Source organism: Astatotilapia calliptera, chromosome 8, assembly GCF_900246225.1.
Source record: "Astatotilapia calliptera chromosome 8, fAstCal1.2, whole genome shotgun sequence".
In the NCBI taxonomy this organism is placed as follows: Eukaryota; Metazoa; Chordata; class Actinopteri; order Cichliformes; family Cichlidae; genus Astatotilapia; species Astatotilapia calliptera.
The window spans coordinates 8559896-8704074 of record NC_039309.1 but is presented as its reverse complement, the minus strand read 5'-3'; the positions used below and the strand labels follow the sequence as shown (position 1 = coordinate 8704074).

General features: G+C 39.3%; 7 protein-coding genes and 2 long non-coding RNA genes across 21 annotated transcripts in view; 6 read left to right on the top strand and 3 right to left on the bottom strand.

Moving 5' to 3' along the window:
• Positions 1–966: 966 nt before the first annotated feature.
• On the bottom strand, positions 967–29099 carry LOC113028212 (alpha-N-acetylgalactosaminide alpha-2,6-sialyltransferase 1-like). 4 transcript variants are annotated; one of them, XM_026178295.1, is made up of 13 exons: positions 28100–29099; positions 27160–27379; positions 26934–27042; positions 26030–26085; positions 20470–21215; positions 20181–20373; positions 19758–19920; positions 18186–18348; positions 4893–5031; positions 4700–4803; positions 4181–4264; positions 3015–3114; positions 967–1593 (listed from the first exon to the last, which is right to left on the bottom strand). In XM_026178295.1, the coding sequence occupies exons 5-13, from the start codon at positions 20562–20564 to the stop codon at positions 1390–1392; spliced, it is 1245 nt and encodes a 414-aa protein (XP_026034080.1). In that variant the 5' UTR covers positions 20565–21215; positions 26030–26085; positions 26934–27042; positions 27160–27379; positions 28100–29099; the 3' UTR covers positions 967–1389. The 4 variants fall into 4 exon arrangements, with proteins under 4 accessions (XP_026034080.1, XP_026034079.1, XP_026034081.1 ...); XM_026178294.1 differs by lacking the exon at positions 26030–26085 and having other exon boundaries at positions 28100–28720; positions 28835–29094; XM_026178296.1 differs by lacking the exon at positions 26030–26085 and having other exon boundaries at positions 26934–27045.
• Positions 29100–30886: 1787 nt separating this feature from the next.
• On the bottom strand, positions 30887–34108 carry srsf2a (serine and arginine rich splicing factor 2a). Of its 3 annotated transcripts, none has more exons than XR_003273208.1 (4): positions 33537–34108; positions 32855–33203; positions 31864–32497; positions 30887–31364 (listed from the first exon to the last, which is right to left on the bottom strand). XR_003273208.1 is itself a non-coding variant. In XM_026178292.1 (2 exons), the coding sequence occupies exons 1-2, from the start codon at positions 33887–33889 to the stop codon at positions 32879–32881; spliced, it is 678 nt and encodes a 225-aa protein (XP_026034077.1). In that variant the 5' UTR covers positions 33890–34103; the 3' UTR covers positions 30887–32878. The 3 variants fall into 3 exon arrangements, 1 of the variants encoding a protein (XP_026034077.1); XR_003273209.1 differs by having other exon boundaries at positions 31864–31953; positions 33537–34107; XM_026178292.1 differs by having other exon boundaries at positions 30887–33203; positions 33537–34103.
• A 119-nt stretch (positions 34109–34227) lies between these two features.
• rnf157 (ring finger protein 157) lies at positions 34228–59612 on the top strand. Of its 6 annotated transcripts, XM_026178289.1 has the most exons (20): positions 34228–35136; positions 37503–37621; positions 43512–43600; positions 44004–44153; positions 45550–45667; positions 45780–45846; positions 45939–45982; positions 46139–46186; positions 46353–46424; positions 46560–46719; positions 47380–47492; positions 47584–47816; positions 48220–48319; positions 48461–48569; positions 50453–50667; positions 50770–50832; positions 50943–50991; positions 54284–54394; positions 55887–55921; positions 57676–57737. In XM_026178289.1, the coding sequence occupies exons 1-19, from the start codon at positions 35049–35051 to the stop codon at positions 55919–55921; spliced, it is 1983 nt and encodes a 660-aa protein (XP_026034074.1). In that variant the 5' UTR covers positions 34228–35048; the 3' UTR covers positions 57676–57737. The 6 variants fall into 6 exon arrangements, 5 of the variants coding, with proteins under 5 accessions (XP_026034074.1, XP_026034072.1, XP_026034071.1 ...); XR_003273207.1 differs by lacking the exon at positions 55887–55921 and having other exon boundaries at positions 54284–54556; positions 57676–57738; XM_026178287.1 differs by lacking the exon at positions 55887–55921 and having other exon boundaries at positions 50552–50667; positions 57676–59612.
• Positions 59613–61693: 2081 nt separating this feature from the next.
• LOC113027824 (5-hydroxytryptamine receptor 3C-like) lies at positions 61694–68165 on the top strand. The gene is made up of 10 exons (XM_026177644.1): positions 61694–62159; positions 62747–62907; positions 62996–63040; positions 63416–63525; positions 64551–64720; positions 64820–64980; positions 65387–65597; positions 65713–65859; positions 66176–66261; positions 67525–68165. The coding sequence occupies exons 1-10, from the start codon at positions 61919–61921 to the stop codon at positions 67741–67743; spliced, it is 1551 nt and encodes a 516-aa protein (XP_026033429.1). The 5' UTR covers positions 61694–61918; the 3' UTR covers positions 67744–68165.
• An 11084-nt stretch (positions 68166–79249) lies between these two features.
• On the top strand, positions 79250–94635 carry LOC113027632 (5-hydroxytryptamine receptor 3A-like). Of its 2 annotated transcripts, none has more exons than XM_026177270.1 (12): positions 79250–79526; positions 82059–82124; positions 86075–86140; positions 87106–87269; positions 87911–87955; positions 88089–88198; positions 92333–92467; positions 92687–92783; positions 93476–93686; positions 93758–93931; positions 94074–94144; positions 94382–94635. In XM_026177270.1, exons 1-12 carry the CDS (start codon positions 79490–79492, stop codon positions 94604–94606), a joined length of 1401 nt encoding a protein of 466 aa, XP_026033055.1. In that variant the 5' UTR covers positions 79250–79489; the 3' UTR covers positions 94607–94635. The 2 variants fall into 2 exon arrangements, with proteins under 2 accessions (XP_026033055.1, XP_026033054.1); XM_026177269.1 differs by having other exon boundaries at positions 92333–92502; positions 92626–92783.
• A 16328-nt stretch (positions 94636–110963) lies between these two features.
• On the top strand, positions 110964–117157 carry LOC113027890 (5-hydroxytryptamine receptor 3E-like). The gene is made up of 11 exons (XM_026177709.1): positions 110964–111000; positions 112271–112336; positions 113761–113918; positions 114457–114501; positions 114623–114732; positions 115029–115198; positions 115318–115478; positions 115791–116001; positions 116100–116256; positions 116349–116457; positions 116660–117157. Exons 1-11 carry the CDS (start codon positions 110964–110966, stop codon positions 116882–116884), a joined length of 1449 nt encoding a protein of 482 aa, XP_026033494.1. The 3' UTR covers positions 116885–117157.
• Positions 117158–120765: 3608 nt separating this feature from the next.
• Positions 120766–123449, bottom strand: LOC113027881 (uncharacterized). The gene is made up of 2 exons (XR_003273156.1): positions 123235–123449; positions 120766–121356 (listed from the first exon to the last, which is right to left on the bottom strand). It is a non-coding gene; the product is annotated as an uncharacterized LOC113027881 (long non-coding RNA).
• A 78-nt stretch (positions 123450–123527) lies between these two features.
• Positions 123528–129114, top strand: LOC113027900 (uncharacterized). Its single transcript, XR_003273166.1, has 3 exons — positions 123528–123580; positions 123664–123792; positions 129029–129114. It is a non-coding gene; the product is annotated as an uncharacterized LOC113027900 (long non-coding RNA).
• A 3772-nt stretch (positions 129115–132886) lies between these two features.
• Positions 132887–144179, top strand: part of LOC113028206 (5-hydroxytryptamine receptor 3A-like) — a 14528-nt gene continuing 3235 nt past the window's right edge. The window contains exons 1-9 of one of the 2 annotated variants that reach the window (XM_026178283.1): positions 132887–132958; positions 133267–133359; positions 133847–134086; positions 137490–137558; positions 138315–138478; positions 139165–139209; positions 139365–139474; positions 140822–140991; positions 143915–144078. In XM_026178283.1, coding sequence (XP_026034068.1) covers positions 134050–134086; positions 137490–137558; positions 138315–138478; positions 139165–139209; positions 139365–139474; positions 140822–140991; positions 143915–144078 — 759 coding nt within the window. In that variant the 5' untranslated portion in view covers positions 132887–132958; positions 133267–133359; positions 133847–134049. Of the gene's footprint in view, positions 132959–133266; positions 133360–133843; positions 134087–137489; positions 137559–138314; positions 138479–139164; positions 139210–139364; positions 139475–140821; positions 140992–143914; positions 144079–144179 lie in introns of both variants that reach the window. The other variant, XM_026178282.1, reaches the window with a different exon arrangement.

Below are 144179 nucleotides of genomic sequence, written 5' to 3'. Positions count from 1 at the left end.
GGTGAGAATGACTCATACTTTACCCAGTTTGATCCTTTTTCAGGATTATAGACATTTAAAGTTTGTCGTGAAGTGTATCCTGCGTGTGTGTAAGTGTATGTGGTCAAAGTTCATGAAACACAGGGTCTAATGAAAAAAACCAACCTCCCTGTTGAAGTTCTGCTTGAGGTGGGAGCTGAAGATCTATAAGTTTAGGTCCGTCAGGTCTGAAAAATAATCAGATCATTTAAGTTTTTTTGTGTTTTGCTCTTAAGCACTGACTGATATGAAGAGAGGCATTCAAACTGAATCAGTCATGAAGCTCTCATTTGACAGCTGAGTGACAGATTTATATTATCATATTAAAGAAATATCTGGATTACATCCCACTAACTTGACACTACATAATCTCACAATGATTGTGTGTATAATCAAACCTCGTGTATTCAAGGAACTTCAGTAGGTGAGCAAACAGATTTAGCTGCTTTACATTAATATGTTTTTCTAAGGTTGTAAGTAAACAATGATCTGGGTCAAACATCAGACAATGTATTGTTGCATCTGTTTTTCCATATTGTTGATGTGTTTTTTTATTAAGAAGCATATTTAATTAAAAATAAACACATTACATTGAGTAAGTAAAGCTAAAAACATTTGAACAATTTCGTTATTTTAATTTCAAATGCAACTATTAGGTATTGTACTGAAGTCATTTATGTTATTTATGGGCCTACAGTTAATATTTTCTTAAACATGTTAAGACATGACTCACAAACCTTGTGGGGCTTCTGACTGAAAAACTCCCAATACTGTAAAATTCCAGGTATACTTTATAATTACTCATAAATGGAGTAATTTTAGTTCTTTAAGCAGCTTTACACTTCCTCCAGCTAAAAGAAATCAGTTTGTCAAGGGGAGTGCGTGTCATGGAGAGCATCACCCAAAAGCAGGACTCGGAAAACAGGACTTAAAACTCAAAAACCGCTTTATTGTTGAAAACTTGTAAAAATAAGAAAATATGAGCCAAGTGCAAATTATCTAAATGAAAACTATCATACAGCAAACCCCCAAGGTGGAACACACAGCTTAAAGGTGAACACAGCAAAGAAGAAAGGACAATGTATACAGACCAGGTAACCATGACACTCACATTCACACCTATGGCCAAAATACTCTCACCAGTTAACCTAACCCAACTAAGTGCATGTCTTCATGCAGCATCAAAGGAAGCTGATGCTACAGAGAGAATCCACACAGACAAAGAGAGAACATGCACACAAAGAAACCCTCCAGTTATATGTTGGATGTGAACACTTCTTGCTGTGCTGACCACTGCACTACTGTGCTGCCTGACATGGCTCTTGAATATCTTCAGTAGTGTAGGTTTTATCCTTATGGGTGGACTCAGTGTTACTTTGGCTTTTCAGTCCCTGATTCTGGCTCCGTTCTTTGATACAGCTTTATTACTTTTCTGTTGTGAAGATCTTTCCATGTATTCTTCTCCAAAATGTAGTCATGGTTGGAATAGAAATGTACTTTTGTTTTAATGTACTTCTGAGCATAGTAGTTGGAGTATTTCATGTAGTCATCAGTCATGAATCCATATGCATCCACCTGAGGATACAGAAAGAGAGAGAGAAAAAATCCTTACTTTTCAAGACATAGTTTGCAGAATACCTTAATACAGTTCCCATCAGGAAAAACAACAGCAACAACAACAATAATAATAGGTCATAATAATAATAATAATTAATTAAATATTCCATTTGCTTATCCTTTTCAGGGTCGCGGGAGCCTATCCCAGCTGTCATAGGGTGAGAGGCGGGGTACACCCTGGACAGGTCGCCAGTCTGTCGCAGGGCTAACACACAAGGACAGACAACCATTCACACTCACATTCACATTCACACCTAGTGGCAATTTGGATTATCCAATTAACCTATCCCTACGATGTGACAATAAAAGTTATTTGATTTGATTTGAAGCTGCATGTCTTTGGACAGTGGGAGGAAGCCGGAGTACCCGGAGGGAACACACACAAACACGGGGAGAACATGCAAACTCCACACAGAAAGACCCCGGCCTGATGGTGGAATTGAACTCAGGACCTTCTTGCTGTGCGGCAACAGTGCTAACCACCGTGCCACCGTGCTAATTAAATAATTAATGAAATAATAATTAATGAAAGTGCCTGACAGCACAATTCCAGAAGATTGATGGTTGCTTCTTCTCTATAAAAAGAACATAGCAGCACATTTTAATTTACAAATTGCATGTGAATGACCCAGAAAGACTTCAGAAACTCTGTTCAATTTGGGCAGACAAGACAGAGTGGAGATTTTTGTCCATAATGTACAATGGCACATTTAGGAAAACAAACAAACACAGCACATTATTTTTCATATTATAAACACCTCATACCAACAAGCAGGACATCAGCTTTTAGGACAGATGAGTTAAGCTGTATCTTTCAGCCACAGTGCCTGGGCACAATCATTTAGTTGAGTACAAAAAAATAATATAAAAAAAAAAACTCCTGCACGTTTTTAGTTTATAACCGATATTCTCAGTGCAACGAATGTATAGGAGAATGACTGAAAAATCAAGGTGTTGCAATGGCCCAGTCAACGTAAAGAAATGCTTCAAACTTTAATGAACTGAAGCAACATTGCAAAGATGAGTGGGAAAAAAATTCCTGAACAACAATGTGAGAAACTTTGGTTATTGCTGGTAAAGACGATTCTAAAAGGTACCGAATCATGTTGAATAAATGATTACTTGGTCTGATATGTCATGTGGTGGCATTGTTCATCTGGGTTTATGTTTACGTAATTTCAAGATTGCTTTTTTTTCAAGATTCGTTCGTTTTGTGGTTTGACTGTGACATATAGATGTCATCTACTTTGCAGAAAACATGTGTGAAATAGCTTATTTTCATTAAAGAGCTGCTTTGAGGCTTTTAGTCTGTGTATTGTGTATATAGGTGTGGAAACCAATACCTCTTACACAGAAATGTAAAGGTAATATTAACTCACTGTGTCACAAATATGCAAAGCCAGGAAGAGAGTGAATGCTCCATTGGTTGGTCTGACTATTGCCCAGAATCTTTTATTCAGATTAGGTGACTTTAGGAACCTGTGATTAAAAAACAAACAAACAAACAAAAAATATAAAAATACTGGAAGGGTTAAGAGACGATCTGAAAATGAAAGAAGGAAAACTTGCACAATAAATACACATGATGGTGACGAGGGAAGTGGAAATACACGGGGAACACAGTTGGGAGGAGTTAATCGAGACAGGAGGAAGCAAAACAAAACACACTAAACACAAGACGCAGGCAAGAACACACGGCCTGACATGAGGCCGGGAGGAAGGAACCCAAAGGGGAACAAGAAAGACTGGGGAGACAAACAGAGGAGACACAAAGAGGGTAATACAGAATAATTAAGAAAGATGAGACATGGAGGGGGAGAGAGAGGCGAGATGGGCTGGGGAAAATGTATAGGAAAGCACATGACAGAGAGGGAAGAGATGGAATAAAAAACAAGGAGGGAAACATGTAAACAGAAAAAGGAGACGAGGCACATCGACAAGAAAACATGGAATCAGAAATAAAACTAAACATGGAAGCAAAACCGGGACTAAACTCAATACTAAATAATAGAAACCTACAAAATTAGCACAAAGAAGCCCCATTAACTCAAAATGCTCGGTCAAAAGACCCAGAACAATAAAAACACACATAAAAAAGAATTATGCCTAGTTAATTTCCTGCTATTAAAGTTGATATCACTGAAAATAGGTACATATGAAAACCAAATAAGATTTTGAAATCCACAATGTATTTCAATTGATTGACTGGAAGTCCCAACCATCACTTTAATGATTCTCAACAGAGCTGAGCAGAAGCTCAGAAGAGTCACTCTCCCAGAATGGAGTTAACTTTAAGAGCAAACTTGTTCAGGAAAGAAAAACAATTATTAGATGATGAAACAATGTGAACTGTTGCCTGTTTCTATGTTAGCCCTGGGATGCACCAGTAATTTGTCCAGGTATGGAACCAGCTTTTCTGCAACCTTATTATATTATATTATATTATATTATATTATATTATATTATATTATATTATATTATATTATATTATATTATTACCAACATCTGCTCATATGTAATCACAGTATGCTCATAGGAGTCTGACCTGTTCTTCACGTATCGGAGGAAGTCCTGGTGTAGAACGTAGAATCGGCTCTCATTGTACTGCCCTGAATAGTAGGTCCCTGGCCTGGTGAGGTGAAAACACAAGGGAGAGGAGGGATAATTTATATTATTAATTTTAGTTGTTTTTTTTAAATAAAAGGCAATACAATTGTCCATTAAAACCTAAAAGAAAAAGTAGATATCAACTCAAGTTGCTTTAGCATTTTCCAGAGTGCATTTGTAGAGTACATCTGCTAATAATGAGGCACCTGTGAACACCTCACATGTGGGTGCACTCAGCAGTGACATGTAGGAGCCACGAGGAAGGCCATGGATTTTTACCAGTTAGACAAAATCCCAGCTGGTAAATTGTCTCTAGTTCTTCTCCACTCACACCTCTGAGCTGTGAGGCTGCTCTTAAAAGATTGTCTAATGACACTATAAACTAATTGGAAAAATTGAGATTTGTCAAAGCAGGAGAAAAAAAAATTACTACATAACTACTTAATTTGATAATCACCATTTCTTGTGGTGTGGGCCACTATAGCCCTCATGTCCTTTGAAAAGACCCTCAAGCCATCGGAAATCTCTCATTGCCTCAGGAATCAGCACATATTTTATTCCCTGCCAAGAGAAAAATTATGGAGCAAAATAATCTTTAGTCTGTGGAGAGTATAAACAATATCACACTGTTGTCTTGTAAGTTTTACTACCTCATCATGAGGGGCAGACTTGTATCCATACTTCCCAAAAAAATAAGGTGATGCGGCGATGGAGTGCTCTGTGTGAACGTACACTGATGTTCTATTTCCTACATCTTCCTCATAACCTTTGATAACGGCACCGTTCATCCTGCCAAACAGACACAATTCAGAAAGTTGATCTTTGGTTCAGTTTACGTTGATTTAATTGTAATGTTCAAAATCAGTCAGTAGTTCAAGCAACAGCATTCAAATTGAAGGTAGTGTGATATACCTTTCATCGTCCTGATCCCCAAGGACCCCAAGAAGGGACCGGTCCCCTCCAACTACCGACCAATAACCTGCCTCAGTACTACATGGAAGCTCCTATCAGGCATCATATCGGCTAAGATGAACAGGCACATGGGTCAATACATGAGCGGGACACAGAAAGGAATTGGCAAGAATACCAGAGGCGCAAAACACCAGCTACTGGTAGACAGAACAATCAGCCGAGACTGCAAGACCAGACTGACCAACCTGTGCACTGCCTGGATTGATTACAAGAAGGCCTATGACTCAATGCCCCACAGCTGGATACTGGAATGCCTAGAATTGTACAAGATCAATGGGACCCTAAGAGCCTTCATCAGGAACTCAATGGGGATGTGGCGTACAACACTAGAGGCCAACTCCAAGCCCATAGCACAAGTCACCATCAAGTGCGGGATCTACCAAGGAGATGCTCTGTCCCCACTGCTGTTCTGCATAGGCCTGAACCCCCTCAGTGAGATCATTAACAAGACTGGCTACGGATACCGACTACGGAACGGAGCAGTTGTCAGCCACCTCCTGTACATGGATGACATCAAGCTGTATGCCAAGAGTGAACGAGACATCGATTCACTGATCCAGGCTATACAGCAATGACATTGGAATGTCGTTCGGACTGGAGAAGTGTAGTCGGATGGTAACAAAGAGAGGGAAGGTAGTCAGAACTGAGGGGATTGAACTACCAGAAGGCAACATTGCAGACATAGAGGACAGTTACAAGTACTTGGGGATCCCACAGGCGAATGGGAACCATGAAGAGGCCGCTAGAAAGGCTGCAACCACCAAGTACCTGCAGAGGGTCAGGCAAGTCCTGAGGAGTCAGCTGAATGGTAAGAACAAGGGCCATCAACACGTACGCCCTGCCCGTGATCAGGTACCCTGCTGGGGTAATAGGCTGGCCAAAGGAGGAGATAGAAGCCACTGACATAAAGACAAGAAAGCTCCTTACCATGCATGGAGGGTTTCACCCCAAGTCCAGCACCCTGAGGCTGTACGCTAAGCGGAAGGAAGGGGGCCGGGGACTGGTGAGTGTCAGCACCACAGTCCAGGATGAGACAACGAACATCCAAGAATACATTGGGAAGATGGCCCCAACTGACCGAGTGCTCAGTGAATACCTCAGGCAGCAGAAACCCAAGAAAGAGGAGGGAGACGAGGAACCATCATGGAAGGACAGGCCCCTGCACGGTATGTATCACCGGCAGATAGAGGAGGTGGCTGATATCCAGAAATCCTACCAGTGGCTGGACAAAGCTGGACTGAAAGACAGCACAGAGGCACTAATCATGGCAGCACAAGAACAAGCTCTGAGCACAAGATCCATAGAGGCTGGGGTCTATCACACCAGGCAAGACCCCAGGTGCAGGCTGTGTAAAGATGCCCCAGAGACAATCCAGCACATAACAGCAGGGTGCAAGATGCTAGCAGGCAAGGCATACATGGAACGCCATAACCAAGTGGCCGGCATAGTGTACAGGAACATCTGTGCCGAGTATAACCTGGAAGTCCCGAGGTCAAAATGGGAGATGCCCCCAAGGGTGGTGGAGAATGACCGAGCTAAGATCCTGTGGGACTTCCAGATACAGACGGACAAAATGGTGGTGGCTAACCAACCGGACATAGTGGTGGTAGACAAACAGAAGAAGACGGCCGTAGTGATCGATGTAGCGGTTCCGAATGACAGCAATATCAGGAAGAAGGAACACGAGAAGCTGGAGAAATACCAAGGGCTCAGAGAAGAGCTCGAGAGGATGTGGAGGGTGAAGGTAACGGTGGTCCCCGTGGTAATCGGAGCACTAGGTGCGGTGACTCCCAAGCTAGGCGAGTGGCTCCAGCAGATCCCGGGAACAACATCGGAGATCTCTGTCCAGAAGAGCGCAGTCCTGGGAACAGCTAAGATACTGCGCAGGACCCTCAAGCTCCCAGGCCTCTGGTAGAGGACCCGAGCTTGAAGGATAAACCGCCCACAGGGGCGTGCTGGGTGTTTTTTTTTTTATATGTGTGTGTGTACAGTAAAAAAGTACAGTTTTTAAATTTAAAACTTGTGCGTGTTTTTTATTTTGACAGCGAATGCGCACCTGCGGACCACTTATGTGCACCCCTGGTTATTTAGCTCATCATATCGCAGCCACAGAAATTATTTTGTCCATGAAACCATAAAGCTGCACTTTCTTTTTGCCTTATAGTCTGATTTGTCATAACTTTTCCGTTTTGTGGTAAGCTTTTCTTTGGCTGTCACTTCTTCACCCTGACCTGTCTTATTTGGCTCAGCAGAACTAAAATATATATCCTGCTGCTTTTACACACGCACTCACATTCTCTGCGCGATCAACCTCTCACATGTTTAAGCTTGCTGCCGGAGATTTCACTTGTCATGTTTGCGTAGTAAGCTAACGATTAATAAGACAATGTCAGAGGAATTGGTGCACAAATTATCATCACTCACCAATCAGTACTGTCGCTCTCTATACACAGTTCACACGATTGCAAAGTGAAAGCAAAAAAACAAGCGCAAATTCAAACGCGCTTTCAATATGTCACATATTGACAGTGGCTCACCGATGCCAATGACATAATTACCCAGCTACATTTCCGAAAGAATGCAAAAGCATTGACATATATTTTTCCTTCCTACAATAGCCGGTGTTCCAGATCTACTGGCGTTTAGATCAACTGGCGTTGGTCGAACAGATGTGTGGCATTCTTGCGTTTCAGGAGCTGCTACCGACAAACCAGCAAAAAAAACGCCAAATGTGTCACCTGTGACACTTGTGAGGTTGTCTCAAACACACTCCGTCAGTCTTGATGCTGTTGAACAACAAAATGTATAAAAATGTGGCGAGTTTACCTGGTGATATCCTCATGCGCAACGCGATCGCGAAAACAGCAAACAAGTAATACCACGCCGATGTTGTTCACAGGATAGCAAGAGTAAACGATCGGGAGACCCTAGTCGTCGTTATCGTTCCCCTTGCACGGTTTATTTCTCCAAATTCAGCGTTTTTGCTTCACAACTAAAGCGAGCAGTTTACTTTGTGTGCACTAACATGGACTCGAGTCAACCAGCGCCCCCCCTGGCCAAGTGCCACAGCCTACAGCCAGATCAACCTGTGACACACATCTGCACCACGTTTGAATTTGTTTCATGCACAACACATTTGTACCTTTCAATTGTGTCTGTTTGTGCGTCATGCAAATAAACCTTTGAAAAGAATGAAATGATATCATATATTCCTTATTGGCCTACATTTGTTCAAAATCCCAAATTATATACACAAAGTCATAGAAATCACCACTCCAATTGGTCATCATGATTTTGATATTCTCTTTTTCCATAACAATGAAATACGCCTTGGACAAATATGACACATCAATATTTCATTAGTGTTGTCACATCACATCCTGTAAGCATCGTTTGTCTGTGTCCTTTCTCTGGAAATGAATATTTCCAGCCAATATAGGCAATCCATCAACATGGCTGGAGAGTTGGTAGTTATATACAGTCTGTATAAGTGTGGTTAATCCAATGAAGATTTGTAAGGAGACGGCAGTTACTTTGAATTCACAACAGTTACACAGTGATTAGTAATAAACAGAGCCAGTGAGAGTGAGTGGATTTAAGAAAGTCAGTGACTCAGGTGTGTCGCTTGGTTTGTCATCTGTTTGTGAGACTGGAGGAGACGTAGAAATCCTTTGTTTTAAATCTTAGTTAGGAAGGTTCCTGTTTGAAAACAAGCACATTTTGTGAGAAATGCAAGAAGTACATCTGCAGAAAGCACACAGTTACATTCTGTCCATCATGTGGACAAAATAGAAAATGTTGAGCATTGAAAAACTGAGAACGTTGGGCAATTTCAACAGAAATGTGTTTGTAAGAACGAAAAACCAAATTGTTTCTAAATTAGTTATGGAAAGTCTAACTGTTGTATGTCTGTGTTCTACATGTTTATCTAATGGAAAATAAAGTTGCTATTGTTTTATTGCAGTTTTTGAACAATTCTGAGTGGATTTACACAGTACGGGTCAAAATGACCCGCAACAAAATCAATGTCACTTTTTTGTTTTTCAACATAATACAAGGGTTAATTTCCAAAACTTCCATATGATCTTCAATTTGTAGCAGATCCACTATCACACAGCAGCTGGAGCAGTTTCAAATGGAGGTCAGTCCACTACTTCCATAGCCTACTACTAGATTAACTTGTGACACATCTACACCTGCTGCTACGATCACAGTGAGTAGAGGCTGAGTGGCTGCACTTACCCCTGGTACATCCAAATCTACCCACAAACATGTTGACAGATGCAATGCCAGCAATGTGGATTGTCAACACTGAAAACAATCAGTAAGCAAAGACAACAGGGATCATTTGTTTCTGTTTATTTAGCATGCACAACATTTGTAGTCGCCTTCTGCACAGGGGAAGTCCACACACACTGTGTGGTACCACTTTCCACAGAAGGTGCATTCAGTCTGCAAGACTGAATGAGATTGTCAGAGTCATTGTCTGACTGTTTATTACTAATCACTGTGTAAATGCTGTACATTCACAGTAACTGCCATCTCCTTACAAATGTTCATTAGATTAACCACACTTATACAGACTGTATATAACAACCAACTCTGAAATGTTCGTTTGCAGAGGGAAGACACAGACAGACTACGCTAACGACATGTGATGTTACAACAATAGTGAAATATTAGTGTCATTTCATTCATTTCAAAGGTTTATTTGCATGACGCACAAACAGACACAATTGAAAGGTACAAATGTGCATGACACGAATTCAAACGTGGTGCAGATGTGTGTCACAGGTTGATCTGGCTGTAGGCTGTGGCACTTGGCCAGAGGGGGCGCTGGTTGACTCGAGTCCATGTTAGTGCACAAAGTAAACTGCTCGCTTTAGTTGTGAAGCAAAAACGCTGAATTCGGAGAAACAAACCGTGCAAGGGGAACGATGACGACGACAAGAGTCTCCCGATCGTTTACTCTTGCTGTCCTGTGAACAACATCGGCGTGGTATTACTTGTTTGCTGTTTTCGCGATCGCGTTGCGCATGAGGATATCACCAGGTAAACTCGCCACACTTTTAAACATTTTGTTGTTCAACAGCATCAAGACTGACGGAGTGTGTTTGAGACAACCTCACAAGTGTCACAGGTGACACATTTGGCGTTTTTTTTGCTGGTTTGTCGGTAGCAGCTCCTGAAACGCAAGACTGCCACACATCTGTTCGACCAACGCCAGTTGATCTAAACGCCAGTAGATCTGGAACACCGGACAGGCAGGGCAGAGATAGATTTTGGTAGCCCGACTGGAAATATCGCTAGCCCCAGGACGTCGGGCTAGCGATTTTGCGAGCCCTGTATCTGATTGAGGAATCACTCATCTTTGGAAAAGAGAGTTTATTACAGAGAAATGGCTCTTTCCAAAATAAAAGCTATACTATCCGCTTCTTCTGGGCTATATTCTCAGCAGCATATTAAACATATCAGGTCCCCATAAGGAGAATCATGTGCTAACGGCTGTCTAAATGAATTGGGTAAAGTTTGTAGCATGCATGCTTGTTGTTTTTGTCTTTGCACTAGGATGATGTCGGTGTAAATGTGCAGTCATATTCGTTGTGTTCCCACTAGTGCTTTCAGGTTAACCTTGTTAAAATGACCTTAACGCCACAACATGGCAAATCTCCGTTAACGAGCTACCCCTGATAGCCCCGTGCATGGGGCTAGATGGCCAACACATTAACGAGCTAACTGCGCTAACACACTAGCTCCCACCCATGTAATTGAGCATTGCGTGGCACATCCAACATACTGTTTTACTTTAGTCCATGACTCGCTTACCTTCAGGGTCATACGTCACATGAAAACCAAAATAATTCCAAACGCCAGATCTGAATGAGGGTGGGGGAGGTTCAATTTGCCATGTTGCAAGGAGAGCTTAACTTCTGTCTGGCTAGCTCGCCCTGCGCTCATCCTTCTGACGATGCTGTCTGTGTGGAGCGCTCAGTGGATCTGCGCTCGACAGTGCAGCCTAGGCGGAGTAGTCGAACGCAGATTCACTGAGCTCTCCACACAGACAGCATCGTCAGAAGGAAAGTTGATAAAATAAATTACAAATGTTGTATTGTTCGATACATATGCGTACCAAACCGAAAGCACTGTATCGAACGGTTCAATATCGATACGAATATCATTGCACCCCTAATATATATGTATATATATATAATTGTATATATATTTTTCATTTTGAGTTATTACAATCAGAATGGACAGGACCGGGGGACAGGAAAGAGAAAGAAGAGAGTTAACAGAAGGTGAAGGGAAGAAAAATAGAGGAGAAGAGGGATAGAGAGAAAAGACACAGTAAAACTGCCTGATCATATTACAAAATAAATATATGTTATTAGTGCTTATTTTCTGTTTACATTGTTTTATAGAGGCCAGAGTAGGAGAACGCCATTGTGACTAGAATCTGAGCCAAAAGTACTGACAGGAAACTGCACGCTTTGTGCAGAGATCAGGAAGCGTTGCAGACAGAAAGTGAAACTAGGCAGGGTTGTTGTGATCGAAACTGTGTGTGACGTATAGCAGAACTATATATACGCCTTTGGCTTGCAATGCTTTTAGACCTGTGTGTGCGTCCTTGTGTCTACAGCTCTCCGTTTCCGGAAATGTACAATAAAGATTATTTTTTGAGCTTGATCACACTGAGTCCGGGGTCTTTCTCTGTCGTTAAAAGAATTCTAAAGAACCGAATTCGATAATCTCCTGCTGATACAAAAAAAACAAGCAAAAAGAAGACAACACTGTAAGCAAACCACAATGACCAACATAAGCATCAGTAACAGTAAATAATACATTTTCAATGTTACTGAGCAGCATACAGTACTAATAATGCATATGTTTAGAAGCAGCAGTCAACCAAGATATACATGTACACCCAGGTGTAAATGGCAGCTGGATAGTGTAGTGGTAAGACTACACACCTTTGTGTAGTTTGATTCCCACCTGGTATCTTGCTGAAACCAAGCCCTGGAATGGCGCAGCTACATCAAAAAATTTAAAATTAATTCACCCCAATGGTGATTTTATTCAAGTTCTAACCCTTTTTATTGGTCTTCAACAGACTTCCATCTAAAGAAAGGAAACTTGTGACAGAAACTCATTTTTTGATGTGTCATTATAATATCATTAGTTAAAATCTCTTCTTCAATGCGTTTAGTCATTTTGAAATCAGTTCCTTAAATAAAATGAATATTTTGGAAGGGACCTACACATCAGCATGAATATGAGAGTAGAAGAAGTTGAAACAGTAAACAAAGAAAACTGTTGCAACATCTCTTTCTGAGATGAATCTGTGAACTCCTGTACTAATAGTTCATTGAAATGATGGTAAAGACCAACACAGTCATACAATAGTGCCATGTTGAAAAAGATCAGTTGGTGGACAACAAGTGGAAGTAACACTGAAAGTAATACCACTGTTCATTAGAATGACAATGGTGAGCATAAAGTAGTGATTCCATTGTTAAGCTGGTTCAGGAACACCACACTGTGTCCAAGGGATGGACCATCAATCATCCTAAAGATATTTCCTCATTTGGTGTTTTCATTATGTGGTCTAAGTCTCCATTAATTCTCTTCTTTTAACGAAGTTAAATTTATATTTTTAATACATGATATTTAAATTTGCAAGTCAGAGCAACCAGGATGTTGCCTAAATATCATTTAGGCAACATCCTGGTTGATTCTGGTGTTGAGGACTATGTTATTATTTGCAAATGTTAAGTGTGAACCTCTTCCTTGTACGAATCATCTTTGTCTGTCACGCATCCAATGAACTGTATGATCTGCAAACTTAACAGTGGTGCTCATGTTATAGAAAAATTGATGGTTGTGTGTACAGAGGATATAGAAGAGGATGTTGACTCTACGCTGGAGCTCTTTGTTTGCCCAGCCTGACGGCTTGAGAGCGGTCAGTGAGTAACATATGTCAGTCAGTGCATGAAGTTTGTCCACCACTTTATTTGAAATGGTGTTACATGGAACTGAAGTTCAAATAGAACATCCGGACCTGTTGTGTTTGTCTAGGGGAGTAAGGGCTTCATCGAGAATCACAAAGGTAATGTATCTGCCATCAGACAAATGTGTATATATATATATATATATATATATATATATATATATATGTGTATACGTGTATATATATATATATATATATATATATATATATATATATATATATATATATATATATATATCAGGGGTGCAACGATACACAAAATTCACGGTTCGGTTCGGTTCGATACTTTGGTGTAACGGTTCGATATTTTTTCGATACAAAATAAAATGTTCATGCCTTTTTAATTGGTCATTTATTAAAATTATAAATAGAGATTTTAACTCAAAAGTACAGTTTTTAAATTTAACCCTAACCCTAACCCTTGTGCGTGTTTTTTATTTTGACAGCGAATGCGCACCTGCGGACCACTTATGTGCAGCCCTGGTTATTTAGCTCATCATATCGCAGCCACAGAAATTATTTTGTCCATGAAACCATAAAGCTGCACTTTCTTTTTGCCTTATAGTCTGATTTGTCATAACTTTTCCGTTTTGCGGTAAGCTTTTCTTTGGCTGTCACTTCTTCACCCTGATCTGTCTTATTTGGCTCAGCAGAACTAAAATATATATCCTGCTGCTTTTACACACGCACTCACATAAGCTCAGCGATTCTCTGCGCGATCAACCTCTCACATGTTTAAGCTGCGGGAGATTTCACTTGTCATGTTTGCATAGTAAGCTAACGATTGATAAGACGATGTCAGAGGAATTGGTGCACAAATTATCATCACTCACCAATCAGTACTGTCGCTCTCTATACACAGTTCACGCGATTGCAAAGTGAAAGCAAAAAGACAAGCGCAAATTCAAACGCGATTTCAATATGTCACATATTGACAGTGGCTCACCGATGCCAATGACATAATTACCCAGCTACATTTCCGAAAGAAGGCAAAAGCATTGACATATATTTTTCCTTCCTACAATAGTCGGACGGGCAGGGCAGAGATAGATTTTTGTAGCCCGACTGGAAAAATCGCTAGCCCCAGGACGTCGGGCTAGCGATTTTGCGAGCCCTGTATCTGATTGAGGAATCACTCATCTTTGGAAAAGAGAGTTTATTACAGAGAAATGGCTCTTTCCAAAATAAAAGCTATACTATCCGCTTCTTCTGGGCTATATTCTCAGCAGCATATTAAACATATCAGGTCCCCATAAGGAGAATCATGTGCTAACGGCTGTCTAAATGACTCGGGTACAGTTTGTAGCATGCATGCTTGTTGTTTTTGTCTTTGCACTAGGATGATGTCGGCGTAAATGTGCAGTCATATTCGTTGTGTTCCCACTAGTGCTTTCAGGTTAACCTCGTTAAAATGACCTTAACGCCACAACATGGCAAATCTCCGTTAACGAGCTACCCCTGATAGCCCCGTGCATGGGGCTAGACGGCCAACACGTTAACGAGCTAACTGCGCTAACACACTAGCTCCCACCCATGTAATTGAGCATTGTGTGGCACATCCAACATACTGTTTTACTTTAGTCCATGACTCGCTTACCTTCAGGGTCATACGTCACATGAAAACCAAAATAATTCCAAACGCCAGATCTGAATGAGGGTGGGGGAGGTTCAATTTGCCATGTTGCAAGGAGAGCTAGCTTGCCCTGCGCTCTTCCTTCTGACGATGCTGTCTGTGTGGAGCGCTCAGTGAATCTGCGTTCGACTACTCCGCCTAGGCTGCACTGTCGAGCGCAGATCCACTGAGCGCTCCACACAGACAGCATAGTCAGAAGGAAAGTTGATAAAATAAATTACAAATGTTGTATTGTTCGATACATATGCGTACCGAACCGAAAGCACTGTATCGAACGGTTCAATATCGATACGAATATCGTTGCACCCCTAATATATATATATATATATATATATATATATATACGTATACACATATATATATACGTATACATTGGACACATGAACAATAACCATATGACTGTACCCGCCACTAACACATGACCCTACGCTGTGTCACTGCATCATTCCATGTTTGGCACTGATCACCACCTGCACTCATGTATATATCTTTCAACGTAGCACTCTTAATTCTTATTCTCATGTATATATCTCATGTATATCTCATGCACATATCTTTCCACGTAGCACTTTTAATTCTTATCCCTACTTTTATTTTTTTTCCATGTCTATTTAAGTGCTATTTATGACACTATGTTTGCACTGAAGCACCGCAGCAATTTCCTAATGTTGTAAACCTGCTCAACATTTGGCAATAAACCCCATTCTGATTCTGATTCTGATACATATATACATATATATATATATATATACATACATACATACATACACATATATATATATATATATATATATATATATATATATGTATATATATATATATGTGTCTTGATTTTGACCCAGGTGTCGTCCACATATCTGTACCAGTGGCTGGGTACTCTTCCTTTGAAAGAGCCAAGAGCCTTCCTTTCCACTTCCTCCATGTAAAGGTTGGCTACAATAGGTGACACGGGGGAGCCCATGGCACAGCCATGTTTTTGTCTGTAGAAGCCTTCGTTGTACCTGAAATATGTAGTGGTGAGGCAGAGGTCTAACAGTGTGCAGATCTGATCGGGTGTGAAGTTGGTCCTGTCCTCCAAGGAGCTGTCTTCTTGTAGTCATTTTCTGACAGTCTGTGGATCTTAGGAAGTCCATAGATGCAGGGTATGGCATCCCCTGGGTAAAGGCGGTGATATGTAAGGCGGTCAATAATTTTGTCCTTTTCAAAGTCTTGAAGGCAAGCTATAACTTTCTTTTTGTAGCTGCTTGTGGGGTCTCGCTTCAGGGCTTCGTAGGTATTGTTGTCACTGAGGAGAGTAGTGTACAACATGGATGCTCTGAGCCTCCCTTTCCGTTAGTGTGTGTACCTGCTTCCTGTGCTCAAAGATCACTACTCTCCTCACCTCACCTAAGATCCACAAGGAAGCTGTTCCACTCAGACCCATAGTCAGTAGCATAAACTCAGCCACTTACAACATTGCTAAACACCTTGCTACCATCCTTGCGCCTCTCGTGGGGAACACCCCACACCACATCAAGAACTCCACCGACTTCACCGACAAGGTCCAGAAACTTACCCTGGATCCAGATGAAACCATGGTGTCCTTTGATGTAGTCTCTCTTTTCACTTGCATACCCACCACTGAGGCCGTGGAGACTGTCAGAAAACGACTACAAGAAGACAGCTCCTTGGAGGACAGGACCAACTTCACACCCGATCAGATCTGCACACTGTTAGACCTCTGCCTCACCCCTACATATTTCAAGTACAACGAAGGCTTCTACAGACAAAAACATGGCTGTGCCATGGGCTCCCCCGTGTCACCTATTGTAGCCAACCTTTACATGGAGGAAGTGGAAAGGAAGGCTCTTGGCTCTTTCAAAGGAAGAGTACCCAGCCACTGGTACAGATATGTGGACGACACCTGGGTCAAAATCAAGACACAAGAAGTGGAATCCTTCACTGCGCACATTAACGCTGTGGATAAAAACATCAAGTTCACCAGGGAAGACACAAAGGACAACTGTTTGCCGTTCCTGGACTGCGCCGTGCACATTGAAGAGAACGGCAAACTCAACATCGAAGTTTACCGGAAGCCCACACACACGGACCAGTACCTCCTCTTTGACTCCCATCACCCTTTGGAACACAAACTTGGAGTAATTAGGACCCTACACCACCGGGCAGAACATGTTCCCTCTAAGCCTGAAGGGAAAAAGAAGGAACACACACATGTAAAGGAAGCACTCAAAACGTGCGGCTATCCTAAATGGGCGTTCTTAAAGTCAGCAAAGAGGCACAGAAAAGAAGACCAGACACCAGCGAGGGAGGATAAGAAGGACAGACGCAACAACATTGTCATCCCCTATGTAGCCGGTGTATCAGAGAAACTCAGGAGAGTTTTCTCCAAGCATGACATCCCGGTGCATTTCAGACCCAGCAACACGCTCAGACAAAAACTGGTTCACCCGAAAGACAAAACGCCAAGACACAAACTTAACAATGTGGTGTATGCTGTACAGTGCAGCGAGGAATGCTCAGACCTCTACATTGGAGAGACCAAACAGCCACTTCACAAGCGCATGGCACAACACAGAAGAGCCACCTCCACAGGACAAGACTCAGCAGTCCATCTGCATCTTAAGGATAAAGGACACTCTTTCGAGGATGCCAATGTTCACATTTTGGACAGAGAGGACAGATGGTTTGAAAGAGGAGTGAAAGAAGCCATCTATGTCCACTGTGAGCGACCATCTTTGAACAGAGGCGGTGGTTTACGACACCAACTCTGCCATCTATAATCCAGTTTTGAGATCCCTTCCCAGACGCCTTAACGCCCACTCACATCCTGGGCCATCTGACCTCAGGAATTCGCATGATAAGGTGGGGCCAGGTTTCACAATGAACTCACCCGAAACTCTGGCTGATTTGGACCCACGCCCAGTTTCACACCTTGGCTCAGGCGATTAGAGGATCATCAGGGGGTCATTTTGTCCCTCTGTGGGGGGTTACTCCCACTAGGTTTATATCTGGGACTCTCCACCATTTGACCTTAGAACTGAAGAAGCTTCTCGGATGAGAGGTGAAACGTCTTCAAGCAACTTAAAGAAGTCCAGACGCTTTTCTTTGCAAGCTCCTTTGACAACACATATTATAGAAATACACACTTGATATATACTAGGTATATATTTCTGGATTTTTGAATGTTGTGTGTCCCTAGAGATTACATCAAATCTAAGTGATTGCTGTGCGCTGCACCAGCTGCAATGTGATTTTGAGACATTTGACCCTTATAATTCCCTTCAGTTTAAAGAACATTAACAACAGGTTTGTTTTGTACCTCTTACGTACCGAAAAACGTAATCATGTGCATCGATCTCTGCACCCACTTTTGAGCCGTTCAAAATTCCTGCAGTACCCACCACAGCACAGTGAATACAGCCATCGGCACCTGGTTTTGGGAGGAGCAGTGGCTCTTTTGGCTTTGGAATCAGCTTCACTGAAGCCATCACTTCTGCAAACGAAAAGAAAGACATGAGTACAGACATACATTTAACATCATGCATAATTCATAGCACTCTCTTCTGTAATAAGTATAATGGTTTTATATTATTCGCATATGTATTCCCCCATTCTTCGACACAATAACTCAGGGTAAAAATAATGAAAAATCTAATATTTGCATTGCCTTGTAATCTAATATATATATCGCATTACCCAGTATATATATACTTTTGGCCATCTTTTTTTAAACATGTTCAATATGAGATTTTCATGTTAACTTGTCATCCACTATTACACCCAGAAAATGGAATTCTGTAACTCTTTCGATCAATACTCCATCTATAGATGATACTACCTCTTCCTCCTTTACATGATTTCCAAACATCATAAACTTTGTCTTTGCCAAATTCAACGATAACTTATTTACATCAAACCATTTTTTTAGTTTTTACTTTTCAATAACCATAATTTTAGCCAATTCTTTCAACTTTTCTCTAGAACAATAAAAAATTGTGTCATCTGCAAATGTCGTTTATATATAAAAAAGTTTTGTTCCCAAAACAGAACCTTGAAGGACCCCACATTCTATTTTCATTCTTTCAGATGAGTTACCTAAATACTGCACAAATTGAAAAGTATTATCTAAGGAACTTAACCAGTTCAATATAATTCCTCTCACAGCATAAGTACTTAACCTGGAAATCAAGATGGAGTGTTGCAGAAAATAGGTTTAAATGTTAAACAAATTTCTTCCAGTCAGAGAATGTTGCATATAATTAAATTTTTGCTTGATGCATAAAGTTAAAAGATTAAAACTAATAAAACAAGTTTTAAAAAGAGACTTTTCCATTTGATTACATTTTATATGATGGATTATGCAGAAAAAGTAGAATCGGGCTGAAAGATCTATCGCTTTATCACCTATTCAGGTTGTAAATCGTGCTTTTAAAAAGTAACTAAGTAACTAATTACTTTTGAAAATAAGTAATCAGTAAAGTAATGGGATTACTTTTGGGGGGAGTGTAATCTGTAATTAGTTACTGATTACTTTTTTCAAGTAACTTGACCAACACTGGCTTGGAGTGTATCTTAATTTAGTGTTGTATGAATAATTTCATGTGTCTTAATACAAGTTCAAACTTCACTTTCTTTAACTCATCATTTAATTAATCCTTGGTGAGCTTTGACCTGATTCACCAGGAACTTTTTACTACAGAAAACTGTAGATGACACAAAAAACACTGCTTAAAGGTGCCATAATATATATTTTTTAACACCAACAGTGTCTGTCTTTATTATAATATCAGGAGTCAGAAACTGGAAGGAGAAATTAAATAACAAAAAATCTATTACTTAGTTGCTGATCAAGCTCACATATATACTGATATTTAATCTGGCATCAGTTTCACAAACACCTACCATCATATTTGTACTCCATAAACCCAAAAGGATTGTTAAAATGTGAAAGGCGATTCCACTCGCTCATATTAATGTTGTCCTTGTGCAGAAACAAACGTATGTTGGGAAGAAAAGCCTTCTTGAAGTTCTCATCCTTAGAGTTTCGCAGTGATTGGGCACATGTCTGATAATAACAGAAATATTAAATCATGAAATTAGTTAAAATGATTTTGTGAAAGCTTTATACCCCGAGGAAACAACAAACACAACAGTTACAGAAATTTGATGAATAATTAAGAATTATGTATTTTAATTAAAGGAGTGAAACCATTAAGTGAAAGCAGACTGACTGCATGGCTGAGCACAAGCGTTGCCTGCCCACAGCCATCAAATTAATTACTACATTTGTCCTGTTTCTGTCATATTGTGTCTTAGCATGCTTACTGTTGGTCTAGGTGGGGCATCCTGGTTATAGACATCATCAAAATCCCACTGAGGAGCCTTTGTGAAATTTCCTCTGTAGAGGAGAGGCATTGGAGTCTCAGCCACAGCTGTTTTTTCTTTCTGTCCCCAGAGGTTAATATTAAACGAAAAGTTTTCCCATCCGAGTTCATGTTTTCCTGAGAAAATTGTCCAACTGCAACAACAGCAACAGGACAAAAGGGAGCAAAAAAGTTCAGAATTAGCAAATTAATACATAGATATACATAGATAGATATGAAAAAAAAATTACCTTTTTGATAAAGATTCCTGGGATAGAATGAAAACCACAAAACTAACTGTCATTACAAGGAGCAATAAAAATATCCTGGAGATTTGGGATGCCATCGCTGTCAAGTGAAGGCTTTCTGTTCAATTAAACACACATGTATGCACTTCCTTCTAAATCTGACACGCTCTCACTGATGGGAATGGGCTGGGCTACACCACAGCTTGCAGACAGATAAGCAAACAAATGTATTCAGACACACAAAGCCACACACACAGATATTAGCAACAATGTGTTTTATTAGACAACCAACTTCAGAAACAAACATAACTCAGAGTTTATATCACTTATATCTGCAATATATTTTAAAAGTAAAATAAACAGCATTCCTTTAATTTCTTTTAGGATTCATTCATATATTAACCTGCTCAGTGTGAGAATTGATCCAGTCTAGTTTGGTTTTCCCTTCGTGTGGATGACAGGTGGTCAGAACAACAAAATCCAAGCAGTAAAACACAATAAATCAGAAAATTGGGAGAGCACTGTCCAGCCACGTTGAATACTGCAAAAAAGTTCATTTGGTGTACTGGAGAAGTTTTTTAGTAGTTTTTAAGAATAAACGGTTGTAGTGAGCATCTATGACACGACAGGGCTCTCAGATGGAGTAGAGTCGGAGCTGCTCCTCTATGTCTCCCTCTGACACCTCCCCAAAAGTCTCCTTGTTCTCTTTCAGTAGCTGAAAGATTGCAGTCAGTTGCTCATGCTGCACCCTGGGAAGAAAAGAACAAAAGAAATACTGAAAGGTGAAAAATGCAAACAATCCTGGACATGTTGGATTACTTTCAAAGACTTTATTTACACTATTTAGTTCAATAATATACTCAAATAACAAAAACACACAACACTCAAAACAGGAATGGTTTTACAGGTGGAGGCCACTGACGATTGACTCTATGAGAGCTGGACAGGGCCGTAGAAAGTTATTAACCCATCAGTAGGACCTGTATCTGCTCCGTTGTGGATGCAGGAACAGTATAAGCATTCCCAGAACCCAAAAAATCGGCAAGCCACTGGTGTGACTGTCTTTGACCAAACAATCAGAAACATGCTTCATGAGGGTGGCCTGAGCAATGTGGAGCCCAACTGGCATTTGCCACAGAATACTCGAATTGGCAGGTCCACCACCGCTGCCCTTTGCTTTTCACAAATGAAAGGAGGTTCACACTGTGGGTCTGGAGAAGCTTAAGAAAACAACATGTTGCCTGTAACATCATTCACCATGTGTGACTTGAGGATGGGTCAGTTATGGTCTGGGAAGGCATATCCATGCAGGGAGGCATGGACCTTTGTAGACTAGATAACGTTACCCTGACTACCGTTAGGTATTGGGATGAAGTTCTTGGACACATTGTAGGATCCTACACATATACAGTAGATGTGGGGTTCCAGCTGGTCCACAACAATGCTAGGCCTCATGTTGCAATAGTATTCAAAATTCAATAAGTTTATTGCCATGTGTACCGCAAAACACAAATGGTTATGCAGAGCAATAAAACTCATACATTCATACATTGCAGGTTCCCTTCACACAACTAAAAGAAAGTCATAAATAAGTAATACGGGGCTTTGTAGCACTTGTAACTTATGTAGCTTATGGGTGGGTGTAATCAGAATTTAAAGTACAAGTAGTTGGAACACAATCACAGTGATAATATATACAGAGTATGCAATATTAAGGTGTATATGTAAAGATATGTACAAAAACTCCAAATCTACAGGTTAATATAAATGTAAAAAAATGGCAAATTTACATTTATGGATAATTAAAGTTTGACAGTAGCCTGATGGCCTGTGGATAGAAACTGTTGTTTATTCTGGTTGTCCTTGTTTTCACAGTCCTGTAGCGTCTGCCAGATGGCAGGAGTGTTAACACTGTGTGCTGTGGGTGGGTGCGGTCCTTGACATGTGTGCCCTTTTCCTGAAATGAGTGTTGTAAATGTCCTGTAGTGGTGGGTGAGGTACTCCACAGATGAGTTGTGCTGTTTTAATAACACACTGGAGAGCCTTTCTGTCCTGAGTGGTGCTGTTCCCATACCACACTATGATGGAGTTTGTCAGGATACTCTCCACTGTGCACCTGTAAAAGTTGCTGAGAAGTTTGGAGTTTAATTCAAACTTTCTCAGCTTCCTTAGGAAGAAGAGTTGTTGTTGAGCCTTCTTGGTGATCTGCCGTGTGTTATGGGTCCAGGTGATATCCTCACTGATGAGGGTGCAGAGGAATTTGAAGGTCTTCACCCTCTCCACCCGAGTCTTGTTGATGTGTAGTGCAGCGTGCTGGTCTCTCCTCAGCCTTGGGTCAAAAATAATCTCCTAAGTCTTCTCAGCATTTAAGGAGAGATTATTTTCCAGGCACCAGGACGCCAGCTAGGCCACCTCTTCCCTGTAAGTAGTCTCCTCTTCACCAGTGATCAGCCTGACGATGGTTGTGTCATCAGCAAACTTAATGGAGGAGGTCTTGCTCTTGGAGTGGACGTAGTCATAGGTGAAGAGGGTGTACAGGAGTGGACTAACTGAGGTCTGCCTTTGAGGAAGTCCAGGACCCAGCAACAGAGGGGGGGTAGTGTTAGGCCAAGAGTAGACAGCTTCCCCACCAGTCTGTTTGGGATGACGGTGTTGAATGCTGAACTGTAGTCTATAAACTGCATTCGAACACAGGTATCCTTATTTTCGAGGTGTGACAGGGCTGTGTGGATGGCAACATTAACAGCAGGGGTCCCCAACTCCAGGCCTCGAGGGCCGGTGTCCTGCAGGTTTTAGATCTCACCCTGGGTCTCTTGCCTCTGGAGAACGGCAAGACATGTTGAGGAGGTAATTTAGCAATTTGAATCAGCTGTGTTGGATCACGGACACATCTAAAAACTGCAGCACACCGGCCCTTGAGGCCTGGAATTGAGGACCCCTGATTAACAGATTACAATTGAAGTGAGTGTGATGGGGCAATAGTCATTCAAACAGGTTATGGTTTTTTTTCTTGGGGAGGGGCACTATGGTGGTGGACTTGAAGCATGTGGGCAAATTGATAATGTCTGTAAACACCACAGCTCTGAAGAGCAGACCCTCAAAGCACAGCCGGGGACATTGTCAGAGCTGGCTGCTTTTCAGGGGTTAGTCCTCCTCAGAACCTTGTATAAAACTCAGTCGATGTCAGTGAGTGAAGAGCTCTGTGCTGCCTCCACTGGTAGAATCCCTCTGTGATAGTTGATGTTGAGGGTGTCGAAGCGAGCGTAGAACTCAGAGCGCGTTGCAAACAGATCTGCCACAAGGGGCGCCATGTAGTATGGAAGGAATTCATGGAAATGAAGTAATTAGCCCCTTTTCCATTACTACCTACTTGGTTCAACTAGCCATGATTTTCAGGAATTTTCATTACATCACAGCACATGGCACTAGGTAATAATAATAATAATAATAATAATGGATTGGATTTATATAGCGCTTTTCAAGGCACCCAACGCGCTTTACAATGCCACTATTCATTCACTCTCGCATTCACACACTGGTAGAGGCAAGCTACGGTTGTAGCCACAGCTGCCCTGGGGCAGACTGACAGAAGTGAGGCTGCCATATCGCGCCATCGGCCCCTCTGGCCAACACCAGTACTAAAATAGTACCTGCTCAGCAGGGGTTGCAAGCGATCTGATCAAGTAGTAAAATGTGAAGTCATCAGACTGCATGCCGCTGATTGACTGGTCAGTGGTGTCACTTGATGAGTCATGAGAGCGAAAATCAGAATTGGCATTTTTGAAACCCGGGAATGAGGCACCATATTTTTCGGACTATAAGGCGCACTTAAAATCCTTTTTATTTTCTCAAAAATTGACAGTACGCCTTATAATCCAGTGCAGCAGATATATCATTGCCTCAACGTCCACCTTTGTTATAGCGACCACCATGCACATTATGTGGTACTCAATTGTAATGGAAAACCAACTGATCCGAGTCGAGGCAAGTTGTGGTGAGCTGATCTGAAAACATGTTTTAAAAAGTGCTTTTTCTTTCTTTTCTTCTTTTCAGGTGTTGCATTTCTTTGAGTGTGAGTAGTGAGCAAGTGTTTGCAGACAAGTCGGCATCTTTCATGCAAACTATGAGTGCCCAAAGCAATCTGCTTGCTGAACCATAAACATTTTCTATGACCAATTTCATAAACCAAGAGCAAGCAACCTCTAGTCACCACTTCAGAATCAGTCAGGGCACTTTTCCTATAGTGACCATTTGTTACCAGACGGTTGTTGATCGGTCTGTGGGACTGGGTCCTTAAATATTTACCAGATGGAAGGACTAAAAAGTCATTAAAGCCAAATTATCAATAGTTTGCAGGGTTGTTTAATCTTATTTATGATTCTGCAGAAAGTTTGTAGCAATTCTAATATAGTGAAGAGCGCAAAAACTTTGTAGGGTGTTCTCAACTGCAGTTTTTAAGTCAGTTTAATTTTTTGATTAGTTTTAGCAATCTGACTAGAGTGAAGAATAAAACAACTGTAACAAGAGCCTCTGGAAATAGGGGTCTCTGTTCAGCTCCAAACAATCTCCAGAGCAGTTTGTTTATGGTGAGAACATGATCTGACCTCAATCCAATCCAGCTACCATATAATTTGCAAATCTGAGATTTTTACCTTCCCCCAGTCATCCCATATGCTTTGCATTCTGGGATGCAGCAGTGGTACCATGTGCAGAATACACAAACAGTCAGTGCAGGCTAGCAATAGTTGTCAAATGAATGTAAATTCTCAGTTTTCACTAGGCCAGAACATGGCACCTTCTTCCTGTTTCCTTTTGTTGTTGCTCCCAACCTAGACATATGTAGGCAGACTGAACATCCTCCCATGGTTTGCAGTCATGAATTTTGGCTCTGCAGAAATTTGCTTAGAGATAAAAGAAACCACAACAAAAACCTATAAGGCTACAAACTCATCAACTGACTTGGACCAGCATATGTGAGCTATAGGCATCAACATTTTTACTGCAAATGTTATACTACTACTGCAACTAAGAGAAAGGAGGGAACAGCAGAAATAATTGTGAACTTCTAACAGGTAAAAGTTATAAACACAAAGACATTGAATGTCATATCTTGTAGAAAATTGTTTCAATAAAAACGACATTACCAGCATCAATGTGACTTTGTATCAGTTCAGACTGTCTAATATTTAATCACTTATAATTGATTCCTGAATATTTTATGAGATGACTGGGGTTGCTTGTCTCCACAGGTCCTTGTGTTACATCACACTGACTCCACCGTGTGGCAGAGGAGAGGAAATTCCTGGAAGGATCAAACACTGGAGATACAATCAACACCTGTTGTGACACCTGAGGATCACACGTCTAATGTGGAATAAAGGGGCAGCAGGAGGAGTGAGAGTGTGATCGGGTAAGCAACGCTCCACAGTTACATCAGTCGCTTAATGGCCAATGAAGCTTAAAGTCAGAAAACACTGCTGAGGTCAAGTTTGAAGTAGTTTTCATGCAATGGCCAGAAAGTGACTCTTCTGGGACAAGCAGGTGACAATGAGTCATACTTTACCCAGTTTGCTCCTTTTTCAGGATTACAGACAGTTAAAGTTTGTGGTGAAGTATATCCTGCAATGATAAGAGCAGGGCATGCAGAAAAAAACTATTATTTTTCACCCAGCAGTGCTAAAAAAACAAAAACAAAAAAAAACTTTAAATGTTTTTTTTTTTTTTTTTTTTAAGTTGAGTGCCATTCATCCATCAGCTAATGCCTGGCAAAGACTCAATCTCGCCTTACTCAGTCTAGCCTAAAGCTGTGCAGTGATACAGGAGCTAAAGATGGAAGGCTCAGAGTGTCAGTCTAAAGAAACACAACCACACGTGAGGCAGCGTAGATAAGGTTAGAGGGAGGAGGGTGCTGAAAAAGCAAAATAGATGAAAAACACACATTTAGTTAAGATTGTTTTTAGAGTTACAAATGTTAAACTAAGGAGTGATGACATCCAGTTCTGAGATTTTAATTTGCAATGTTATAAATAGATGTTTTTTATAAGTTTATTTGCCATAAGAAAACATTTTATGATGCTTTAAGAATAAAGTGCAAGCCACTAAACGTGAACCTTTAAACGCTCTAACAGCCTGATTTCTGTTTAAAAGACATAGATTCCACATACAGGCAAAACACAAAAAATGGATGTGGCTTTGGATTGTGTTTCCGAACAACACCTTCAAGCATGCTGGGGTGGTCAGCTTCAAACCAGTGCTAGCTATGCCATGTTAAAGACTGCAGTTAAATCAATCAAAAGTTCTGCACGGAACCTTTAATAAAAAAGATTTCTGGTCACCAGGTTGTGTACAGGTAAGTATCATGATGGACAGTTTTGGAGAATAATAATTGCTTGTTGCTGATTAATAAATTGCCTTTTTCTATAGGCTGAGCCTTGAAACTGGTTTTCATATTTGTAGTTTTCACTGACCTCTGCTCCTCCTCCAGCTCCTCTTTGGTCATCATCTTTTCCAAGTGGTGGGATCGTGCCTTTCCTGGGACGTACTTCAAGGAATTATTTGCATTTGATTCCACCTTTTCTGCTGAAACAGATCAAATTTTGATTAAAAACAAACAAACAAACAAACAAACAAAGGCAAAAACAAAAAAGGAAATCTAAAATATTTTTCTCTTTCCAAGTGAGTAAAAGTGCATACCATTCATCCCAGCTCTCTCTGATGCTCCTTCAGTTTGGGGGTAAGAAAAAGCACACTTTAGGAGCTCTGTATCAGAAAGCCCAATGAGCGACCTTCGGCCTGTCCCTGATGAAGCATTGGATGATGACTCTGCCTCTAAGATTGTATTCCTAGATCCAGGCCTGGACCAATCAGCCAGGGTTTCCAGTTCTTCAGATTGAGGGTGGGAGTGTGCTTCCTCCTGTTAGATAATTAAGGGATAAATGAGGAGAATCATACCATACTTTTCAATGTTTTCCTCACAGACAGTGATGTCACTGATGAATTTACACACTCAGTAAGCATATCCTGGATTTCCCACACAGACCCAAAATGAGGGGCCTAGTGGTAGTTGTTTTTTTTATTAAGTTAAAAAACAACTACCACTAGGTACAGTTTATACTTCTCATTTTCTTGACTGATCAAATCATCTCTTATTTTTGAATTATTGCCAAAAACTATCAGGAATGATACACCTACTATGATAAGAGAAACCTTTATTATTCACATTTGAGATTCAACTTTGGCTCCAAGTAAGCATTTTATCAAAATTTATACTGAATACTGTCCAATCAGCTGACATACGCAGCTGTCTACAAAGAAGGTGAAACATCTTTGTGAGGAAAAGCTACAACCTTAAAATTCTGATTTCACGTTAATGCATCAGTACTGATATTGTATTCACATGTAACGTTGTAAACACTAATACATCAGAATTAGTGCATTTTTTACACAACCTTTAAGTTTACGGTCATTTTAAATCGAGAATCATAGAAATAAGGATCTAAATGTTTTTCTGAGCTTCTATACTTGGGTTTGAGTCTCTCAGTGGGCGGGATAGTTGTGAAACAGATTGTGGGAGATCTACGCAGACCTCTGTGTTTACACTAAATGACAGGCGGATTACAGACAGGCTACTTACAGAAAGCACAGATTTCACTACATCCCAGTGATCGTGTGAGCTCCCGCTGATTTCGCACCAGTCGTCCGCCTCCTTCTTCTTTTTCTTATCGGGTAGATGGCCATTCTGTTTCGGCCCGGATTGATCTAATCCTCCGGTCACACCATCTCTGTGTCCGAAATAACTCCGCGCATTTGCAAAGTCTGCTGCAGGCGAAGAGCCGTTAAAAAGCGACGTTGCGACCACAATGGCGAGAAGCGTAGAAATAATAGCAAATAATACAAAGGTTATATCCATTGTAGGCGTGCCTTGCCCCCGTGTTGTGACTCTTAAATGCTGCTGTTCCGCTTTCCGTTCACTTTAACCCACCGTATGCGCTCAATCGGCCATCCCGCTGCTTGCAGTAATCCCCACCAAACATCAACGTTAACGAGCAGCGTTTACGAGATGGTATGGTACAATCTCCTCTCCGAGCTGGACGTCACATCCTCTGGTTCCGCCCCTCACTCCATGTGAGCCGAATATCCCTGCTGTTATATCCCCAGGCTGTCGTGCTTGTCAGGTGGGCATGCACGGCCCTCTGCAACGTGCTGTGTCTCGGCTCGCCGCCCGTCTGTGCCGTTAATCGCATCAGCGGCGGTCCTAGCGCACAAAGCGAGAAACTAAAATGGTTTGTGACAGAGCCCGTGTGCCTAAGGTGCAGGCTGATGAAGTCAAGCCGGGTTTACCGACAGTTTATACATAAGGTGTTCTTACCTTAGTGTGCACCTTCCAAGTAGTCTGCATCACGGATTAAAGTGGAAGGTGAACCAAGAGCGAACTACATGAGATGAGATGGATGGATAGACTGTAGAGGTGGCCACAGTACGGATATTCTGTACTTAAGTAGAAGTACAAGTACTAGTGTTAAAAAAAAAATACTCCGGTAAAACTACTGAATCAGCTTCTTTTCTCAAGTAAAAGTAAAAAAAAAATTTGTACCAGTTATTTTGACGCAAAGCTAACTGAACTGTCCTAAATTCATGTAATAACACAATAAATAGGAGTACAAACTTTATTTTAGTCTAAATTTTAATACTAATAAATGTTCTCAATTTATTAGGGTCAGCGAGGGAAAGCAAATGTGTTTGGGACAACGAAGCATTCAGACCATGATTCTACATGCTAAAGCTACTGGACAGGAGTTTTTTTAAAGGGCAAAAAACCCCAAACAAAAACAAATTACACATAACCAACACTTTTTATGTCAATAACCCTGTGTTATCAGAACAAAGTAGTCTTTTCTTTGTTAATGTTTCGTGAAGTGTGTTTGAATCTGCACTATAGACCCCAAAAAGGGTCTAAACCCACCAATAAAATGAGATCATAAACTCATTAAGAGAGTGTTTCTAAGGTTATAGACAAAGCGAGCCAAATACATTCTGTATAAATAATTCTATACAACCCTTTGATACTGGTCAAGATGCCCCCCCCCCCTACTGGCCATTAGTAGGAATGCAAATTTAAGCCATTACAGCACTTTTACTTTTCCGACCTTGAAGGAAAACCCATCCATCATCAATCCCTCCTACAACAAACAACTACAGTGTGCACCTGCAACTTTTAAGTTTGAATTTTTTAATAAATAAATGAATAATATACAGACTAAAGATCAACTTACAAACATAGATGTTGCTAATGTAAATGATGGTAAATAGTTTTACAACTACCCTGAGCACCAGTGTAGTCTCCTGTTTGATAAACTTTTCTGCTAGAAATGACAAATTGTCCACCAAAACTGTAGTTGCAAAATAAAATGTTGACATTAACTTTAGCAGAGTTCACCCACTTTAACTTTTCCATGCCCATCTTGGCTTACATGAAGCATTATAATTGTTATGGTTTTACAATTATAAGCACCCCATCAACAACTGCTGGGATTAATTATGGAGCCTATGTTTTACACCCAAATCCATTTCAGAGTGCATAATTAAACATTAAATATCTGTTTATATTAATTTTATTTTCTGTTTTGATATAAATTCAAAATTATGTACATCAAAGGAAGTTTAAATCATTTATTTGCTACAAGACCACCAACTCCTGCTCCTCTTGGGAGTGTTTATATTGGCTCAGTTATTTATCAGCTGCTTATAGGCAAGTCCACAGATCAAGTTTTTGGGCCCAATAGTTTATCTGTAACATGGAGCCAGCTTTGAAGGTTATCAACTGCTGTATTTATCCTCTGAGGTAGTGTCAGTGTCAGCCTTCCCATTTGTGTGAACAATTCATTTTAGCATATTTCCACAGGCTTAGCAATGCTTTCAAGACAAAGTGTCGCATTTCTATTGTAGATAGATATTAGCTAACAATTAAAACATACTACACAGTGATGGTCATACACACACACACACACACACAAAAAACAAAACAAAACAAAAACAAAACACCCATCAGATTGTTATCAAGTATCTTAAATCAAAACCGTCTGTTGATATAAACACTTTGAGTTGTCAGATATCGATGGATCAGTGTCTTTGACTTGTGACAGATTATATGATGGATACAACACCTCCACCTAGCTGAGGCTGGGGGTGTCGCACGTCCTGAGGAACTTTTGCATGCGAGGCAGACGTGTTAACCACTGAAAATCTTTACTGATAATGACTGCTGTTCCCAATAAATGGCACAGTCAGTGGAAGCACAAAAAAAAAAAAAAAAAAAAAAAACCCAGAAAGAAAAAAGTCAAACACTGTAGCTTTTAACTGGAGTTCTATATTGCTCAGCAGCAATATAGACTCTAAACAAGCACAAAGTGTGAGAAATGAATTTATTTTAAACAAAAATGTTTATTAGCATTCACCGTAAGCACTTACAAGACATTTGAGAGGTTCACAGAGGAATGCAATACACATCATGAAGCAGGCAGAACTGCCCTTGAAACCCTTCAACTAAGAGTCCCACTGGAACCACTTTCAAAGACCAAGACCAGTTATCAACAGTTGATAAACCATAGAGAGGAGCAAGGGGGGGGGGGGGGGGGGGGGGGGGGGAAGGAGGAGGGAGAATAAAAAGAAAAGAAAGAAGAGGATCTGTACAGCACATGGAGGGAAGGTGAAGTCACAAGACAGGAGAGGATGGATGATCTGCCACACCTGTGAGCTTACAAACCGGCAAACAGCAGCGGAGGGTCGAGCCCCGGAACACACCGGGCACTCAGCACCGCAACACGCCACACCATGTCACCACCGCACTGCACCGCATCTTAACAGCTAACCAGCATTATTCAACTGCTACACAACTGCGCCTAGTGCACAAAAGATACACAAGAAAGAGGGTTAGAGTCATAGGAAAGCAACTTTAACCAGACAGAAAAAAAAATTGACAGAAAAGAAAAATGCATGCTGCTGGATTAGCAAGTCACAAATTAAGTGGGTTGCTTGTCACTGAACAACAAGCCATTTTCCAAGTAAGAGTGGTAAAACATAGCTGTAAATACACTGAATAACACCCCCCCTCTTTTTTTTTTTTTTTAAGCAACTTCAAACTTTCCATAGCTAACTGGGAAGGGTGTGTAAACAAGGGTTTTCACTGGAGGAAAATCTTTAGTTCAGAGTAATTAAGTGTAAAAATCAAAGTGAAAAAAGAAAATTTAAATGAAGGAAGAAAAAAAAAAACCCTCACAAATACCTTTGAATAAGCTCAGCTTTACAAACAATGATAAATCATGCCAAATTTACAGAATTTGTTTAGGTAGATCAAGTCAAATTAGACATTTAAAACATGTTAGACCAAGTTCCAATAACCTTTGAGTCTGCATTCAGTGGCAATATTTGAGTCCACTTCAATCTGAGACTCTTCCTGATGTCCTCAGCATAGCATCAATCATTTGAGATCTGGAAGGAAAGACAGAACAGAGTTAGCAAGAGCCAAACCCAGAAGTTACATCAACTCCTGCAGCTGACCTGGATTATAACATGTAATTCTGTACTGATCTTTCTCCTGACACATCAAACTGGCTCTATGGACATTAATTTCTCTTAATAAGCCTAACATTTCTATTTATTGTCACAATAGTTAAAAAACAAAAACACGCTTCCTCTCCCCAAAACTAGCTCTAACAAGTCTCTTACACTCGGGCATATTTGAAAAACAAACCTCGGGGTCCGTTCCCTTTGTGAGAGGCGGAGGACACCACAGTGCATCTGCCTGTGGTCCCTGTGAACGTACCTCACCACACCACCTCATACACCAACTGACAGCCCGAACCACCGCCATGACGACCTGCTCCATAGCAACCACCGTTGCCTTGTTGACCTGCTCCTTAGTACCTGCCATCGCTCTCAGCAACAGGCAGGTCACATGGGCGGGTCACACACTAACTGCTCTCACACTGCAACACCCCCATCTCCTCCTCCCTTTGCAAACAGGACTCCGCAGCTTGGAGGAAAGAATTCCACATTTAGGTGAACGTTTTGAGTGAAGCACCCCCCCACACGTCCCAACCACCCACTCCCTCCCATACATACTCAACAAATATCCCAATCTCCCATTGCCTGTGCATGCTTTAGATTGGCTGGACATGCAAGCAAAGTAAAGCACACACAGAACTAGGACTGTTGGCTACAACAGTCCAACTCTTATTTAAATAACACAAATATCAGGGATTCTGCAGACCTTTGTATGTAAATGGCCATAATGTCAAAGACTGCAGAACACAAACCCAACTGGTGCTGATTACCACCCTAGTTAGTATAATTGAAACTAATAATATAAGCCACCCTTTCCCCTTTATACCGTCATGTTGCATCTGCATTTGGGTTAAGACTCTGCTCCGGTGTCCTCTGGGGATTTAGGTCTACTCTTGGATTTGGACCTGGACCTGGACTTCGACTTTGACCTGGACCCTCTGTTGGAAGCTGGGGTTCGACTCCTTGACTTGGACCTGGAGCGGGACCGAGATCTGGAGGGCGACTTTGACTTGCTTCGCCGAGGGGTTCTGGATTTGGACTTAGACTTGGACCTTGACCTGGAGTAGGAACGGGACCTGGAGCGGCTGTAGTGGTGGCGGCTCCTAGATCTAGAGCGGCTTCTGCTCCTGGACCGGCTGTGGCTACGTCTTCGACGGCGAGGACTGGCTGAACGGCTACAGACAAAGAGAGAGAGAAACAATATAACAACTTAGCCAGTAAAGGTCCTACAGCTTTTTTTAAATAGGAAAAAGTGAAAGTAATTTTTTTTCTGTTTTCATTCACGACTAAACAATATATTTAAGTTACCAACAACTATTTATACCAAATAATGCATTTGTAAACTACCTTGCGCTCTAGCCACCTTGTCAGTGAGGATTACCAGGCAATCTTTGGCTGGTAAACATAAATAGTGGAAGAATGCTAACTACTTTCGTTTAGGTCACCATGTGCTTTGCAAACAGCTGAGTGTAAACAGTCCCTTGCGCTAAACTAACGACCTAAATTACCTTCTGCTTCTGCGTCCGTATCCGTATCTCCGTGGCGGAGGGCCTCTCCGGCTGTACATGGAGTCTGGCGGCCTTCCGTATCGAGCCATCTGAACCCGAAGCTCCCGCCCGTCGAGCAGCGCGCCGTCCATGGCGTCCATTGCGTCTTCGGCGTCGCGCTTGTCGAGGAACCGCACGAAAGCGAAGCCTCGGCTCTCCTTGGTGTACCTGTCCCGCGGGATATACACATCTCCCACACGGCCGTATTTCTCAAAAACTCGGCGCAGAGTCTCCGGCGAAGTTCGGTAAGTCAGGTTGTCCACCTTTAAGGAGGTCATCCCCTCAACGTCTGGCGGCGGCCTTCCGTAGCTCATTTTCTTCTCCAGACAACTAAGCAGGCCAATTAGGACAAAAACCTTTAGACCCTAGCGTGCTATTAATCCGCTACAATGCTAGTTAAAGCTGTAGCTGATGAACTGAATTTGAAATCTCGCTGTTTTTCTGATAGTATCGCTCTGCTCGTTTCTTTCACCGCGCTGTTTTTCACGTGAAATGGCGGCAAGGACCCTTCCTTTTCCCCTTTCTTTGCGCCCGTGTTGGCTTCCTCTGATTGGCTGTCCCAAGAGTCACTTTAACGCTACACTGCCCCCTGTGGACAGGAGGTTACTTGTAACGGCGACTGCAGACCGTTATTTCTGCCTTTGTTCCATGAGTTGGGTTAAAACGCCCCTGTTCGCCGTTTGTGAAAAGTTAACGACCTTTTTTCCTTTTAGCATGTAGACTCCACAAACTTGCTATTACCACCGGATCCATGTCAGCTTGATTTACGTGAGCTCTCTGAGCTTTTTTGTCGTACATTATTCAGCTTTCACTCGTTTTCCCGCACAAGTCTTGCAAGTAACACTGTTTTCGGCTCGGCGTGTATCCCACAGCGCCGTCCTCTCTCTGCACTGCAGTCAGCGCTGCTTGCACATTTGGCGTAGGAAGGTCACGTTATAAAGCGGCTCGTCACTAGCGCCTGCTGGAGAGGAGAGAGGGGGACTGCGCAAAAAACCACGGTCTGGATTTGTGCCTGGCTGACGTCATGGGGAGCCACAGAGCTCTCTGACAGGATCCAGCACCGACGAGCACCCGGTAGGGGGGAATACACGATCAACATCCAGTAGGGCCGGGAGACGAGCACATCGCCGTTTTCTTCCACAAACGAGCCCGTAAAGTGAAGCCAGGAGCGGGGATCGCGCTTCGGTAACGACTGCGGCGTACCACGAAAGCGCTTCCCCGCAGTTAAAGGGACTACCACAGCTGTTTTCTGCCTCAAAACACAAGCTTGCACTGTTGGCCAGGGAGGGATAAGCAGCAAGAGAACAACTACTAATCCCCGGAACGGTCACATTCACGGCGGGGCTCGGACCCGACAGTAATGGACAGGGGAGCACGAACTGGATTAAATGATAGGGAGTAAAGAGACGCAGCGTACAAAGCGGACCTGAAGTGTTATGCCCGTTAAGCCGTGCTGTCTTTATTTGACTGGAAATGGGAGCTCTAACAAGCAGACAAAACATAGGCGTGGAAGAAGTGGACATCCCGTCCAATTCGGTGTACCGCTATCCACCGAAATCTGGTAAGTCACCAAACAACAGGTCGGACTGGGTTGGGTGAGTGTTATCTAAAACTCGCTGCAGATGATTTATTCTGGAGGGAAAACATCACCTTCGTATCCCGTGAGTTTACAGGCCTGCAGGGTCATTTCAGCCTTTAACCCGGAGCGGCTACCTGTGGAGACCGGTGTTTTTCACGAGCCACCTTTCCACCCACTTAAAAGTGCGCTTTCCATTTACTCCATATTTATGTGCTAGATGATTTATTCTAATTTATTCTTCATCTTGCAGCATTGTAGTGACATCCATAGAAGGACAGCAACACGCAGCAGCACCCCTATGTTTCTATAACTAACTGTCCTTTGCACGTATTTATGAAAATTCAACTTCAAATTTTTCATGAATAGGAGAAACTGGCAGGCAGAACTGGGTTTGGCTTTTCCTTTGGTGCATCTGGTTGGCATTAGGACTAAATCAGGCTGTGGAAAGGAATAAATCCTGATGGATGGCATTTAAAAGACTAGTCAGATATATTCATTTTGAGAAATAAAACTCACAAATTAGAATATATTTTAAAGTTTAAAGCTTGAATTTTAGCTGCGATGATCTATGCATTTTTAAAACTGTTAATTTACTAACTATAAATCTCAGTTTATTTGTGAATGTCCACCCAGTACTGCCTGTCAATTATGTTTGCATTATTTTATGTTCTTGTGATTTCAACTGTAAAATACAAGTTCAAAATGTCTAAAATCTAAATATGGCTAGTTTACAGTTTTCAATCAAATGAATGACTCATACAAAAAATAATTTGTAATCCTAATAAAAGCTGAAGCTGGAAACTTTTACTTAAAAGAATAATCAAAATAGTTGCAACATAATTATCAATCAATAATAATTTAATTCCTTCAGCTCTGTGGAGTCTTTTAGTTTTGATCATTTATTTCCTTTTTTTCCCAAGATATTTTTTTCCTGACTAAATATAAATTTAGTCAGACTAAATATAAATGCCATATTATGGGATATATCTGGAAGACCTTTTCTTTACATTTAAAAAAATAAATGAATAAACATTAGTCCGCACAGGTCACTTACGCTCATTCGACCCAGCTAATAAAGTGGCCCTTTCCTTCAGACTGACCTGTGTGTTTTCAGTCTGTCGTGTTTGATATTTTCTGATTGCTGCATTGTGTCCAGCCCCCTCCCCGGATTAACAATAATACCAAACAGGCATTGTGTTAGAAAATGTAATCGTATTGCTGTTCAAATCTGTCAAATGCGACTACATAAATTAAAATAAAATCTCCCACGAAATTAGATCTGCAACACAATCCGGGAATATGAGTTTTCTCACGCTCAGAAACATCAGAGTAATATTTCAGATTCATCCTGACATCGTGTGCTCATTGTGATGAGGATGGAAGGGAAGAAAAGTGGCTGCCATTAGCCCCGCTGTTGCCACAGCAGCTGAGTTAGTCGTAGGCGATATAAATTTGTGATATAACAGCCCCGGTTGTAGCCTGGAGCAGTAGTGGTGGTGATGCTGGCAGGGAGGATAGAGGTGGCTATTGCTGCCAGCGAAACCGATCTGTCAGCCCTAGTTCCTGTCTGTGGGATCTGGTGACAGAGCCTGAGCCCAGGTCGCCTCTCCCACCTGCTGTAAATAAAGTGATGAAGAGAGAGGGAGACAGGCTCATCGCTTAGGCTGTTTTTCCCCTTTATTATGTTAATGGCTTTAAGGTCAAACTATCAAACCCTCATCCTCCTGTATGGTCTTAATAAGTGTGAAAAACCAAGCAGCCAGATTCAGACCAGCAATGCCAGACCAGATGTCCTCCCTGCAGAAACATGACTCGACTGCCCAGCATGTTATTTAGAGACCGCAAACCTCCATTACAGTCTTATGATATTAGCCTAACCTGTTATTAAAAAGCAGAATGTCCATTTAGTCTAGCTGCCATCCCCCTTGAGTCTAGGTAAACAGGTATAGAAGCTACAGCACAATAACAGCCCAGCATTAGTCTTTTAGTCATCAGCTTTTTATTTCACTATTTTCGGTCATTTTGTCTAACCTGCCAGTTTAGGGACAGGATGAGGTAATTTTATCATGCAGTTTGGGATTACTTGGCTCTTACAGCGAGTTATCTGTGAATACTGAGAATGTAGGCTCAGAGATTTATAGGAAGTATAAATGTTTTATGTCGGTGAAGTGCCAGATGGGTAGGACTCGCAAAGTGTCAGTTTGTAGCAGCGTAATTTCGCATGGCTCCTTCAGTTTTCGATGAAAATGATTTCATCAATTTGCATTTTGTATATGTAGTTTTCATGTACATTGAAACGTAATAAACAATCATAAATATGTTCTTATTTCTTCTTTTTCGTTGTGCAGGGAGTTACTTTGCCAGCCATTTCATCATGGGGGGAGAGAAGTTTGACTCCACTCACCCGGAGGGTTACCTGTTTGGGGAGAATACAGACCTTAACTTCCTGGGGACCAGACCAGTAGCGGTAGGTATTTTTACACACTAACAGTAAAATATAATGTCAAAAGCAAAAATTTGGGGTGTTTCTCAGGAAATTTCTTATCACATTTTCATGCTTTTTCCTTTGTACTTCTTTGTTAGTTACACTTTGCTAGTACTGATTTACACCCCCCTTTTGCCTTCAGAATTTCCTTAATTCTTTGTAACACAGATGATTTACTGTTATTTATGCTAAATTCTGACCCTGAAATACTCAGACCAGCTAGTCTGAACTTAACCAACTAACATGCTACTCTCAAAGTCAGGTAAATCACCTTTCTTTCCTATTCTGATGCTCAGTTTGAACTTTAACGGGCTTCCTTGAATAATGTACAATAATTATATGCCTCAGATCACTGCATACTAGCATGTGATTGGCTGTTAGATGTTTGTGTACCCAAAAAAGTGGCTTTTGATACTGTAACAATGGTTGATGTTCATGTTAAACGTGGACAAAACATCAAACATTAACAAAGGCTCCTTTTGTTTTCTATCCGGTTGTTCAGTGATGACGCGACGAATCCTACTTCCGGGTCTAAAGTAGTCTGCGTTTAATATGGCTTTTGTGTTGTTAACATGTTTAATGTTATGTATTTTCTTCTGTTTGATCTCAAAAAGCTCCTAAAACAGTCAGTGATCACTGACCTCCCTCGGCTTTTATTACCGCTAATCATTTATTTAAGCTCAGTTTTTAAAACCTTAGGATGTAACTACAGCCCAGCCCATGCAGCAGTATATGAATGACTAACCTCGTATTGTGGATGGATTATCTCAGTTGTTCTCCTGGCTGAAGTTTGGTCCTTTTACAGCATCCTGCCATGCGATTACATTTGTTTCTGACCACCGAGAACACTCACGTTAACTTTTATCGAGTGGAAAAAAAGTTAGCTTGTTTGTATTATGCTAACACAGCTGTGTCGCTAGCGGTCACGTAGCACATCATTATATACCAGCTAGCCCAACTTCAGTAACCCTACAAACGTCACTGCTGTTTAGTTTTCTGTCTTCATTTATGTTGGAAGTGATAGCAGAGCTGTACGTTTGAATTTGTTTCCAAAACCCCGCAGTCAGGACATGCTATATTGTATTTAGATAGAAGCTAGCGAGCTAACTCCCTGCTAACTTCTAACTCCGTTAAATGTCATAAATTCCGTTTTCATGGATGCCTGGATGTTAAACTCAATTGTTACACCTGGTAGAGCAGAACGCTGATCATTTTATTAAAGATGAAAGACTTTAGACAGTTTTTCAACTCTCAATAATGCCATAGTGATCGTTTGATATATGGACCTGCAGCGGAGTTTAGGCCCAGACACGGCTAGTGACGTCAGACTGAACAACCGGATTGATTGATGATACGTTTGGTTTTTCAGCAAGTTTTTACACAATAAAATGTAAAAAAGAAAAAAGAAAAAAAAAAACAAAGAAATGAAAATGAAGGATATTCATTGTTTCCAAGAAGACAATGTTTAAATGTGTCCAGTCTTAAAAATTTGCACATCTGAGAAGCAAAAACATTTTTCTGCATTTGATCGATGGAAAAATTGATTCTTTAACACTTCAGCATCAATGGTATTGCTGTCTTCTTCCTATTAAACAGGAGTTGATAAGTTTCAGCAGGCTTGACTCCTGCAGTGGCAATTACCGGTCTTTCACACTGTCATTGATTGAAATTTATTTTAACGTCTCATCCTGTCAAACTAATTAAAAATGAAATGAGAGTCTGCTGAGTCCGTCTACAGAGACGTTGATAAGTGATGGTCCCTCCGGTGGGTGCGTGCAAACCTAATCATGAACCTGAAGTTCAAACTAATGAGAGCTTCAGATTGCAAAGAGCTCAAACCCGCAGAGGAAAAAGAGAATTTAACACAGTCCAAAAGGCTCGAAGGGGCTAAAATGTTGGAATAAATTGAAGCTGATATGGAACAGAAAGACTGGGCTTCATCTAGCTCTGTGTGCTAATCGCAGTTGCAGTGCTGTTTCTGTCTAGACTGGGGCTAAAATTAGGAGTGCAGTTTTTCTCCCGATTATATGGGTGTTTATAATCCTCCCGTGGGCTCAGAATTCAGCTGGTGATGTTTTGTTTTTTCTGTTCTTGTATGTGTGTCTGAAGCTTTACCAGCATTATATAATGGTTGGTGGTTTCGAAGCAGATGGTGCTGTGGAATCATAAATCCAACCGCAGTTGTTGTGTTCTCAGTCTCCCGCACCACTCGACAAACAGGATAATGGACGTGGCTATATTTAGGGATTTTGTTTTAAGAGTGCCCTGGCTGGACAGCACAAATGCAAAATGGATTTTAGCCACAACACGGGTTGGCAACAATGGTTAGGTGGCCTACTTTGAATCCAGTACCTTTGGGTTGTTGTCAGATTCTTCAGAGGCATTCCTAATTCACAGAGGATGAATCACAAGTTCTTTGGTGATCACTGACTTCCACTCATCAGCTTGATATTTTTAGGATTTTGATAAGTTTTTTCATTTCCATTATTATTCCAGAACATTTAGGCTAAGGCTAGGCTAAGGATTTATAATCCCTAAACCTAATCAAGGAAGTAAAAATAAATAAAAAATTTGTAGAATAATTTGTGATAAAAGGCCGAAAGACCGTGTGAAGTTGAGACACACAACCGATGATGGGTCCCGCTGGTAAAGCTTCTGGCCTGCCTTTCCTCATAGTAGCCATCCCTCAAGACTTTCTCTATTTGAAGCAATGTATTATAAGGGATTGTAACACCTAGTCCTTTTATTGAATCAGGACTTTAGGTATCTGCAGATTTTGTGTCAGGATTGGAATAGTATCATATACAAATATCAGATTGGAACATGAAAGGAGCCTGACGTTCCTGTATTTTCTTTTTTAAAGTTGCCTGGGTCTGTTTCTATGTGTTTGCCCTGAAACAAACTAAGAACCTGTCCAGGGTGCAGCCTGACTCTTGCCCTGTAACAGATAGGATAGGCTGCAGCCGCTCCTTCTTGGCACACTCTCAGTGTAGTAAAAGCATACCTGGAAGGAAAACAACATAGTTAAACATTATCAACATGAACTGGCCTCCCCAGAGGCTGCACCTAAAGGTTACTGAAGCAGTGTGAGATCATCGGCCAACATCTAAAGACGACCTTTGCATGTCCTCCAAGAAGCCTAGAGAGCTATTCCTGAAGACTACTTAAAGAAATTACAACAAAGCTTTCATGATTTTTGCACAGTACTGTATTTGTCTGTATTGTTATAGCCTTTTCCTTTCTCCTCCTCCAAACCTGCGGTTTAAATCCTGTTGTTCTTGATTGCCAGTGATCACAGCACAATTTTTTACTTTGGGACTATTTTTCAGCCAAAGCTAGAATGTGTAGAATGGACAGCCAGCAGCACATTCTCTCTAAAAAGTCTTTTACAAATAGATACATTTTGAGTCACATTTACAGCATTTATTTATTTTTTTAGATATGCAATAATATGATCAATATGTTCTGCCTTGTAAGACACACCAGTCTACTGTTGGATTGGGAAACAGCATCAGTCTGGCAGTCTGCCTCGTAACCACAATACTGTTTCAACTATGCTTGCTGGGTTTAATTTATGACCACAAGTATTTAATTGGCATGTTCCAAATCCACATGTTCACGGTAACTATGAGCAAATTTTCAGGGCAAGTGTGCATGGGTTTTGTCATGCACAACAGCATGAATTCTACACAAATTTTAATTAAAAGATAAAATAAAATAAAACCTCTCTAGGCCTGTCTAGATGACATTAAAGCAATCTTAAATTTAAACATTTTAAATTTTAATGAAACAAAATCCGAGGTGTTCCTGTTTGGACCCAGTCGTCCCTGTGAGTCTTCCTCTGTTGATTTGGGACCCCTGGAAGTTTATTTTAAACCTGTCATTACCGACCTTGGTTTTAAGTTGGACAGTGATTTTAAATTAGAGCAGTGGTGAAGTCCACTTTTTATCACTTAAGGCGATTGGCAAGAGTGAAATGTTTTCTGTTTTACTGCACTGGCTGCCTGTTCATTTTAAAATTCTTATGACTGTTCTTAAACGCTTTCACAGTCTTGCCCTGCCTCAGCGCTCTGATCTTCTTCATCCATACACACCCTGTACGTCTCTCAGGTCAGCTGACCAGCTGCTCCTGAAAGTACTGAGGTCTAGGAGGACACTCAGAGGGGACAGGGCCTTTTCTGCCATTGAATTAAATTGAAATTGAAAGCCTTTATTGTCATTATACACAGTATAATATAATAGAAGTACACAGCACCGGGTGACACAGACAGACAGAGAATGATGACACGGACAATTTGAGCACCGACAATTTTAAGCACAGACATAAGTCCAAGGAGCATCAGAATGAGCACGAATGGTCGGGGTAATTTATGTCAAGTGGTGCAGGGGTCAGTGGAGATATTTCAGTGCAATTACTTTTGTGCAAGTTTGAGTTGCTCCTAAATTATGGAATAACCTGCCCTTGCACGTTAAAACCCATTTTTATTCTTTGACCTTCGGCCCCAGCGAAACTGAGTTTTTTCTTGTTTTAGGTTTCTTTTTATTTGCCTTTTTTATATTTATGGTTTTATTTATATCTTATGTATTTTTATGATTTAGTTTAGTTCCAATTTACAGCACCTTGTGTCAGCTATGGTGCTTTATAAATAAAGATGGATGGAAAAAATCTGTTAGAGGTTGAGCATCTCTGGAAAGAATTTGGAAAATGTTAAATTAAATTGATCAAAGAGAAGAGTTTAAGGTTCAGCTGTCCGAGGCTTCGTGTAGGTATTATTTCCTGAGTGGTTAATATGTGGTGCCTGCTATAGAGTTAGTATTAGGAGTCTAGCTTTAGGACAAGCTTTTGCAAAGTGTAACTACCAAATATTAGCATGCTACATGCTAAACTAACATGGTGAACATTGTAAACACTGTAACAGCCTAGTATCAGCTTGTTAGTGGTGTCACTCTGAGCTTTTTTCTACAGTTTCTCAATACCAAAACTGACCTGTGGGTTCTTTGAACAACACTGGCCTTTATTTGAACAGGAGAAACAATCTGTGAGTTTTGATTTTACTCTGGGAGTGTGCGAGGAAGTGCAGAGTGTTGCTCTGATATTTATGATTTTTAATAAGACCTACAGTATTGCCCGTGAGTTCCCGATGAATGGCTCTTTTCAGCATCTGTTACTCGATGTGTGTTTGTTTGTGTGGTTTACAGGCGTGACTCCTGCTGAGCCCAGATGTGTAATAGTGCTGAATACGGTGCCATTCACAGCCACGCAAACACACTTAAACACAGAGGCGTACAGATTTGGGGGTTGTAGTGTCGAGGTATCTGACCACATCCTCCAGAGATCCTTAAACCACCTCGGCTCTCCGCTTACGCTAATTCAGCAACTTTTGGCTTCAGACACGCAACAAAGGAGTGCTGAGCAGTGATCCACAAATAGGGTCAAGTTTCACGCTCATGTGTTAATTTACACCAAGGTTTAACCCATCACAGAAAGTCTTTATATTCTTGTCAATTAGCCATTTGTCTTGTAAGTAGATTCAGTTTTACGCTGGGCTGTTTTACACACAAGTTCAGGAACCTACCGAACACTGTCTGAAGTGTCAGGCCCATCCCTGGAAAGACACAGCAAGGGCAGATTTTTTACTCTTGCTCAGCACTTGTCAGCATCGACGAGATCTGTGCTGACAAACCAAAAACATCTTTGTGTTAAGGTTAAACTGGGAGCAGCCAGGGTCATCATGCAGCCCTAAATTTGCTGTGGTGAAGAGAGGAATGTTGTGCGGTCGAGACGAAAATGAATGGTAGTACTCTTCAGTATCATAACATGTATTTAGCATCTATAATTTGTTTTTTGTTTTCTGTTCCTTTCTGTTTTCAGTTCCCGTATGCAGCCCCTCCACCTCAGGAACCTGTAAAGACGCTACGAAGCCTTATAAACATTCGAAAGGACACACTGCGACTCGTACGGTACGCACATCTGTCCACTGATTACACAGCCTTGGTCTAATTTTATGTCAGCAGATCTGCTTTTAGGGAGCAAGTCATAGCAAAAAATATAAGAGAGAGTGTCAAATTATGCGTGTTGATTTCATTTGTTTTAATTTTTTTGCGAGATGAAATCTTTGTTATTTGTAGACATACAAGAGGCCTGGATACACATGAAAGCTTGTGCTGAGTTTAGAGCCAAAGGCAAATAAATACATATATACAAGTTATTTAACCATGATTTACGTTATTGAGATATTTATCGCACTCTATAAAACAGATTTTTTTGCTTTTCGCAAACACACACAAAAAAACTTCATAATCATAGACTAACAAACAAAACTAAAACAATAATTGACATTGTTATTCTCCCTTTTTCATCCAGGTGCAGTGAGGACCTGAAGCTGCCCGGTGACGAAGCAGCGGGGAAGACCAGAGCCTGCTACAATGTCGAGTTCACCTTTGATGCTGACACACAGGTGGCCATCACCATCTACTACCAGGCCATAGAGGAGTTTCACAACGGAGTGCCAGTGTGAGTGAGAGTCATTTTCCTGATGAAGTAACTATATAAGAACCGGTCCATTTATCATTTATTGAACTATAACTGCATATCTGGTGTTAGTCTGCAGAATTTGTTCCAGTTATGTAGAACCAGATGTCTCGTAATCACAGCTGTGTTTCTATTTGTGCTTATTTCTGGCGAAACCGTCTAGAATCGAGAGTCCGTAAACTCTTGAGTTGAGCACAAATTACTCTGGCTTGTGTTTTCATAAAACACTGATCCACATTAAACACAGATTCTTCCTCCGAGTGGCAACAGGTTACTTTCGCCCCACAAAACTACTGCTGCAAAGACAGGATCGACTTCTATGTGTGTGTGTGTGTTTTTTTCTTTCTGTTTTCTAAACATCCACTTGTGGCCCAAACAGAGCCTGTGGTAGTGTGATTCAGGCCCCACTGGTGGGTGCATAGAGCAACTGCGGTTGTGGTGTAGATGACCAGGGGAAAAATATGAAGAGCTACTGAATTGAATCCGTTTGCTTTGTGTAGGAAAAAAAGAGTGCTGATGCCGTCTTGCTGATTTTATTTTCGCTAAATCTTCAGCTTGGATCATAAAAATGTGGGAGGCGTGTAGCTCTCACCATAGAGCGAGTGCCCTTGTTTTAATTTCGGATTTGATCACTTTCGCTTTGTGCTTCTTCTCTTTTTTGCCACTGCCAGCAATATCTACTAGCCTACAAGGGAAAACAGAATCACTATGTTCATTTTTGGTTAATATTAACATATGAAGACCAGCTATGGACTCGTGTTTTTACATGAAAGTGAGCCCAGTGACTTCTCTGCAATGCCATGCGGACTTGAAATTAGCGTACACGGAAGTTTGGAGTTTGAGATAAGTTGTGGCTGACAACCAAAGCTAAATATATGTGAATATAGTGTGTATATGCCTATTTATGTGTTGCATATTTAAAAGGCTTTGTTTTTTGTATGCAGAGAGGAAAGTGAACCAGAGTCCAATTCGTTTAAGATGCTTCTGATTCTGAATAAATATTTGAAGAGAAAAAGTGACATTGCTGCATCCTTAAAGAAAAAAGATAAATGTGTAAATTAAAACAGGCTAGTGTGGCAGAGAAAATTGTTATGCCAGCACGGTCTCGCATATCTTAAATGCAGCTCAGTGTTTGCATATCTTGCATAAGAAGCTGTGATTCTATTTCTGTCCAAACAGGACGGAGGACCTATGCACATTTTGCTTTTTCACCACTTTACTCAGAATAAATTAGACTTAAATGAGACTCCCCCTCTCCAGCTGCTACATTTAAAAAACAATTACCTATTTTGCTTATAGTCAGCTACAGCAGATAGAAACAGCCATTTCCTGTTACCTTCCTCTTATATCCTGACCTGTATCTATCTGCTTCCTGCAGTTACCTGCCCCAGGACAGCTCACTGCAGTCTGAGACGGTACACTTCAAAAGGGGAGTTTGCCAGCAGTTCTGTCTGCCATCACACACCGTCAACCTCAGCGAGTGGGCCGACGATGAGGTAGGCGGCTTGTACCTGCAGCGCGATCACTGAAACGTGTGTTTACATGAGGTTGTGCTGGAGCATGAAGCCAGTTTGTACAGATGGATATCTGCGGTGTTTCTCTCCTCAGCTGCAGTTTGATATGGACAAGGAAATCTTCCCCATGGTTGTGCAGGCTGTTGTAGACGAGGGAGAAGGTGAGCTAATGTGCTTTGTCACACTGGTGATGTCATATGAATATGCATAAAGATGTACCAACTTGTTTTTTGTTTTATTTTCATCCTTGCAGATCATTTGGGACACTCTCACATACTGCTAGCTACATTTGAAAAGGTAAGAGCCAAAATTATATTTCCAGAAATTTGGATCATTTATTCTTGATTTATCACGATTCATTGTTATGATGTCTTGTCAATATTAAACTCCAAAAACAGGCTAATATTTTACAGATGTATTAATAATACATACAACTGTTGCCTTCTTTGCCAGCATATGGATGGAAGCTACTGTGTGAAGCCTCTGAAGCAGAAACAAGTGGTGAATACATCTGCCTTTCTTCTTTCCCTCCATCTTACGTCCTTTTGTGTAGCAACTTCATTCTTTTGAAAGACAAAGACACACCAAAGCTTTATTTCCTCCTTGAAACTCACGTCTGGCCCGTGAGAGCGGCCGCCTTTATTCATCGCTGTGTTCCTTTTCCCAGGTTGATGGAGTGAGTTACCTACTGCAGGAGATCTATGGGATCGAGAACAAATACAACAGCCAGGAATCAAAGGTAAAAATGGGAAAACATATGAAGCGTTTCAGAGCACTTTAGAAGTGACGTGAAAGTCTACCAAAACAAATCAGTGTCACTGCCTGCTTTCGCAAATCGACTTCTTCCGAGTGTTTTGATGATTTTTGTCTCCAGGTTGCTGACGACGAAATCAGCGACAACAGCGCGGAGTGCGTTGTGTGTTTGTCTGATGTACGAGACACGCTCATCCTGCCATGCAGACACCTGTGTCTCTGCAATGCCTGTGCAGACACCCTGCGCTACCAGGCCAACTGCTGCCCTATCTGCAGACTGCGTAAGTTCAGATATCGAAACACTGATCTTTTGGCACATTTGTTTTACAATCAAATGAAAACAGTGCAGAACGAGTTCATATTTTAGCTGAACAAGATGTATTCTGCACACTGAGGGGGATAAATATCCTATGGTTCCTCACTCAGTTAGTTTTTCATTTATTTAAAGACTACAGGAAATAAAAAAGAAATAAAATCCTTGTTTGATTTCATGTAGAATTAAATATGGGAGGAAGGAAACACGTTTTAAACAGTAGCTGCTTCTATTCTAGAGACTATAGGAAACTGCATCAGAAATGTAAAAGAAAAAAGTGTAAAATCTGCATCATAGATTTAACAGATCCACTGCAGGAGAGATTTGGAACCTCTCGTGCTAAAACATTTCTTTTGTAGCTAAAACCAGAATACTTAAAAATATAGTAAATTTTGATACACTTTGACAGGGTTAGTGTTTCCCAAACTGATAAAAGCCAAACAAAAATGAAGACACTTGTTCACAAACAATCTGTAATGTAAAGGTGTCAAATTGGCAATTAAATAATAATTAACTCAGTTCCTCCAAACCCTCTTCATCTTGTTTGTAGCCTTTAAAATCATATTTTTCCTCAATTTTGTTTGTAGATGTATGGATTGTTTGAATTTCTGTCTTCTTTGTCTTTAAGCATTCAGAGCTTTGCTGCAGATTCGAGCAATTAGGAAGAAACTCAGTCCTCTGTCACCTAGCAGCTTTAACCCCGTCATCACTTCCCAGACCTCCGACTCAGAGGAACACTCGGTGAGACAGAACTCACGCAACAGAGAGACAGTGTTGTGATCATTTCCAGTCATCCTGAACTCAGATTCTCACCGCCCTCTTCTCCTCACAGGCATCAGAGCACATCCCCCCTGGTTACGAGGCCGTGTCTCTCTTGGAGGCCTTGAACGGCCCCCTCAACACCACCTCAGTAGCTCCTCCTCCTCTACACTCTGGTCCCAGCCACGTCTCTGGAGCCCTTCCTCCGTATAGCAGCGAGCCTCACCCTGCCCCGGCTCGCTCCCTCTCTCCTCTGGACCACTCCAACTCCGGCCAGGCTCTTAAACTCAAGAAGAGTGGTTCAAAGTGAGCCTGCCTGTGAGGCCAGAGAGAAAACTGGTCAAAGTTGATGTTTGTTTTTTCTGCTTGGATCAGCGAGAAGGGTGGAGCTGGCTGCTTAGGACAGCATGCTTTGATCATAGGAGCATATAAAAAAAAACTTATGGTTGCCCCGCTCTTTCTTATGAGAAATTATTTTTTTCAGTTCAAGTCTGCTAACTGTAGCTTAATTTGTTGGACCTTGAAGTAGATTTCACAGAGAAAAAGTAAAAGATTTTTCCACACACATTTTTACAAAATTATAATAATAATAATACTTATTATTATTATTATTAGCCTACTCTATTGAATTTCAGTTTCTGCTCCATAATATTTTCAGCCTCCTGGTGTTATTTTCTCTGATGTACATTCACTTTGTCGCTTGTCTTAGGTCACTTTCCCAGAATTCCTCTGTGCTTCCCGAGGAGGACGAGAAGTCTTGCAGTGAATCTGAGGCCTGTCGCCACAAACTCGCTGCGGACCAGCAGGAGGTATGTGTGTGTTAAACATACACAGAGAGAACATGCATTTTCACAGTGTCACATGTCTCCTACGGCTGTGGGAGTTTACACGTTAGTTTACACATCATGTTGTGAACGTCTCTCTTACGGCTTGCTCTTGTTGGTTTACAGTGCGGAGTAACTCCAGACAGCGAGAACCTGACTTTCTCCTCCTCTGGAGCCATCGACCAGTCATCCTGCACCGGCACCCCCCTCTCCTCCACCATTACCTCCCCAGAAGGTATACACTGACACACATGCACACACACACTAAACCTCAAAATACTCCTTTTCCTACCTTTTTATAACACCTCAAGCCTATTTTTGTGTGACTCACACTTGCATAAGCATGATAACATGCATAATGCATGTTATGTAAATTTTGAGTTGCTCTAAAAATTGCAGCAACTGATGTGAATCACTTCTATTTTCTAAAGGCAAAGTGTGGTTTTAAAGGTTTTGTTTTATGCCTCACATTTTATATAGTTGATGCCACTGTAAGTCTTTTCATCATGCATGAAATGTGACTCTGGACTTAATTTTTATTGTGGGCCATAATTTTCCAGTGATAGCAAGTAGGCTTGCTATGATCTATGCCACTGTGAAACGCTGGTATGTGCTCCTATAGAAACCACAAGTCTGATTATATCAACCATGTTTAACAAGAAAAGGTTTTTTTGCATCGCCATGGACAAAAACACACAACCATACTTTGAAACAGCAACGGCTTTTTTTGGTGGAGATCATTTTTACTATACTTAAACCTGCCAACATCAGGTCACTTAAGAGCATAAAATCACCGATTCGATTCAGGAACGAAGCACTGGACCGTACCAGTAAATAGGCTGTACTGTACTACACACATACAACACAAACTACAAAGTATATTGTAAAGTGTTATTATGCAACACTACAATACTGAAAAGGATTACATTTGAGAAGATTGAAAATCATTTGCTATTAAATCTGGGATTTGCAGTGGAGTAGTTCCTTCACTGTTAAATGTAATTACGTACACAGTGTGGTACCTTTGCATCCTTTTTGTTTTCATTTCCCTTCTTTTTTCAATCCAAATCAAGTCTTTTTATGGCCGCGATACACCTTGTAGTTCATTGTTTCGGTGCAGGCTGTCAAATGGATATCAAAATTCAATTCTAAAACCAGAGCTATCAAAAAGTTGGGAGTCAATCTTGTGGGAAAGTGATGATGATGGTGGCCATCACTGTGGCTACACCCATTATGATCATTCTATAGTTTCCCCTTTAAAACTCTGTAATAAGTTTAGTACACCTTCGTACTTCAGATGATTAAAAAAATGCATCAACTCTAATGCCAATTAATTTGTGCAACACCCAGCATGTGAGGTAATAGGAAACAAACTAGAGTCCAGCTTAATTTCTTGCACTATTCCTGAATTACATAATACAACATAAGTTGTCCACTTAATAAGAGATTTACTTAAGTGGAAGCACACACATGATGGTCATAATCAAGACGTCAATTACAAAGTAAGTTTGCCATCACAGAAAAAGGCTGTGACGAACTCTTAAACTCACTCTTGTTCTTTCACACCCGAATAAAGGTATAAAAGTCACAAGAATTGTAGTGTTCTCATTTTTAGGGTAACTTGTCCATAGTGTGGTGTTATTGCTATACTCTTTTTTTCTGTTGTAACATTCATGCAGGGTTAATTAAGTCCATCTTGTTCTAAAAGTTGGTTTCAGCTGCTCTACCCAGCCAGGAAACCAATTTTCCTCAAAATGGTGTTCAGTGTCTCAGAAATGTTGCATGAAAGTTAAATACAAGGAGCTCAAGGCAGCTTCAATGAAGGCTTTTAGCATAAATAAATCAGAGGTTTACCACCTCAGCGTTTTGTGTTGGTGCCACTAGATGAAATTTCCTGGGAAATCTACAGAGCGGCCTTTGAGCAAAACCCAGAAAGCAAGGTCTATTATTCCAGCTGGAATGATTTTTGCAAGTCACTATTTACATTTTCTGCCGCTGATAATATTTGCGGACACACGGCCTAGTTTTTTCCAACCTGGCAGCCGAAAAACGAAAACACACAAACATCCGAAACCCCCCAAAGCTGGACCGTGATGTGTGTCTCCGTCTGTCTGCCAGACCCAGTGAGCAGCAGCCTGGCCCAGTCAGTGATGTCCATGGCCTCGTCCCACTCGCAGCACTCCCACATCAGCACTGACACCATGTCCTCCATGTCAGGGTCCTACCTGGCCGGGGCTGAAGGTGAACCCGGGGGGGACGAGGGGGGAGATGTGGACTGCGAGGAGAACCAGGAAGCCTCCATGGAGAACCGAAGACCGTCACAGCAAGACAGGGTGAGCATGGAGGATGAACTAGCTGCACATTCATGTAGTTTTAAATAAATTGTTGTCTCATCAGTACTCAAAGCTTCCCTTTGGTTGTTTTCTTTTTTGTAGGAATTTTCCAAAGAGCCAAAGGAACAAAACTATTCAGTGGCTGTAGAGGATCAGGACTCAGAGGTGACTAACACAGTGATGAGCAGACTGTGATTATTGCTTATTTTATGAATTAAGTTGCCTATTACAACGTTTCATAACGCTCCCCCCCCCCCCCTTCCTATTTTCATCAGGGAAATGATGTCACTGAAGAGGACTGCTCATCTCCATCTAATGGGAAAGGTAACTATAGTAACCACCATTCACCTTTCACCCATGGCAACTCATCTCTGTTTGCATTTGTTGTTCTCAAGCTATGAGAAACAAAAAAGTAAATACACCCTTTCATACAAACTACATATTATAGCAAATCTGTTCGTGTCATGGCTGAGTGATACCAACCCTTTCAAAGTAATGGAGTTGTGTGTTAATAGCTGTCCTCTAGATGGGGCAGTCTCTTTCAAAATGCTTGCAATTTTGGCTGCATCTGTATGAGAGTGAATGGCTTCTCATGCAGCGTGTCTGCAAAAGGAATCTGATCTTCTGCACAGTGATGGCTGAGCTCACAAGACCACAAGAGCCAAAATAAATTACAGATGCTTTGATCAAGCCTTCAAGATGTTACTGTTACTAATTAAATCACTTTTATAGTCAGTATGTGATATTTAAGTCTTATGCTGACATTAACAGCTGTGATGATCTAAAATGTGTTAATCCAAGTGTTAGTTAAGAAAAGGACTCTGAAGGTGTCTCAGTAAGCTTGTAGGATGCAGGCATACTTCTTAGGTATGGATGGAGGTTCCACAATGAAATTAGTCAAGTAAAGCCAACATTATGAAAATCATAACCATTAATTACACAGTCTAAGGAGCTTAGAAAGAAAGCAACTAGGAATGCATTCTTTTGAATGTGTACCATAACCCTATGAATGAACCCTATAAATAAAATGACATTTTATCAGTAATCACCGTACCTCGGTGATGATACTTCCACTTTCCGCAGTGATAAATCCATCAACGGGCTTCAGGGTATTGGTAGCAGCATCTGGGTAAATTACACCTGTATAGTCAAAGACAGTTCAGTTTCTAGATATGAGTTTTAAAAGTTAATGCTGGAAAGGTGTGAGGGTAGGAGTAGGAGTATTAGCCAACTGCACCTCAGTCCTAAGCACCAAACCAGCCCTTTTCTTGTCAGCAGCCACCCAGAGTTGTTACAGAGCTGAATGAAGCAGCACAAACTCAGTTGATTTGCTCTTACTTATTTATTCTGTTCTCCAAAGTGTCCTCATTCTGAATTAAAGGCTGGTCATTTGAAATAAGTATTCTGATCGATCAGAGCATCCTTTCACTAACAGTAAAGGAGCCTCTAGAGTCATCCTTTGTTGATCAGATTCAGGTTTTGCTCCACACAGGGCTGCTGACTTGCATCTGCATGGTTTGAATTTCTCTGAATGTTTGTGTAGTCGCTGTTGGCGTTAGTGTACAATCTATGTGTTTTTACACTCTAAGCCTTGCTGCCTGCACCTGCTTTTATAGCTTCTGTATCATGAAACATGCTCCACCTGCACTGCTCCTGGATGCCGTTTATGTGTCTGCAAGTGTGTGAAGTGCGTGTGTGTGTGTATGTATGTATGTATGAGAGAGAGAAGGCAAGTGCGGTGGAGTGCTAAAGAAAGTGTTGTGGTGTGCACCGTGTGGGCGTCCATTACCAGTAAGGCTTGAAGCGAAAATAACAAGGTCACCTTTAATTAGACAACGGTTTGAAACGTGTATATGTAAATTACTTGTGTGTGCGCGTGGGTGTGTGTGTTGTGATACCTCGGGCCAGACTGAAACAACCTCTGCGAGTTACTGAATGACCTTTCAGTTTTTTAGGAGACGAGCGGACCTGTGCTGCCTGACAGACTGTGAATGAGCACACGCGCTGTAGGATGTATGTTTGCACGCACACTTGTGTGCATCTGCACCAGCGCTGCCAGACGGCTTCTGAATGTGCCCTGTCTGTGTCTCTGTGCTGAGCTGCCAATCATTCACTCATCACTTCCTTATTAGCACACACACTCTGCACACGAGCAGGCTTGCTGCAGGCATGAGGCACTCACACATATGATACATCTCAGTATTTATTATCTGGCCATGCTGGAAAAGGAAGAAAATCATATTCCATACAGGTCACGTTTATTTCTTTTTAATTTATTTTTCATCTCATTTATCTGTGCTTCATGAATAAGGTAAAACACCAAAACCTCAAGTTCATTTGCTTCATATTAACTTACGATATATATATATATATATATATATATATATATATATATATATATATATATATATATATATATATATATATATATATATATATATATATATATATACATACAAAGACATTTGTATGAGAAAGACCTAAATTCCACAGAAGAACAAAATGTTGGACAGGCAAAGCTAAAGAAAAAAAAAAGCAGCAAAATGTGATTTTTACTATACGTGCTGTCATCATCACCACAGCAAATCAAATCACTTTTATTGTCACATCACATGTGCAGGTACATTGGTACAGTACATGTGAGTGAAATTCTTGTGTGCGAGCTTCACAAGCAACAGAGTTGTGCAAAATACAATAACATAAACAAGCAAAATACAAGAATGGCTAAATCTGAAACTAATAAATATATGTACAATATATAATAGTATATGCGTATAGTATTATGCATATGTATAGTATATGCACAGCAGCATAGTCTACTGTGAGTGCATGTGGAAGTCAAATACAATGCAGTCTATGAATGAGCGCAAGAGATAGAACTGAATATATCATCAAATTAAATGCACTACCATTTAATGTAAACCATGACTGATCAAAAGAGCATAAAAAATCAAACCGTTCTTCCTGTAAAAATATGGAAAGATTTTTACATATAAATATGGAAAAATTGTGTATGTTTCTGTTCTGCCTTGTGTGCTGTTTGTTTGTATATGTGTCTTTCTTGCTGCTGTTACACCCAAATTTCCCCTTGTGGGACAAATAAAGGATTATTCTATTCTGTTGATTCCTGTTGGAATAGTGAATTTGACAGCCACAATGATCCGTGACAGGTCAGAATGGCAGCGTTTTGAGAGTCCTGACACTGCAGTCCTGCACACTAAGCTTTGCAAGTGTCCAAACTTCTTTGTTTTATCATAGTTCCTTCACTTGTCACATTTTTTTCAGCAGAACATACTCACCTTTGCTCCATTTTTTTCCATCCAGTCACTGGATTATGATTTGACATATGCATTAAGCTGAAGGCCAAATAAAGAAAAAAAGTGAACATCTTCACAAGCTTTCTTGAAACTTGATCCTAGAGACTCATATTGATCAAATGTGCAAATATTTGATCAATTATTATTCTGTTATTGCCATTCTAGCATGGCCACCTCTGACACCCTCCCCCCTCTTCCTCTTTCTCTCACCCTCCTGCCTGTCCCACCTTCTCCTCCTCCTCCTCCACCCCACATGCTGTGCCTGGCTGCTCTTGTTTGACCTTTGCCCTCGCTTGCAGGTGGGCGGAGCAGGTGTCCAGAGTTGGCCAATAACAATCAGGGCGTCGCCCTCTGTGACACGCCCTCTTTGGGGTTGGATAATGAGCAGGCTCCCAACAGCCGTTTCGCGGGTGAGTGGCAACCTCCCGAACATGGACCAATGAGAGCTGAAGACTGAGAGTGTAGGGACGGGGGATGAAGAGAGATACAGGAGGAAAGAAAACGTGAGGAGAGTTATCTGCAGAGGACTAAAGGATTTCTGATGCATTAGCTTGCTATGCTAACGTGCTAATGTGAGTGGAAGCTAGGGAGAGCAGCAGTTAGGTTTTTAAACGCTGTTTTTAGATGAGGATTTGTAGTATTTTTGCCCAGCATGAAGACTAGGAGCCTTCCTTCTCTTCATCCTTACCCTTTGATGTTGTGGTGCTTCATTGCTTTTTTTTTATTTTTATTTCTCCAGTAGCGGTTAGCTGTCCACTCTCTCCCTCCTCCTCCCCTTTAGCTGAAGCCCCGTGTGCCTGAGCGCGCGCGTGTGTTTGTGTAGCCGTGTTTGAGTGAATCTTATGTGTGACTGACGGGTGATTTCTGCATTTGCTTTCATGAGAGAGTGTGAGAGAGAAACAATCTGGCCCTTCCCAAAAGTTGAAGTTCATGTTCAGTGTCTGCCAGCTCCGAGCCGCTTTGCCAAACATCTGCGACTCATTTTCACACCCTCCATCTTCCCTCCTGTCCTTCCCCGGCCCTCCCGTCTGCTTCGCCACACGGGGTGAGTTACTGTGATGAGAGCTAAAGGTGTCGATTTTGTTCTTGACGGCCAGCGTTTGTAAATCGCAGTCAGTTATTTTCTGGACTCCTGGTTGAATTTGATTCCATTTCTACTTTGTTTCACACCTTATCTTTACACTGTTTCAGCAAAAAAAAATTGCCTATAAAACTTCCCTTTCTTTGTCATTTCAACAATTTTAAAGCTGCCAATTTAACACAGATCTCTTTAAAAAGCCATCACAACCTTTGGTGTGGTATGAAAAATATTATTAAATGGCTGAAAGATAAAGTCAAAAGTCAAAGTCAGCTTTATTGTCAATTCTGCCACATGTACAGGACATACAGAGAATAGAAACTGTAAGGATAAGGATATTGTTTAATTATTTATACAAATACAAATGTGACATGTAAAAGAAACTCCATATAAAACATTTAAGGAATTCTCTCAGTTTATTTTTACTAGATATTCAAATACAAGAGTTCACCATTCAGTAAATAGACAAACTCTGGAGTATTAGTTTACCTCGTCAGCATATATCATTTTGTGTTCAAACTTTCTTCACAGCCTCTAGCTCTCCATCATTCTCGTAGCTTTTGACCTCGTCCCCTCTCCAAACCCCGAGACTCCCTTCGTTCCCATGAACCCACTCGACCCTGTTTGCGTTTTACGGTGAATGTCGTGACATGTTTTCTATTCCTGTGTTGTAAAGGTGTTTTGTTATCTCTCTGTTTCTCTCCTTTTTACTTCCCATCATTCTTCACATCCTCTGCTGTCTTTTCCTGGACATTTTTCCTTCCCGCCCCTTTCTTCTTCTCTTCTGTCTTTTTTCCTTCTTTCGCTTTCTTTCGGATGGACAGATGAGGAGTCGTGCCCAGTGCACATTGAGGACTAGGTATGGAGATGTGGTTAGATGGTCGATCAGACTTTAAAATCTCAATTTGGGGGTTTGTAATTTATAAACTGTAGCAGTTGTTTTTCTTTTGTTCTTATTTTACCTTTTGATTTCTCATTCAGCCTCATCATTAAATTGTATTTCGCAATCTAATTAGGTCATCGAGTACTAAATCGATGAAAGTAAGAAGCGTTTTTTTTTTATTTTAAAAAGAAAATGCAAGTCTACAATTTATAATTTCTTCAGGCTTGCAAAAGGTACAACTGTTTAGGAAATGTGGATCCACCGAATTGTGTTTCTGTTTATTATTCAGGTTTTCGCTGGTGACATGAAAAGTATGAATTATTTTCTATCTTTGTGTCTGTGGCTTTATTTTTAAATAGGGAATAGCACAACATGCGTCACTGAGATCTACTGAGCATTGATTTATTATTGTTTATCTAAAAATAGAATACAGTTTTTAATATTTGAATGTTTTGGATAAATTTGATTTGAAAAGAAGAGAGTATGATGTCTTTGTACACACCTCAGCTATCTCTGTTCTTTTTTTTATAATGGGTAATCAACTTAATCGTTATCGCTTGTTATTGCAATAAACTGTAATGTAATGAAAAAGTATTCTTAGGACGTTTATCACTTTGATCTTGGTCTAAAATATATGATAGCCACCCCCCATTTCTATGTCTTTAAAAACACTTTGGCAATAGTTCTCCAGTCTTTCTCTAAATCTTTCAATTTTTCTTATTTGGACGTCAGCTGTTTTTACTCACTTTCTGTCTAGTCCTTGTACCTGTCATTGTATAGGGCTGCATTTCAGCCAATGGGGCGATCGTGGCTCAAAAGTTGGGAGGTCGCCTTGTAATCGGAAGGTTGCCGGTTCGAGCCCCGGCTCGGACAGTCTCGGTCATTGTGTCCTTGGGCAAGACACTTGACCCGTTGCCTACTGGTGGTGGTCAGAGGGCCCGGTGGCGCCAGTGTCCGGCAGCCTCGCCTCTGTCAGTGCGCCCCAGGGTGGCTGTGGCTACAATGTAGCTTGCCATCACCAGTGTGTGTGAATGGGTGGATGACTGGATGTGTAAAGCGCTTTGGGGTCCTTAGGGACTAATAAAGCGCTATACAAATACAGGCCATTTTACCATTAGTAGTGTTGGGGAACTTGTTAAAATTGATGGAATTATGAATGCAGAAAAGTACCACCTGAAAGGCATCAAAGGCACTATCTTAATTTTTAAGCACGGCAAAGATAACACAAACAACCTGCCAATGCAGGAAAAGCATACCTGGATAGAAAAACACAATAATACACTATCAGTCATGATTTGGCTTCCAGAAGTTGGATCAACATTGTTACGCTAAAACAAAAGACAGCCAACATCCAAAGAAGGGCTTTGACTGTCTTTTAGGAAGCCTGGAGAACTATTGTTGAAGACATACAAGAAAGCTGACTAAGAGAATTTAGTTCTGTGTTGAATAATACAGGTGATCATATGAAATATTAATTTCCAAGCTCATTAGAACTGCACAGACTCTGTTTTTGCTTTCTACATATATTTGCACGTTTCAATGAATTGCTGCACCCATTTCCCATTTTTCTAGCAAAACATAAAGAAATGTGGGACAGTCCAAGACTTTTGCACGGTACCTTGGGTTTATTGAGTTCTGCAAATAAAGTTTAACTGAAAAATTACAGTTTGTCTGTGAGTTACCTGGAAAAACTGATTCAAATCATCTTCTCGTTCTCTTCTCTCATTCAGACCTGTTGTACCTTGGGGGCTACAGGCCTGTTTTGGAGCCTCTCCCCCACCACAACTCCACCAGCAACATGAACCTGGAGGAGCAGGGGGCAGAGAGCAGGGTCCAGAGTCCCAAACATCCCTGCCGTGGACCACTCATTGTGTAACACACACGAACACACACCAATCTAAACTTACTCATCCAGTCAGCTCTTCTTAATCCTGCCACAGTGCTGCAGCGCTGGATACTGTCCTCACTGAACATCTTTCTCAAAATTTCCTGGATGATTCTGGATTGGAGTCAGGAGGAAAGAGGAATCACACCTCTCCATTGTCTGTGCGTTTTTTTTTTTTTTTTTTCCCTCACAGGAGTTTCCTTGTTTTCTTGTCTGTGATTTAACTTGTTGTGGGAATGATTAGCCTACTGCTACGTTATTATTTATTACCTGTAGGTTTAATGAGAGCTGTGTATTGTGACACTATCATTAGAAAAAATATATGCTGCTCCTCTTCTTTTTTCCCTTTCTTCCTATTACCAGCTAAACAGTCAGGGGCTACTGTGATCGGCAATCGGATTTATTACTAGCGTATTTCTCCTTCTCTGTTGTAAACTGTATGCCTGACGAGTGGTCGGATGCTTTGACGCTAAAAGTCAGCTGACACCGGACTACCTTACCTTACTGAGCTAGAAAGTGCTGACCCCTCTCCTCTCATCAGGGAGCTCCTGTCTCGACTTCGCATGCAACTTTCCAAGTTTTCCTCTCATTTCCACCATGATTTTGAAACACAACGACCTGTGCTGAATGTCAATTCAAAAGTGCAGAAGTGATCGGACTCGTATGGCGGTCGATGAGCCAAGTTACAGTGGCCAAAATGAACAGAGATCAACTGGAGGAAGGAAAAAAAAAAAGATGCCACACAGAATGTAGGACGATAATCTCTTAGAAGGGGAATGTACGGGACATCTGAAATGTCCCCTGACTGGAATCAAACACAAACTTTGACTCACACTCAAACACACCACTGGCACCGTCTCCATCTACAGCTCCATCTTAGCATGTCAGTATTATTGTAGTGCAACTTGAAATCAACAAATACCACCGAGCAATAAAGACACTGCATCTCATCCTTTTTTTCCTGCACTAGGATGCTTGTTCGCAGTTCAAACAGTGGAAAAAAAACTGTTTGCGCTGCTGGGTCATATTCAGACGTTTCATTGTGTTACTGCTTTTTAAAAAAAAAAAAAAATTTCAGCGTTGCCATTGTAAATGGATTTCTTGTGAGACAAGCATCAATACAGTGAAAGACTTGGCCCACGCTGCTGTCTTGCATCTTGCTCATCTTCATGCTTCCCGGTTTGTACCATTCCCTCGAGCCTGTTTCTTCCTGTTTGTGACGCTTTTAGTTCGTGAGATATACTTTAATGTATGTCACCTGTTGTTGACCTTTTTGTGTTTTATTTTGTTGCAGAACACTGTGTTGTTTATTAGAATGTGGATGAAAATATGTGAAAAATTTGTAAAGGTTTACACACGAATAACTGAAAAGGGACAATATCAACATTTAATGCACTATTAGCTGATTCCTAGACGACACACTTTGCGGTGCATGAGGCGACAGTAGAGTAAGCATGTTAGTCTAGGTCAGCCTGCACCCTACTGTAGACTTGATGATGGATCACTGCACATGCATAAAGACGTAACGTATCCTTCTGCAGTGTTAAATATCAGTTTCTGGAACCCTATTCTGTTGGCCGTTAAGGTCAAGACTACTGCACTACTATAACCAAGCTGCGAACAGTCACATGATCACAGTCCGAATGTGTTAATGAAGCTGTATTACAGCACCAGTCACAGTATGATATCAAAGGGATGGGTCCCAAATCTGCAAGACCCACTTTTCTAGAGTGAAAATGTCAATGAAGACTTTGAACAGACAATAAAGTTTTTGCAACTAAACAGACATTTGAGGGATTTTCTGTTGAGTTCAAATGGAAGGATTCATTAATCAGTGCTAGGTTGTGTTTTGGTTTATGTCTCTGAGCATGAACTGCTTCTCTGAGGAGTTTCCTAACATGGTCACTGTGAGTGAAAATCGCTCGACGCACTTATTTTACAGTCATTTTTCAGACTTTGGTATGCTTTATTTTCCCAGAAGAAAGTTCAAACTCACTAGTAGAAAATTCTTACAGCTAAATTGGAACCATTCCCACACAACAAAATTGACCTTTCCATCCATCTATTCTCTTCCTTTTATCCTTATCTGTGTTGCCCCAAATGATCTTTTCTGCTTACAAATATATACATGTGAGCGGATTTGTGTACTTCCCAAAAGATGTCACCAATCAGCATAACAGTAGCCAAATGTGGCATCCCTATCAGTCCCTGTCCTAAAAAAAGAAAATGAAGTAATAATCCAAAAACAGAAAAAAGAAGAAGAATATGGTTTCATCTTTTTACTTATAACTACACAACTCAGCAGATTTTTCTGTATCTGTCAGCTAACTTGTTTCCATCACTCCAAACTAAAACCAATCTTGTATTGCCAATGATCCGCCTGGTGAATAGTCCTCATTCTGTGATATGGTTTTGGTCGTCCTCCGTATGACTCACACAAGGCTATATAGGGAATTCCAGGAGCTGCTAAAAATTCTTGACAAACCCTCCTTTTCACTAGGGTATGGCATGTAGTTTGAGCTGGAGAAGATTTAGACAGTCCTAGCACAGTGTCCTGTTGTAATCCAGACACATTACAGTACAGTGTTTCTCTGTGACTGTGACTCTGTGTGTCTATAGCAACACAACTGAAAAATGCCAAAATAGCTTTAAACATGACTCTGGTCCTCTCATGGAAATAGTCTCAGTATCTATAACTACAGTTATTTGAATAGTTTCCAGATTTGTGAACAATACTCACACACAACAATAAATTGATACACTTTAGAAGTGAAAAGTAGTCAGTCACCTGTCAGATATATCTTTATCTTTCAGAAGTTCAAGAGCCATTCTCGACTATATACTGCACTATATAAGATAGATATGTGACGTAACCTGCTTATTTGTGGGCTACTGTTCTGAAGCCTCTAGGGTCTGACATTTTGCCCTTTGCTCTCTTGGTGTTTTGAAAACAGATGTGACCATATTTAAAAGAGAGGATCGAGCTAAACAGTTAATACTAGTAGTTAGTACTAGTATGCTGGAGGTTAAAGGTAGTTTCTATAAAAACGATTGCTAAAAGTCAGTTAAATATGTTGGCTGGGCTGTGGCACAGTTTTTAGTAAGGCAAACCTTTTCCATTGGCAGTTTTCGTTGGACTTCTTTATTGTACTACCACTTGGCTCATGGTTAGTGATTATTTGCAGGCAAATTTGAAAAGGCTCCAAGCAGCTGTCACAATGCTAGCAGCCAAAGCAATCAGAGCTTTTTTGGTACAGCGCCTTCTTTGCATCTGATTTCACCCAGTGAAAACCGGCAACCTCCAGGAACTGCTGCCAACCACTCGGGAAATACACATTTCCCCAGCAACCAGTGGTTGTATCACATCTAACTCAACAACTCTTAAGCAATGTGCACATGATGTCGTGAGAAACCTCAATACTACTAGAAGACTTTTTGACAGGCAGAGGAGGGGCCCCTGGTTGCCCATCATTGAGAACTCGGGTTTAATTTGCATTGGCATACTTTTGTAACAACCCCACAGACACTGGTTAAGAGGTTAAAAGTTACGAGCTGTTATACGTTATACTTATTAATCAAGCAAAAATGAAGCTCAAACACTCAACTGTTCATTTAGATAGGTAATCTAACAAATAATCAGTAGCAAAGGTAAACTCCAGTTTGATAACAGCCAGCCTGTTAAATCTGGACTGTATGAGTGAAGTCACTTAACTGTACAGAAAGTCTTTTTGCCTAAATAATACATGATATTTGATGTTCAGCTGGGCACTGAGACTGGAAGACAATGGGAGTAAGTGGTTTTAATGGGGACAGTGTTCATAATGTCATTACCACTTTGTTTTAGTGATCAAGTTGCGCTCTAATTGAATTCTACCTTCTCATTTGAGGTTTGCAGGTTTGTGTCTGTTACAGGAAATATCTCTTATGTAACTCAAAGACTGTGTCACCAGCAAGCTGCAAATTTGCGTTATCTCTGTCCCAAAACATATAAAGCCCCTCCACCCGCCTTTACCTTAGTTTTATTTGTTATTCTTCTCGTAAACCTATAATCTTTATCTGCCTCAAGAAGTAAGTGTCATATATACTGTATGTCCCTTTCCTCTGTAAGCCAATTACAGAATCAGAGTGCAGGGGAGGGTTTTTCTCATTTAAGGCAGCAAGCCAGGTCATTTGTTGTGCCCAGCCCTCCCCTTCTCAGATTAAATGTCAGGGCAGCAGCTCTAACAGCAGGGACACATGCTTCTCTGGAAGTAGCTCAACCACACAGAGACACTCTCACAGCTGCATATACGATGTATTCAGCTTTTCTCATCCTGATCATCTTAACTGGTAAGACTTTGTGTTGTTTGGAGTGTTATTTCATTAATAGACAGCAGAGTACTTCCCATCCTGCATGTATCTGATTCTTTAAGTTTTTACATTGTTTGTAACAGTAACTTTTCTTGGACATATCTCATAAAGGCATAATAGAGATTAAGACAAATCGGGGACCGAAAAATGTTCAAATGAGAGTTATTGTTATTATTTCCAATAAAAAAGATGAAACTTGAGATTTAAGCAAGGGAAGAAAAAAGGAAAACACAAGTAATTTAATGGGCTAGAAGTGTAGGATCTTTAATGACAATAGACAGTTTTAATTGTTTTAAATCCACATTAATCTAATTCTAGATTTAAAAATATTATGAAACTTGAGTTTCCTGAAAACAGTATCCTGACACTACAAGGAAAATTAAATGATAAAAGCACTGCAGACAAAAAAAACAACAGATTAAGAAACAAGAAACAAACTAAGCAGCTGTGTACAAGCTCTCAATTTCTCTTTTTTCCAAACAAAAGTTAAAAATGAATGGCAAAATATATTGTTTAAAATCTAAATTCCAATAGAAATCATTTATCTGACAACTATTTTGCTGTAGATGTGACTTCCTGTCAGAAAGTGTGCAGTTACCACGATGTTCTGGACTATCTGAACCTGACCACAGATAACAGTGTGTTTAAACTGACGCGGCCTGTGCTGGACTACACGCACCCCACCAAAGTAGAGCTGGACATCATCCTGTATGCCATCCTGGCTGTGGTAGGTGCAACATTACTGCATTTATGTGTTATTAATGAGCTAAATGCTACAATGAAGGTGGTCATTACTGACATCACTTTATTTTCAGATTGAGAAAACACAAACTTTTATTCCCTTTGTCTGGGCAACCCTGGTGAGTTTATTTTCTTCAGATCTACATTAGGTTAACACAAAGCCCAGCTAATCTTTCTGGGGTCTATATTAAAAATATATGTCAACACATTTCAAAACAACATAAAACTAAAATAAATAAATATAGAAAGCACACTACAAAAATGATAATTTGACATTCATGATAAAGCTAAGCTCCACAGATGTTGTTTTAGGACTTGTTAAATTAAGTATTGTACATTGATCTGTTTGATGCAGTCTTTCATTGGTCTATCTGCTCTATTCTGCACAAGGTGAAATAAAAAACGGCCCAATGAGGATGCAAATCATGGTCTGCCTGAGACACACCTTGTGCATCTCCGTCTTTGACTTTTCTGATAATCTAACCTTAATGCAGATATGGAATAATGAACGCATCTCATGGGACCCTGATCAGTTTTGTGGAATTACTCATATCACAATTCCTCGAGAAATCCTCTGGAAACCAGATGTCTTCATTTATGAGATGTGAGTCAGCAACACACACGGACATGAAGTGTAGTTTATTACAAAATCAAACACAAACAGGTTCAAAAGGAGACACTTTTATTCATTTTGTTCAAATCAAAGTGTGTCAAAAAGTGTTTCCTGGCCTGAGAGATCAATATTTTGAATAAAATTGGATTCACATTGCAAAATAAATACTTTTGGCATGTTAAATCTTTGAAAATCACAGTGAAATGAAGGTCATAACTCTTTTTCTCATAGCTGAATTTGAAATACTTTTTATTTAGAGTGAAATGTGAACAGGACTGCTGAGGGCAGCTGCTAAAACAAATCATATATAACAACCTATAAACTATGACCGCTCACCTGTCATAAGTGTCAAACAGAATTATAATTTGTTAGGTCATCACCAATTTATTTTTCATGGACAATGCTGCTTTGTGATGCTATCTATTTATTAAGCCAGTTTATTGATATAACAGACACTTTCCTGTTTGCAGTTTACGTTGTTTTTGGCTAGACATATTTGTTAGGTACACCTGTTCAACTGCTTGTTAACAGGAATATCTAATCAGCCAATTATATGGCATCAACTCAATGCATTTAGCTATATAGACACTATGAGAACAACCTGCTGAAATCCAAACTGACCATCATTATGGATATCAGTAAGGAGGAATGTTTGCAGGAGCTTGCTTTTTTGCAAAAAGTCATTTTATAGTTGTTCAACATCAAATGTAACAGCTTGATATCTGCTGCCATCCTGTGTTTGTTTAGAAGGTCAGGCGCTTCATTGTGTGCACACTTTATTAAAGTACACGCAGCAGCTTTTATACTACTTTAAAACAAACACATTATCCTGCTGCTGTGACAGCAGGAGCTTCAGAATAATTTAGTCAGTTTATAATTAGTATCATCAAATTATGCTGTGTAGGTGCTCTGCAAACATACTGAAAGAGAGAATAATGTGTGTGTGTGTGTGTGTGTGTGTGTGTGTGTGTGTGTGTGTGTGTGTGTGTGTGTGTGTGTGTGTGTTGTGGTCTTAGGATACAGACGGACGACTCCCCTCAGAGTTATTACATCTCCGTAGCCTACGATGGGACGATCACTTCTGAGGACGACATTAAGATTGTCAGTACCTGTAAGATGGATGTCCACAAGTTCCCCTTCGACACGCAGAAATGTAACATCACCATTGGTTCTGCAAGTCACTGTGGTGAGGGAGGATGAGTGTTCTGGTGTGTTTTCTCCTGCTTTCATAGTTGTTTGAACTCTGAAACGTTTCTCTCATTCTTTCTGTCATTTCCCAAAACAGTAGATGAGATGCAACTTTCTCCTTTCTCCAACTCCTCCCGGGCCACGCAGTTTTCCCGTGAAGTGATGAAAACACAGGGAGAGTGGGAATTCCTCCAACTGTCCATCTCCAAAGTCAATATGACCTTTGAAAATAAACTGTGGGAAAGCCTCATATACACTGTACGTAATACACAGAAAGAAAAACACAAGTGGCAAATTACATTAAAAAAACAAAAACAAAAACAAGATAAGAGACGTCATTAACATTTACATCTCTACAAGCCCAGTTCCAAAAAAGTCAGGACGTTGTGTAAAACAAACAGAGAAAACAATGAAATGTTTAAACTGAGACATTTTTCAATTTCATTAAAAATATTTCTTTAAATAAAAGCTTCTCGTATTCACAAAACAGGAATGCTGCAGAACTGACTACAATGGTCTTGTGATAATAACTTTATATGACCAAATCAAGCAATTTATGATAAATAACCAATTTTAAAAGTTACTTCTGCAATACTACACCCACACAATATGATAACTTTCACACAAGGTAAATCTAACCTAACCACTGAACCTGTTTTCCCAGTTCAGCATGAAGAGGAGACCACTCCTCCACGTTATTAACTTCCTGTTGCCCATCTTATTCTTCCTAACTCTGGATCTCGCCTCCTTCTTCATCGCTGACCATCGAGGAGAGAAGCTGGGCTTCAAAGTCACCGTCCTGCTGGCAATCTCCGTTCTGCTGCTCATCCTGAACGACATCTTGCCCTCCATGTCCAACAAGACCCCACTCATAGGTAAAGACTCCTTCCTTAAGGGATGATGTTTAAGTGTGGTGACGTATTTCATGTATGTAGAAGAACCAGATACCAAAAGAAAAAAAAATAACTGTTGCTTGTTTCATCCTTTCAGCAACATACTGCATTGTGATTTTTGCCCTTATGCTGCTCAGTCTGCTGGAGACAATTTTGGTTACACATCTGATAGAAAAAGACTCCCAAGTCAAGCTTAAGGTGAAGAATGAACATAAAAAAGCCAAAACTAATAAAAGCGATGCAGGTGAGATACGTAAAAAGCTTCTCAGATACTGATCACAGATTTAGTCTATAGTATCAGTCTGCTAAAACAAGAATTCAGATCTCAGGTAATCCCTGAGAGAACCTGCAAAGGAAAAATGCTTTAAAACATTAAATGCAGTAAACATGAAAAGTGTCTGGAAACACAAGCAAACATATTGAAAAAGAGAACAAAAAGAAGGCGATGATTTGCATGCTGTACATTTAATTTCAAAAGCTTCATCTTATCTTTAGTTAGCAGATGTTTCATGTTTTAAATGTGTGTAAATTCTTGTGACAAACCTACTGTTTGCTTTCAGAAGACAAAAGACAGACCTGCTGTTCCTGCATCTGCATAGTGTCCAGTGATGAGGAACAGCATGAGCTACTGCCTGTTGCTGAAGTGGTACAGTTTGAGCACATGCATGCAGATATTGCATTAATATGACATGACAGGAGAGCAAAATCGTATTAACATCTTTACAAGATCTTAATTAATCAGTGACAACAAAACAAATGTGTAAATTCATCTTGAGTGGGATGAATAAGATCTTCAGAGCACACATTTTGACTGGCCAACATCAAATCAGGGCTCAGATTCCTGTTTACAGACTAAAAAGAAAAGATACTTTGTTGTGAAGAATACAACACAGCCTTACAGAAATGGAAGAAATTAGCATTGATTATGTTGCAGTATTATTTGGGGATCCTCTCGGGTCCTGATATATTCCCCTGGACATTACTGTCACATGAAAGTAATGATTTGGATAAAGCTGTTGTTGGTCAGTGATAAACTATGTGCTCTGTAGCGCTGGAGGAAATGTTTTAAATAAAATATCATTGCTCTGATGATGAAATAAACTTGCTCTAAATAACTGATACTAAGATTATTTATAAATGGGATTAAGTTCCCTTAAACACACAAGAAAAGCCCCCAAAAACACAGTTTTGGAGGAAAATGACTTAGGCTAAAAATGATCGTTGATACAATAACAGACAGTTATTAAATTATTAAAAGTACATGCAGTTTTAATAAAAACAAAGACCAAACTGTTGTTGCAGCATTAAAACACCAGGGGTCAGTGCAGATGGATGAGGTTACAGAGTGTTACATGATGGTTCAGTGCAAGATTCAGTAGTTTTACACATGAACCCTCACATTTATTAAGAATAAGTAAGCGGTGGCACTAAATAAAAAGTAAAATGCTAGTATTCACAGATGTAAGATTGTTGTAAAATATTTATTTTCATTATCTTTAAAATTGTGAGTTTCTCGTGTGTCAAAACCTATTTCCTGTTTAATCAAACTATTTGAACCAATATTGGGAAAAAACCTTGTGTTAATAAGCGTTACAGTATAATACAGAAAAAAAAATTGCTGGCATCTCTGCGATAATGCAGAGGCCTGATATATTTTTTCCCATCAGGCCTCATTTCAGCGTGAAATAGTCATACAAGATTTGATTTAGCTGGAAACAGCAGAGGTAACGTCGCAAAGCAAATATAGGCCAGTTATTATGCTGATTGTGCTCATAATATCAATTTATGTCCATTCAATGTTTTTAGACTCCAGATTAGTGTTTTTGCCACTATTGCTCATGATGCAATATCACTCTCATCACCATAAACTCTCTCTGACATCCTTCTTTGACTGCTTGACTTTGTGCAGGTTAACAACAGTAATCATACAGGAGAGTATAATGTGCTGGTGCTGATCCTGGAGGAGCTGAAGGAGCTGAAGAAATCACTAAATCTGCACCTCAGTGGCAGCGAAAAGGGAGGGAAGTACGTCCAGTGGGCAGCCAGAATCAACAGGGTTTTCTTCATTTTCTATGCTGTCACTGTGTCGCTCTTTCTCTCTCTCATGTACACTGAGTGGAACACTTAGAAATGTAGAGTATTTCCTATTAATACTACAGTTTCTGTACAGTAGAGTGTTTGTGTCAAAATATGGCTTGTATTGTCTTTTTGTATTTTAGGACATCATGTTAATGTTGTAAAACCTTATTATTTTTTGTTTTATATACACTTTATATAGTTTCGCGTTCAACTTTTCCATAGTTAAAGTTAGATGATCCCTCAGACATGTATTGGAATGAGAATGATCAAAGTGTTAACCCTAAATGTTTGGCTTGATTAATCAGCCATCACTTTATAGGCCAAGCTGTTGTATTATGCTTAATGAATGCTGAGTGAAGTGTCCAATAAACCAAGAAACAGAAAAACCCAAACTACTTAAACAATGACTCAGTTTGTGGGCCATAATAAACAAATATTATCATCTCAGAATATTTTTTAATAAATAAAGCCTTAAGCCATCACATGTCTCTTTATATTTTGTTTCCAATGAGTCAGACATTCATGTAATTTTTAAAAGTGGTCTTCAGCAACAGTTCCCCAGGCTTTCTGAAGGTCTTGAAAAGTTTCAGAAGGATGTTTTTTATTCATTTATTTGTTTGTTAAGTCACTTAACTCTGACATATGAATCATTTAAGCATAAAAAGCCACCTAAATCAAAGAATGAACCGGTGTTGTGTCTGTATATGTCAGACAACAACAACGAAAACACTGTTTTGACTATGCAACTTTAGACACTGTGTTGTTAAAAGTCTATTACATTAACATTAAGGGAAGTTGTTCCCATTTCTTTAGCTGAATTTACAAAAAATCAAAGCGCTATATATCAGGTGTGCAGTGTGCACTTTGACTGGATATGTGAAAGGCAAAAGAAGATGTGGCAGGCCTAAAAAACTAGCAGATGGACAGTATCTGAAAGGCTATCCACTATCCACAGCCTGGTCACAACCAAAAACATCAATATTATTCATATAGTTTATAGCATCCCAAAAATCTCTAAATGTTTTGTTGTAGACTCAAAGAGAAAAAATACTTCAAAAAATGATTTAACGGTAACAAGATGAAAGAAACCTCAGACGAGCAAAAGGAGAGGGTTCCCTTTACCGGTGCAGGCAGGCATGTCATAGATGTTTGCTACAGGAGAACAGCCTGGCAGATTAGTGTAAAGGACATTTGAGATTAAATCCTGCCTGCATCTAGTCTAATGTAAACTGGACAGGGCAGTAAATCAGTCATTATCAAAGGGGAACATCTATCTTCAAACTTCATCTATCAAACACGCACTCACTGACCTCACTGATTTCATATTTCTGACGTTCAATCTCTCCCGCCTGTCATACTTCAGTCCTCCTTCACCTCACAGCTCATTTGTTAAAACCAATCATGTTCATTCTCAGCCACCTGATATCGTGTTGTAAACATATTATGAGAAAAGAGGCCAGCTAGTAATTTCATTCAGCACAGGGTGGATCTGGGGTTAGTGGACTGTTCCTCTTTTATCGTCTACGCCATTGAATCAGCCATGTTGGCGTGCACCACTTTACCATTTGGACTTTAAACTGCACATTAAAAACAAAAGCAAACACACATTAAGGTGTTCTTTGATAGTAATGATAAATTCTGCAAACCTTTAGTGTTGTCGTTATGACTATTACCAAACTTAACTCAGTTGTCTACTTTGTCTATGCTAGTTTGCAGTTTATTTACTTAAACAATTTTTCTACAAATCAAAGTTGCATCTCCAGTGGTGTTTTTGTGTGTTATAGGATTAAAGTAGAAACAGCAACCTTTTTCACTCACTATGTTTTTATACACCACTCTGCATTTACTTACTAGTTGTTATTAATCTCTAATTGTCTTCCGCAGCATGTCCTTGTTCTGTCTTCATCCCCAACCAGTTGTGGTAGATGGCCACCCCTCCTTGAGCCTGGTTCTGCTGGAGGTTTTGTCACGATCCTGGGTCTTTTGAGATTTTGTTTATTTTGATGTTTATGTTTAAGTTCATTAGGTTATCTAAGTTCATTTGTTTATTAGATTCCCCTTTGTGCTGTCAAGCCCTGTGTTAAGTCTCTCTTGTCCTTTATGTGTTTCATGTCTGCATGTCTTTTGTTGTCAAGTTCGTGTAGTCATGTCTGCGTTTCATTTTGTTTCCTGTTTTATTTTGACGAGGTCCTGTGTTCCTAGGTTAAATGTGTTTAGTTTTACTTTTCCCCTGTGAGTTCATTATGTTCATGTGGGTTGTGCTGTTTTGATCTTTATAGTTATTATTACGCTAGGTTTGTTTATGGTTATTGTGGTTATAATTCTTAGGTTTTGTTATATGGCTTCCTGTGTTCCATGTTGTGCTTACGTGATGTCTTTCTGTCCCATGTTTCAGGTCCCTATGTTCTGTCTCCCCAGTCTGTTAAGTTTACATATCTGGAGTTCAGTCAGTGTGTTTCCTGTTTTACTTTGAAGGTCTGTGTCTCATGTCAGTGTTTCTAGTTTTGCTTCCCTTGTCTCGTCCAGCCTAATTACTCCCAGCTGTGCTCTCCTTCTGTGTCTCATTTCCCTCGTTATCCCTCTGTGTATTTAAGCCCTGTGTTTCTCTTTGTCAGGGTTGTAGTGTCCCTCATAGCTGTGTGATCACCCCTGTGGTTTCATGTATGATTTATTATTAGCGTTCCCAGTTTAGTTTTGTTCTTTGTTTCCCTTCCACCCCTGCAATAAAGCAGTGTTTTTGAGTTCACGTTTGTCTTGATGAGTTTTGCGTTTGGGTTCTTCTCTTGCCTGTAGTGATGGTGAGATGAAGCCTCATGATGAACTGAAGCTTTCCACCCAATTGGTCGACTCATGGTTCGAAGCATTGTGATGATTAATTTGCTCTACTGCGCCATCAAGTGGACAATTCAAGTGAAGCGGGCTCTGTGATTATAATGATGTGTAAACCTCTAAACTGAATAAATAAATTGTTTTCTTGGTTATTTATCCCGAATATTGTCTCAGTATGTGTGATACAAAAGAGAAAGTGGAAACTATCAGGACAGCGTTTTGGTATGATTGTGTAACTGTCAGCCTCAGACAGTCTGTCAATAGTATAATTCAGATCATAGATCTGTACATTTGCATATTTGTATAACTATAAAAAGAAAGCTGACACTTTCGAGACTTTATCTAATGTGTAAGCATCACAGCAGATGCCTTTGTGTCAACATAGCTGAGGCTAAAACAGAAAAACGATTCTATAAAAATATTCAGCAGTAGATCAAAACCAAAAGAAAACCATCAATCAACAAATGAACATTACCTGATGCTGCTGAATTGAAGCAGAGCAAATAGAGGTTTTATTAGAGACACACCTTAGCGTTTTGCAATTTTGCATAATGTTAAAAAGTTTCAATTATTTTAGTAGCCTATTGAACGGCAGAAATTAGGTTTTCTTTTCGGAAGTATTTAAATGGGAAAGAACAGCGGCTGACAAACAACGGAGGTCTTATGCGTAACAAACAAGCGAATAATGCAGAAAACAGATTTTTAGACGGGAAACTGTTCTTGAAGTATACTGTGTGTGTGTGTGTGTGTGTGTGTGTGTGTGTGTGTGTGTGTGTGTGAGAGAGAGAGAGAGAGAGAGAAAGCTGGGCATGAAGTGTGATTTTATCCTGGTGAAAGCAAAACAGCAAAAGTCAGAGGAAATCCATGACGATGTTTATGTGAAGCATAGTTTGGATCTTCTTTTGCTGCTGGTTCGGTCAATATTGTTTGAAGAGAAATAAAACCTGCAGCTTCAGAATCAGCGCAAAAAAGGCGTAAACACGAAGCACGGACCCGCCGACGGATCAGAATCAGTGAGCTGTCGGCTTTCAGCCCCGACCGTGTCCGTGCTGTCTGGTGAGAAAGGCGACATCTCACTGATTCTGATCCGTCAGCGGTCCGCGCCTTGTGTTTACGTCTTTATGCAGAATCGGTGTACCTGCTCTCATTTACTGTTTTAGCTGTTTGGTGGTGGTTGAAATGTAGTAATATTTATATTAAGAATCGATTCAGCATTTTAATGAATCGATATCACGTTATCCAAGCTAGAATCGATTTTAATCGATAATCAAAACCTGCTCCTAGTTACTGTGTAATCATGCTTATGTACATCTGGATAATGACACAAACTAGTGTTTGGTGCTTCACTTTTTAATAAACTAAAAGACAGAAATCAGATTATAGGATGTGTAGTGTTGTTTATTTATACTATGGTGTTTATCATTTGTGATATTTATTACTGTGTGCATACTTTATTAGGAGAGACAAAATTTAAAAAAAAAACATCTCTTCCTTGCTGGTTCCATCGAAGAAGAAATGCTCAAGTAACTATGTAGCACGTACGTAATCCAATTCCACAACACAGTGTGATGGGGAATCAGCTGTTTTTCTGCCCATTTTATTTCGAATCTGGCGCGAACTGGTGAACCAGTCCCTGAATCAGTCACGTGGTACGGACTGCCCGCGAGGCCTCGAACGTCACTGCATACGTAATCAAAGCAAGCCTCGATACGCGCTTCACAAAAACGCCCCCGAGATTACCCGACACACGATTCGACGCTTCGACACACAGGACACATCACTACTTGCCTGCACACAGTTGTTTTGTGACAGGTTTCTTCCTGTTAAAAGGGAGTTTTTCCTTCCCACTGCTGCCAAAGTACTTCCTCATACGATGTCATAAGATTGTTGAGGTTTTCTCTGCTTTCTTTGCATTATTGTAGGATCTTTACCTTATAGTACAGAGCATTTTGAGGAAACAGTTTTTCTGATTTTGTGTTATGCAAGTAAACCTGCATTTAATTTAATTGAAAGTTTAGAGAGTAAATTTGGTTTCTTTCTCCAGTTTTTCAACACAACACTGTGTCACTAAAACCATTGTTGCATCAGGCTGTAAACTAGTTGTTTCTACTGTAAACTTGGGTATTTCATAGTTTATGTAGAAAGAGTCACTTTTGTAGCAGGCTCAAAAGGCCATCTGCTCTGGCTTCATTTTTCACTCCATGGGGCTGCTGTTTGGCTCAAACATGAAACAGTAAGTAATGCTTATCTCTGTTTCTGTCATAAGTTACATTCCAACAGTCTCCTGTTCGAAGTGTTACCCCATCAGGATTCAATGAAGTTACAATTAGAAAAACCCTGAAGAAGTATGATTTGTTTGGAAAGACGGCCAGGGGAAAGCCTCTTCTTTCTAAAAAGTACATTACACCATGTATTATGGTTGCAAAAACCAATTTAATTCAATTGTATTTATACAATAGTAGTACAGTAATACAGAGAAAACAGGGAAAACCCCAATAGTTAGATGACACCCTATGAGCAAACACTTCGATGCTAATGCACCTCTCCACAGAGGTGGCTGTGAACGTTCAGTCTCTGCTTGCACAATTGTGAGGTTGTTGCAGCGACACCAGCCACTATCAGTGTTTCAAAGGAGCTTGTAGGCCCCGGCATCCTCTGCATAAATAAGAGAGATTGATGAGATGATGTGCAGCATCTGTCCCACTCAGCATCTCCTTGGCACTGAACCCCGAAGCTCTTCTTCCATCTTTCCTCCGTACAGCTGAGCCAAAACCACACCCTACCCATACATTGAAGGTTTAGTTCCTTTGATAAAGGACTTTTATTTTAGAAGCCTGGTATTTTTTTCTCTTGTAACATTTATTTTTGATAATTATAAATTTTGAATATTTGATCATTAACAAGAAAAAAAGTCTTATCTAATTATTCGATGGAATCAATAGAATACTTGGCTGCTAAAATAATCAGCCCCTGCAGCCCTATTCTCCTGTGTACCAAAGCATTCTAGAGTCAAATGAGAGGCTACATGTCCAAGAGCTAAAGCTCGGACCAAGTGGGGTCACGCAACAGGACAATCCAAAGCACAGAGGCAAACAAAATGGTGGAGGAAGAATGAAAGAATCAAGTTGTTGTAATAGTTGAAAGTCCAGACATCAAACTGAAAGAAGTGCTGTAATTAGGAGCTGTGTATGACAAATATGTACAAAACTCAATAAATGTAAGATTTTTTCAGCATTCTCAGATGATTAAATATAGAGCCTGAGCAGGAAATGCATCTCAAATCCAAATGAACACATTGCGATATCACAAAAGTTAAAACCTTTGGTCCAAGACTTAGTAACATGACAATGTAATAATTGTTTTAACCTTCTATTCCATCATTTCCAAACTTCCATAACAGGAGAAATCTGTCATTCCCTGTAGCGATCTTCCTTCCTTTTAAAAAGCTTTTCCAGGCAGTATCATTAGCTGTTCCCTGGAATATTTTTCCCAGTGATGTCATTCAGATTGGGAAAGACAGGAAGCTAAAGCAATATCACAATAGTTACTCTGTTTTTATCTTTGATTTTCTTAAACTGGAAAACTGAGTAGAAATTACATTTCTATATAATTAAAACAGTGAGAGTACCTTTAGTACAACTACTGGCCATAGGAAAGGTACGAATAAAGCTGACATAAGGTAGAGTTTAATGTGAATGAATGTCACCCCTCTACACTCTGTATGGGTGACCGATTCTATGTGGACTCGGCTCCTACACACAGGTCCATGTTTACATACATTAATTTCCTCAAGACTTACCATAACTTGCCTTACTCTTTAATCTGAGAGCTGGAAAGAGAAGCTCAATATCGTTCTCATCTCCACACCACTGGAGCTTTGTGTAAATGTGGTCATGCTTACTTTGGAAAGTTAAATATTTCAGTTTTTTTTTTAATTTTGAGAAGTTACTTGAGTTCTTATAACAGACAAATGCCTAACATATAATATTTAGGTCATGTTAAACAGCTAAAAACTCAAACTGCTGTTGCAATTTGTCGTATTCTTTAGTCTGTATTAGAGCAATTAGAACAGCTATCCAGAATAGGGTCAAATCAGACTCCCCGCCCTGGTGTTGAGGCGCTTTGTTTCTGGAAATTTGGGGCACGACCTTAGAGTGTATGGAGGGCCAGGAGTGACAAAATGAATCAATTAAATATGCCATTAAATAATTTATTAAATATTTCATTAATTAATTAAAAGTGGAATTAATTAATTGAATCAATATTTCAATAATTACTTAAAAGCACATTTATTTTGTTTAAAATGTTTAGTAAATTCTTTTTTTATTTATTCTATTAAAATTTTATTTTAATTAATTACACATTTAATTAATTATTGACATAGTTAATTAATCATTTATATGTTTGAAATTGTAATCAACCAATGAAACATTTAATTAATTATTTTATGGCATATAAATTAATTAATTCTGTCACTACTGGCCCACCATAAATGGAGAGGAGCTACAGACAATATGAAACAAAGATTAATTTGAACTATGAAGCAAATGTGATGGAGAGAGAGAATGAGGAAAACAGAGGACAGATATATGAATTTCAGAGCTGTTTATCACAATATCAGTTACACCAGATCACACATTTGTAGTACTATCACTTAACAGCCATAATGAAATGATAGTGGCAAGACTGGAGGGTTTTAGACAATACCTTTGGGTCTGATATCAATGAGAGGAGATAAGCGGTAAAATATCAAGGCAGAATTGTACACATTTGCAAACGTACGTGTGAGGTACAACAAATATCAGCACTAAAAGGTAGCAGGAGATTGTAGATGGTATTTAGATAACTAGGGTGAAGATTAATTGTCTGGGAAAACTGAAAATATCACAAGTGGAGAACACAAAGGCATCTTGGAAAACACTTACCTTTAACCAGGTAACAAAGGTTGTCAGGACAGCATGAGTGGAACCTGGCAAATCCAAACAAATCCAGACAAAGTCCAGAACAAAAACCTAGGAACAACATGGAAAATGACTTAAGAAGTCAGGAGAACATACACGGGACTTACAAAAGATCTGAACAGATAGACAGACAGTAGACAACAACAAAAAGAAATCACTGTCAATAAACTTTCTCACCTTTTCCAAACACGGCCTCACTCCCTCTACTGATGGAGCACTTGCTGTGGTCTCTCCCACACCACTTATTACATCTCAATATGCTGAAAATAAAGATGCAAACATGTAAAAGCATTTACCCACATCCTGATTTTACCCGAGATTGTGAGGAAATGACTTCCCAGATACATTATGAACATTTATATATTGCAATTACTGCTGTTTTCAAGTCGCTTTACATAAATATCTCAAACACACAGCATGAACATCAGCCTTGAGTGGTTGTTGTGAATTCAAATACTTTTACATTTTAATGTATCATAAATGCTCTTCAATGGTTGTTTGGATGGTTACAGGAAGTTCTGTTATCCTCTTAAAAAAATGCAAGATGTCTGTTTGTTTGAGCTAACTTTCGAAATTCTACTGCTACTGCTACTACTAATACTAATATTAATAATAATTCAGAATTAAGTAGCACAGTTTTTCCAAACACCCTAGTTTTTTTTTTTAATATATTTTTTTAGATGGTTACATTATTTTACTTTGTACACAGAGCTACACAGTTTTTCACAAAAAAAACAAAAACCATGGTTAAAATTATGAACCCCCCACCTGACCTCCTGAAGTAATTTGTTGTAGTTTTCTACAAGTCTCACACACGTCTGCTCAACATTCCCAGCCCATTTTTCTCTGGCAAACCTCCCAAGCTCCCCAGACTTGATGGTCTTCTGGCTCTGATCTTGGTCTTAGTTTACCCCACAGATTGTCAGTGGGATTTAACTCAGGGTTTTGTGCAGGCCAGTCAGTAACAATCACTTTGGACTTCTAGATTTAAACGTACCTCCATATAAAATGTGAAAGTGTGATTAGGTGGAGGGGAAATGTCCTTCCCAGTTACTGTATTTAAATATATCGGAGGAGCATAGCAATCTACACAAATTGTAGAATCGCTCCTATATATATTTAACACATTAGTTTTACATTTAGCAGAATGCATCGGTTGGTAGGAATTTGTAACTTCACAGTATTTTATGTATATTTATGAATACAGAATCATTTTCTATTAAAGTAAAATAAAATAAAAATTACTGGCTGCACGTTTAAATTATAATTTATTGCAAGTGTAGCACTTCTAAGAACATATTAAGTTACCAGCTTATTTGTTGGAATATAAAGAAAATATAGTTCCTGTTGTAAATCCTGCATTTACAGACACTTCATGTTTTAGCATGATGAAATCAAACTCCTGTCATCTGGTTCTAAAAACATATACAGTAACATAACACTGTTGAAATAAAAGCTTCTTTTCTTCTCATTTCTTGGTATGTCTTTGTGTATTTATTGCACAACCAACAGATCTGTGTGCCTCATTAGACACACAGAAGATAGTCCCATATTAAAAAGGTCCAACTTAAGGTATAAAATTAACTTGTTTAAAGACAAGTACAAAAGTTTTGATCAATAAAACACCTTTAGGGCAACTAAAAAGATCCAAAGTTTAAATTTGGTGCTGTGCTGCTTTGCTTGACAACTGTGCAAAATCAACTAGCTCTCGTTGGTGCCTTCACGTGCACTGAGCTGTATCTGTATCTATTTTCCACAGTCTTTTGATCCCTTTTTGAAGTTTCATTGAATGATGTCAAAACAAATAAATGTGCAATAAACTTGCATCTGAAAAATGTTAATAAGGGAGATAACACTAGCTTGTGGAGCATACTGATTTTTTACTCAGTACAAGTCACTCTTTGGGAACACATCAGCTAGATTAGTTCCATATAGTACTGTGCAAAACGCTTAAGTGATCTCTCGTTACTTTATATTTTCTTATATTCCCTCCAGGGGTATAGGCTGTCTTGTGATTTTCCAAACATTCTTGAGCAATAGTTCTCCGGGCTTTCTGAAGGATTAAAAAATATCTCCATCCACATGTAAACGCAAAGACACAGGTGTTTTTTTAAAATGTTTTTTTTTTAAATTTCTGTTTTCAGTGATCCAAAACAGTGTTTACGTGTGGACGAAGGCCCTAAACGCATAGAAAAAGCTGGGTTTTCAAAAATACCCGTGTGTGTGTGGACGTAGCCTTAGTGATAATGTCCACAAAAAAAAGGAGGAAAGTATATTGTTTTTTTTTGTTTTCTTTTTGCTCTTATGAGAGAATTGAACCCTAAGCTGCGTAAAGCTGACACTAAAGTGCATGCATTTATGTTCTGGTGTCAATACACGCTGAACATGAAAATTACCAGTAGAAGACAAATTGAGTTATTATGTTAATAATATGAACGTTTTCAGTTTTATAGCTGAAGAAGCCTCTTAGATAAAGTGTGAAACATCTTCAGGAAATTTCTTTCCAAGCTTTTCGGACTACCATGACTGGGATGACTGAAAACCTACACTGTCAGTAACTTTCTCAGCTTTTCCAGTCACTCCCTATGCTGATGGAACACTTGTTGTGGTCTCTCTCAAACCACTTCTAAAGTCTCGATATGCTAAAATTAAGATGCAAACATGTAAAAGCATTTACCCACATCCTGATTTTACCCGAGCCAGTGCAGTAAATGATTTCCTAGATATTGTGTTGTTTTACATCAACATCTAACACAAACAATGAACATGAGTCTTGTATTTGTCGATGGTCAAATGCTTTAGCATCTTAATGTGTCATATGTTTGGATTCTTCCAAAAAACCTGTTTTTTTATATCAAGTTACTTCTTATAAAGTGCAAGAAGTCAGTGTCCATTTGTTGCCTAAGCTTGTTATCTGTCATATCATTTTGAAACAATAATATTAATAATAAAAATCAATTCACATTTTATACGTTCTATTGCATCACTAAACTTCCACCGTCCCCTGTAGTAGTTTAGTAAGTATTTTCAAAGAGCTCTAGTTTCATCCTATCTGCCCAAAGCACATGCTTCCAGTATGCTTAATATAAAGGCTGTCCTTAGCTGGGTTTAGTGATGATCTTCTCTGAAACTACAGTTCCCAAGATGGTTAAGTCACTCACTAGTGCCTTGGCAGTTGTTCTGGGTTTTTTTTTTTAGATACTTCTAACTAGTTTTCTTTCCAGTCTTTAAAATATTTTGACTTCCTACCTTTGCCAGGCTTCTTTTGTACTGTGTGCCTCTCTTTGAATTTCTTGATGATTCTTCTCATTCCTGTTCTTGACACTTGGAAATGCTGTGTAACTTTTTACAGTATATCCATCTACTGCTTTGTGAGCATCAATAGTTATTTCTAAACTGATTTCTTTTGTTGTCAGCTTGATGCATCCTCAAAACAGTTTTTTGCTGTTTTATACTAATTGTAAACTGGAAGATAATCCTCAAGTTTAACTTGATTTTACAAGCTTTGAGCATTACGAAGTTAAAGCACATAATTGCACAGCAGTGGTTTGCCACTTTTTCAGGGGGCTAGTAATACTGACCCTGTTTTTTTGTTTTCTTTTTCTTTTTTTAAATAGGGACTAACAATTTTGGTCTCATTTGCATATAAATTGAGACAAACCAAATTTTATGATTTAACTTTTGTTTTTATACAAAATTGTCTTCATATTATATTTTCAAACCTGTGATTTGTCAGACTTTTGGCCCCACTGTGACACTTATGTATGTGTGATACATGATGCAATGCTGGTCACAAGCTTTTTAACTGTAGCATTTAAGATTTTCACTTAGTTTAATTGCTCTGTCTATTGCCTAAGACACTGGTCTTAGGATTGATATTGGGATAAAACCATGATTGGTCTTTATATTTGCCCTGCCCCCTTCTAGGCCATTACATTAATAGAGCAGGACTCATCTCCTGCCCACAGAGAGAGCGATGATCATCACTGATCTTTCAAAGCCACAATGATTACAGGTTTCTTCTTCCTGCTCTTCTTCATGGGTAAGTGCATTTAATTTTTGAATTTTTAAAAATTCATACAGGTTATAATTTCTGCTGCTTTACCATTTAAGGCTTTTATTCTGGTTAAGAAGAAAAGATGATTGCAACATGTATATTATGTGCTGCCATCACTCAGGGTACTATCTCTCGTGGGCACAAGGGATTATAAATTGAATTATAAAATCTTGCTCTGCTTCCAACACAATACAAATATGCGTATTTCAGGAATGTGATGCAATGTTCATTTTTACAATTTAATTGTAAAAATGAAAGATAAGGAGAAACCAGAAAGCAGAGCATTACAAGTTTTGGATATAATAAAAGAAACGTTCTTGCTCTAGAAAAGTTTATTAAGATTGGTCATCTATGTACCTGCAAATTTTTGTAGTGTATGTGTGTGTGTTTTGTGTCCAAGATTTAGCCATTTACCTGATTTTGATATTTGTAAAGATTTAGTATTATACACTTTGTATATAAAAAGCAATATCTGTTTCCTGCCTACAAAATTGTGGTTTCTACAGCCCTCTAAATCTGCTGTGGATGATTGGACATCCAAATACTAATTCCTAATGACAACTACAGACAGAGATTAAGTTATGCTTAATTCCTATTAAGAGGTATTCAAGAGAAAAAAAAAGAAGTGTTCAGGAAATTCTGCAGTGGTCAGAGGGGAATGATCGTTCTTTCTTGCATTTTGTAAAGTTAAGAATGAATTACCCTCCTGCCTCCATTTCTTTATATTGATCATAAATGATGTGCAGAGAATTCAAGTGCACTTACATGGAATTATTTTTATTTCATAACTATTGCGGCCCTAGCAGGCCCTCCTCCTGAAATTGACCTTATGTGGGTGTCTTCTGCCATATCTCCTGCCTTAGGAGCCAGCTTTTTTGTACAGCTGACTCCCATCAGCAATTAAGAATACTTAAGGCCAGAGAAAAGTGAGCTCTAGTGCCAGAAAGCCTTGTTGGGTTGCAGCTAGTGAGCGATGTGTGTGGTGGTTAATTGCTCCTTCTGTGCAGAGAGGAGTGTATTTGGGTATCGACCCTTTTTGGCTTATTTTCAGTTTATCAACAGTTTTGTTGTTTTCTTTCTTTTATTAATAGAAACATTAATAAAACCTGTTAATTTAACCATTTTACCTCCCTGTCTCCTTTTTTCAACCTGGAAACCTTTTGTTACTTTCCCTCATCCCCTGGAGCTTTTTAGGGGAACAATAACTTGCGAGCAAAAACACAACAGTATGTGCTGTAACATGTCCTTGCTGGAGATTGAGCAACTTTTTGTTGGCAGGTTTAAATTTTGCTGTTTAAATGTTTTATTTTTTAAATCCCAAAAGCTACAGTATATAATACAGGGACAGCAGTGCAGAGGCTTCAGAACTTGCCTTAGAATCCTTTGATTTAAACAGTTTCTTCAGCAGTAATGTAATCCAGTGATTGTTGTCAGGATTTCCACTGTTACACAGCAAACAATAATTGTTAATTATTAATTCGGCAATCTTTTTTTCCAAATTAAGACAACACTGCTGCAGTGTAACTCAGTTTAATGATGTAGCCTGAAGTGTCTTTCAAAGTGACCAATAACATCAGTAACCCGTCCTCCTTTGGGCTCCGCCCCCCAAACTTTCAAAAGTTGATTCTCTCTGGATTATGTTTTTCCTCATGCTTAGGTTATGATATAAAAATTATTCAATAGGTTTGCGCTAAACTACATTCTTCAAAAGCACTATCAAAACTGCATTTTAAATTGTGCCCAACATGATTTTACTATGTTGTTTCGTGCATCTAAAATAACAAGTCATGAAAAATATCTTCAGCACCAAAGCAGCAATTATAAATAGGAAAAAACTGAAATTAAATGTTTGGCACATTGAAATTAGTTTTCATCCTGTCCCATCATATTTTAATTTCTCACTGAAGTGATCATTCGCTGAAAAAAGGAATGTTTCCTTTCCTTCATAAAGAATCTTTTATCCCAACCAAGCATCGGGCCCTTTATTACTGTTAATAATACTGATTACTAAGCATTGATACACCTATAAATCTTTATCTCATGAAGATAAAATAAGACAGAATAGCTACACATGTTAAATGTCATATTACACTTGAAATTAAAAAACACTTACACTGAGTGTTTTTGCTTGTAATAAGAATGAAATCTGTGAGAGGAACAGCTAAAAATTGCTCGAGAATGTTTTAATTGTATGCATTTGTCAAAACACAACTAGTCCCTTATCAAATCATTATATCATACTACAGCAAATCTTTATGAGATAATCAGACGAAACATTAAATGTATATGACAGTTTTTTTGTTTTTTTGTTTGTCTTTTTCTACACATAATGCTGAGGTAGACTGTCCCTAGGTTGATTCAGTGTCACCAAGTGTTTGCTCACAGGCGGTCACCTGATTGTTGCGGTTTTCTCTATATTATTGTAGGGTCATTATTTAAAGTCCATTGAGGTGAATGTTGTTCTGTGATTTGGTGCTATATAAATAAAACTGAATTGAATGTACTTTTTTCTGTCAGGGGGAAATGCCTCCAGCGTAGAGCTGCAAGATGACCAACAGACACTCAATGAGACTATTACCAGAGGTAATGAAAAAACACTTCAAAACTTATTTAATAAAAAAAACAAAAATATGCAGCACCTGGAACACAAAAATGTGAAAATGGACAGGTACATAAATCAACAATCTTTATGTGGTGTGCGTGCGTTCATGTTAATGTGTGTGAGAGAGAGAGAGGTGGAGAGAGTGACAAGTGGGGAGTGTGTATGTGTGTGTGTCACAAAATGTACTTGAAAATAAAGGTGGGAATCCAAAATAATGGCTCCCAGGAGCCAGAGGCAGACAGAGATTGATCAAGGGGAACTGGATCATCTGCAGTCCACAAGAGTACTGAAAACCTCACCTTTAATGGCAGATAAGTTAGATAGTTACAGTTAGGTGGTCCATTTCCTACTCTGGCTCTGCTTGCTGGACATCCCGGATGAGTGACTTAATCTCCTGGGTGAGGGATCGGATTACACATGAGGGAAGCAAAATGGTCTCTTCCTTCACAGACTCATCGAAAGAAAATTTTCAAGACAAAGTATTAGGCTTCACATTGAGAGAACCTGGTTTATAGGTTATTAAAACCTATAAAACCTGATATCTAAAACCTGCCGGTGTCCTGCAGGTTTTAGATATCACCCTGGGTCAACACACCTGAATCAAATGATTAGTTCATTACCTCTCTGGAGAACTTCAAGACATGTTGAGGATGTAATTTAGCCATTTGAATCAGCTGTGTTGGATCAAGGACACATCTAAAACCTGCAGGACACCGTGCTTTGAGGCCTGGAGTTGCCCACCCCTGGGTTATGGTAAAGCTAAACTGAGTAAAAAATGAGAGCCCAGGATGGTTCCTCAGGATGAACCAGGATCATAGTAGAAGCGAAGCATTGTTTCAGGGCGTCAAAGCTTTGTCAAAACAAGTTATCCCAGTGGAAGGCAACCTTGAGGAGCTAAGTGGGTGAACAGCAAGGCAATCTCGCAAAAATCCAAATACTCACCAATAATAAATCGTTGGTAAAAAGGAGCAAAGCCCAAAAAGTGTTGAAGTTGTTTGCTTTTGAGAGGAACTCACTCAACCAATGGTTGGACCTTGGCTGGCTCTGCCCTTAATTGACCCTTCTTATTCATGAAACCCACAAAGGAAAACAGATTGGACATGAAACTTGCACTTCTTACTAGAGATGGACCGATACCGATAAGTAATATCGGATCGGTCCAACTCTACTTCTTACATTTTACATATGTCATCATTTATTGTGCCCGCCAGTATCTCTAAAGTTACTGCTGGGCTTAACCTGCTGGCACACGAGGCAGTTCGACAAAACTTCATCTCATTCCACAGTAGAAACACTCATCAGAAGTTAGGTATCTGTCTCTTCCCAATGGACAGACGAGCCTAACCGAGCTGCATGATGGTTTGCTCGCCGCTCTCTTCTGACTCACTCTCTCAGGGATGGAAAACTTCATGGAGGACTCCCAAAAAGTTGATTATGTTTATTTGGATGTAGCGTTTTCAAGTTTCATCACTTATCCAAATGACTTCTTTAGTCTCAGCTAAATGCAGTTTTCCTCAACCTTTTAAACAGTACATCTGCATAATGACTGAAACTAACACCATGGGCCAACAATGAATTGTGAGGTCAATTTCTTGGTCATTAATATGAAAATGTTCATGACATTGATCAACAACCACTGATCAAAGACAATTGATCAGCACCATTCACAGACTTGAGAAATGGCTGCAATAACAGCATTGTAAGATGGTGAAAGATGTACCCTTATGCCTCCTCTTCGATTCAGAGATGGTCTTTCCCTTTTTACAGAAAGCCTCCTTGAATCCTGGGCTGAACTCACTTTATTAGCTGATAAGACGCTGTGTTGGGGTTGGATCCTTTGTCAAAAACATGTCTTGGTCTTAAACTTGCTAAACTCCTCAAAAGACTGTTCAAGGTTAGCTTTTAACACTACAAAACCTAACACCTGTGCCCACTTCAAAGCTCATCCTTATAACACAATCATAAAAGTTTTCTAAGGTGCTTGGAAAGAAAAGCTACTGAAATTCTGTAAGATTCTTGAAGGTGGTTCACCTTTCATCCGAGAAGCTTCTTTAATTCTAAAACCAAATGGTGGAGAGTCCCAGGTCTGTTGTGGGAGTTCTCCCTTAAGATCATTTACCCATTATTGATCATGCGTCTCATTACATGAGCCAAGGTGTGAAAAAGGAAAATGAGTAAAGTCAAGGGTTGAAGTGAGATCTGGCATGCGGGGAAAACCTTAAGGCCATGTCCATCTTTTTCTCTCTTTTTTGGCTTTCCTTCCTTGCTGAGACGGCGTTTTCGTTAAGGAAAACGCTCTCCAAAGCGTATACATTTGAAAATGCCATAGGGTGGGCATGATTAAATTATGGTTGCCGGCTGTGACAACCAGCCTGCCACAGTGACCGACTGAGAATCACTTTAATAAAAATTAAAGCTCAGTATTATACAGACACAAAAACATTCCCCATAATATATTCATATCCATATATACCATAATATCCGAATCATATCTCACACATGCAAAATCAATAAAAAAAAAAAAAATCATGATTAATGAAAAAATGTTTTAGGAAGCTATTTGCTCTTGGCTGCCGTAAGTTGGTGCTTAGTTAACTTAAGCTTTGTGACGGCTCTGATCCCAACCGTAAAAAAAATGACTTGCTTCCTTTCTTATTTTCCAGTTTGTACATTCCTGATTCCTCTTCAACTCCTCTCCTCACATCTCAAGTCCTTGTATACAAAATAAAAGTCACAAGAAGGGAGAAATTGAAGCAATTAAAAATGAGGCTCTGAAGCAAGCATTTCTAATTTTGTTAAAGTGATGTTGGTTAATTAATTGACAATTGGCACAACTTGCACTGAGCACATGTCATAGATGTAAAGAGTCAGGAGGCCTTCATTTGACCATTGGAATCACTCAAGGAGTTCATGTAATGTGCATGAAGTCTCTTCCTGACAGTTCAGAAACACATGCACATGATGCTGTAGCCTGCTGGAGGTAATTTTGTAGGTTTTTTTTTAGGGCTGTTCCTGGTTGTATTTGAAATAGATTCACAATGGTTATGCCTCCTAACCATATAGACTGAGATCCCTGAATTTCAAAAAAATGTTGTTTTATACTGTGGCATGTGAAACCCCCAGCAGCATAGACTTATAGCAGCATAACGTTGGAAGGACTTAGGGTCACCTAATCCAGACAGGATGTTTATGAGCGTTTCTTTCTTTATTATATGTTTATACACCGCTGTGCATTTATTGATGGCAGTGTGTCTTTTGTCTTGTCTTCCTTCCGTCACCCCTAACCTGTTGTGACAGGGAAAAGGGAATGTCCACACACATGTTCCACTTCTCCAAAACCACTCTCCTCTTCAGTCACTCATGTCTCCGCACGCTTTGCCACTCAGTTGCTCCTGGGAACAATCACACAGGGTTACAGGAGCAGGTCCAGGGAAAATCTATTTACAAAGAAACACAATCAGAAACTGACTTGTAAACACAGAGTTTTAGATACTGCTTGACCGGGTAGACTAACGTAGGCTACTCAACAATCCGGCGACGAGTAGGACAGAACGGCCATTCTAAATAGTGCTCAGGATTGCAGGAGATCAGTGGCAGGTGTGATGATTAGCACAGGTGCGTGGGCCAGAGGCAAGAGCAGAGACAGAGGAGAGAGAGCGAGGGAGGGAGAGAGAGCACAAAACAAAACAAAAATAAACATGTTGCCTAACACCGAACCAGCCAGTGAGACACGGGGGCCATGACAGAAAAGGAGTTTTTCCTTACCACTGCTGCCTTACCAAGTGCTTGCTCAAAGGCAGTCATCTGATTGTTGGGGTTTTCTCTATATTATTGTGGTGTCAATACCTTACAACATAAAATGCATTGAGGTGACTGTTGTGATTTGGTGCTGTATAAATAAAATTGAACTGAATGTACTTTTTTCTGCTAGGGGGAAATGCCTCCAGCATAGAGCCTGAAGATAACCAACAGATGTTCAATGAGACCTTTACCAGAGGTAATGAACAAACACTTCAACAGTTCACAGAAATTCAGTTTATACATTTTAAAATGTTTTTTTCTGCCACTGTATTGTTTAATCAAGTCATAGAATCTAAGAAACTGAAGTGCTTCAAATAAAATTCTGCAAAAAAAATTTGGGGGCTGCAATTTATCAATATTTGTAATGAAGGGGAATTGTGAGATGAGTTAATGGGATATTATGAGAAGATAGTTGCATAAAATTATAGCTATATTGATAAGCAGGGTTTTGTCAAGGTGCAGCTTGGAAAAAGCAGGACTCAGGCACAGAATCTCTAAATGTAACAGTGAAATTTACTGTTTAATTTACTGTGAAATATTGCAACAACAGTTCAACACTAAGGCCTTTATAGAAATGACCACGGTTCAGTTTTTTTTCTTTTTAAGATCCCCTCTGGCAGCTTATGCAATCAGAATTATGATCTGAATGCACTGTTGTTCCAAACACATTTTGCTTTTCCAAGATCATCATATCATTGCTTTCGATCCCAACTTCATTATATACTGTATCAATAAAAAAATTAAAATATTTAAAGCATCGTCCTGGTTGTGGAACACTGGATCAGCATTTCATCCTCTCAAGGATACTTGAGGGTGCATGAGAGTTTGCCCAACCAGTCTACATGTGTTTTGTGGACTTGGAGAAGGCATTTGACTGTGTGCCTCGGTGGGTCCTGTGGGGGGTGCTCTGGGAGTATGGGGTTTCTGGCCCGTTGCTACGGGTCATTCAGTCCTTATACAACCGTTGCAAGAGCTTGGTCAGCATAGCTGGCAGTAAGTCGGACTCGTTCCTGGTGGTTGATGGGCTCCGCCAGGGCTGCCCTTTGTCACAGATTCTGTTCATAATTTTTATGGATTATGATGCGCTTAAGATGAGCATGAAAGTTAGCGTTTTTATACCATTTTTATATTCATTGACAATGTGTCTTTATATCATTTCAGAAAATGAAGAGAATAGTACTAAAAGCTGCAGATATGTTGACATTATTAACCACCTGAACTTGACCCAAGACAAGGATATGTACATTATGACAAGGCCTGTGGAAAATTACAGTGATGCTACACCCGTATACCATATTATGGGAGTTAAAGCCATCTTAGATGTGGTAAGTTGTTCTGGCTAATGTTGCTGCCTTTCAAATAATGAATAGGTCATTGTTCTGGGTCTTTGACCCAATGTTTTGTGTTTTTTGGACTTCTGAATTCTGTTTTCCATGATTTGTTTTCAGTGTGACTATTAGTTTCCTTACTGTTTAGTTTTTTGACATTTATGTATTTTCTTTTTAATTAAACCTGACAGAATATTTGTTTCTTTTTCTTTTATCTGTAAATGTCCCCTTCTAAAACAAACAAACAAACAAACAAACAAACAAACAAACAAACAAACAAACAAACAAACAAACAAACAAACAAACAAATCATGAGCTTTTTCCACTGGAAAATGTTGTCGTCCACATTCAGTCAACATTGTAGTGTACTGCCTCCACTTTTGTTTATATGCTGTATCATAAAAGTAGATTCTGAAAATAACACACACAACGTGTTAAACTGTGCAACACATCAAGGGTGTTAAGCTTTTAAAACACTTTTTCAGTGTTTACACATTCTTACACATTTTTTTATTCCTATCTTTCATAACTTTTATTTGACTATTTTTGGGGACTTGCTCACCTTCCTTCCCCACATGTGGAAAATCAACTTTGAAGCCTGGCTGAACTAACAATATGTTTGTTTTCTTTGCTCACAGAGGAAAACTGACCAGAGCCTTGTTTCTTACATTTGGGTTCAATATGTGAGTATTCTCTTGGAAATACACAATTTTCCGTTGTTGAAATTCAAATGTGTTATAATCATTTCTTTTAATCCTTTCTTTCTGTTTTTCTCTGCTTGTATCTTTTTCTTCTCTTTCACACCATCCTGTGTAGCATTGGTGGAATCATTTCATATTTTGGAACCCAGATAATTTCTGTGGACTTGAAAATATAACATTTCCTGCTGCAAATTTGTGGATGCCAGATATAACTATTGAAGAAAGGTAAATTTTATATGGAAACGCACCCACACTTACAGATGCACATATAGTCACTAATGATGAAGACTAAGTATATATTTTTTAATTTATCAAATGAATTGCAAACTGAAAAGGAATATAGCCAAGACAAGGTTAGAATTAACAACTGCTAACTTAAATATTGACATTGTGCTTTTAAACATCACTCTTATAAATCTCAGCCTCACAGAACCTTGATGTTCTAGCTGTCTGTCTGTTGAATATTATTTTGAAGTATTTTGCAGTGTGCTTTAGTAAAGTGCCTCCCAGTTGTCAGTTTCATAGGCATTAATGCACCTCCATACCACACGCAGGTGTTTTGAGTTGAGTGCTGACAACAACCCATCCTTGTTCTCTTTAGTCCAGAATATGCTGTGTCAATGATTTTAGAAAAAGAATATACAATTTCAATTTGTCTGACCACAGAACAATTTTCCAATTTGCCTCAGTCCTTTTCAAATAAGCATCGCCTAGACCTAACAGCATAAAGGAGGACAAGTAGGTGAGTTTTCTTACTTCCAGAAAAGCAGAGCCAGTGGCAGCTTAAAAATCAAAACGTGAAATGTGACCATGAGAACTTCGCAAGAAGTTCTCAACTTATGTAAACATTTACCACTAAGCCTCAGCACCCTTTTTTTTTAAAGCACATAAGGCGCTTGTCCATATGCAACAACAGCCTATTAAGTAACAAAATATCTGCATCTGAGTGGCCATCCTATCTGGAATACACTGTCAGATATCACATGAGAGTAAAGGAAGTCTGGTGGAATCAGTGTGACCCATGGTGAAAAAGGGGGATAAAGTGGAAGAGCTATTACAGTGAAGAGAGGGTGGAGCACTGCTAAGAGGAACAGTCATGACAGGAGCACATAGAGGCTGTTCCTCAGGTCTTCAAGGGACATGTGGGAGAATAGGAGGACAGAAAGACAAGGCTCCTGCCAAAGCAGTGAGGTATGGGTGTGATGTGAATGATGGGTACTCCTGAAGGCATGTGAAAAAGTGTGACCAGGTGGTTTGCATAAGCTGCTGGTGTACCTGATGTGGAGCAGGTCGCCACCGGACTGGTTCTGCATGCAAAATATTGCCAAAAGTATTCACTCTTCTGCCTTGACACACATGAACTTGAGTGACATCCCATTCTTAATCTATCCATAGTTTTCACCTGATGTCAAAGCTACTGGGACATGCCAACCTGGCAGGCAAAAACAGCACTGTGGTCCTTTGCCGTCTACTTGTTGAACTTGTTTGAGTTTAACGCCAGATAGTTGATGTAGTTTATGTGCTATCAGATGCACTAATTTGTGTTTATTTACAGCTGCCAGAAGGATGTAAAGTATGGCATCAACATATGAACACACCTCTCCTAACCCTGCCTTAGGCCAAATTGCACCATCCCTGCTCCTCCACAGTAACCCAGGCAGTTAGGGGTTTCTCATTTAAACTGTAGGAATGATTTACCTGGCGTTGAAAAAAATACTTGAATAACTTTACTTGCAATACACAACATCAATGTGACAAATTAATTCTGTGTGGACTTTCTGGCACTTTTCCACACTGCAAATGTCCAGGTCAACAAACTGTAAGATTTAATGTGTTTGAGCTAGTTATGTAGTGCTTACCTTTGCTTCAATGATGAACAAGTTCTTGTACTTCACCTGTTCCATGGTGGCATTGTTTACCCATCCAGATCGAAAATGTATATAACTGGAACTGAACTGGAGCTCTGCGAGAGAAGTCACCACTTTTAGGGATTTAAATAAAGCTGCTGGAACAGAATATGGATCACAAGTCTCCAAAATTCAGTTTCTCTTCAAATCTTTGTTTTTCCTCCATGGATAGACGAGCCAAGACAGATGAACAAACAACCACCTTTGTCCTACATTACTACCAACTGTCTATTTGTGGTCACAATGGAGTAATATTTTGCATGTCAGAGTAGTGAGTCTGATTGAAAACTATGGATAGAGTACAATATGACTGTAATAATGACACGTCAGACATGTCCACACATACATGCTTTTCAGCATCTTTATTAACACTTATCAAGTTTGCTGGTACAAACACGCTCAGTCAGCTGCAGCTCTGCAGCTCACAGCCCAACTCACATCAACAACTACACTGAAATCCAGGACCTAGAAACCTTTAACCCGGTGAGGTGTAATTGCGGATGCCCTGCAGGTGCGTTCACCTCCCCAGCAGCAGGACCGCTGACCACGCCCCACCACATACCTATCGCCCAACTGAGGCCGGGGAGCCATCCGGCCGAACCTGCTCCCCCCCGCGATCAGGAGAGGGGACTGGCCCAGACCGTCGGCACCCCCGGCCCCTGCCCATCAACACGAATGTGTTCATTCAGTGGTGGCAGTTACGAGGTTGGTCCGGGGGCCAATCATGTGGCCTCCGCCTCCAGCAGGAGAAGCCCCTTGCGCAGCTCCTCCACCTCTGGCAGACGTGGACCCTCCTCCGTCTCTGGCTGTGCAGGTTGCCGACACGGTGGCTGCTCCGTGGTCCTCTTTCGAGGAGCTGGGATGGGTTCAGGCACTTACCGAGCCCCAGCCACTCCCCCATAAGGAGTGGGAATGGGTGAGGGGACAGGCTGCATCCTGGCTGGTCGCATCCTGGGGGCCGGAAATGACCAGACCTTCTCCACTCCCATGCACATCAGTGGGGGTCGCCGTGGTGCTGACCAGGACTGGATCAGAGCCGCCAAATCCTTTGCATGCTGCACTCGACCTGGTCCTGCAGTTCTTCTCGCCAACACTGCAACACCACCACCTGCTCCTGCTGTGTGGCTGCCAGCTCGGCCACCATTTGGGCCAGCTCCTTCCCTTCCTAGCGATTTAGCTGTACAGGTGCTGTGGCGATTGTGAAGTGGAGACTGTAGCTGCTGAGGGTGAACTACTGCTGAACCTTTGGATGGCCGACAAAACAGATCTTCCGATGTTTTCAGCTAAATCGCTGGACATGCTGGTAGGCAAGAAGTGAAGCAGCAATATTTAACACTTAGATTTAACATTTAAAATTTTGTTTTAAATATAAAAAGTTACAAATATTTTACTAAATGTTGTAAAAAAAAGACTGGAAAAAACATGTTTTTGTAAGGTTTTGAGCTAAATGTGGAGAAATGTTGCAGTTAATTTCAGCATGTTTCACTTTACAAATGGTGCCCCATAATCCTTGAACCTTCCCCCAGAGAGAGAAACTTTCACAACAGGATTGTCTACAGAAACATGATTTAAACATCCATAGCTTGGTTTCAGGGCACACATTAAGTGTACATGACTGCAAAGCAAATGTGTTAAATTTAGTTATGTGGTGGAGAGGAAAACTCATCGGAGCCTGAGCTCCCAGATGCTGCATTCACATTTCTCCCTGAAGTACAGACTGACTCTGGGTTAACACTTTAAGTCCTCACAACTCTCTGGTTGCTTTGGAACTAATCCTAGACTCGGAGGCAGCGAGTTCAGTCATGCAAAAAACAGAGTTAACAGCCTCAGAGGGGATTACTGTCTCTTTGGACTCTGCTAGTTGAAAAGCACAGTGGGTTTTGGAATGATATTCAGAACTCCCCATCTTCCCCCACTAGAAACAGTCTTTGACATTGAATCAACAGGGTTTTCAGTAGAGTCAGATGCCAAATTAACACAAACAGAAGCAAAAACATAATCGTTAACGGCAGAACTAGATCACAGCATCAGAGTTGACTGTCTCCTGATTGGTGATTTCAGTACTGGAGCTAAACAGTTCAGAAATATGACCCCTATTATTTTCAAGGGAACGAATTCAGTCTTTGAGTTCATAACATAATCACAATCGTCATTGCTGCTATCCTGACCAGGAACGCTGAAACCAGGCGAATCGTCCATGTTGAAAGCAGCCAACCCCTACTCACTCTCTTGATTCTACATCTAAGGGTCTGGAGTAAATATCAGAAATACTCACTACTAGACGGTTCGTGGACAACAACACCACCGGTGGCGTTAGGTGTGTTGCAGCAGGGACACATGGAAAAGTTTCAGGACACCAGCCCTCGATGATTGGAGTTTGAGACCCCTGCGCTACACTATATGTGCGTACCATATTTTGTGCCGTAATCTGTTTTCATTTGCTCTCATACAGGACAGACAAGGACAAAGAGACTAAAAGTCCTTATCTCTTAATTCACTGGTATGGTGGGGTCGAATACACAAATGAGCAGGTGGTGACAACTGCCTGCAGGATGCGTGTCTACAAATTTCCCTTTGACATTCAAAGGTGCAACATCTCCTTCAAGTCTATCATGCATTCTGGTGAGTCAATATCAAGTTCTACTTACATGTGTTTTTCGTACTCTCATATATATAAACCATGAAATATCACAACACATAGTCCTTTGTTCATCTGCTCACATTTATTTTTCTATTCCATTTTAGATAATGAAATAGAATTAATTTACAACAAAAACAATAAATCGATGACAACTTTGACACGCAGCATGATGTGGACCCAGTACGAGTGGACATTCGAGGACTTGACAGCCACAAACAAATCCAGCATTATGTATCCACATCAAACTGTAATTATTTACACGGTAAGTACTTCTTAACCTCTTAGGTCCTGGCGTCCACATATTGGGACATCACATTTTAGGTTTAGACCACAATACTAAATTTTGCAAAGATTTCCAAATAGCAAAGAGAAATTAAAAATGCATGCCATGAAAGGGTTTGGGTCTTAGGAGGTTAAAGCAGAAACACAGATGTGGAAATTGAGTCATTAGCCACATTTTAATAACATTTGTAATGAAAACAAAATTGCAGTTTGTTTTGAAAGGGTTTTAAAAACTCAGCAAAAAAGTTGTTTTCCTTGTGGTTTCGTTCCCCCTGAATCATACACAGCATTTATTGGACAAGTACTAGATTTCTTTATCCTCCTAACCCTCTTTTAAGTACAATCTAAAAAGGCCTGCAGCCACTTACCACATCCTCAGCACATCATGGCTTATACTGTAAACTTGCTGTTCCATACAGAAGATTATCAAAGTTTACTCCTGCTATGCTGGAAAAAAAAAACACATCTGTATCCAATAAAACTTTAAAGCAAAGCATTTGTCCTTGTATTACAAACATTATTTTATGTTATTATAAGTTATTGGTCATATTTGATAAGTTCTTAGAGGAGTCACAATTGCAGGCAGCACAAGAAACCAACAACAGCTAAAAGGCAATAAGGAATTCTTTATTATTATTATTATTATTATTATTATTATATTTTATTGCACAGATCACGATGAGAAGGAGGTCAGTCCTCTACATTGCCAATTTCATTTCTCCAGTGCTCTTCTTCTTGGTTCTGGACTTGGCCTCTTTCCTGATCCCAGATGCTGGAGGCGAGAAACTCAGCTTCAAGGTCACTGTCCTGCTCGCTGTCACAGTGTTGCAGCTTATTCTGAATGACATTCTGCCCAGCACTTCAAAAAAGGTTCCACTTATAGGTAACAAAGTGGGGTTTATTTGACTGAATGCATTAATAAATTACATTACTGACATAGTCTGCTCTCCTCAGCTATCTACTGCATTGGGACTTTTACCCTGATGCTGCTCAGCCTCCTGGAGACTATTGTGATGATGTATCTGATTGAGAAAGACTCTGCAGCCCATCACAATGAGACAGATGAAGAGCAAAACCTGAGTGTAAATTGTGGAGACAAATGGTGCAAAGCCAACTTCTGTGTTAGAGGTGAGATTATCTAAACTCATGAAAACAGGTTTATCTTTAGTTATGGTTAAAATACCCACACATTAACATCAGCATTTACATGCCATTTAAATCTATCATTTTAATTGTGTACCCTTAATCATTTTGTCTTATATCCTCCCAGGAATAAAATCCAGTGACTGTGCATCTGTTTGTGATGAAAGTGCCGATGAAACACAATCTGTGACTGAAAAGGTGAGACTTTAGCTACACTTTAAAGGGCTATTTATTTAAAGTGAAGTATAAAAATCATTGGGCTTGCATTTGAGAAATTACTTAGAGAAAGAGATCAAGATGTTTGTTTGTATATTAGTAGAAAACCCTTTTATTTCAGTCACAATAGAAACAAACCATTGTGTCAAATGTAGTAGCAGTCAGTGGCCTAAATTTGTTGATAACTTTCTTTAAAATGTAAAAACAAAACTTTTGCAGAGAAGCAGCGACAAGCTGACAGAGGTGTCCCTTGGTCTTGAACAAGTCTCAGATGAACTGAGAAAGATTGGGAAAACAATAAGTCTGCTCAGCAGTAACGAGAAGGAAGAGAAGTTCGGATACTGGGCCAGAATGGTAAAAAAAATCAACAGGGCTTACTTCATTTTTTATGTCACAGCAGTCACTGTATTTTTGTCAGTTCTTGTTTCAAGGTGGACCAGCTGAAGTAAAATAAAATATGAATTCATTAAAAGAGACAGAACTTATGTATTTTTTTTTTTTTTCATAAATGTCATTCATTTCAATCAGTCCGAAGAAAACAAATGTCCCATTGAGTACAGGTTGGTAAGGTGTTCACTTCTTATATTTAGTGATCTATTTAGCATCATCAGAAATACAGACCCACAGCTGAAGAAAAAAATCTGATATTTAACAGTGATTTCTGCTCCACTTTACTGTGGTGGTTTCAGAGCCCCAGCGTAACAAAAGCTGCAAGGAAATGACATTGTTATTTGTCGCATATTGTGTAGCATCAAAATTGTGAAATTCAGCATCAAAGGTTTGGTTTCAACCAGTTATGAGGTAAACTTGTGTAGTAGTCTTCATGACTATTTTCAGTGCTCCTTATCGCAATAGAAAAATTCCAACATTTAAAACATTATTAAAATGTACATTTATATTTAAGGTGGTGCAGTATGACAAATTATATCAGATGATGATATTAAACTGTCTATTGTTTTATATTATACTTAATTCTTCATTTTGTGCTGTGTAAAAACAGTAATGTGATCCTTTGCCCTCCAGCCGAACATCTTCGAGTTTAACTTAGTCAAAATGCCAGATAGTTGCTGTGCTATCAGATGCACTAACTAGCATTTATTTAAAGCTGTCACAAGAACATCAAGTTCAGCAACAGCATATGAGACACCCAGCTAACCCTGCCTTACAGCCCCTATCACACAAATCCCTGCTTTTACCTGACACTGAAAAAATACTTGATCAACTTTATGTTATGGCACAACATTAATGTGAAAATGAATACTACCGGAACATTTCTGGCTATACAATGTAAATGTCCAGGTCAGCAAAATGTAAGATTTATGTGTGGTAACTGTTTAAGCTAGCTATGTAGCATTTATCTTTGCTTTAAAGATAAGCTGTTTCTTTTTCTTTACTTCCCACATGGCGATATTATTTACCCATTATTTACAGATGGAAAATATATGTAGCCAGGGCTGGACTGATGATCTGTGATATCAGGCATTTTCCCGCAGGACCGGCACACTTTTTATACGTATATATCTGAATTTACAGAAAATGCACTATATTTAATGTATGCTTTTATTGCAATATGAGACCATATCACACAGCTTTATATTTCTACTCCTTAGCCTTTAAATGATTTTCTTGTAATTATGGTGGACCTCATGTCCAATTTAAATTACATTTATTCTTTGCTTTTTGCAGTCAAAAATAATGTTTCAATATATATTTAGGACATATATACATGTTTAATGTTCAGTAAGCTTCACCACAAGCCTCTCAGAACCTACAGCCCCTTTATGCACCTGCATGCTTTTGTTTAAATAATTATTGCACACTTTCTGTAAATCCAATCAACTTCATTTCACTTCTGAAATATCACTGTGTGTGTCTCCTATATGATATATTTAACTGACATTTTTTATTGTAACAACCAACGATTTATACAGGAAAATAATGATTATTAACAAGGTTGCCCAAACTTTGGCATCCCACTGTATTAGTAAACTTATATCTTAACATATAAGGAAATTAATGTATGCTTAATTATTTCTATTTCTTGCTTCTTGGCAACAAATCTTATACTGCTCAAAGCTTGTTTATGTCCCCTGAAATGGTCCCACATTTGTAAGTGGGTTGAGCAGCAGAGTTGGTTGTGTGGATTATGTTCAAACTGGGAGCACAGACACTCCTAGAGTGGTTATCTTATGTCTGTTCCAAGCATTCCACATTTGACTGATTTGTCCTATGGCCTGTGCCATTCAAGTTGATGTTCTGCAAAGCCAAGTTGCAGTATTATTTGGAGTAAGCCCTACAGATTTGCAGTCAAAGTTTACAGGACGACATGGCTGACAGCTCTCTATCCAGACAATTTGAAAGACACTGCACACAGTCAATCTCCGATCTCGTAGGGATGGCAGGAGGCCTGCCATGACTGCCGTTCACCATCAGGTTTATCCAGTGTCTGCAACATGTGCACTGGAATTAGAGATGGACCGATCCGATATTACGTATCGGTATCGGTCCGACACTGACCTAAATTACTGGATCGGATATCGGAGAAAGATAAAAAATGTAATCCGATCCATTAAATATCACGAAAGCACCTCACAAAACTTGCGACACGCCGTAACTCGCCTCAGAACGTTAGCAGTCGGAGCAGTATGCATCACGTGATAGAGCGGCTGTGGCATGCAGGACCTGTCGGTGGTCTGGATAGCATTTGGAGCTTCGCTAGCAACCCGGCATTTCATCTCCGACAAAGTTATCCCGAGAGAAGTAAAGCAAGTGTGTAAGTCCATCTCTGAATGTTTGTAAAGCATTCCTGCGTTAAGCTTAACAAGCGACTGCCTCTTCTTGCTGCTACTTCGATCATGAAACTGCTTAACGATCAGCTGATCGGCTTTTCTGTCGCGAGTCCGTGTCTCTAGTTTGCTTTTGGCCCACTTTGCACCAGAAAGAGGAAACCAGCGGCTGAACAACAGCAGCACGTTTAAGCTTGATCAGCTGTTGTTAGAATGTATTTAATATTACTTTCTACTCGAGGATCTTTTTCTACGTAGCTGACGGCTGGTAACTGTGCAGGGGCGGATCTAGCAAAGTTTAGCCAGGGGGGCCGATAGGGCATTAACAGGGAAAAGGGGGCACAAAGACATACTTTTCTTTCTTATTCTCATTTAAAATGTCTAGCTTTTAATAAATAATTATCTGACACCCAAAGTTTTAATTTGATGCAAAATGAATAGAAGTCCATTACTGTATATAGTGACTATTAAGTCTAATATATACACCCTAGTAAGCTATAGTACTTTTTCCTTTGGGAAGGTACCATCTGTGCAGTCTGCAATTTTGTTGAAGAAAGATGTTGAATCTATTTAATATTTCTTGAAAAATAATTGATTTCTGTGCATTTTTTTTCACACTGCATCAAATTAAGGTTGATTACGTCGATTAAGCATCATGAGGTGGAGTGTGAGGGGTGGTTCCCTATTTTTTATTTATTTATTTTTGTTGTTGCTGGGAGTTGGAACCCTATTAGTTAGGTTGCTTAATATTTATGCTAAGTACTCTTTAAAATACCAGAATAGGGAGGATGGTGCAGGTTTAAGTTTATTAGATTGATCAGAATTGCTGAACTATGAAATATTTTTTTTGCATACAGGTATAACAGAATAGCTTTAGTGTAGTTGTTGTTTTAAACTTGAGTATGAACTTATACAAAATGCAGCAAGATATTTAAAAAACAGTTTTGTTGATTAAAAAACACTATATCGGATTCATATCGGTATCGGCAGATATCCAAATTTATGATATCGGTATCGGACATAAAAAAGTGGTATCGTGCCATCTCTAACTGGAATCTGAACATTTGGAAGAAAATTATGCTCAGCAATGATTCCAGGATGGAGAAGTGTGGAGAAGATGTGGAAAATGGAGTAACAGCTTTTGGCGGAGACAGTGTGATGGTGTGGGGCAGCATCTTCCTCACTGAATAAACAAGGCTTGTCATCACCGGAGGCAATCTGAATGCAGAGAGATATCGAGATGAGGTTCTGCAACCAGTGGCGATGGCATATTTCCCCAATCTGGGACCAAACTGATGACAGTGCTCGCCTCTGAAGAGCACGGCTATCAGAGGCTACCTCCAGAATTTGGGAGTGGTGATGATAGAAAGGACTGCCTGAAGTCCTGACCTAATACCTATTGAACACGTATGGGATCAGCTTGGGCATGCTGTTCTTTCCAAAATCACCAACTGTGGCTGTACATGGCTCTCATGTTACTGAGCCCCCCCATTTGATAAATTAATGAATTATTAAATTGCCAGTATGTCTTGTTTCTCCAGACTTCAATCAGACAATCCAATAAACAACACCAAACATAGAGTCAATAGCAGAATAAACTGTTTTGGCATTGGTAGAGAGAATTTTGGTGAGTTTGTAATGGGCACAACCCAAATACTAGACTTTACAGCTCAATCCAAATCCAAATGCATTTTCCTTACAAACATGGCACCATTTAAGGGGAAACAAACAGGCTTTCCTAGAGTATAAGATTTATCACCAACAGGAACTGTTACAACATAAGAAATAATTAAGCAAAAATAAATGTATTTACTTTTTCTGCTAATTTTATATGCACACTTAATGGATATTTTTGCATGTTTTACACCATAGATACATAACACATACTCATTTATGGCAACAGTTGCAGTAGTTAGCAATGTGTACCTGTTAAGTAATATACTGAGTGTTAATATTCTTCTGATCTTGATCTCAAATACACAATGTATATATTAAATATACTGAAAGTGTAGCTCTTTGAAGACTCGTAACTCATGTGTTGTGGGAATATAAAACAATATAGTTGATTCCTGTTGTAAATTCTACATTGACACCTGTAAACTATATAATTCATGTATTAGCATGATGGAATTAAAGTCATATTATTTGGTTCTAAATACATGTACAGAACATGTAGTCTTGAGTCACTTCTGTGTTATTTTATTTCTCTCATTCCAAGAGGCTAAAGAATTGTTTAGCTTTTTGAAGATCTTTCAGAGTTTTTCTTTGGACTTTGGCTGCTTTTCCACTTATTTTCAGTCCAGTCCTTAATGGACTGGTAGCTGATCATTTTCAGAATTAATGTGTTTTGTTAGTTTGCCACTTAATACTCAACTAAAAAAAAAAAAAAAAACTCAAGGGGAGAACTACTGCTACATTTACATATAGCATAGAACTTGGCAAAGATCCAATTTAATTTTAAATTGTATATTTAGACCCATTGTTGCTAGCAGCCTGTTCTCAAAAAAAAAAGCTCCAGATAACAGTTTGGCAGGTGTAAAACAGAAGCTTAAGTAATTATGTTTTTGCCGAAAAAAGGTAATTCCCAAGAACCTAGTACTTGAAAACGTGGTATGGACAGACTTGTAAATCCAATTTTTAGATTGCAGTTGCTCAGAAAAGGTTAATCTTCCAGTCCAGTCTGGTAGTTAAAATCCAAGTGCAAACCTTTGATCTAAATATTTGTGTTCCTTTGTGTTTATAAATATTTTGATGAACTCAGACAAGTGGAAGTGGACAAAAAACAACAACAATCAACAATCTGACACAAACAGATGCATCAGGCACTTCAGTTGACCCATCTGCTATTTGCTGAAGTCTTATCTGTAATTGTCTCAGTGGAAGGGCAGCTGTCATGTCGATCTTAAATAGAAACAGGGAGAAGATAGTATGCCAAACTAAACAATAATATTTAGTGGAGCTCTATGCCGTGCTACCCAGAACATGTGTGACTGGCAAAGAATTCATTTTTCGACCCAACAATGATCCCAGTCTCACTGTGAATGTAGCAAATGCACACCTTTACAGGGAACGCACACAACAGAACACTATCAGTCCCAGATTGGTCTCTCTAGAGCACGGACCTAAACATTATTGAAGCAGTGTGGAATCATCCTGACAGAGAATTGACCCAAAAGCAGCCAACATCCAAAGAAGAGTTTTGAATGCACTTCAATGGTAACTGGACTCTTTCTTATATAGCAATTATCTATCTCTATCTTAAAGCGATTTATACAACTTGCCTCATTCACCCATTTACACCCATTCATACAAGCACTGTCTTTCTATGTAAGTGCTTTCTATCTATCTAATATCATATTCATACTACGATGAATGTATTGGAGAGCAACTCGGGGTTAGTATCTTGCCCAAGGATATTCGGCATGGAGACTGAGAGTAACGTATTCTGAATACTTTGGATTACTTAATATATTATCATGCTTTCTACAACTTAATGAATGTACTATTGCTGTGTGATTTATTACTTTTACTGAAGGTTACTCGTCATACCAATACCAACTACATTTTTAAATCTTAATATAAAACGAATAACAGTAGGGTGGACAATAGGTAAGGCTGCACTTTTTGCAGCGATCTCGTATAGAAAACTATTCCGCACGTATATAAAACAGGTCTGTGGCTCCGAACCGTAAAGGCGTAAAACTGTAAAGGGACCATAAAACATGAGACGAGGTACTTTCAGAGAAAGAGAAGTACAACAAAATATGGCGCACACAGTCAGGAGACTACCAAAGTAAAACAGGAAGTAATGCACAGAGATGCAGACAGACACAGAGGCTATGTCCCAATTCATAGGCCGCATGCTTCGGAGGCTGCATTTCCAGTCCAATCCAATTTTATTTATAAAGCACTTTAAAATACCCAGCACAGGACCAAAGTGCTGTAAAGAAAATAAGTTAAAAACAATAGAATAAAAGAAAACAGCAAAATTAAATAAATAAAACACATAATGCATAAAATTAAAACAGCCCTATATTAAAAGAAAAACAAGAGAAAACAGCATCAAATCAACTAAAAAACAACTAAAATAAAAATAAAAATCAAAACCAACATCTTACGGTGTCACATTTGAAGGCCGATTACGTCACAGCCAGGCGACGAAGGCTGTCCCAATTCGAAGGCTGCTTCAAATGCGGCCGAAAAATGCATCCTTCCTTTCCCCGAATTTGAAGAATGGGTCGGGTGTATCCTTTGTGGCCCAACCTATCCCAGAATTCTTTGCGCAGCCCAGCCAATTCCACTTTCCAACAATGGTGGCAGCTACTTAGTTTCTGGGTCACAAAATAAACTTTTAATATATTTTCAGACGAGAATGTAACCTGACTCCTTAACTGTTATAGAAAACAGATTACACAAATTCAGTGTCCATTCAGATGAAAATCTCACACACCTTTTACATGTGGAGAATGTTCTACACGACAGCTTATTTCAAAGTCCCAAATAAAACATGTCCAAGGGTTATAGTCAAAAAATTCCCAGGGTGTGAAAGAAAATAGGATGAGAAAATGTCAGTCAGTGGTTTTTTGTACAACCAGCTGTGTGCGAAAGTGTGAGTGATACAGTCCTATCACACAACAAGGTGCAGCAGATCATTAAGTGGAAAAGAAGGGATTCCCAGTCTCTCTTAGTCCAGGTGGGAAGGCTCACCATGTAATTCACTGGAGGAATCCACCTCAGGAACAATCCAGCATAATTAATTCAAATATTAATTATGCTTTTCTAGCAATTAAAATACTCAAATTTGTAAAAATAAAACATCTCTCTTATATAACTATGCATTACTGCAATATATTGTCAAAACTCTTTTTTAAAAAATCGTAAAACAAACACTTTTCTAAATACAATATGAAAACATTACACCGTACTGATCAAACTAAGTTATTGCATATGCGACAATTATTACTATGAATAGGTTTGGCATTTGTGGATTTAAATGCTTTAGCGTCTTAATGCATCAGAAATGCTCTCAAGCAATTCTTGGAATGATTGCAGGAAATTGGTCTGATACCAAGTTGTATATTGCGCAACTAGTCATCGCTTGTTGTTTGCTTAAGATTATTATCAATTGTTTTGCTTTTATGTTATCATTATTGCTATTATCATTATTATTATCACGATCAGTAGTTAACACGGTTCAAGCGGAACAAGAGGAGTAAAACTGTCAATTCAAAAAGTAAAATAATATAAATGACTATTAGAAAACATACACAATGTGACATACCAATATTTCTGATTTAACTTGCTTTATATTAAATTTTCTTTGTATGTCATTAACCTGTGATTTTGTCAGATATTTTTCAGTTTTGGCCTAACTGATTTACTTTACAAAAGACAAAACGCCTTTAAACGTATGTGTGCTTTTCATCAACTTTTTATCGACAGCATCTGGATAAGATAATACAATTTTATAATTTTTACAGTTTCATACAGGCAATAATTTCTGCTGCTTTACCATTTAAGCCTTTTTTTCTGGCCAAGAAGAGATGTGTCCTGAGTGCTATTACAACATGCACTTTGTATGTTGCAATGATGCTTGGGAAACACCCTGTCTTTGTGGCTAGAAAAATGCTTGTGAAGCATGAGAGTGTATAAATTGAATTGAAACATCTTGCTTTGATCATAGTACAATATTTGACTACCATACAAAAGTAAGACTATTTGAAAAATTAAAAATTTTCATATTGTCCTCTCTTTTTCCTAATTAAAAAAAAAACTGAGAACCCATTAAGAGAAACTTGTTTGTTCTTAACATGAATATTACACTGAATTTAAATGTGAATATGTTTTTTTATGTATGTGTGTGTGCGTGTGTGTGTGCATGTGTGTGTGTGTGTGTGTGTGTGTGTGTGTATATATATATATACACACACACACCTTTTGTTTATGTCATATATTATGTCATGTATACCTACCATATGACACAAACAGTTTATGTCATAATTACATTAGAAAAGTAGTTATTTCAAAAACGACCTTAAATGAGGCAAGCCTGTAATTCTACAACAATTTTAAAATTTATCATCAAAGTGATTACGTTTATAAAAAAGTTCATAACATTTTAAAATAAATTTTATAAAAATGTTATTGCACTGTATTTTTGTGTCTTTGTGTGGAATAACAATCACCATTGTCAAAAAATAGTTTATTCACAATTACAGGTTGCTTATGTTATTTTATATTATATGTGCTAATTCACATATTATGTGTTAATTATTATTAATATAATTAATTGTTATTTCATGCATTTAAAAATAACAGAAAAAATAACAGAAATCTGTAATTATTTTATATTGTAAAACATATAGAAAATAATTACAGATCTTTTTTAGGATGCATCTAAAAGAACAATTGGTAATTGGAAATGTGATGTGAAATGTGAAGTACAATGAAATTTTTGGTAGATTGACATTTGGTACTTATTCTGTCCTTTCATATTTGTTTTCCTGCTGGAGTAATGCTCCACAGTAAACTTTCCTTTTTAGATAAATTAATTAATGATAACTCCTGAGGCTGAGATGCAATAACAGACATGAGTGATGCAAACTGATTTATAGTGAACCTTCAATTTCTTTTGATTATTTTAATAGCATAATGATTTTATATGAAATAATAATCTTATTTTTTAATAATATCTTAATTGTTATTATCTTAATTATTAAGATTAATATATATTTTTAAACAAATTAAGATCCTAAAAAGGAGTACCAGATATGGTAGGTTGGTGCTGCTGGTAGGTTGATGCCCTACAGCTCTGTCCAGCTCTCCTTGTGTTATGGCTCACCTGTTAGTATCTCCTCCATGCTCTGTCAGAGACACAGACTGTGGAGGTAGCTGGACTACCTGTGCAACTTGAATGGGCTGCAGTTACCATGTCATGCTACCAACAGGGACAAGAACAAAAGCAAAACTAGAGAAAAATCAGTCAGGGGGAATAAGGACAGTGCAGCTGTCTGTAGCCACCATCTGCAAAACTCTTTCCCTTATGGGAATTCTCTTGTTGCATCTGCAGTGCACCTGTTGTATCTTTCACCTGCACCAAAGAAGATGAATTGGAGTCATAATGGTTTATAGTTCCTAATTGGACAGATTGATAATGATTAATTTAAGCTAATTGTCCTTAAGCTCTTCGGCAGGGGCATATACATATATATACACATATATTTACATTAGGGGTGGAGCCGGACCCAAATACTGTATTAGGAAAGGCACATGTTACGTTCTAAGTCTAGGTGTGCATTGAACGCAACAAGAAATTGGCCCCACTCACGCACCACCCAGGAAAGAACACAAACAGTAGTATCTTTCAAAGTGCTAAGCAGCCCATTATTTGCTTCAGTAGTGAGCAATGCCAAAAATAACAAACAAAACTCCCTATGCTTTCCTACACACACACACACACACACACACACACACACACACACACACACACACACACACACACACACACACACACACACACACACACAAGAGGTTATACTTGCAAATCAACGGGCAAAGAAACAACGAATCAAAAACACACGCTCTTTGTTGGATGATGGAGGCTAGGAGAGAGGGGGACCAGGTGGCTGTCATCTGGTGGTTAAATACTGGAGGTGATCAACCAATTATTCAAGGGCGTAGATTTGGTTTTGGCATTGGTGGGGACGGATGATTCAACCACCGAACCCTGCCCTGTTTCTTTTTTTTCCCTTTTCGTCTTTGCTTCTTGATAAAAAAAAAGGAGAAATATACTTGCCTACATATGCTATTCTACATGCTTTTAAATACATTCATGAGATATACTACACCAACATCTCTTATACATTAGCACTAAGGGAGCACTGAATGACCTGGTGGTTTTTGTCCATAAAACTACTCATCTAAGATTACCACAAAGTAACAGATCTCTTAGCAAAATTATGCAACATTTTAGGCACACTATTGCCCCTATCAAGTCAGTGAGCTGGGATGTTTTACTCTAAACATGAACTACTGTTACAGCAACAGACATGGACTACTGGTGTCCCACACAACAACTCAATGTCCACTATGTGAAGGAGCCAAACACATGCCTGCTCCTCTAATTAACTGAGATAAACTGCTGGCATATTTGTTTTACATCTATGCTGTCCAGTCTCTCCAAGGCTCGCGTGCGGAGTGAAGCGGGAAAAAAAGGGTGAGAGAAAGGGTGAGAGAAAGAAAAAAAAAAAACAAACCCACGGCTCACGTCGTTCACTTCAAAGAGTTTCGTTCGCGACCGACACATCACTACGGCAAACTAAGTGAGAAGACAGTGCTGCCATCTGGACTAGATATCTGTCAAAAATTAAAACTTACAGTAACGTGAAGACAGTATATTGATCAGGGCATTTATTCCAGATAGTTTAACTACACAGCTGTGACAATGATGCCGGGTCCTGGGGCAGACACTTTGAAGGCTCCAGGATGTGTACACACCCATCATTGAAAGAGTGTTCACTGGCCTGTAGGTGTAAATAGACTGTGGAGTCCTTTGTTGTGCCATGGTCATGACAGTTTGCATATTAATGATCAAGGAACTAACCCCCGAGCCCATTGTTCCTTCAGTGGCGCTAGTTTCAGTCATTATACAAATGTACTGTTTATAAGATTGGGGAAGCCTACAGTCAGCTGAGACTGAAGAAGTCACTTGGATGAGTGACAAAATGTTTCTCCCACTGAAAACGCTACGTCCAGATGAACAGAATCACCTTTTGGGGACATAGCTTCTCACATTTCTCTCTCCCTCTCTCTCTCTCTCTCTTTCTCTCTTTGTGGAACAAACACATGCAGCAGCATGACTGAGAGTGAGAAGAGGAGGTAGACCCTAGCCAGTGATGCTATACTCTCCTGGCTGTGCCTGATGAAGCCCAGAAATGATGAGCAGAGAAAAAGACTTGTAAATCCAATATTTAGATTGCAGTTGCTTGGCCAGGATGAATTGGTAAATGATAAATGGCTTGTATTTGTATAGCGCTTTACTTAGTCCCTAAGGACCCCAAAGCGCTTTACACTATATTCAGTCATTCACCCATTCACACACACAATCACACACTGGTGATGGCAAGCTACATTGTAGCCACAGCTGCCCTGGGGCGCACTGACAGTCCGGTAGGTAATTAAAATTCAGGTGCAAATCTTTGATCTAATCCATTCTTCAAGATGATCTTTCTGCTGATCTGAGGTCTGGAGAAAAGTTCTTTATAACAGAAGCACCACTTTCTATATTATTCCAGTGATTCCTGAGATTAGGGACGAAACAGGTTTTAATTTTCTAAAATATATTTTTGGATTTTTCAAAAACACATTTACATATAATTGTTACACAAAGTTTTGGCTGTCTCACCATGTTTTGGTACAATCTCCCAGGTGTAACATTTTTTAATAATTTATGTTTTTGCTGGAGAAGTGCAAGGTTTTTCTGAACACCGTCAGACACAAAGAAATGCAAAAATATATATTTTAAATTAAGTTGTTTCAGCTATTTTGACTATTAGCAGCTTCTCTATTCTATTGTTTATGCACATATGTTTTCAAAGTAATTATACCACATTTAAAAGTAAGATTGTTTTGGCTTTTTATTATTAGAGTTACAGTCATACATATTTTCAGAAGCTTGTATTTAATCTGTATAAGAAACAGTCATATTAAGCAGGATGCAAATTACACATTTATTGAGAAAATTACATATTTTTATTGGAAGATCATGAGGGAGGAAACTATATGGTTCTCCAAAAGAGAAAAATAAACAAAAACTCCATATTATGGAGTTGACAAGGTGCTGACGGTGGTGACGCAAATCTGACGGTGGTGACACACTAGTAGAAAACAAGATATTATTTCTTTCAAAATGACAATTAAACCTTAACAACCTTCGTAATATCACAAGACACATCATAATAATTCTGTTTTTGCACATGTCAAGTTCTACATCTTAATAGTTCACCAGCAAGTAGCTGCCTACTACTCCTTGATTCCTAAAGTTCTCTGTGGTTGTGTGTTTAGACCCTGCTGGACTTTCTCTCCTTTTGTCTCTGTGCTTGTTTCCAAAACCTTCTCTTCTGACTTTTTTCTCTTCCTTTCAGATCACTGGTGTTCTTTATTTTTCTCTTTTTTCCCTCTATTTCTCCATCTGTCCCTTTCCTTTATGAGAACCTCTTTCTTCAACTCAGGCTAGCTGTTAATTTTTTCTCTCTTTTGTTTTTGATCATCCCTGTTCCTTTGCTATTTTAGCCTGAAATGTACCATTTTGTAATTACTATCATTTTTCTGAACCTTATGCTTTTTCACAGATTAAGGATGGATATTCACAACACAATTATGCATTAAGCAATAGGAATGCTATCCGGCCATTAAGTTTGATGTCATTAGCCATTTCCAGGTCCAAACTCCGCTGCAGATCCCAAAGTCGAAGGAACTCTGTGGCATCACTGAGAGTTACAAAGTGTCTAAATTCTTTCATCTTTAATAAAATGATCAGTGTGGCTGCTCTACCAGGTGTAACATCCAGGCATCCATGAAAGCAGAATATATTCCTCTTCACCCTCTACACCACAGACTTCAGCCACTGCACAGAGACCTGCCATCTTCAGAAGTTTTCTGATGACTCTGCGGTGGTTGGATGCATCAGCAGGGATGATGAGACAGAGTACCGGGCTGTGGTCGACTCCTTTGTCACGTGGTGTGAGCAGAATCATCTGCAGCTCAACGTGGCAAAGACCAAGGAACTGATCGTGGACTTCAGGAAGACCAGGAAACACTTGACCCCTGTTTCAATCCAGGGGGTCAGTGTTGACATTGTGGAGGACTATAAATACCTTGGAGTACACATTGACAATAAACTGGACTGGGCTAAAAACACCACAGCACTTTACAGGAAGGGCCAGAGTCGTCTCTATTTTTTGAGGCGACTGAGGTCCTTCAACATCTGCCAGAAAATGCTGAGGATTTTCTATGAGTCTGTGGTGGCCAGTGCGATCCTCTATGCTGTTGCATGCTGGGGGAGCAGGCTGAGGGTCGCAGATGCCAACAGACTTAATAAACTGATCCGTAAGGCCAGCAATGTTGTGGGGATGGAGCTGGACTCCCTCAAGGTGGTGTCGGAGAGGCGGATGCTGTCCAAGATAAAGACAATGTTGGATAACACCTCCCACCCACTCCATGACATGTTGGTCAGTCACAGGAGCTCGTTCAGTGAGAGACTGAGATTACCGAAAAGCACCACTGAACGACACAGGAAATCATTCCTGCCTGTGGCCATCTCCCTGTACAACGCATCCACTTAACACACTGTTTGCTGCTACAGCTACACATGTTTCTTTTCCAACTATTTATTTATAAGTGACTTATGTATGTATGTATGTATATATATGTATATATTGTACTATTCTTAGTTAGCGTATTGTCTGTCTTGTCTTAATGTTGGTTTAAAATGGAGCACTGTAACAAAAAATAATTTCCCCCAGGGATCAATAAAGTATTCTGATTCTGATTCTGATATATGAAATTTAACAGAGTTAGAAGTTAGATTGCTTGTTTCCACCTGAACATGATACACCAGCTCTGCTACCACTTCCAACATAAATGGAGACAGAAAACTAAACAGCAGTGACTTCTGTAGGGTTACTGAAGTTGGGCTAGCTGGTATATAGTGATGTGCTACGTGATCGCTAGCGACACTGTGTTAGCATAACATAAACACAGTGAAGCTGGAGGATGAATGCTAACTTTTTTCCACTTGATAAAGGTTAACGTGAGGGTTCCCGATGGTTAGGCTGACAGTGATCACTGGCTGTTTTTAGGGGTTTGTTCAGATGTAATAGAACAAGATAAAAAGCATTAAAACATTTTAACAGCACAACAGGCTTAATAAACACAGAGTAGTTTGGGCCCGGAAGCAGGATTCATACATCATCACTTAAAGAACAGCTCCCGGGGCACAGCTAGCACAGTAGATGCCACATGATCGAAAGGTTGGGCGTTCAAATCCAACGAACAGAGGCTATCCTGGATTGGTAGCTGCCCACTGCATCACTCAGTGAATGGGTCAAATGCAGAGGACTAAGCATTTTCCTACAGGATTAATAATGTATACATAAACAATGCACGGCATCTGTAATCATGACTTGCCGGCAAAAAAAGGTTGGCTGTTTGTCTGTGTTGTTGTTGTTCATGGGAGTCGGGCTGTGAGCTGGAAAGCTACAGCCAACTCAGTGTATTTGTGGCAGCAACCGGAGTACTGTATTTTTCAGACTATAAGGTGTACTTAAAACCCTTTAATTTTCTCAAAACTCGATAGTGTGCCTTATAATCCGGTGCGCTTTATGTATGAATTCTGGTTGTGCTTAAGCCGCACTGCTTGATGGATTGTTGGAACATTACGGCTAACAATCGGGAGCCTAGCGGCGTGCTATGTACTGTGCTTCAACAATTATTACTGTATTGTGTGTGTATAAGGACCCCAAATGGCACCTGTTAAGAGACATGCTTACGAAGTGGATTTCAAACTCAAGGCTATCAGTCACGCAGTAGAACATGGGAAGAGAGCAACTGTGAGAGATCAACATTTATGAATCAATGGTGTGTTGAAATGTTTCGTCGTTCAGACAAAATTTACCAGTCAGACTATAATTTACCAGTCAAGATGTGTTTATTTTCCTCTCACACACTAAGTAAACAACCTAACCCTAGTTGAAGAAACCTAGGGTTAGGCTGAGCAGAGAAAAACTCCTCAGTAGTCCTGCTTCTCATGTAATGGTCTCCCCACTGTTGAGAGCGTGGTGAATACGGTACTGCCTATATCTATTAGGGTACCTAACTGAAGGTAAGTGTAATGTTTCACTGAAAAATAAAATTTTGTGCATTTGGCTTTGTAAAGATGGTAAATAACCTGAATATTAGCATAAAAAACAACTGTTGTTCACTGACATCTGAGCGGAGTCCAGCAACAATAAACTCATTATAAATAACTTGGTTTTTGTTTTTTTTGTTTTTTTCAAACAGGATCTTTCTACTTCCTCTAATGGAGCACTTAGCAGTGTTTGTTCTCCAGACTGGTATCTCGTGCTGCCATGGTTAATGAATATGTGAAAATCTAAGAGCTTTCCAACCCACATCCTGTCCAACATTAATAAGGAAATGTACAGTTGTCTAGATATTTTTCAAAGATCTCTAAATAACAGTAACTTTAGGACAAGTTGTGCAATCTGACACATTTTTTTACATTATTATTTAAACAAATACACCTGAACATGAATTGCTTTTTATTTATTGTCTTTATTGTCTGGATATATCACAAATGCTCCAAAAGAGTGTTTGGATTACTGTAGAGTCCTCTAGTTTCATAGACAAGACCAGAACAATAAAGATTTATTTTTTTCTGTAGTAGAATAAGAAAAAAACCCCAAGTAAATCTGTGACAACATCTGCTCAAAAAGACAATTTAGTCACTGTATCTTGAAGTTTATTGGGGTTTTTAAAAAAAAATTGTTTTATTAAAAGCTAATGTTAATGCACTTCAGCTGTTTGGATTTAAATGAAACTGATGTCAGTCTGATTCATTCACTTTTAATGATTAACCCTACTGTCAAAAACAAAAGCATCTGAAACCTGTCAGAGTAGAGTGCGGACACTTTGGCAGAAAACAATTTTAAAAAATTTATCCAAAGTAGCAAGAAAATAAACTATTCAACCTGACTGATGCTAGGATGATAGAGGCTTGGGCTGTATATCAAGAGTTTGGTTAATAACATGAAGTCATTATTAGTTGCTGTTATATCAGCTGTTATGCTGATGCATAGTGTGCTGATCCCACTGTGTTAGGATCGATATGCGGGTAGAAACACAATTGGTCTTTACATTTGCTCTGAAGAGGGCAGGACAGTGACATCAATAGAGTAGGAAGAATCTCTGAACAGCGCAGAGAGGGTGAAGATGCTCTCTGATCACTCGAGGCTACAATGATTGCAGGTTTCTTCTTGCTGCTGCTACTTGTGGGTAAGCTGAGATCATTCGAATTTAATGCAGATGACAATTTGGACCATTTTAAATAAAATGTTGTATTATATTTTATTCAGCAACACTGTTTTTACTTGGAATAGATAAAACGTATTTCAGCAGAGGGGCTGCTTGGCTCTATAAGTAGCCAGTAAATACATCCTTTTTACTAAATTAAATTCCACATTTAATCAGTTTACTAAAACCAGCATCTTAGACTGAAAAATGAATAAATATTGGTGAATAAGTTGCCTGCCTTCTGATAACCCCGATAGATATTTTCTGTAAAATTTCTGCTGCAACCTCAATACAGGGATAATGAAAATGGTCTATTGGACAACACAAAGCACATAAATACCAACATTTTCAATAGCTCACCTTATGATATGTGCAGATTAGCAGTAGGAGTGTGAATGTTGTCTTTTTCCCTGTGTGCATAGACTACCGCAGTCTGGCGACTTGTGTATGATGCACACTGACTCTGGCACTATGTCAGCTGGTGTAGCCTCCAGCCCCACCAACATCCTGAACTAGATGTGTAAGAAAATAGATAAATGTTTAATTTGGTATGAAATCTTACATCAGTTGGAGTAAACCAGCTTAAGGAGTAGTTTCACTATAAATTTTAGGGACATTTTTTTTAAAGAAACTGAAAATGCAACCGAAAAGAAAAGAAAAAGTCCTGCTGGAGCACAGCTTGCACTGAGATGAAAACAAACAAATATTCTGTTTATTCACATTAGTGGAACAATAGGAACAGAAGCCAGGGCAATAAAATCGGACCATGGAAATTTGGTTAATAGCTGGGAGCCAGAGGTTATGGCTGGTCCAAGCACAGGAAGGGATAGTTGTTCCTGTAGCTGCTGTAAGGTCCTATGTTGTGATCTTCACTGTGACAGCAAAGCATTTTATGCCTCAGGAAGCAAACCATCTCAAATGTTTTGAGACAAATATTGTCCTGTTTTTTGTCTAATATGGGATTCTAGCTGATAAACAGTCTTGGCTTTGCTATGTTGTATTAAATGTTCCATGGTGCACCAAATATTTTCATTCGGTGAAAAGTGTGGTCTGCATGGTTGCCAGTTCACCACCTGGATTCGTCTATCATTCTATTATGAGTGATGTTATAGATACAATATGTAAACTTTTGAATATGTGATTGTGTTGCTGAAATATGTAAGGCTTTTCCTTGTAAAGCCATCATCTGGGAGCATACATTTCTGGATATTTTATACCTTTAGGCATAAATTACTGTACTCTTCCATGCCAGGTGAAAATGGCTCCAGTTCAGAGCTACAAGATGATCAACAGATGATCAATGAAACCACTATCAGAGGTAAAGAGTAAAGACAGTCTATCTATATATCTGTCTGTCTGTCTCTGTGCAAACGTCTGAACCACCCCTTAGTTTGACTGCTTTTTCACTCATTTTCAGTCCAGTCTTTGGACCTAACTATTTTATGAGAAATGTTCTCTTGTTTCTGTGAGCCCACTTACTACTGATCTATGACAAGGCCAATAAAGAGGCAACTTGCGTCTCACAAAAACACAGGATAACACAGTTGAAGACATAAAAAAAAAAAAAAAGTTTTCAGCAAACATACGAATTATTAAAGAGCTATTAGGCAAAGACATATGTCAGCATGGTGTGCAGTGTGTACTTAAAATCTGAAAAATTTGAAAATGAAACTGATCCTTCAGTCCAGTCTGCCATTTTGCCAAAGCCCATCAGAATGGTTTTAGTGGAAGATTGGCTTTGTTATGGTTTATGGCTGTATTTCAGTGAATGGTGTTAGGGATCTTGTCAAAACTGATAGAAGTATGAAGAGTACTGTTAGTCCTGATCAATGCAATGCAATCTGAATAGGCAACAGCTTCATTTTTCAACATGGCAATGATGCCGAATATCCTGCCAGTGCTGAAAAAGCACAACTGGATATTAAAAAACAAAACAAAAAGGGATACTATCAGTCATGGATTTTTGCCTTTCATGAGCCCAAATCACCAATTTATTGAGATAGTATGGGATCATCTTGAAAGAGAATGGACTGAAAGGCAGCAAACCTTCAGAATGCTTTGAATGTCCCCCAAGATGCCCTGATAACTATTTCTGAAGACTACTTGAGGAAATTGCATTAAGACTTGCCTAAGAGAGTCCAGATTGTGTTGAAGAATAAAGGTGGTCATACCAAATATTGACTTTCAAGCTTCTTAGAATTGGTTTTGTCTCATATAATGTATTCTCACACATGTTTGTAGTTGTTTCAATAGTATCTCCACCCATTACCCACTTTTTTTTTTTTTTAGCAAAATATAAAGAAAAGATGGTGACTCAAGACTTTTGCACAGTACTAAGCATGTCAATAAGTGATGTAGTATTCACTCAGGATCTAATAATCAGCAATACTAAAATATAAAATAATTTTATGTAATGGAGAAAATAATGAAAATCAATGTCTGTAAATATCAATCTATTTAAAATATTTTTATTAAAGGATTGATTAAATAAAACTTAATCATGACCTTTTAGTGAACAAAAGGCCTCTGGATATATCAGGGTTTGATTAAAAGGTTCTGAGGTATTACTTCATCTGTTGCAAATACGCCAAAAGCTAATAAGCAATAATGATGTCTGGTGAGCAACAGACTTCTGAAGTTTGTTTTTTTGTTGTTGTTGAAAATCAGAAATGGGAGTTTCTTTGTGTTTTTCATCTCATAAAAGAAATCGCTGATATAGAATGTGTTTTGATGTCATTTCAGATAATGAAGTGGAGAGAAACTGTAATTTTCAGGCGATTGTACGCCGCCTGAACCTGCGCAAAGACAGTCTTAAGTACACTATGAGCCGGCCCATTATAAACAACAGCCATCATACAGATGTGTTGCTTGAAATGAAACTCTATGCCATCCTGGATATGGTACATTGTTTAAGCTACGTGCATGTGTGTGTTTTTCTCTGAATGATAATGAATATTTTCATTGCCAAATAGTTTGTGTGTGTTTCTTAATAATGGCAAAAAAAAACCATCTGCCAAAGAGGAGATAATCATTTAAACCATTATGTAGTCCTGCTGGAGCCTATCCCAGATACCATAGGCATTAGCAGGGTACAGCCTGGACAGGTTGCCAATCTGACAACCATTCCCACTCAAATCTATGGGCAATTTAGAATCGCCAATTAACTGAACTAACTAAAAAAGAAGCTGGAGTCGGGTTGAAAAGCAGCTTGCAGATAAGCAGCAACAGTGTACAGGTTAAAGAAAATTTTATAGCTTACCCAATATGAGATTCAATTTAATTCACTTTTATTTACACAGCACCAAATCACAGCAACAGTTGCCTCAAGGCGGTTTGTATTTTAAGGTAGACCCTACATTAATAATTCACAGAGATGTATTTGCTGATGCTTTAGCTGAAGTGTGAAGCTACCTAAATGAACATTGTTATTTTTTTCAGAGAGAAATTGACCAGACCTTAATTTCTTACATTTGGGTTTATTTGGTGAGTTTTCTCTTAGAACTACAATTTTTTTCATTGTTTTGTTGAAATTTAAATTGCTTGAAATGACATCTTTCGATTTTTTTTCTTGATTTGATCACTTTCCTCCCATTGCCCTGTGTAGGAATGGACAAATGAGTACATTAAGTGGGACCCAAATCAATTCTGTGGAATTAAGGATATGACAATTCCTACTGCATATTTGTGGATGCCCGATATAACTATTGTAGAGATGTAAGTTTGACATATATAAGCATAAACTCACACTCAAAGACCCACTCAGTCTCTCCACTTGATTATGTTGAGGTGGGTTGTAATTAAGATGTGGCTGTTCAGTGCATCATGTCATTCGATTCTTGCAGGAAGCCAAAAGTCAAAAGTAGCATTTTTAGTGCTTACAGTCTGTCAATGCTCATAACACGGGAGGAGTGACCGAAAGAGAAGAAAAGAACTAAATGTCATGTATTTGTTTTGTCTTTTTCTGATGCTGCCATTCATAACATAATCAATTCTCATTTCTTCTCACACAGGACAGAGAAGGATAAAGCCTCTCCGAGTCCTTATCTCTGCGTCAACCACAATGGTGTGATCGAATACAGGAATGACCAGGTGGTGGTGAGCACCTGCAAGCTGCACGTGTACAAATTCCCCTTTGACTTTCAGAAGTGCAACATATCCTTCAAGTCTATTATGTACTCTGGTGAGGACATAACAGGTTCTGTTAATGTATGCTGTTCATAAACACACACTACCACATGCCAGAACATATATTCTTTCCTTCTTGATCTTCTCACAGTAATTTTTTATGTTCGACTTCAGATGCAGAAATAAAGTTACAGCCCGACAACAGCAATAAAACAGTCACAGAGTGGTCTCGTGACTTTATGCAGACACAGTATGAGTGGCTCTTTGTCAACATGTCAGTCACCAACAGAACTGTCAATGAGTTTGACTTCAATCAGCTTATGGTTGTCTACACTGTAAGTATTTTTGGTAACAGAAACACAGAACACACGAAAGCTGTTCTGTTACCCATTACCCTGGTTTTTGTTTAGAATAGGATGACTCTGGATATCAAGAAGAGAAAGCAAATGAAGACAGAGGCAAGGATTAAATGGTAGAAGTTGAAGAAAGAAGAATGTTGCATAGAGTTCAGGGAGGAGTGGAGACAGTGGGAGAGAAGAGAGTTGTAAAATGAGTGAGAAAGTGCAGCTGAAGCGGTGAAAAAATATGAAGCTCTTTCTGCATCTTTACATGTATGAAGTAGGATGATTAACCACCTTATTTCACAGATTACCATGAAGAGGAGGTCTGTCCTCTACATTGCTAATTTCTTGCTGCCAGTCTTCTTCTTCTTGGTTCTGGACATGGCCTCCTTCCTTGTATCAGACAGTGGAGGTGAGAAACTTGGCTTCAAAATCACTGTGCTGCTTGCTGTCACGGTGATGCAGCTTCTTCTCAATGAGATCTTGCCCAGCTCTTCAAACAGAATTCCACTTATAGGTAAAGAAGTGTGGTGTATTTGACTGCATTTAATGAATAAATCATGCTACTGAGTGATCAAGTAATTTATCCACATTAATGCTGGCTGCTTTCCTCAGCTGTCTACTGCATTGGGGGGTTTTCTCTGATGCTGCTCAGCCTCTTGGAGACAATTTTGGTGATGCATCTGCTTGACAAAGACTCTGCAGCCCAAGATAATGAGACAGATGGAATCCAAGGTGTGCTTGATAATAGCAATCACTCTACAAATATTTGGATTTAAACTCTATCGACCACTTTTGCAGATTTGTGTTTAGTGGCAGGTTGTATCCACCAGTTAATTTTAATTGTGTTTGATTTATCTTTGTTTCTCTTACTCCAGACATAAAGAGAAATAGTCATTGTGCCTCTGTCTCTGGGGTATCTGCTGAGGAAACACCATCTGTGTCTTTGTCTGTATCATCTCTGACCCAAAAGGTTGGAATTCATTTTATTTAATTTCAAAAAAGTATAATATCAAAACTATTGAAAGGGATTATGCTAGCATTATCCTTAACCCTAGCATATATATCAGAAGCAAACACTTTTATTTAATCAACGTGGAAACAAACCAGTGTGTTGAATCAAGAGTTGACCTAAAATCTTGTCAATTACCTTTCTACAAAACCTCCTTTTTTAGGGTAGCAGCAGTAAACTGACAGAGGTGGCCTTTGCTCTGGAAAAAGTGTCAGATGAGCTGCGGGAGACTGGGAAAACAGTGACTCTACTCAGCAGCAACAGGAAGTCTGGCTACTGGACAAGAATGGTTAAAAAAATCAACAAGTATTTTGTGATTTTTTATTTGACAGCAGTCACTGTGTTCTTAGCAATCATGTTTTCAATGTGGATCGATGTTGAAGACTAGCAGGACTAAAGTTTGAAAAACAATATTCAATCATTAACATGAATATGATGTATTAGTCTCTCTTTTATACCTGTAGTTTCCATTGGTTACTTGTGGACTTCCTGCTTTGCTAAAAGGTTAAATTTTAGTTATAAAGACCATCACTAAAGTCTCCATTTGGGTCCCTTTGCATGAATTCCAATATATTTGCATTTTATTGGGTGATGAACATAAGTCCACGTTGAACTGATATTAATTCATTGCTTTTATTAGTAAAAATAAATAAAAAATAAAAAATGAAAGCCTACAGACAAGCCTACATAATATCATATTTGCATTTTTAAACATGCTTTTTTCACTTTAATGTGCTGTCCCAAAGTTTTTTGTTGTTGTTTCTTTCTCCCAGATAACTGCAATTCACAGGGTATTTTGTCTTTTTTGAACCATTCTCTCTAAACCAAACAGATGGCTGTGTGGGAAAATCCCAGTGGATTGGCAAATTCTAAAATATGTATCCATGTGAAAATATGTTGTAGAAGAAAATTTAATTTAAGGGATTATTAACTTTTTTCAGTCACAATTGTTAAAATTATACAACCATATGTAATTGACATAATTATACATTTCAGTCCTAACAGAGTTGTAGTTTGTCTATAGTAATTATAGGCATTTTCACACTGGCTTTTGTTGTTGTTTGTAAAAAAAAAATTTGATCACGTAAACAATATACAAAGTTCATTTGGCAAAGAAAAGAAGAAAAAATGCTACACAAAATAAAGCTAATACATTTCAATATTGCTTTAACTGTGCTGATTCAGTTACATATCGAAAAGGAGTGAGAAGAAGTACACAGTTATTTAATCCCACAGCTTTGCCATTTAGTTAGCCTTCTTACTGGTTGTCTTCAAATCACAAATACTACTACTAATAATAGTAATAATATGCTTTTATTCCATTTATTTCTTTCCCGCTTATCCTATTAAAGGTTGCTGGAGCCAAACCTATATCCCTGCTTAGTGATCGAAAAGAAAGTATTTTTACTATCAAATTCCGGTCCATAAGTCTTCATTAATAGGGGTTTTTGACCAACAAAGATCATGCAAAAACTGACAACGAATAAAGGTCTGTTGTTTGATTTAATTGACTGGCTTCGAGTTATCTGGCTAACCTCCACACCGTATGCCCGCTGGACCTGCAAGCCGCTCCTTCCTCGCCAGACTGCTGTTACACTGCGCCTTCTTCACTGTTTTGTTCATGTGAACTGACCATGTGAGATCCTCCGCCAGATGTACACCTAGGAAATGGAAGTTGCTCACTCTCTCCACAGCAACGCCGTTGATGGTGATGGGGGTGTGTGCTTTTATACATCAGAAGTCCACTATCAACTCCTTTGTCTTTGTGACGTTGAGGGTAAGATGGTTCCTTCGGCACCAAAGTGTCAGGGTGCTCTCTTCCGTCCTGTAAGCCAGGGGTGTCCAAACTCCGGCCCGCGGGCCAACTGCGGCCCGCGATCCATTTTTAAATTGGCCCGCAAGTAATTTTATAAATAGAATAGAATATGGCCCGCACTTCAACTTTTGCTTGAGTGTATTGCACTTCTTAGTTTTAACACCAGGGGGAGCTACTGTTGATCAAGGCAGTTGCTCCACCAAAAAGGACAATCACAGAAGAAATTTACCCCAAGTTAGTTACTAAACATGGCAGAACCAAAGAAGCGAAAGGTAGAAAGTGAATGCAGAAAATTTCAGACATGGTGGGAGAGTGAATATTTCTTCAAAGAATTCAAGGGGAAGTGTGTCTGTTTGATCTGTACTGAAATTATGGCAGTTATGAAAGAGTATAATGTACTACGTCATTATGAAACCCAACATCAGGCCTATGCATCCTACACTGGTGCTGAGAGAGAGCAGAAATTAAAGCACAGGGTAGCTCTCCTGCGGGGTCAGCAACAGTATTTTTTTCATGCTCAAAAGGTCCAGGAAAAGGCTACAATAGCCAGCTATGAGGTCGCCCAACTCATCGCAAGACATGGCAAGCCTTTTTCAGATGGAGACCTCATAAAACACGGCCTCGTTAAAGTCACCGAAATAATGTGCCCGGAAAAAGTGCAGGACTTCAACAACGTCAGCATGTCCAGAAATACAGTTGTGCGACGCATTGAAGACTTGTCAGCCAACATTAAACTGCAACTGTCTGATAAAGCTGTGCTTTTGATTTTTACTCCATCGCATGCGATGAGAGCACCGATGCCACAGACGCCGCACAGCTGCTATTTTTTTGCAGGGAGTGGACAGTACCCGTGTGTTAATGTGCAGGTACACATGCTTCAAATACTGGTATCAATAATGCGCATCAATTCTGTCACTACCCTGCTTTTGCACACCACTTTCTTATATGCGCTTTTCTTGTTAACACACAGTACACACCGCTGTGCACAGCGCACGCACACGCAAAATCAGCTGATCTCATCTGATGCAGATTTGCTCCTTGATCATTTGTCCGGATTTTTGGCACGAGTGACGATCAGCACCGCGGCTGGATGGCCCGATTTACATACCCAGCGCAGCTGATACTCCAGAATAATTTACTAAAATTATATGCACTCCTGCTATTAAGTCCAGTTCAGTCTGTTAATGTTGATAACGGTTTCAAACGAACGTTAATAGGTGTGTTGCTAACCCTAATAACTTAAATAACAAACTTGAAATGTACCCGTCCCATTTTCCCCTTTGTTGTTTTTTCTCTGTGCTGTAAATCTTCTGTCTAAGAAGAAATCTGAGGCTGCTGTTCTGAGAATGAGCTACCAAAGCTTTTTCTGAATAAATCAATAAAGATCCATTTATGGAAAGCTTTGATGAAGGCAGTTTTGTCTTTAATTATATTCAACAATATAACATATTCGACCACTTTTAAGTGATTTTTCTAACTTTAATACACTAAAGTTAAGGTTATATACCTAATTTCTAGTAAGTGGCCCAGGCCCTCCTATATTATTATGTATGTGGCCCTCAGTAAAAAAAGTTTGGACACCCCTGCCCTAGCCTCTTGTGTCACTTAGCAGTTTTGTCTTATTATTGTCTTATTTTTGAAATGTAGGGACTGTGAGCACAAGCAGACGTATTTACTTTAGAAGTGAACATAACCTCATTTTCAGAGTCGTCTCTAACATTTAATGGTTGTGAAATTTGTCAAACATATGCACCATTCTTCAAGGGGTGTGCAAATGATGCCATCTCATATCATATTGCAACTGATTCAACTGTTATTGTATCCTTTCCTGTATAAGACATCTGTTGCTGTTGATAAACCAACATTATATGCTGATGCCTAATGGAAAAGTATTATTTTAATGTCCTTTTAAGATATTTGCCCAGTAACCTAAGTAGAGCCGATAATGTCAGTAATTGACTAAAGTGGATGCATTTATCATGGTGAAAGTAAATGGCAGCATGAAGGGAACTTGGAAATTGCCATGAAAGTTTTTGTGCTTGATGAGGGAAAAAAAACATAGCTGTCTTGCCTTTCTTAAACATGACCCAGCTGCCTCTTCTGATGGAGCACTTAACTGAGGTCTCTCCCACTTCCCTGTTCTTTCATGTTGCTATTGTGACTGTATGAACTTCTGGAAGCTTTTGCCCACATCTTGAAATCTGTGGCTGAATAGATTTTGAAGTTCTGTATGTGGCTCAGGACCATCGACATGGACACTTTTTACAACCAGTTCCAAAAGATTTGAGACGTTGTGTAAAATGTTAATAGAATCCAAATTTGGAATTATCTCATAAATCCAACTAATGTTTTTCACAGCTAATGATAGAAAATATCATGTGTTTAAACTGAGAAACTGTACGATTTTAAGAAAAGAAAACTATTAGGTAATTTTAAAAATGGTGGCACAAACATTGCACAAAAAGTTGGTATTTTTACTGTGTAATATTACAAAGAAACAGCAGGGGAAAAGTTCTCAAATTGTTAGGTTAAAGGGTCAGTAACAGGTTGAGCAGAGATTCAATCAGCAAGAGCGGTGTCTATAAATTATGGAACAGAATAATGATCTGCAATGTAAAATTGTTAAGACTTTGAATATATAATCTACGCATATTATATCACGGTACCTAATATCAAAGGTCCACAACATTAAAATAGGTATGGTTAACTGGGTATCAATACACTGGCAGAGAAACATTTCCAGACACCACTGGGCTTCATTCACTATTGTTCTTACAAACAAATTCGTTTTCATAGAAAAGCCATCATCAGAAACATGATCTACGTACAATGGCCAGTTTGGTTCTTACAGCTGTGCCTATGTTAATGAATGAGACTCATTCAACTCGATCCACAGGCCTATGCTATCTGCCTACAATTTCCAGTGTGTGCGTCTGATGCCCCAAAGCTGACTCAGAGCCGTAACACCATCAATGGCTGCAGTATGGAACAGATGTGGGTGTGTCCTCATCTCCCAGAGGAGTCCAAATCGTCATCAAACAGCCCTACAGACACAAAAACGTGAAAATATAAACAACCAGACTAGAGCTGGGCGATATATCGAGTTTTTAAAAAATATCGATATATTTTTATACGAGATATAAGATGTGACCATATCCTTTATATCGATATAGTCTATGTTACGTTATAATTATACTTGCAGAGCCGCAAGTTTGCCTCTCTTTCGTCCACTTTCGTCTTTACGCAACGTTACTCGGCCTCGCCTCTCCTTCACTGAACACAACTCCCCCTCCTCCCCCATCGCTTCACCTGCAGGAAGCGACAAGATGGACACGGCAAATCTCCGTTAACGAGTTACTGCGCATCGCCCCGTGCGTGGGGCTGGACGGCGTCAACGTGTTAGCTAGCTAACCACGCTAACGAGCTAACCACGCTAACGCCATGCAGCCCAGAGGTGCTGCACGGACTAAAATCCTTTCATTTTCTCAAAAGTTGACAGCGCTCCTTATGTATGAATTCTGGTTGTGCTTGATGACTGCGAACCGATTTTATGTGGAACACAGCGCTCAGCAATCTGTCAAAAAATGTTTTAGTACGACTTTGGTAAGCTACGGAGCTGCACCGCTTGATGGATTGTCGGAGCATTACGGCTGAGCCTCGCGGAGTGATACGTACTGTGCTTCAACGTAATATTACCCTACTGTGTATAAGGACCATAAATGGCACCTGTTAAGAGACGTGGTTGCGAAGCGGATTACAAACTCCAGGCTGTCAGTCACGCAGTACAAGTTGGGAACAGAGCAGCTGTGAAATCTGTCTTTGTGCTCGGCGTCTTTTAGTTTACATTTTGACTGCACATTTGTGAGCTTTTTGTTATGCACAAAAACAACATTGTTTTCTTTTATTTATGGAGCATTATTTAATAAATGCTCATAATTTATTTTTGAGTAAATTTTATGTACATCTGCTCTATGTTAATAAAATGCGTGTGTGACATCTGGGACACAGCTTTGACTAAGAACTCTCTTTTTGTTCTTACTTTATGGCTTTAAAAAAATATATATATCGAGATATATATCTTATATCGCCATCCAGCTAAAAAATATCGAGATATGAATTTTGGGTCATATCGCCCAGCCCTAAACCAGACTATAAGCAGTGATTTAACTACTTTAAGACCTCTGTGAAAATCATTTACAGTATATATCACAGAATTTAAGGCTTTTATAATCACAGAGCATACAGAGAAAAGTACTAAACTGAATCAATTTCAGCTTTTGTTTCTCATGATGTATATTGTATTAATAATTACATTTCATTATCTGTGTCTTTACCACACATTTGCCACACAGGTTTAGATACTGTAGGTTCAGTGAATGCTTAAATTGCACTGATTAGAACATACTGGACATTCAAAGCTAAGATTCAGCGCACTGTGTTAGAGGCTGGGATTTGATGACTTCATCATATATACAACCTTTGATCATCGTTTATGTCCAGTTGAGAATGAATCTGTGCACTCACATATTAAATGAACTGAAATCAGTAGTGTGATCTCCAGTCTTGATATAAGGAATGAGAGAACTTACAGCTGTTATTTGAATCAGCCTGTCTCAGTTGTTTTAACTCTAAGTATCACAAAGTAATGTGGTAACATCTGGACTGACGAGTTTACTGTCAGCATTTTAATCACTAGTTTAAAGGCTGTAGGTTGCAGCCATTGCTCTAACACTGTATAAGTGTAACAGGCCTCAGTGCTGGTTCTAATAGTCTGAGCTGCTTCCAGCTTTATTTGTGAAGAGCACAGCAGCTTACTAAACACGTAGCTAGCTCGTACAGCTCCGACGTAAAATTTTCATAAGCTAAGATGACCTTAAAATAACGGGGCGGTGATGCTAGCGTTAGCCATGTTAGCACGTTACCTTCACAGGTGGTCAGACTGCATAAACAGGCACTCAGTCAGAGGTTGGGCTCTCCGTTTCGCTGCAGGGTCCATTCATCCTTCACATATCCGTGTGAGCCGAGTGTAAATACCGAGGCTGAACGGCCTTTGTACAAGCACACACGCTTCTTAGCAGGCCGAAGATATGAGCTAGAAAAATCCAGGCTGGCAGACAGCCTGTATCTGACCAACCAATCAGAGAGCTCCTTACATCCCACGCTGTGGCAGGATGTTTAAAATGAAGTTGTTAATCCAACTGCTAATCCACATCACCTGAGCGAACAGGAAAGGGAAATGGATTTTGAAATGCACAGAGCTACAGAGAGGTATACAGAAGAACTAACAATGACTTGATATTTGTGCTTTTGTAGTTTGTGAGGAACTTGCGTGTTTCTTTGTTTCCATACAGGACAGAAATGGAGAGGCTGAGGACAGAGAAGAAATAACCTAAACTGGGAAAATCTAACAAATGAATCCGAACCCTAAACAGGATTACTTGCAGAGGAACACAGAGTGGAACTTGGGACGATATGCAGAGGTAATACAGACAGACCAGTGATGAGCACAAGAGAACACACACTATAAAAACACATTCGGACAAGGAAACGAGGAAACTGCACACAGGAGGGAGACATGGCTGAACCTACTTAACATGACGAGACAGGGAGGACACAAACTGAACACGCCAACATCAGACACGGCCCTTCAAAGTAAAAGAGGAAAGATACACTGACAGAACTCAGAAACACGATACTAACAGAGAACAAAGGGAAGACATGGGCAGATATGACTAGACACTAAACCAAGGAAGCACAGTAACCAAAACCAAAGAACTAGAAAGTCTTAACCAGAATAAACCCAAAATCAAAAGATAATAATAATTAAAATAAAACAACTGAGTCCACAGTCTGTCCTGAGTCTGTGGACAAAACATTATTTTGACATACTCGACATATTTATAGAGTTTAGTTTTGCATAAAAAAAATCAGCAAGCAAAAGATTCCAAAACATTTTGTATGAAGAGGAAAATCAGATATACAAATTAATTTTTGTTTATTTCAGCTGTGAAATACAAATATTTTTAAATGAGGAATCACTCACATTTGGGGCTATCCTCCAGTGGCCACTGAAGGAACTACAATTTTGTGTTGGCTTCTTTTTGCCTCTGCTTGATGTTGCTTGGGTGTACTGTTTATAGCTGACTGACGACTTGTGAACAGCATGTCTCGCAGGCAGGGAGCAGACTCAACATTGGGCGAACGGGGTGATACAGAATGAGCGACCTATGCTGTGGTGTGATGCTTTGGTGTCCTTTCATTCCCACTTCAGCTCAGGACATTCAGTTGCAGCCAAGTGACAACTCTACAGAAGCGACAGAGTGGTCTCCTGATTTAATGCGGACACAATATGAGTGGCTGTTCATAAACATGACAGTCACTGCCAACAATGCCAGTGATTTAGTTGGCCAAGACAATCTTTGCTCTGATGATGGTCACTAAACGGCTAAATATCAAGGCACAATTGTACACATTTTCAAACATACTTGTGAGGTACAACAAATATCAGCACTAACAGGTAGCGGCAGAGTGTAGATGTTACTTAGATAACTGAGGTGAAGATGTCGAGAACACAAAGGCAATTTGGAAAACACTTACCTTTGACCCGGTAACAAAGTCTGTCAGGACAGCACGAGTGGGACCAAGCAAATCCAAACAAAGTCCACAACAGAAACCTAGGAACAAACATGGAAAGTGATTTAAGAAGTGAGGAGAACTTACACAGGATCTGAACAGATAGACAGACAGTAGACAACAACAAAAAGAAATCACTGTCATTCTCACCTTTTCCAAACAGGGCCTCACTCCCTCTACTGATGGAGCACTTATTAAATCTCAGTATGCTGAAATTAAAGATGCAAACATGTAAAAGCATTTACCCACATCCTGATTTTACCCGAGATTGTGAGGAAATGATTTCCCAGATACATTATGAACATCTATCAACTGCAATTACTGCTGTTTTCAAGTCGCTTTACATAAATATCTCAAACACACAGCATGAACATCAGCCTTGAGTGGTTGCTGTGAATTCAAATACTTTTACATTTTAATGTATCATAAGTGCTCTTCAACGGTTGTTTGGATGGTTACTGGAAATTCTGTTATCCTCTTAGAAAAATGCAAGACATGAATGTCTGTTTGTTGCTTGAGCTTGTTATCTGATGTATTACTTTTGAAATTCTACTACTACCTCTACTACTACTAATAATAATAATAATATTAATAATAATTCTTATTTAAGTAGCCACTGAATTTCCATCATCCCCTGCAGTAATTCAGCCAGCTTAAATCAAGGGTGTCTAACTCTATTGCACAGGGGGCCGAAACTCAAGGCGCACTTTAAGTCCAGGCTAGGGATGCACCGATACCACTTTTTTGGAAACGAGTACGAGTACTTGCATTTCAGTACTCGCCGATACCGATACAGAGTACTTAATAAAAACATGATTTAAATTTGCAGGTAACAGCTTTAGTCCTATAATTTAACAAAAAACAAACAAACAAGGGACTAGTTTGGAATTAAGAACATTTATTTAAAATGAAAAGCATGTTATATGCAACATATTACAGAATAAATAATTATAAAAAAAACAAAATTTAATTTTAAATTTGTTCGTCTGTTTCTCTGTTTAGAAGTCTCACTAGCACAGTCACAGCTGGGATGACATCAGAGGCTAGTGCGTCGTAGCTGCTCACTCAGGGAGTTCGTGCACTCGCTTTTGCTCAATGAGGGACTGGAGCATGTAATACGTGCTGTTCCAGCGCGTCTGTACGTCCTGCTGCAGTCTCTTTATTGGCTGGTTGAGCCTGAATGTCCTCGAGGCGGGAGGAGGCTAAGGCGGAATGTTTAAAATGCCCAACTATTTTCCGTCCCACTGCTATAGCATCAGCTATGCTCCTCTGTGCTAATAAGCGTGGGTAAACTCTTTGTACTCGTTGTGTTGGGATTTTAGGTGCTTGATTAAATTGCTTGTGTTAAATGCGCTACCTTTAGAGCCTCCTCTGGACAATTTCGCTGAGCACAATTTGCAGTCCGCCTTTGTTTTCGCGTCTTCGTTCACTTTGAAATAGTTCCACACAGCTGATATGTCTCGCCTCGCTTTCTCCCCGCTCTGAGCAGCAGCCGGGGCGGGCACTCGGCGCCTGTGATTAACCCCTTACATGCCGCTCAAACATAGACAGGTCTCAGACCGTGGTATCGGTCCTCGGTATCGGGGGACTTTTAACGAGTACGAGTACTTTAGAAAATGTGGTATCGAGGCCGATACCCGATATCGGTATCGGTGCATCCCTAGTCCAGGCCAAACAAGATGAACATTTATTGAACACACTAAAACAACGTTTTTTTAAACATAAATATGAATAAAAACAGACAAAAATATTATTCCAGAATAAATAAACTTAGAAAAATTAAACTTTAACTTTGACTTTAAATGTTTTGCTCTCCATAAAAATATATCCTGTCAAATTTATGCAAGTTAGAAATATGAACATGCTGCCAAAACCCCAGTAAAAATAAATGAAAATTGTGCTTTTAAGTAAACGGTAAAGTAACAACAAATCAAAACAATGAGATTTTGTTGCTATTATGCCATTTTATAAAAAAATAAATAAAATGTTTTGCTCTTCATAAGAGTATCTCCTGTGAAATGATACGAATTCAAAATATGAACATGATGCAAAAACAAAAACAAAAACTGGAAACAAATAAAATTTCTGCTTTTCAGCAAAAGTTAAAAGAACAACAAATAATAATATTCAGTTTTCTTTGCTCTTATGCCATTTTGCCAGAGCTGGATGCTTGGCATCTTTTTTGGCAACAAGTTTGTTTAAGTTTGGTGCGAGGTCCTGTGTTGTAGAGATTCTCAGGATGGACTGCAGGTGTTCATCAGTGAGACAACTCCTGTGCACTGTTGTGTTAATCTTCATCACTGAAAACAGCTTCTCACACTGATATGTGCTACCAAACATACACAAGGTTCGAGCCGCATGTAGACGGAGCTGGGGTATTGCTTCAGGAATTGAACTAATAAACTGTGCGGGCCCTTCAGTGTTGTACTTTGCCTTGAGGGTCCCATCACACTGCAGCTCAGTCAGCTCCATCTGAATCTACACAGGTGCAGTTTCCACGGCAACTGTAAATGGGTTGCGAAGCAGCCCGAAATTCTCTTTTTGTGCTTCAAAGTCACCAAAGCGCTGTGCGAACTCAGTGCGCAGTGCGCTCAGTTTATCAGAAAAGTGCTCATTTGGGAACACTGTTGCGCCGACTTGGTTCAACATTACTTAGCAACGGGGAAAGTGAGGCAAGTGGTGCATTTGTGACTCCCATAGGAGCAGCTTGGCTTGAAATGCCTTCCCACATCATACATGCCATGTCCATGAACTGGCAGGTTTCTTTGCTGAGCTCAAAAACTCTATAAAATAACTTTTCCCCAACTCAGCCAACGAACCTCTGTATGATAAGGACTCTGAATCTATTTCCTGCACGAAAGAGGGAAATTGACGGTCATTTAAACCTTTAGCTTGGATAAAATTTATGTTTTGCGTTACGTTACTCATTACATGCTCCATTTTTAGGAATTTACCACACAGCGTTTCCTTGTGCATGATGCAGTGATCTGCTGTTAACTCACCAGTTACTCGCAGTAGTCCACTTTTTTCACCGCACATTGCCGCCACTCCATCTGTTATAACTCCAACAAGTTTGTCCCAGGGCAGCTTCATGTCGCTACACTTTGACATACGTTTTCAAAAATGTATTTTCCTTTTGTTGTCCCATGCGTCTATTTAATGTCCAATATTTCCTCTGTAACGAACAAATTGGAGTCCACTCCACGGATTAAGATAGCCAGCTGTGTAAGGTCCATAATGTCTGTACTTTCATCCACAGCAAGAGAGTATGCAATAAAGTCTTTGCTTCTTTCACACAACTGTGTTCTTAAATCAGTGGCCATCTCACAAAATAACAGCAATCGTATTTCTGCTCAGGCTCACTTTTGCCAAAATCTGCATTTTGTCTGGAGACAAGACATCGCACAGCTTCATCATGCAGCTATTTAGAAACTCTCACTCGGTAAATGACTGGGCTGATTTGGCTCTCAATATTTTTTCCAAATTCATGGCAATACATATCATAAAACAACACACAATATTTACTTCAAAAATACATGCCAATACACGTGTAAATTTACAAGAACACAGATAAATACCAACTAATAACACCAAAACCATACTCAAGCCTTTTTAAAAATTAATCATATCTTTAAAAGATCCCAAGGTAAAGGACTATTATTCTTCTCTTCTAGAGTTTTCCTCCTTCTCAAATCTGCAAAAATGTTCTTGCAAACAGCCACACTGCCGATCATCTTTTGTTCTATGACCACCTTGGCTCTTGTTTTCCAAACGTGGGGGTTGATAATGCACATGATCAGCCAAAAAAGACGACTTTTATTATCATACATTTTTTCCTTAAACAGTCCATACTTAATAGCTTTTATATTTTTGTCAATATCAAAGCCCACTTTAGCCATTTCCTGTCTAATCTCTACCTCCTGACCCGGCTCTGGAGGACTCGGGGGTCCATGAGCAGGATGGACCATTATTGTTATTAGTATTGTTATTAGTATTGTTATTATTAGTAGGAGGAGGAGGAGGAGCGTGCGTGCGTGCGTGCGGGTTTAGTGTTTAACGGCTGCTTCTGTTATTGTCCTGCAGGTGGAACGAGGGACCAGAAGGGCAGCACGCACAGGGTGTGCAGAAACACAACTGCTGGGAGCATGAGCACGGGAGTCTAGGGAGCAAAGGGGATTTATTGTGCATCTGCTGCCTTCACTGTAAATAAAGTGCACTGTTTGCATCGCAGAACCATGCGTTTTGGGTCCTCATTCCCCCATATCCCCACGGTCTGCCAGCCAGACCGTGACACTACTGTTCTATAGCAGGATAACAGGAGGTGTTCCAAGGTTTGGCTCTCTGCTCTGCTAAAATGAAACTTGCTTTCACAACAGCTGCACTTTGTGATTTTGCTCTGGTGAAAAATGTCTGCTGAAATGTCAGATTCTTCTTTAGCTCTTCTACTTCCTGTATTTTCTGCTGCGCATTTAGGTTTTTCAGCTTATCCTGTCTCATAGCAATATATGTTTACAGACATGTATTGCTGTAAACATACAGCAATCTACATGATTGACAGGTCACGTAGATTGCTGTATGTGCCTTATTTAGCAAGGCACTCATCTTCTTGAAGGTGTGTTTGGGGTTGTTATCATGTTGGAATACTATGGCCTCCAAAAGTTGATTCTGTTCATCTGGATGTAGCTTTTTCAGTGGGAGTAATGTTTCATCACTCATCCAAGTGACTTCTTCAGACTCAGCTGACTGCAGGTTTTCCCAATCTTATAAACAGTATATTTGCATAATGGCTGAAACCAGCCCACTGAAGGAACAATGGGCTGGGAGGTCAGTTCCTTAATCTTAATTATGCAAATTCTCATGACCATTGATCAAAGACCACTGATCAATGGTCATCTTATAATGTGATTGCAGCTATTCCCCAACTCTCTGTGAATGGTACTCATGGCCATTGATCAGTGATTTTTGATGTCTTTATATTTACCATAGTGCCACATTTAGACTTTCCTTTCAGAGGATATTATTAAATCAGGTCAGTAGGAGCAAAGCAAAAGCAAAAAATAAAGAAAATAAAAAAATATTATTTTGTTCTCATGGAAAGTTGTCCACAGTGAGCTAAGTGGAGCCAGAAAATGTCTGAACTGATCCATTTTAAAGTTCTGTACATGCCAGTTCCTTAGGGACTGTTCCATCAATACTGATGATTTTCCATCAGTATGGAAAACCAATTATAAGATAATTGGGATGCTAACCACCGTGGGATGCACGGTGGTTAGCACTGTTGCCGCACAGCAAGAAGGTCCCGAGTTCAATTCCAACATCAGGCCGGGGTCTTTCTGTGTGGAGTTTGCATGTTCTCCCCGTGTCTGCGTGGGTTCCCTCCGGGTACTCCGGCTTCCTCCCACCGTCCAAAGACATGCAGTTTGTGGGGATAGGTTAATTGGATAATCCAAATTGCCACTAGGTGTGAATGTGCGAGTGAATGTGAGTATGAATGGTTGTCTGTCCTTGTGTGTTAGCCCTGTGACAGACTGGCGACCCGTCCAGGGTGTACCCCGCCTCTCGCCCTATGACAGCTGGGATTGGCACCAGCACCCCCCGCGACCCTGAAAAGGATAAGCGGTAGCGAATGGATGGATGGATGGATGGATGTAAAATCTGAACAACAGAATGCAATGATTTCTTAATTTCATAAAGAAAACTTCTTTTATGCACAATAGAAAATGGAACTCTTCAAATATCTAAACAGAAAAAATACAAATTTTATAAAAAAGCATTACCTAATTTTGAGTATGACGGCAGCAACGTGTCTAAAAAGTCGGAAAGGTGCAACAAAAGGCTGGAAAAGTCGTACTCAAAAGAAAAAAACTGGGGGAACACTTTTTGGCAACAGTTAAGTCACACTGGGTATAAAAAGACCATCTTAGTGAATTGAAATATTTTTCTGTTGATTAAGTTCTATCTGTATCTGTGAGTTGTTATAATTGTCCTTTAATATTCATCATTAAATATGGTTGATTAGTATTAAAAGTTTGGTGCTTCAACTCCATTCACTATGTGATTTGTTCTGTAGTGCTGATATGGCAGTTTGGGGTTTTTTGCTTTTCCCAGTAGAATTTTGTAGTTAATGAATTTATTTAAACCAGTTTTATGTTGGTGTAACTAGGAGTACTGAGAATAGATAATATGACCAGGGTAGGATTTTAGGGTTAGGGTCTTTTTTTTTTTAAGAGGTTATGTAACTGAGATTAAACTCTGGGGGAATATTTATGCTTAAATATTTACTGTTGCCAATGTGAAGAAGGAGAGCAGGGTCCTGACCTGGAGATTGCATCCTCAGAGAGTGACATTATGGTTGATTTATTCCAGTTTATTGTGTATGTAACCCAGAGTAAAATCTGTTTTACTAGAATTTAGTAATTTCCTGCACTTATTTCCTGCCATTGGACGCATCACAAATACATGACTCCAACCACATGACTTTGCTCAGCCAATCGGATGGCATGTAGGTCATAGTAAGCCTGTCCCGGCTTTCTCCCGTCAGATGAGTGGAGGCAAGCCAGGTGACAGAGTTGTTGCAGGTTTATATTAGCAAACACTTGCTTTTCCGTTTTAATGCATTTTTTTTTAACACCAGCTAACTTATTCGATTTGGACGCTGATTATTGTGAGCCAGAGCTAGTGATGGGCAGATGAAGCCCCATGAAGCACTGAAGCTTTTCATCCAATTGGTTCACCCCAACGCGAAGCTTCATGAAGCTTCATTTGCTCTAGTAGGACACCTACTGGACGTAAAAATAATAGCTGGCATGAATTTGAAGAGTGTGGCATTTTGCACACAGCCTGTAAATGTCAACAACAAAAGGAGTGTGTAAAACATGTATATTGTAGTGATGCAGTATACTGTGTATATTTATAGTGGCAGTATGGGAAATGATTATTTGGAAATGCTTGAAATGGAAATGATCATTTACTGTGAGGTGAGGTGTGGTTGGGGTGTGGACAGTGGTTGTGCTTTTGTAACGTTGAGGTATGGACAGCTACACACTGAGGCTTTGAGCCTCAGTCCTGCCTGTTCACATTTTATTCTGTAAAAACTAAATTTTCACTGCTTTTACGTCCTTTTTAGTGGGGAGAACATAGCTGGGATTTAATGATTTAACAAATCTTTTGAATCCTTTGTCCTCCACAATGCTAAATAGCTGGGAGTCCTCAATCACCATGCTGACCAGGTCTTCATCTATTTGAGATTGTTCTCCTGAGGAAAGACAATAAAGACAAAGCACAAATATAAATATCACATACGTAACTTATAACAGTTGTATAATATTGTTATATCATTTAGTAACATTACTGCATCCTATATTATCATTGCATTTGATGGCTCACCTGGTCTTGCTCCACGATCGGTGTCCCCCTTATTCTCATGCAAAGCTCTGTAGTGCCTAAGCATGGATGAGGTGTTGTTGTTATATCCCAGCTCCCTGGCACATAGCAAACACTTCACCTTGTACAAAAGTCAAGACAGCTCAACATAAATTGTATTGCACCATCAGTATCATGAAAATACATCTTCTGTAGAAATACCTTGTTGGGAGGAATAAGATCAAAATGTTCCCACACAGGGGAGGACATCCTCCTCTTCTTAGCTGGCTCCATTCTCTCCTGACTTTCTCTCCTCACTCTCATAAACCTCCAAACTGTCTCCAAACTCTCACTAACCGCAACTCTCCATCAAACACCCACATTTTTGAATGAAGTCTGAGGGGTTTATATCGCTGTCATATCTCGCGGCAAAGTTCGAACCACTTCATGAACCAGTCACGTGGTACAGCCGGGCAGCGAGGCTTCGGACGTCATCATTTTCAGCTCCTCCCATAAATGAAGCAAGCCTCGATACGCGCTTCGCGGAAACGCCCCCTCCATTACTCGACACACGCTCCGAAGCCTCGATACAGAACGTCCCATCACTAGCCAGAGCCACAGTGCTGTCGTGCACTGAACAGAACGGAATTGGTGAGTTTGAACTTTTAATTGACTGTATTGCTACCAGCTGACGCTAATTGGCTGCTGCCGGTCCAGACAATTTGATTTTGATTTTTTATTTGATGATAGTTGTTGAATAACAAATGCTGTGACGCTATATAATATGTATATAGCAGTTGAAATGTTTTAGTTAAATCCTTATTGGTTAAATATACTGTTTGTTTAATTATTTATAAATTGTGTACCCAGGAACAAGAATAACGTAATGTATTTAGCCTAACTGGCTGACATTTTTTGTATTCTTGTGATTTCTTATTGGCCTTGTTTATTTAATGCAGGCCAGGTGAACCTTTTTGGGTATGAAAAAGGATGGCGAGCCAATGAACGGCTAGGAGCAGGACTCATTCTGCATTGAAGCTTCCACTGGACTGGTAGGAAGCTATCAAAGACGACGCTCTGTCCCGTAATTTCCGAATACACTGATTTCCACAATCATACACGCCAGTTCCCCCGTTTATGGACAATAGCGCTTGGACATCTCTCATGGATATTCAGATAAAACTCATGGACTTCAGTGTGGATCAGTGTTTTCGATGTTAACATGTGTTATTTATGGGGAACTTTTTTTGAGTACCCCTCGCTGGCATGTTTACATTTCCGTCGCACTATGATTGGTTCATTTGGTAACTGGTTTAGGATGGAGCAAGCAATAGAAAAAGAATAGGTTTCAGAGCACAACGTACTGCTTTGTATGTTAAAGGGGCTTTTGAGATTTTGGAGAAGTCATTGATTATACTGAAAGTTTCTTGTAATGAGTTATGTGAATCTGATAGATATAATAAATAATTTGCATGGGACTAATTTTGTCTTGTGAATTCTTGTCTTCTGCTTTATTGCTGCAACAAATGGACAAAGAAGGAGAGAGAAAGTATTCCGGTCTGGTTCCCAGTGAAGTGTCAACCTTTGTATCCCTGCCCACCCTCTGCTGCTGTTTGCTAGATTCTTTGGACAATCCGTTTTTACATTTGCCCCACCCTCGTGAGGCATTGACTTAAATGGAGCAAGAAGCATCTTAAGAACCCATAGAGGACAAGGGTGCATACAGATCTCTGTAAGCAACAATGATCGCTGGTTTCTTCTTTCTGCTCATAATCACGGGTAAGCAAACATTATTATATTTTAATTCAGTTATTTCAGCATTTTATTTATATACAAATATATAAATATTAGGGTTGGGACTCAAAAAAATAATCTGATTAATCGCATTTAATCACAGAAGAAAACCTGCCGCAAAGTGCAAATGTTTTTTTTCATTTAAAAGGGTTTTAGTGGGCAGTAGAATTAAATAATAGACATAAACATGAATATTTTAAACTCAAGCTCTTTTAATTTCTACATTTAAACTGCATTTCAATTCAAAACAGGGAAAGAAAAATAATATCCCTGTCCCACACTAGGCAGACTTAAAAATAAAATGCTATTTTAAGTACTGTAAGTACATTTTCAAAATGGTATTGTCTTTAAATAATAATAATAATAATAAGGCTAGGCTAAAACAGTGTGATCATGGAAGAATTTAGTACAAAACATAACAAACCCATTGGACTCAAAATACCCCCTTGCTTGTTTACTGTCCATCTCTCTCAGCCAGTTACTTAGGCAAACTAGCATGTTCACATTTTCAGAGCTCAGGGCAGCTCTCCTTTTTGTTACTGTGTGACCTGCAAGTGAGAACAGTCTCTTGCATGGGACATAAATAGCAGGACTAATCAAACGCTTGCGGGCCAGGACAGACACCTGTGGGTGGGTCTCTGCTCGACTGGACTACCACTGCGGTGGGCAGTCTGTCTCGCTGATAGTTGATTCTGCTCTGTACAAACTCAGGGTCCTGTTACACAGGGCTTCCTCATCTAAATCAGAGTCTGGAGACAATGAAGAGAGGAGGCTCTTTGTCTTTGCTGGCTCCTTTGTGGTGGCATCTTTAAAAAGTTCCTGCAGCAGGGCCTCAAGGCTGGTCCAAATCTCTTCTCGCGCTCCCCTTGCAATACACTTTAAATCCTTAAAACGTGGGTCAAGTACAGTGGCTCTTGTGGGTCTTGAGCCACTGATGGTTGGGTGTAGCTAACATTGGGATAGGGAAGGCAGTCTTAAATTTCACCATGTAGTGTGAGTCATCATCAGAGACCTCCATGGTGTCATGCAGGTGGCAGAAAGCAGGTAAAAACACTCCACATGAGACACATGTCTCACCTCCAAGAAGTTCAGTCACTAACCTGTAGTAGACAGTTCAAGAAAGTAATTATTAATCTACACAATAACTGCCACCTATAGAGCTTTTTGAAGAAAAAGTAACAGTAAGTTAAAAGTTTTAATTACCTGAATGGTTACATGAAAGTCATCAGCTTTTTGCGTTTTACCAGCTGTGATGAAGTTATGACTGGCTTTTGTTTGACTAAAGCAGCAAAAACAGCCTCTTGCTGCTTTAGTAGACGAGAAACCATATCCAATTCCACTGTGTGGAAACATCCTTCATGAGTGACTGTCTGTTGCCCCAGTGTTATGTTTGTTTGGCACAAACCTGTTGCTGGAACAGCCAAGATAATTCTACTACAATGGCAAACGCATTGGACACCAGGCACAACTCTTGCATGAGGGAGATAAACGAGACGAGTGCTGTTCCTGTTGCTCAAACCGCGGTCACTCTCAGTCAGCTCCCCCGCAGCACTGCTCTTTATTAAGGTTACATGAATATTCACAGGTTCATTAACATACAACATCTTACACAGGCATACACGTGAACAAAGAGTGCCCGTGTGTGGGTCAAGATATGACCCTGTGATTGACTCCCCAAAGCTGGTGTTAGGAGTCCAGCGGACCACCTACACAAAATGCTCTTATACTTAAACAGATACAGAGTAAGTGTCCTCCCATACCATAAATCAGAAAGAGAAGGTACGACCTCTCTAGGGTGTGTGTGTGTGCGTGCGCGCGCCAGAGTGCTCTGGAATGCACAGTCTTTGTAGACAACTAAGGATCAGACATCCTATCAATATGCAATCGATTATATATCTCTAAGCATATATGAGTATATGTTTCTAAGCATACATGACAATCCAACAATTTAAATCTGACACCCAGTCTTGCTTGCTCCTGGTGTAGTTATTTCAAGTTACTTTTCTCAAAATTTTGAGTTAATAACTCAAAATTTCAAGTTAGCTCTGCCAGTCAGTAATCTATGTGAATGACATAATTTTCTTGTTAGACGGAAGGATCTGGCACAGAGGAATGTGCACTCAAAGCCAGATTGTGAGCTACCAATGTATAGCAACAAATTGGTGCTTTCAATAGTATGTTTGCTGATAGTAACACCATGTGAGTCAGCTAATAACACAAGGATTTCATCATTTGTGAAGGTCACACTGAAAATACTCAGCAATTTGTGCATTCATGACTGGCTGTAATGCTGGTAGCTTAGCTGTAGCATTTGTAACTGAGGGCTTCAGCGTCTGGGTAAAAAGGAAATGACGCAATTCACGTAGATTACTGATTTGCAGTGTTAATACAAAATTGAGTTAAGGATTTTTTTTTTTTGATTTTTATTTAGTGGTGGAAACGGGCTTCCATAGCATGTAAAGTGCAATTAAATGCATTTTTTTTTTTTTTTTTTTTTTTTACACCAATGTTTGTTTTTTTTAATTTTGCCTTCATTAACAGAATTCAGACAAGATTTTATGTATTTACTCTTTTGGAAATCTGAATTGAAGGACTTCAGTTGTTTAAACTGGTATGAGATCTTATATTTTACTAACTGAACCAGTCAAAATATTTAACAGTTGTAATATAGATTTGATCTAGTTTATCTATCTGGTTGAAGAATATTGAGTAAAACACAACTAAATATTTCCGGATGAAACAGTTTGCAGACACTATGGCACAAAACAGACAGACGGACACCTAGTCAACTGTTTATTTGTATTAGCAACGCAATACTAATCAACTGGATTGGTCAAAGGAAATAGGACGCTGGGCTGAAAAACAGGACTCTGGTTGGTATCTGCCAGCCAAAAGTAAAGCTGATCTAAATACAGCAAGGTGTAGCATGCAGAAGGAAGCCACTGTGGAGAGAAATATAGGAAGTAGAGAGCAGAAATGAGAACGGAAACAGGTGTTGCAAGAGGTCTGGATGGCATCAGCTTGTGGCTGTGTAAGGGTTGAAGTGACATCTCAAGTACAGTATAAGTCTTTCTGTGAGTTCTTTTGTTACTGATTCCTCAGGACACTATAATATGTTATTGCTTATATATGTCCAGCGGTTGCTGTTTATTAAAATTCCCAGGTCTGTTTCCAAATCTTGAAATTTTTGGTTTGGTTGTTTGAGCCTTTCCATTTGGCCGAGTCACTTATTTATTTTAATTGTAAGCTGAAAATCTATTTGTTTTTTTTGTTTTTTTTTAGGTTTTTTCTCATCATGTGTTCTTTCAGTTCATCTATAATTATAACCAACACTTATGCACCTAATTTTGTACATATGTATAACTTCTTTTATGTTCTTTCATGTCAGGTGGATATGTCTCCAATGTAGAGCTACCAGATGCTGATAAGCAAAAAAGCAATGGGACAATTACTGGAGGTATTATTAATTTATTCTCTCAAAGCTTATTCGGTAGATTTCAGTTAAATTTGGCTTAAATAAACATGGATGTGCAAAAACAGTATGTATATGACACATTTACTGTTTTTCCATTGTCATGTCTACATCCCTGAATTATTAAGTGTATTTTTTTAACAAAGGAATAAATGGTATTAACATACAAACATGTGACAAAGAAACCTGATACATTAAACCTTAGAAATGAAAGATGTTGTAGATGCTGTATCTTTTATTTTTAAGGTGTAACATAACAAAAAAAGAAAAATCATATAGTCCATACCAGGTTCTAACGTTAATTAAACAAAACATCAGATGAACAAAAGCACATGACATTACACCATATTCTGCTAACTATGAGGTCTGCCATAATGTATATCATGCCTTCCTGAGGTGATTGATCTAAAATATCAAACAATTTTATAAAGAGTACGTTACATGTATTCTACGTCCCATTTTTAATATTGACTGATAAGATAAACATTGCAGACATGGCCTGTTAGTCAACAAAAAGTTCTGTGCATATCAAAAGGTTCTAAATTGGTGCCTACTGCCATTTCTCAGGAATACAGCATTAGTGCAGATGTACATTAGCTTTGATGGATGTAAGCAGCCAGTGAGCATGTTTTTTGTTTTGTTTTTTTTAATTGAAAATCAGGAATGAAAAGCACAGACATTGTCTCTTGTTATTTCCTAAAATAAATCTCTAATGGAGAATGCATTTTGATATCATTTCAGATAACGAAGATGAAGAGGAGAAAGTCTGTAATTTTCAGGATATTGTCAATCACCTGAATCTGAAAAAAGACGAACTTAAATACACTATGAGCCGGCCCATTATAAACAACAAAAATTATACAGAAGTGTTTATTACAATAAGACTCTATGCCATCTTAGATATGGTAATTTGTTTGGGTATTCTTTTATTATTAATGACAATTAATTAATTAGTTTTCTTGCTCATGAAACATAATGTCACAGCACTCATCCACAAAAGAACAACTCATTATTATTGTTATTATTACTTACTCTGGCTTGTGTTTCTTGCCACGACCCGTTTTTCTGTTTGTAACTTACAGTTTCTTACATCAGTGCTGTTTCATTTTTATTTAGGTATTTTTTTTTGTTTTAGTTTTTTCTGAGACATTTATTTGACACACAGTACAGAGATATAGGTTGAGTTATGACTCCATGCTAATACATGACAGGTATCACTGGATTACTTCTGCTGAAGAAATCTTGAAAAAATTTTAAGCACTACTGTCCATCACTTCCAATCAGACATGATATATGTAGTTAACTGTCTTTGGTTCATGTCTTTATATTATTATTATTATTAGTAGTAGTAGTAGTAGTAGTAGTAGTAGTAGTAGTAGTAGTAGTAGTAGTAGTAGTAGTAACAATAATTATATTGCTGCATGAGGAGTTGGCTTGGAGGCAGCTTGGACTTCAGCAGAAACTGTCTATTTACCAGCAAAGGATAACTGCTGAGGCATTAGCTGATATGAGTTAACATTAGCTAACCTGCCTGTTGAGCTTGACATGTGTCTGCCTCAATAAACACTATGTTCAAATTCTTTATTTACAGAGAGAAATTGACCAGACCTTAATTACTTACATTTGGGTTGATTTGGTGAGTTTTCTCTTAAATATATCATAGGTATATATGGTTTTCTCTGTATTGTTAAAATTCTATACTACTATTACTATACTATTTTTTTTTTCTTCAATTATTTTATTTGTTTTTCATCATCTCATCTCTTTGCCTTTTTGTACCCTTGAGTGTAGGCTTGGCTCAATGAGTACATTAAATGGAAACGAGATGATTTCTGTGGAATTGAATATATAACAATTCCTACTTCATATCTGTGGATACCAGATATAACTATTGAAGAGATGTAAGTTTGACATATGCAATATGCCCATAAACTCACTCACATATAGTCATTTTATAATCATATTTATAAATATATGCTACTGTAAAAACCATAGGGTGACAGAAAATGTTTTCCTTATTGTAATTCATGAAATAATTTACAAATTGAAGAAGGAAAAATAGCAAAGACATGGTTAGAAATAACCATTTTTACTTAAAATAACTTTATTCAAACAGAGTCAGAGGATGTGAGCAATTATCAGCTGTCTGTTGAATTTATAGGTAATTCATCTCAAGCTGTTTTGAAGCACCTTTCACAAGTTGGATTGGTTTAATAGGCAGTTCACACACTATATTGCCAAAAGTATTAATATCATCCAAATCACTGAACTCAGTTGATCCAATAACTTCCATTGCCATGTGTGTAAAAATAAATAAATAAATGAAGCAACTAAACAAGCAGACTGTTTCTAATCTGCTCTGATGAACTCGGTGAATTTCACCATGGTACCATAATAGGATGCCACTTGTTCAACAAGTCCAAATGAAACTTGCTTGCTACTAATTAATCCCCAGTCAACTGTATTATAACAAAGTAGGAACGACTGTAACTAAAATCACATAGGGAGGGGAGGTAAGCAGATGCTGAGGCACGTAGTGCGCAGATGTCACAACCTTTTATGCACATTAAATTGCTACAGACCTCCATACTTCATGTGGCCTTCAGCAAAGCTCAACAACAGAGCTTTCCAGTTGCTGCTTCCAGCTCAGCACAAACACAGGCAGCTCTCCTGTCGGGTCCCGGCATCCTTTCGAAATGGGAAAGGTATGACCAGGTGATGGAGAATAGCTGTGTGCATCAGCCTCCTCTGACACCACACCCCGAACCCACCCCTCTTTTGAACTTATAAATAAATTAAAAAAAAAAAAAAAAAAAAAAAAAAAAAAAAAATATATATATATATATATATATATATATTTATTTTTTTTATTTCAACAAAATCTATTACAATTGGATTTTAAATCATATTGGATCATATAATGAAAGACTATTCAGCATACAAAAGCAATGACAAAATATAACACATCTGTCTCTACTGCAATAGATCCAAAGACTGGTTGGAGGATGTGTTTGTGTCAGAAAGGGGGGGATTTTCTTGTAAAATAAAGAAGGGCCTAGCAAAAACTAAGTTTGGGAACCACTGGCCTAGTCAATGGTATCTCTTCACCTCTAGTACTAGCAGGTTTTACTAAGATAAAATAAGATATAGCTGCAGACATAATAAATAGTCATTTATAGCATGATGCAAACTGTTTTCCATAGTATGATAATACATTGTTTTCATTACAAACATATTCTTTTATACAGGACAGAAAAAGACAAAGCGTCTCCGAGTCCATATCTCAGCATATATCACAATGGTCGGGTTGAGTTCAGGAATGACCAGGTGGTGCTAAGCACCTGCAAGATGCATGTTTACAAATTTCCTTTTGACACCCAGAGCTGCAACCTCTCCTTCAAGTCTATCTTTCACGATGGTGAGTCCATAACAGTTTCTGTTTACATGTCCTTTGTATGGTCTTAAAAGCACAACATTAGATATTTTAACATATACTGCCCGGCCAAAAGGAGGGGCTCTAATTTTCTGTTTCTGCTTCGATGATCTCATGCATAATTTCAGGAAGGTTATCCAATGCCAAAAAACTAATTTTCATCCAAATTTGCACATATTTTGGGCCAACATCTTATTTTGATGATGTTAGAATTGGACAACTGTGTGAAAAGGAATTGGGAATTTCCAAAGAGTCACATGAAACCCTGGAGCTGCTATAGAGAGCCGTACACGTAAGCTGGATCCAGTTCTGTTTAATATTAGTTTTATCTTGTTAAAAACTCCCATTAGAAAGATTGGATGTTGCAAGTAAGCAATAAAATTTGAAATAGGCATTATACAAATGCTGGGATTTAATCAATATTCCACACAACAACTAAACAGAATGAGCATGTTTTTATAACATTTTAACTTTTAACTTTAGTGATATTACTGTTTTTCTTGTAGTTGAATTAGCTGATCTGCAGTTTTTTACTGAGTTTGGATAAGAACTTTAAAGTCAGGTTAAGTGTCTGAGGTAGTGATGTGTCGGTCGCGAACGAAATGGCTCTTAGAGCCGGCTCCTTATCGCAAGCCGTGTTTTTTGGGTTTTGTTTTTTTTTTTCCCTTCTCTCACCCTCTCTCACACACTTTTTTTCCGCTTCACTCAGCATGTGAGCCTTGTGCTTGCGCTGGGAAGAGGGGGGGAGGGGCGGTAGTTACACTCGCAGTAGCACAGGAACAGAGCGGGAGGGAGAGAGAAAGGGAGCCAGGGACAACAACGCAGTGTTGCCAACTTAGCGACTTTGTCGCTATATTTAGCGAGTTTTCAGACCCCTTAGCGACTTTTTTCTAAAAAAAAGTCGCTAATAAAAGACGTGAAAGCGCGTATCGCTTTTACTCTCAACAAGCAGTGGGTGCTGTAACGCAGTCAGTTCTTCTTTTACTCTTATGCTGTTTTGTGGATCACAAGGTTTAAAACTACTTATAAACACACACACACACACACACACACACAGTAACTCCACCAGAGTGCCTATTTCGGGTCACTTTTGCCGGTCCAAGCCCGGGTAAAGGAGCAGGGTTGGAATTGTGACATTGAATAAACAATAATTGCTAAAAGAAATTTAGTATATTTACGGTGGCCCCTAGAGACGTGTTTTGTCTCTAGGGGCCACCGCAAATATTTATATATAAACATATATAAATAAAACCAGGGGGTTTTTTGGGGTTTTTTTTTTTTAAATTTTGCATTAGTAATTCCTTTTGTGCATAATTTTATATTATTGTTAATAATAAATTAATTAAAGCAACAAAAAAACCTGAAGAGCTGGTTCGGAGCCGAAAGAGCCGGCTCTTTTTAGTGAGCCGAGCCGAAGAGTTCTCTAAACAGAGCTGGAAATCCCATCACTAGTCTGAGGTGGAACTGCGAGACAGTGGACAAGTAATCATCAATGAGTGTATCTGTCTGGATTCGTTAGGTTGCATCTGCTTCAAAAGTGAGACATTTTCCCTGAAACAATTAATAACTCCAACATAACAATCACAAGCATTTATGGCTCAAACACAGATGACCGACCACACATTCTATCATAACTTCTTCACATCATTACAGGATTTCTCCACATCTGCCATAATCATAGGTGGAAACTTAAACACAGTTATCAACCCAACAATAAACAGCTCAACAAACTCACATCATACCCAAAACTGGCATTCAGCCCCAATCATACCATAGCATACCAGCTTTATTTATAAATCACTTTAATATAAAGCCAGGGTTCACAAAGTGCTGTACATATACAAATAGCATAAACAAAATAAAATAAAACATGTTAAAACAAGTTGATAAAACAAGTTGAGTCAACCCCTTAAAGAGTGCCAAAGGCTTCAGCAAATAACTATGTTTTAAAAAGAGTTTTAAACTCAGAAACAGAAGAGGCCTGCCTAACGTGCAAGGGCATTTCATTCCACAACTTTGGAGCAGCTACAGCAAAGCCATGGTCACCTCTAAATTTATACTTATTTTTTGTTACCTTAAGGAGCTGCTGATTGGTGGACCTAAGGGAAGGGGCGTAGTGTTGGGGAGTAACAGAATACATGTACCAGTGTTACGTATTTAAAGTACAAAATATGATTAACTGTATTCCGTTACAGTTACCGTTTAAAAGGGTAGTATTCAGAATACAGTTACTTTGTTGAAATAAAGGGATTACATGGCGGTCTTTTCCTGTTTCATATGTTAGGCTATGCCCTCTCTATTGTTGGTAATTCCACGCTGGTGGAAAACCCAAAAAAAAACATGTATTACAGTGGCTTGCAAAGGTATTCGGCCCCTTTGAACTTTTCCACATTTTGTCACATTACAGCCACAAACATGAATCAATTTTATTGGAATTCCACTTGAAAGACCAACACAAAGTGGTGCACACGTGAGAAGTGGAACGAAAATCATACATGATTCCAAACATTTTTTTACAAATGAATAACTGCAAAGTGGGGTGTGCGTAATTATTCAGCCCCCTGAGTCAAAACTTTGTAGAACCACCTTTTGCTGCAATTACAGCTGCCAGTCTTTTAGGGTATGTCTCTACCAGCTTTGCACATCTACAGACTGAAATCCTTGCCCATTCTTAGATTAGATGGACAGTGTTTGTGAACAGCAGTTTTCAGATCTTTCTCAATAACATCACACTAACATCAATACCAAAGCAACAGTTAGAACAACAGAATCTTAGACACCCCACCTACCCCAGAATAAGAAAGAGCACTACAAAAAATGTAAAACAATAAAGCACTTATTCCTTGTTGGTCTGCTCACATTTATATTATTTGTCCTTTATCACATTTCTTTTTATATTCAATTTCAGATAAAGAAATATATTTGCGGAACAACTCTATTAACAATTCAACGGTCACAGAATTGTCTCGTAAGATGATGCACACGCAGTATGAGTGGCTGTTCATCGACATGTCAGTCAACAACGAAGTTGTTGAAGGTTATGGATTCAATCAAACTGTGGTCATTTACACTGTAAGTATTTCTGAAAACAGAAAGGAAAACTCGTTCTTTTCCCTTTATCCATCTACTCTAGCCACCTGGTTTCAGGTCAAGCACTCAAGTTTTTTCCACAG

Bases quoted from the DNA above. Each gene is read 5' to 3' on its own strand.
- LOC113028212 (XM_026178296.1), bottom strand. From the start codon at position 20,564: ATGGCATCCCAAATCTCCAGGATATTTTTATTGCTCCTTGTAATGACA. The intron at 19,921-20,180 runs GTAAGCATGCTA...TGTTATTATCAG, and splicing joins ATGCCCCACCTAGACCAACA to ACATGTGCCCAATCACTGCG. The intron at 4,804-4,892 runs GTAGTAAAACTT...TTCTCTTGGCAG, and splicing joins AGTCTGCCCCTCATGATGAG to GGAATAAAATATGTGCTGAT.
- LOC113027890 (XM_026177709.1), top strand. From the start codon at position 110,964: ATGATTGCAGGTTTCTTCTTGCTGCTGCTACTTGTGG. The intron at 114,502-114,622 runs GTGAGTTTTCTC...TGCCCTGTGTAG, and splicing joins CTTACATTTGGGTTTATTTG to GAATGGACAAATGAGTACAT. The intron at 115,199-115,317 runs GTGAGGACATAA...GTTCGACTTCAG, and splicing joins CAAGTCTATTATGTACTCTG to ATGCAGAAATAAAGTTACAG.
- rnf157 (XM_026178286.1), top strand. From the start codon at position 35,049: ATGGGAGCTCTAACAAGCAGACAAAACATAGGCGTGGAAGAAGTGGAC. The intron at 35,137-37,502 runs GTAAGTCACCAA...TTCGTTGTGCAG, and splicing joins CCGCTATCCACCGAAATCTG to GGAGTTACTTTGCCAGCCAT. The intron at 47,493-47,583 runs GTGAGACAGAAC...TTCTCCTCACAG, and splicing joins CCGACTCAGAGGAACACTCG to GCATCAGAGCACATCCCCCC.
- srsf2a (XM_026178292.1), bottom strand. From the start codon at position 33,889: ATGAGCTACGGAAGGCCGCCGCCAGACGTTGAGGGGATGACCTCCTTA. The intron at 33,204-33,536 runs GTAATTTAGGTC...CTTTGTCTGTAG, and splicing joins TACGGACGCAGAAGCAGAAG to CCGTTCAGCCAGTCCTCGCC.
- LOC113027824 (XM_026177644.1), top strand. From the start codon at position 61,919: ATGTCCCTTTCCTCTGTAAGCCAATTACAGAATCAGAGTGCAGGGGAG. The intron at 62,160-62,746 runs GTAAGACTTTGT...ATTTTGCTGTAG, and splicing joins CATCCTGATCATCTTAACTG to ATGTGACTTCCTGTCAGAAA. The intron at 64,981-65,386 runs GTACGTAATACA...CTGTTTTCCCAG, and splicing joins GGGAAAGCCTCATATACACT to TTCAGCATGAAGAGGAGACC.
- LOC113027632 (XM_026177269.1), top strand. From the start codon at position 79,490: ATGATTACAGGTTTCTTCTTCCTGCTCTTCTTCATGG. The intron at 86,141-87,105 runs GTAATGAACAAA...ATATCATTTCAG, and splicing joins CAATGAGACCTTTACCAGAG to AAAATGAAGAGAATAGTACT. The intron at 88,199-92,332 runs GTAAATTTTATA...GCTCTCATACAG, and splicing joins GATATAACTATTGAAGAAAG to GACAGACAAGGACAAAGAGA.